General features: G+C 40.2%; 5 protein-coding genes and 1 long non-coding RNA gene across 13 annotated transcripts; 1 reads left to right on the top strand and 5 right to left on the bottom strand.

Moving 5' to 3' along the window:
- Positions 1-5,270: 5,270 nt before the first annotated feature.
- On the bottom strand, positions 5,271-13,281 carry KRT28 (keratin 28). Its single transcript, XM_043904497.1, has 8 exons — positions 12,758-13,281; positions 12,207-12,289; positions 11,225-11,381; positions 9,873-10,034; positions 9,569-9,694; positions 6,583-6,800; positions 5,922-5,977; positions 5,271-5,652 (listed from the first exon to the last, which is right to left on the bottom strand). The coding sequence occupies exons 1-8, from the start codon at positions 13,205-13,207 to the stop codon at positions 5,510-5,512; spliced, it is 1,395 nt and encodes a 464-aa protein (XP_043760432.1). The 5' UTR covers positions 13,208-13,281; the 3' UTR covers positions 5,271-5,509.
- Positions 13,282-23,621: 10,340 nt separating this feature from the next.
- KRT10 (keratin 10) lies at positions 23,622-28,089 on the bottom strand. 2 transcript variants are annotated; one of them, XM_043904496.1, is made up of 8 exons: positions 27,438-28,089; positions 26,558-26,640; positions 26,041-26,197; positions 25,794-25,955; positions 25,578-25,703; positions 25,049-25,266; positions 24,419-24,697; positions 23,622-23,992 (listed from the first exon to the last, which is right to left on the bottom strand). In XM_043904496.1, exons 1-8 carry the CDS (start codon positions 28,026-28,028, stop codon positions 23,986-23,988), a joined length of 1,623 nt encoding a protein of 540 aa, XP_043760431.1. In that variant the 5' UTR covers positions 28,029-28,089; the 3' UTR covers positions 23,622-23,985. The 2 variants fall into 2 exon arrangements, with proteins under 2 accessions (XP_043760431.1, XP_043760430.1); XM_043904495.1 differs by having other exon boundaries at positions 24,399-24,697.
- Positions 24,651-60,310, top strand: LOC122695023. Of its 7 annotated transcripts, none has more exons than XR_006341299.1 (6): positions 24,651-24,743; positions 37,765-37,843; positions 38,515-38,568; positions 44,603-44,686; positions 46,308-46,431; positions 59,236-60,310. It is a non-coding gene; the product is annotated as an uncharacterized LOC122695023 (long non-coding RNA). The 7 variants fall into 7 exon arrangements; XR_006341302.1 differs by having other exon boundaries at positions 24,659-24,705; XR_006341305.1 differs by lacking the exon at positions 44,603-44,686.
- Positions 60,311-67,791: 7,481 nt separating this feature from the next.
- Positions 67,792-73,590, bottom strand: KRT12 (keratin 12). The gene is made up of 8 exons (XM_043904499.1): positions 72,973-73,590; positions 72,167-72,249; positions 71,085-71,241; positions 70,077-70,238; positions 69,859-69,984; positions 69,526-69,746; positions 68,613-68,683; positions 67,792-68,134 (listed from the first exon to the last, which is right to left on the bottom strand). Exons 1-8 carry the CDS (start codon positions 73,573-73,575, stop codon positions 68,037-68,039), a joined length of 1,521 nt encoding a protein of 506 aa, XP_043760434.1. The 5' UTR covers positions 73,576-73,590; the 3' UTR covers positions 67,792-68,036.
- Positions 73,591-79,923: 6,333 nt separating this feature from the next.
- KRT20 (keratin 20) lies at positions 79,924-89,899 on the bottom strand. Its single transcript, XM_043904500.1, has 8 exons — positions 89,439-89,899; positions 87,214-87,296; positions 85,468-85,624; positions 84,969-85,130; positions 84,665-84,790; positions 82,553-82,773; positions 81,597-81,628; positions 79,924-80,692 (listed from the first exon to the last, which is right to left on the bottom strand). Exons 1-8 carry the CDS (start codon positions 89,826-89,828, stop codon positions 80,595-80,597), a joined length of 1,269 nt encoding a protein of 422 aa, XP_043760435.1. The 5' UTR covers positions 89,829-89,899; the 3' UTR covers positions 79,924-80,594.
- A 34,629-nt stretch (positions 89,900-124,528) lies between these two features.
- Positions 124,529-140,926, bottom strand: KRT23 (keratin 23). Its single transcript, XM_043904506.1, has 8 exons — positions 140,396-140,926; positions 132,979-133,061; positions 132,156-132,312; positions 130,711-130,872; positions 130,501-130,623; positions 127,294-127,514; positions 126,449-126,480; positions 124,529-124,884 (listed from the first exon to the last, which is right to left on the bottom strand). The coding sequence occupies exons 1-8, from the start codon at positions 140,789-140,791 to the stop codon at positions 124,811-124,813; spliced, it is 1,248 nt and encodes a 415-aa protein (XP_043760441.1). The 5' UTR covers positions 140,792-140,926; the 3' UTR covers positions 124,529-124,810.
- Positions 140,927-144,179: the final 3,253 nt, after the last annotated feature.

A 144,179-nucleotide genomic window follows, 5' to 3' on the forward strand; every position in this document is an offset into this window, starting at 1 on the left:
GTTTCATATTCTCTAATAATGGCTTCTTCCCCTTTCTGGATACATTCCTTACTATGCCCATCAGACATTCCTACTTGGATGTTCTGTCATGACTTTCAACTCAGTCACCTAGTCATCATACTTTGTTCTTTGGCATCCTTCTCTGTTATTTGTTGGTAGAATTACCCTGAGTCATCTCATGATTATTAAGAAAAATTTTAATTGCTCTCATTTTATACCAGCTGTCTCCAGTAATTCACTAGGTCCTATTGAATCTACTTCTGCAGTTTCTCTTGAAGAATTTTTCTCTTTTCCTTGTCTTTGTCACTATCATTTTCTTTCAGCTCAGTTCTTAGAACCTTAATTGGAATTTTGGTTTTAAGTCTTTCCTTTCCATCATGGTCGGGAGGCCAAGGTACCAGTCCTGAAGTACCACACCATTCATGTAAGTGAAAGAACTTGGGCTGTTAAGTCAGATATATCAGCATTCACATATCAGTTCTGTCATTTTTTCTAACTGTGGTACTAATGCAAAGTTCATTCTTTCTGAGTCTTGGTTTTTCATTACTAAGATGGAGCCCTTACTTGTATTGTTCAGATATTATTGAATGGTAGCTAAATATGTTATGCAATTATGCTTGTCAATGATAGGTAGTCAATGAGTATTTCTTTCCTTCCTCTACTTTTTTTCACTTTAAATCCATCAACCATAGACTAGCTGGAGCTTCTTCTCCTGACATTTCAGACTCTTCTTCTACCTGCCTGACTTGTCCATTCTTTTATTTTACTCCTTCTTTCCCTCTCCTCCATTTTGGTCTTTGCTCCATGCTGTTTTCTTCATTTGAGATTATTTAAGATCTTAAAAGATCTTGCATTTGCCAAGAATTACTGACATCCCTTTCAATTATATAGATTGAAAATGCAGTTGATAAAAATATACATTTTCATAAGCTAATAAGTGAATTTTCAGAAAAGCAAGCCAGAAAAACATGCTGATCAATCAAGAAATCACTTTAATAAAGCATTAATTTATTGTATTACATAAAACCAGGATTTCGAAAATGTTTTTTTGACTTGTAAGTTTCTGTTATTAGATGTGTATCTTTATTATCTCTACTATAGAAGTAATGAAATGTTTTTAAAGAAAAATATTGAGGCTTTAGCACCTCTAGCTGAACTTTTTCCTGAATTTTAGCAAGGAATTCAACATTTTCATTTTGCATTAGGCCCTGCAAATTATGTGGCCAACTCTGGTTATTGGGGCCTTCTCTAGGGAAGCTGAAAAATCCTGGAGAAAAGAACTCAAGATACAGGTATTTGAGTGTTTCCCACAAAAGAAACTCACCTGACAACTGCCCTGGAATGAAATACGCACACATACACACAGAACTTTCAAATACTTAAGGTCTTCCTCTTGAAAATGAACAGAATTTCAAAGATCACCTTACACTGAAAAACACTGCAATGTGAAAGACAAAGATTCAAAGAAAGAAGCAAAAAATAGCACTCTCGGAAACAGATAATCAAAGAAGCTGAAGAAAACTTTAAAAAAGAAAGTAATTATAATTAATATCCTTAGAAGTAACAAAAATACTGCATATTTGAAATACGAATAGAATATCATCAAAGTTGAGCTAGAGAGCAAAAGAAAGATCTTGGGATTATAAGCTAACTTCCACAACCAAATGTCAACAGATTGGTTGGGAAATAAACTTTTAAAAATCTCCCCAACAGTAGAACAAAGGACAAAAAGATAGATCAACGAAAAGATTAGAAAATTAGATGCTTGGCCTAAGAAGAATAGTCTTAAGGAGGGCTTCCTGAAATAGAGAAGGGAAAAAGAATGAAGAAACTATTTTATAAAGAACCAAGTTTCTAAATGGAAAGAGACCATCAAGAACTATGAATAATAAATGAAAAAGAATCACAGCCAGGCACGTGCACAGACTATTTCAGAGAACCATGGAAGAAAAGACAACATGTATCCAAGGACGAGGAAAGCAGAATGGTTCAGGACTTCTAAACAGTCCTGGAAGCCATGATTCCAGTGAAGAAAGCCTTCAAAATTCTAACTGAAAATGATATTCAACCTAAAATTCTCTACTTTGACAATTAATCATGAGTGAGGATGGAATGAATACATTTTCAGACATAAAAAGTCTCAAAAAGTTCACCTCTCTTGAACTTTGTCAGGAAGTCACTAGAGGGAAAAATGAACAAGAAACAGGAAAGCTTAGGATCCAGAGAATGGGGTTCCAATACAAGAATGCATTGAACAAATTTCCCTGATGGTGTGTACAAGGTAAGAATGATATGTCTATAAGCAAGTAAGCAGGGTCTCTAACAACCCCAAGAGGCCAGGCTTCCCACTTAAATGGAACTTGCCTTGAATGTAGACAGAGGCAGTGGTATTCTAAGATACACGAATGATCAAGGAATCCTATCATGTACTTCTATTACATTCCTGTATTAGCCAACTACTTCCTGAAAACAGTGAAATAGAAAGATAAGGTGACCCTGTGTCCTTTTCTGTCTTTTCTTACTTATCAGAAAGCCAGTGGTGAAGAGTGTTGGTAGAATGTGAGTCTGTAAAGTGAAATTTAAAAAATAGTTGAGTTTGTTTGATGCAGTGTTCCCACTGTTTTGGTAAGAATAAAATGCATATGCATGTATGAGCTATATGAGTTGTGGACTTCCCTGGTGGTCTTGAGGTTGAGACTTGTGCTTCCACTGCAGTGGCCATGGGTTCCATCCCTGGTTAGGGAACTGAGATCCCTCATGTCCTGTGAGAGAGATCAGCAAAAAAAAAAAAAAAACAAAACAAAAAACAAAAAAAAGAAAGAATTGTGTAATTTCATTGACTGCATGTTCTTGTATTTGGATTTAAAACTGTCATTGCACAATATGAAACTGTAAAATTCATGCCAATAGCTTAAATTTTTAATTTTTATGTACTTATGATGACATTGCTTCCCAGGTGGCGCTAGTGGTAAAGAACCCGCCTGCTAATGCAGTACACGTAAGAGATGCAGGTTCAATCCCTGTGTTGGGAAGATCCCCTGGAGGAGGGCATGGCAATCCACTCCAGTATTCTTGCCTGGAAAATCCCATGGACAAGGGAGCCTGGCGAGCTACAGTCCATAGGGTCACAAAGAGTTGGACATGACGGAGTGACTTACCACACCTAATGACATTAAATGGCCAAAAAATCCTACTCCAAAACTATGACGTCAAGAGTATGAATGCAGAAGGAAAAAAAAAACCAAAACTTATTTTAGTGCGTTTAGTGACGCTTTTTCTGCTGATTTTTTTAAAAATTTTTTTATTAGTTGGAGGCTAATTACTTCACAACATTGCAGTGGGTTTTGTCATACATTGACATGAATCAGCCATGGAGTTACATGTATTCCCCATCCCGATCCCCCCTCCCACCTCCCTCTCCACCCGATTCCTCTGGGTCTTCCTTTTTTCCGCTGTTTTTTGAACATAGGACTCCACATTTTCATTTTGCACTGAGCCCTGCAAGTTATGCAGCTGGCCCTATACGTTGTGCTTGTGTGTGCTCATTGCTTAGTCATGTCCGACTCTTGGTGACCCCATGAACTGTTGCCTGCCAGTCTCCTTTGTCCATGGAATTTTCCAGACAAGAATACTGGAGAGATTTGCCATTTCCTCCTCCAGAGGAGCTCCCCATCCAGGGATTGAACCTGCGTCTTCTGCATCTCCTGCATTGGCAGGCAGATTCTTTACCCCTGAGCCACCTGGGAAGCCCATACATTGTACCATTGGGAAATTATTTCCCCACCAACTTCTACTATTTGCTTCATTTAGTGACCTTTGGCTCAAGATTTTATAAATATCCTTTTTCCCCTTTCTTTGAACTCCCATATAACTGTTGGGTTGTTTGGTAGAATTCCTGCCCTCATTAAAGCTTCTCATTAGAATCAATCACAAATTTGAGAAATATGAGAGCTGTTCTTCCTTTGCAGAGTTTAAAGTTTTTTGGGAATCCCTATCATACAGTTTGATTGAGAAAGATGGAAAAATGTATTCATCAACCTCATGAAATTTTAAGTTCTAGAAGAGCTGCTCATGGGTTAAATCTTGCCCACCCTATGTTTCTGTACAGTCCATGAGCTAAGAATGGTTTTTTATGTTTAAATGGTTGGAAAAAAATCAAAGAAAGATAAATATTTTTTGTCATGTCAAAATTATTGGCCATTCAAATTTCAGTGTCTATAACTAAAGTTTATTGGCAGGTAGTCATGCTTATTTTCTTATCTATTGTTTATGGCTGCTGTCTACTTCAATGAATGAGTTGAGTAGTCATTGAAATAGAGAACTTATGGCCTGCCAAGCTTAAAATATTTACTGTCTGGGCCAAATATTTTAGAGAAGAAGCTTGCCAACTTCTGCTCTAGAAAAAAGTCAGTGGCATGAGATTCTTTGCTGTAGGTCTGTCGAGATTATCCTGATTATGGGGAATGGTATCCTGGTAAGTATCCAGATCTCTAAATGAGTCCGAGATAGGCTCATAGGTGAAACACCAGGAATGCGCCATCTAGAGGTGGAAGTTTTCAATCGCAGGAAAATTTCTAAAAATTTTCCAGATTGCTTCGGTTCAGTCGCTCGCTCAGTTGTGTCCTCCTCTTTGCAACACCATGGATTGCAGCACACCAGGCCTCCCTGTCCATCACCAACTCCTGGAATTTACTCAAACTCATGTCCATTGAATCGGTGATGCCATCCAACTATCTCATCCTCTGTCCCCTTCTCCTCCTGCGTTCAGTCTTTCCCAGCATCAGGGTCTTTTCCAATGAGTCAGTTTTTCACATCAGGTGGCCAAAGTATTGGAGTTTCAGCTTCAGCATCAGTCCTTCCAATGCATATTCAGGACTCATTTCCTTCCAGATTGCTTGCTCATGTAAAAATGATTTAAAGATTATGCCTGCTTCCCTAGTGGCTCAGCATTAAGAATTGACCTGCAATGCAGGAGACACGAGTTCGATCCCTGGATCAGGAAAATGCCCTGGAGAAGGAAATGGCAACCCACTCTAGTATTCTTGCCTGGAAAATCCCATGGACAGAGGAGCCTGGCAGGTTTTAGTCCAGTTCATGGGGTCACAAGAGTTGGATGTGACTTAGCGACTCAATAACAACAACAAAGATTATGCCTAGTGAATGTTTAATATTTAAATGCCATATGGTATTGACTATTATATAAAGCTAGGGTAAAAGGCAGTTAAAATATATTCCATAAATGTTTCCCTATGAATTAGACATGGAAAAAATAACTCTCAATTATTTATTTGTCATGAGTGAATGAACATAAGTGCACATCAACTTTTTTATTTATTTGAAAACAAACACCCAACTTCCTATAAAAGGTAACTAAGACAACAGGATTTTTTTTTCTTGGTAAGTAACTAATCTTTAAGGGTAGAAAGTGTTTTTATTATCTCCTTGATATTTAGAATAATAAAGTTTTGCAGGATCTTTCCCCAAATGATTCTTTTCTCAAAAGTGACAATTAGAAAGGAACTCTTTGTTCTGTCTTGCCATTGGTCATTTTAGATGTCTTTTCTTCAATGGACTGAACCCTCAATGAAAGAACTTTACCACGTTGATCTATCTCTTCAACCACCGTCTTTACCAGTGTGGTTCTGGATAAATCTAGAAATAAAACATATGTAATACACATATTCAACTGAAAATATTACATGACAAAGAGTTCCACTGTTGTAATATAATTTTTTGTTGAGGGAGTTAAGTATTGTTTTATAATAATTGTTTGGGACAGTTGTATCCGCTCAACAGAATACTTTAAGTTCAGAGCATATTAGTTAAAATTACTTAAATATAGACAGGCTGTTGCCATAGTGTATGATTATCATTAATGTAAAAATATTTGCTGAAATAGAAGGAAAACTAGATTTTATTACCTTTAGATGAATTTCCTGGGCTTCCTGATCCAAAGCCTTTTGATTTAGAGCATGAGCTGTTAAAAGAAATCCAATTTATTCTGTAATATTTGTTCATCACTTCATAAATATTCATTGAGTCAAGGGATGAACATGAATGCAAGCAAACTTTGTAGGCCCAAAACAGATTTTCATTTTCTATAGAGGAAAATATTAAAATTTTAGCTATCTAAATCTAACATTTCGATAACTAAAATTTATCTAAAGAGGATATAAAACCATCTTGTTTACATTTGATTTTTTTTAAACCCAAGAATTTAAAACTTAAGGAAAAAGTATACACTTTACATATAGATCCTGGGGGGTTGTAAAGAGTACATTTATTTCAGGACAGCAGTGATGTTAGGAATGAACTGAAAGGTGGATAAAGCTTCAAATGCACAAGGACTAAAAGGATAACAAATGGAGACTTCTGCAAGAATGACTGGGATCACCCAGGGCAAATGAAGATGTGGCTGTGATGTACAAAGAGTGGAAGAGGGGACAGTTGAGGCAAGAGAATGGCCATGCTTTTCTGCAGTGGGAAGGAAGAGGGGAGGCTTGGAGGCATAAAAGGGGAATGACTGTCTATGGTTGTGGCTTGAAATAGGTAAAAACTGAATTTTCTAATGGCATTACTTACTTTCTGTCTCCATCTATCAGGCGGCAGTAGGTCTCGATTTCTTTTTCCAGGTGGACCTTGATGTCCAGGAGCTGCTCATACTCCAGTTTCTGGCCCTCGGTCTCGGTCCTGACCTGGTGCAGCTGCTCCTCCAGGGCCCCGATCTGAGCCTGGATCTGGGCCAGCTGAGCACAGTAGTTGCCCTCCGTCTCCGTCAAGGAGCACTCCAGGGAGTGTTTCTGAGGACATAAAAGGTGTCACAACAAGGGATGAAGGAGGACCACTTGGAGGACACGTGAACTAGTGTTTCTCAGCAAAGGGCAGTACTGCTCCCTAGGTGAACTTTGGAAATCTGAGGCACTTGTCACAGTTAAACAGGAGGTGGAGAGAAAGGGAAAGTGACTGGCGATTACTTGGGGGTGGGGTGGGGGTGGGCAGGCCTGATGGATGTCCTGGCGTGAGATACCTGACCCACAGATTTCTGATTATTCCAGTAGACATTCACACATTTAGGTATTGTTTCATATAACAACCAATCTTTATATTAAAACACTTTGGGGGGTACCATAATAAGAAATCAATCTTATTTTGAAGTCTATCAATTTTATTTTGAGATCGCATACTTATTTTTGAGTTGCCTGTTGTTTTCAATCTTACTCTACTACTGTCTCCAAAGATCTACCCCACCACTGCTTTTTGTGCTGCTGTTTCTTTTTCTAATTCATCCTTGATTCTCTGTCATCAGTCAAAGGCCTTTTAATAAGCACTTGAGATTGTGTGAATGCCCTCATAAGGGCGGGATTTCAAGACAAGAGATATATTTCATAACCCAGGATAGGTCATTATTTCAACTCTACTCTTGTGAATATTATACCTCCTCATTTCCACTTGCATAGTCTGTAATTTGTCTTGTCATGTGATCTCTACTTTAATTAATATAATTTTCCTCTTTCTATTATCGTATCACATCCGGGTGGTTATTACGTCTCTTGATATTAGTTATTACCTCAGTGTGCACTCCTACTTTCACTTTTTCATTTTCTTTGTATTCTTGTGTGGACCAACTCCCAATCTTATGTTGTTTAAAATGAAACTTATCCATGAAAAGAAGGTGTAAGCCTCAGTCTGTTTCATTACAGGGTAGTTGGGCCCAAGTGTTTACATATTAAATATATATTATTTTAAAACTTCCATTTTTCCTCTTGATTGCTGTTATGGCATTACACTGGTTTTAAAAATCTTGTGTGTATTGCTAAATATATTATCTCTTGACTCCATTTTTAGGATTATAAAGAGGGAGTTATAAGAGATTCATTATTAAACAGGAGTCCCAGGGAGCTAAGAAGCACTGCCTTTGATAAACAGGCTGACCAGTACATCACATGGTTGGGGCTGGGCTCTCCAGGGAAAAGAAGCGGAAGGTGAACCAGATAGTGATAGGATGCTGAGGTGACAAGTGGCAGATATCAGGGAGGTGCATGCTCAGGTGTTCAAAACTTGAATTTCCCTGATAAAGTGTTCTCATATGATACTCCTTTTCAAGATTGTTAACACTGTCCTAAATCAGATCAGACCATAAGCATCTCTATCTCACATCTTCCTACTGTAAAGGTTGGCTTGTAAATGAGGAGACAGGTCAGGATGAACTTAGAAGTTTGTACATTACAGGAAGCATGTGAAGCATTGAGATATTATATTTAGACAACTCAGCATGTTCACAGTTTGTGTTCCAAACTATAGAAGTCATCTGACCACAAAAGAATCTCAGGAATGGAAGATAGGTTCCATGCCACCCTTATTCTATTATTCGGTTATGTTGGAAGTTAAGATGGGCCTTTTTGTGGATTATTTCATGAGCCCAAACTACAGGACTACTTGCTGCACGGAATCTAGCTATTTTCTAATGTCATTGCTTTTCTGTGAAAGTGCTTAAAATTCTGCTCTGGGAGCTCAGGAATTTATTTCCTTCAGCGCAGCTCCAAAATGAGAGGGAGGATTTGTGTTCAGGAGCACAGCAGCAGGAATAGGTCCTCAGGTTCTAGCTGCAGGAAATAAGGGAATGGGGAAGAGAGGAGGGTTCCAGGAGCCCAAAGTGGAAGGGAGGAGGGTCTTGGGTACCAGCCAGCAGTGGGGAGGAAGGTGAAGGAGGGGAGGGGCACAGTTGTTCAGATAGGGTTAGTGAGTGGTAAAATTTCCAATCTAAATAAGATATAGTAAGAAAGCCCTAGCCTTTTTTAGGGTGTCTGCATCAAATCAGTCTTCCTCTTGTTTTGAGTATCTTTTCCTTCTCTGCTTACTGTTCTCATTTGTATAATAGTGACTCTTTGTGTCAACCTGGTGTCCTCAGGGGGCGTGAAACCTCTGATGAGGACAGGGAACCCTTGGACCACCACGTGTGCCATAATTCTCAAAACCAAGGCTTTTGAATGCTGCCAGCAGACACTCCAGAAGAGAAGCCGTTTTCCTCCTGGGCTGTGTCCATGGAAACATTCGAAATAATTGGCAGTAAGTGCCAGAGAAGGCTGAATGCCAAGCCTTTTGGGGTGTGTCGGGTTGGGATGTCTCCCCTGGATGCCCTGAGGCTGAAGAGGCTAACAGTCCTCACATGGAATCACAAAAAATGTCCCCTTCTTTGCCTGGTGGCAAGCACAGTGTGGCCTTTAACAGGACTTCAGCAATATTAGGAGATGCTGGTGATACCAGCTCTGCTTTGCCTGACCGCCTGACATAAGCTTGCCACTTGATTGTCAGGTAGACCAATGCTGCTGCTGTTTGCTTTGCATCCAGCTGAAGAAAGGACCAATTTCGGGAAGTGGGCACTGAGCGTGGGCGGGAAGGAACCTTCAGAGACCTCAGGGAGGAAGAAGTACTGTCTGTCTCTCTGAGCGTCTCGGGGTCTGTCTGTCCTCCTCTCTCCACTAAGTATTTGGAGGTGAAGTTATGACAGGGGGCCTGGGAAGAATTTCAGTTAGACTTTTTGGAGTCGCTGACCTGCGCTCTCACCTACCGTTGCCAGGAGGGACTGCAGCTCTATGTCCAGGGTCTGCACCATGCGCTTCATTTCCGTGAGCTCGCCCCGGGCGGAGGAGGCCGCGCCCGAGTCGTCAGAGATCTGCTGCTGCAGGCTGGCGCTCTGTAAGGCCGGGCGCCCAGGAGTGAGCGTATCTGAGCTTGCCAGGGGGTGGGTGGGTGCATGGCAGGGGTCGGGTGAGGGGGATGAGGGGGTGGGGTGGAGGGATGCAGGGTGAGGGGTGTGGGGGTGGGGGGTGGCGGGGGTGGGTACCGGCCGGGCTGGGCTGGGCATTCCTCACCTTTTCGTTGAACCAGGCCTCGGCGTCTCTGCGGTTCTGCTCGGCCAGGGCTTCGTACTCGGCCCGCATGTTGTTCAGCAGAAGCGTGAGGTCCACGCCCGGCGCCGCGTTCATCTCCACGTTCACGTTGCCTCCCGCGGCGCACTGCAGAGACTTCATCTCCTGCGGGGAGAAGTTAACTGTGACCTGAGGGCGGTTTGGGCTCACCTGCGCTCTTGTTCCTTTTTTAGGTCTCAGTTTGTGACTTAAATTCGAGTTGTCTAAGTTAAGGCACGAATGATTTTTTAAGTTGACTTATTCGATCAGTAGTCATGCCAATCATCTATTTACTTCGTTATTTGTTAAGACAGCCACAACCAACACCACAACATCCAGAGAGGTGTTTTATCCTTTTAAGTGAGAAGTGGGTACAAAGATCAGAGAGTTCTTAAATTCTTTTTTTCCTTTATTTTTTAAAAAATATTTTATTATACTTGATTTACAATGTTATGTTAGTTTCAACTGTACAGAAAAATGATCCATATATATGTATATCTATTCATTTTCAGATTCTTTTCCATTGTAGATAATGTTATTACAAGACATTGAATGTAGGGAATTCCCTGGCGGTCCAGTAGTTAGGACCTGGCTTCCACTGCAGAGGGCATGAGTTGGATCCCCCCTGGTTGGGAAACTAAGAGCCCATCACATACCGTGAGGTGCAGCAAAAAAAAAAAAAAAAAGATATTGAATATAGTTTCCTGTGTGGTACAGTAGGACCTTGTTGTTTATGTTATGTATAGTAGTTTGCATCAAGCATATAATTCTCGATTAAATGTCAGTGAGAGTGCTTGTTGAGGGACTAGAGCAGTGGAAAAACAAATAAAAATCCCTGCCCTCTGGGAACTCTCACCTTAAGGACAATAGCTCTCACTTGAGCACTTGTTATATGCCAGACATTGTTCTAAAGCAGTTTAGGGGTATTAACATCTCTAACTGATAGGTACTATTACCAGACTTAATTTACAGATTGGGAAATGGAGGCACAGAGAGGTTAAACTATTTGCCCAGGATGCTTAGTACCTGAACATCCAGGATTTGAACATTCCTGGATTTGAACATGGTAGAGAAAAGTAATGTACTAATTTCCTAAGGTTAAGCTGTGACAGCCAGAAAATTGAAGGATACAGATCAAAGTGGTAACCATGTATTATCTTGGGGGATGAGATTAGAAGGGCAGAGCGGGAGACATGGAATTCTTTGTTTTATATGCCTTGGCACTATTTGAATTATTATAAGGAGCACGAGTTACTATTGTCATTTAATCTTCACTCCCAAGTATTTAAAATAACTAGAGCTAAATCTTCCCCTACCTCTTCATGGTTCTTCTTGAGATAGGTCATCTCTTCACTCAGGGATTCATACTGCAGTTCCTGGTCAGTCCTGCAGAGAGTCAGTTCATCCAGGACTCGCCGTAACCCGTTGATGTCAGCCTCTGTGTTTTGGTGAAGGGCGAGCTCATTTTCATACCTTGGGAAACATTCGTGAATCTCAGCACCAAGTGGACTAGCTCAAGAGACCAAAAAGTAAAACCTGCTTTCCTCAACTGCTCAACTGCTTTTAAGTGAAAGTTAAATGAAATCAGGTCTCTAAATATTATAAAAGTATACAAAGAAAGTCCTCCTCCACTCCTCTCACACAATTCTGTGCAGAATAATCAGCATGAATATCTGGTCATGCAAATTCCAATAGCATATCCCAATTAAGTAGAAATAGACTGTTTCAGAATTTTATTGAAGTTAAAAGTAAAAATTGTAAATTGGTCCATTAAAACAAATATTTACATTTACTTTGTACTTGGCACTGTTTTAGGCAGGCCTAGAAATACAGTGATATTTTGGCTCAAGAATGTCATAAATATGTAAAAATGTGAGTCTAGCTGATTGTAATCTTAGAACATGCTTTGTATTGCATTTTGTTGTAGCATTGTCACATATGTTACTTCCTTTAATCTCTTAGATTATAGCTTGTCCTATGCGTATGTACTAAGTCACTTCAGTTATGTCCCACTCTATGTGACTCTATGGACTTTAGCCCACCAGGATCCTCTGTCTAATGGGATTCTCCAGGCAAGAATACTGGAATGGGTTGTCATGCCCTTCTCCAGGGGATCTTTCCAACCCAGGGATCAAACCTGTGTCTCTCATGTCTTCTGCACTGGTGGGCGGGTTCTTTACCACCAGCGCCATCTGGGAAGCCCATAGCCTGTTCTAATCAGGGTGAAATTGAAATTTTATATAACACATTAAGTGGACTAGAACCATGTTCTAGGTGTGATTATTTTCTATATCCTACTTTAGCTGGAAATCATCAGCAGCCAGTCTGGCATTATCAATCTGCAGAATGACATTAGCATTTGCCGTAGTGGAAGAGATGATCTAGAAGAAATCAGGAGGGAGAACACAACCAGTAAGTCTGCTCTAACAACCTATTATTTCAGGAAACAAACAAGCACACAAACAAAAAACATTGTACAATCAACCTTGGTATAAAAAAATCTCACTTCCTTATGTAATAACCAAAAAGTTTTAAAATTTTATTTTTAAAAATTACAAATATGGTTTTACTTCTTTCCATATAACTTTTAGACTGTAATACTTCTTTATCAATGAATATATCTCAAAATAAGCAATAATGGAACTAGTAACATTTAAGTTGCATAGACATTCATGAATCAGAATGCCTGTTTTTAGCTAGTAGGAAGAATTACATTTCAAAATAGATAATAAATATGTATAAATGATACATAACAGTTCTGAAGCATTTCCTGTTCTACTTCTCTGTCTTTTGCTAGATCATTTTTAGTTTTAAATACTTTGAGTAGTTCCAAGTTTGTGAATTCTCACCTTATTCTTAAGATCTTCGATTGCTAAGTGATATCTGCTGTAGTCATGATCAAGTCCATGGCAAGATCCAGGACCATGTTTTTCATACCAACTTTTGATTTTTCTCTCTAGTTCAGCATTTGCCTCCTCCAGAGCTCGCACGTTATCCAGGTAGGATGCCAAGCGGTCATTAAGATTCTGCATGGTCACCTTCTCATTCCCAGAGAAGAGTCCCCCTTCACTTCCAGCAAAGCCAGCACAGGTACCACTTCCCAGGATACCACCAGCGTGGTCCCCACCAGGAAGACTGCCCAAGCCACCTCCCAAAGCATAGGAAAATCCACGTCCAGCATCAGAGTTGCCACAAGCATTGCTACCTGCAAAGCCTGTGCCTCCACTGGATGGCCTGACAGATCCAGTTCCAGACCGTAGGCAAATATGCCTGGACCCGCTAGAAAATTGGAGAGACATGGCGGTATGAGAAATGGTCTCCTTGTCTGTGGATAGTTGTAACTTCAGAGGAGAACAGAATATTATGTGCTGATGGCTTCTTTGGGCTTTTATACACATTGGGGGGTGTCTCTATTTGAGTTATACATGCCAAAAGGAAAAAAAGGCTTCATTCAAATTAGCATGAAATTATGTATAATTGGGTGATTTTGGGGGCTAAATTAATGTCTACCATCCTGGGTTGTTGCTTCAGGATATTTGTTATCTTACATATAATAGGGTTCATTCTATATTAAGTTCATTATTTTAACTTATAATTTTGGGTGAGTAATCCTTTACTTTCATCTAGACCCTAAGAATATACCATTATTATTTGATACAAGTTATTATAAAGTTTTAAAAGTTAAGCTTGTAATAGGGTACCATCAGCTACAGTAGGGTCTTAATTACCAGAGAGATATATTGATATAAGGAACCATTAGCTACAGAAACACATATTTTATCCCACCACACCAAGAAGCATTGTGTTGTTTTAAAAAATATATGATCCTACTAACTTCTCTTGTCTTACTGTGATTATTACATCTATTCGTTACCTTGAACAATAACCTAAATATTGACTGATTCCTTTATTTAAAATGTATAGCTACTACATTTGTTAGTCAATACTAAGTGTGAAAATAAAGACATGATGCTAAATAAATGCAGACATGAAAAATGCTTAGTTATAATCTTTGAGAAATGTATGGTCAGGACCAGATAGGGGCTGGATCATGTTTAGCTGTCTGTATTAAAAACTTTGAAATGAATCATAACTAAAAAGCAGGGGACAACATAATCAGGTTGAAATGAAAAATAAGACCAGTTACAAGGCTAGGACAATGGTTCAGGTGGAAAGGATGAGGGTAGTAGGATGGAAAGAAGTTGAAAGGAGATGGTCACTGATTGAATTTGGAGAATAAAGAATAAGAATTGGGGGTGGCTCTTAGGTAATTGCTTTCAGGTGCTGGGAATCCTATAATACTGACTGAGATAGGAAACACAAGAGGAGGAAGATACTGGGGTTAGCTTTGGTCCAGCTGAGTTTTAGGGGTTGGTGGAATGTCTCATATGAAGATAGGAAGTGTGAATGTTTAGAATAAGTACTTGGAATGGGGAAAGATGCCTGACTAGCAATGAGTGAAAGGATTGTTAGGAAGAAATGAAGGACCAGCTCTCATTTCTAATGACGTTTAAATGCATATTTGGAAGTTATCTTTGTGTAGGAGAAGAGAAGATGATCGGCTGATATGCATTTGGGGTCTGAAGATGGGCTCAGAAGAAGGAAAAAATAACGAAGAAGTTTCTGGTGTTCTTGAGAAAACAGTTGAGGTGATTGACCACAGTTTGTGCATGCTCAGTTGTGTCCCAACTCTTTTATGACCCCAGGGACTATAGCCCACCAGGCTCCTCTGTCCTTGGGATTTTCCAGGCAAGAATATTGGAGTGGGTTGCCATTTCTTCCTCCAGGGGAATCTTCCTGACCCAGGGGTCAAACCCACATCTCCTGCATCTCCTGCATTGGCAGGTAGATTCTTTACCACTCAGCCACCTGCGAAGCCCATGATTGACCATATGCTGCTGCTGCTGCTAAATCACTTCAGTTGTGTCCGACTCTGTGCGACCCCATAGATGGCAGCCCACCAGGCTCCCCTGTCCCTGGGATTCTCAAGGCAAGAACACTGGAGTGGGTTGCCATTTTCTTCTCCAGTGCATCAAAGTGAAAAGTGAAAGTGAAGTCGCTCAGTCGTGTCTGACTCTTAGCGACCCCATGGACTGACGCCTACCAGGCTCCTCTGTCCATGGGATTTTCCAGGCAAGAGTACTGGAGTGAGGTGCCATTGCCTTCTCTGGATTGACCATATAGTCATAGGTAAAGAAGGAAGTAAGATTAGAAGAAGAGATACACTGAGCAAAGACAAAGATTGAGTCATTGGGCACTTTTTTGAGGATGTACAGCAGGTGGAGTGGGCGGGAGATTGACAGAGATGAAGGATGGTAGGTTAAAGTTGGATGGTGGAAGCCAGAGTTTAGAATTCTAATTGAGATATAACCCCAGATCTTGATAAAGTTTAGTGAATAGACATGGGGCCTGGACCCAACAATCGCTGGAATAAGAGTTTAGAAATGGGTTGACACTGAAATCTTGGAGTAGGAATGAGACTGGAGTGTTAAATGAGCCATCTATATAGCCAGGAAGTCTCTCATGATGGCAGGAGATGAAGAGAAGTGGACTGCGAACCAGATGCGGAAGTCCTTGGATGGTGGAAGGGTGTGGTGGGGGGTAATTGGATAGCATCAGCCTCAAAAGAAGAATTTTAGCTTAAGAATGAAGTGACAGGAAGCTGGATGTGGCATTGGGGATATAGAGAATACGGATTCGGCCTTGAAGTCCACATGTTAGATACGTGGAAGTGGAGTTGGGAGGGAATGAGGAGAGAGGTGGAAGGGAAATGGAGGAGAGGAGAGAGGGAGGAGAGGGTTGGGAGGTAGAGAGAGGGAATGAATGATCAGTTTCCAACAGAAAAAGTTCCTGGGTGAATTCGGGAGAAAGACACATTAAAGTGTAATATTATAAAAAATCTTTTCAGTTGAACCCTCCTGCAAAGGAACCTGCAGAAAAGGCTTAGGGAGTTGTCAAAATGTGGTTAAAAAGACTTTCCACCTCTTTTTGTCGACACAGTAAAGGAGACTTGGCTTAGCACAATGCCCAGCAAATGAAAAGCTGTCAACGAAGGGCAGCTTTATTGTTGTGGTTGTATTATAAGCTGGTGTGGACAGTCTGGGGAGGTCAAGCTGCGGTGGAAGCAGAGGTGGGCAAGAAATGACCTGAGAAGCCTCCTCTTGAGGCTGTGGTGGGAGATCGGGGTGAAGGAAGAAGAGAGGATGGGAGAAGGAGGAGCAGGAGGGACTTGGTTGGGCTTGACTGGTTCCAGGTCTGTGGCAGAGAGAGGAATGAAGTTGCTTCGCCACCAAGACAGTCAGGGTGTCTCCTGGGACTCTGCTGGCACAAGCAGTCTGAAACCTAGTTAGCTGGTACTGAGGCTGGCATCAACATGGCCTTTAAATGCATTTTCTGGGCAAAGTTGTAGGATCTTTTTAGAGCTGCAGAGGGCCTGAGACATCACCCATTTCAGCCTTTTTATTTGACAGATGAGGCAAGTAAGTCCCAGAAGTGTTAAACAGTTTGCTCAGAGTCACTAGCTACCTGCCAAGTGAAGATGTGGCATATTTTTAGGTGACCTTGAGAGTCTTGTATCGTGAGCACATTTCAGATATAAGTAATAACTCTACTGAATATCTGCTTTATGTGTTGCCATCAATAATCTTAAAATGCTGTATGGTTGTGAAATTATCTTTTAATTAAGTTATTGAATGATTGAAATTGAAATAACAAAGAATTAGGATATTAAAATATATAAAGAATTGTGACTCTCTTCAATGCTTGCGTGATCATTGAATTTGAATTCATGTGTCTCAGTCGTGTCCAACTCTTTGCAACCTCATGAACTGTAGCCTACCAGGCTCCTCTGTCCATGGAATTCTCCAGAGTACTGGAGTGAGTAGCCATTCCCTTCTCCAGGGGATCTTCCTGACCCAGGGATCAAACATGGGTTTCTCACATTGCAGGCAGATTCTTTACCATCTGAGCCACCAGAAAACTGTAAATAATAATAATTAGACAAATAATTGGTGTAATGGGCTTCCCTGATAGCTCCGTTGGTAAAGAATCCGCCTGCAATGCGGGACACCTGGGTTCGATCCCTGGGTGGGGAAGATCCCCTGGAGAAGGGAAAGGCTACCCACGCCATTATTCTGGCCTGGAGAATTCCAAGGACTGTATAGTCCATGGAGTTGCAAAGAATCAGACACGACTGAGCGACTTTCACTTTCACTTTGGCGTAACAGGTTCACATTCTATATATGTAAAGAAAATATTTCCAAAGGAACATGTGTGACAAAAAAGAAGGAAGATTTTGTTGTTGTTAATGCATACATTTAAATAAATAGCTTCTCGGCATCACCTCTGGCGCTCCCACGTCATTAACTGCCCCTGCCCCTACCTTTCTATTTCCACCAGAGGGCAGTGCTCACCTGCAAATGTAAGTTCTTGGGGCTGACTTCAACCTGGATCATACATGCCCTCCGCAGGAAATCATATTAAACCCCTGAATCCGCCTGCTAATGCAGGAGAGACAAGAGATGCAGATTTGATCCCTGGGTTGGGAAGATTCCCCTGGAGGAGGGCATGGCAACCCACTCCAGTATTCTTGCCTGGAAAATTCCATGGCCAGAGGAGCCTGGTGACCTATAGTCCATGGGACCGCAAAGAGTTGGACACGACTGAGCACACACACAGCACAACAGCCAGAACCTACCTCAACATTTATGTTTTCAAAGTCTACAGCGTGATGAATATAAAGACAAAATTCTCTTATGTTTATATCAAGCTTTATAAGTTCTGAAGGAATTTCTTGTAAATTATCTTATTTGAGCTTTACAATGAATTTGGGAATCAGGAAGAGAGGTTTCCTTCGTTTGATTTAAACATGAGGAAACTGAATAAAAGAACTGTTCAAGGATACACAGAATCAAACTGGGTGAATCAAGCCAGAATGAGCCTTGTAATTCAGTGTGATTTCTTTCACTATATATAGTTATCTTAATGTCAGGTAGAAAAGTAAAACTCAAACAATGCAAAAATCCTTCTTTAATGAAAAGCACAAACATATTTCTTAAAAAATTCTTTTCAGAATTTCTAGTAATAGCAAAATGCAGCTGTTGATTGCAGTTATGTGCCTATCAGGAGTCATTTATTCAATTTTTTAATTAAAAACATTCAGTTATCAAATTGAATTAATTTAATTATCAAATTAAATACCAAGACATATTTAATGAGTATCTACAATACACCAGGCATTGTACTCGTAGCAGAGGATATAGTGGAAAGGAAAATATATCCTTTCAAACTCTTATTGTGAATAATGCTGCTTTGAACACGGCATGTACAAATAGCTCTTCAAGACCATGATTTCAGTTCTTTTAGGTACATACCCAGAAGTGGAATTGCTGGTATTTTTAAAAAATATTTTGAGGAACCATCCTACTGGTTTCTGCAGCAGCTAATCTATCTTACATTTCCACCAACAGGGCACAAGTATTCCAATTTCTCCACATTCTTGCCAACACTTGGTATTTTTTTTTTTTTTTGATAGTAGGTATCCTAATGCATGTAAACTGGTGTCTCACTATAGTTTTGGTTTGCGTTTCTCTAAATGATTAGTGATGTCAACATCTTTTCATGTGCGTATTGGCCATATCCCACTTCCTTTTATCTTTACAAGAAGTTATTCAATCTATCAAAATGCATTTTAGTTCCATTCTTCTACTAATCTTTTTTTTTTTTAATTTAAAAAATATTTTTTTTTGGCTGTGCCACACAGCATGTGGGATCTTAGTTTGTGGGATCAAAAACTAGGTTGTGGGATCAAAACCCACAACTCCTGCATTGAAAGCATGGAGTCTTAACCACCAAGGAAGTCCTCTGCTTTTAGTTTTCCCTTCAAATTTCTTACTTCACAAAACCTTACAGAGGCTCTGTAGATCAACACAAATAAATTTATTGAAACATAGCTGGTTTACAGTTCAGTTCAGTCCAGTTGCTCAGTTGTGTTCAACTGTTTGTGATCCCATGGACGCCAGGTTTCTCTGTCCATCACCAACTTCCGGAGCTTACTCAAACTCATGTCCATTGAGTCAGTGATGCCATCCAACCATCTCATCCTCTGTTGTCCCCTTCTCCTCCTGCCTTCAATCATTCCCAGCATCAGGGTCTTTTCAAATGAGTCAGTTCTTCACATCAGGTGGCCAAAGCTGGTTTACAATGTTGTACAATTTCTGCTGTATAGCAAAGTGACTTAGTTATATCTATCTATCTATCTATCTATATATCCTTTTCATATTCTTTCCCATTGTGGTTTATCACAGGATATTGAGTATCCTGTGCTATGTAATATGACCTTGTTGCTTATCCATCCCATGTAAATTAGCTTGTGTCTGCTAATCCCAAACTGCTAGTTCTCCACCCCCACTGCCTCGCCCCCTTGGCAGCCACAAGTCTGCTCTATCTGTAAGTTTGTTTTTGTTTTGTAGGTATGTTCATTTTGTGTCATATTTTAGATTCCACATGTAAGTGATATCATACAGTATTTGTCTTTCTCTTTCTGACTCTACTTAGTTTGATAATCTGTAGGTCCATCTTTGTTGTTGCAAATGGCATTATTTTATTATTTTTAATGATTGAGTATTATTCCATTGTATGGAATAGTGCCATAGTGCCACTGTGATCATAGGAGTGCATGTATCTTTTTGAGTTATAGTTCTGTCTAGGTATATGCCCAGGAGTGGGGTTGCTGGATCATATGGCAACTCTATTTTTAGTTTTTTAAGGAACCTCCATACTGTTCTCCATAGTGGCCACACCAGTTTGCATTCCAACACACAGTAATAGATCAAAACTTTTAATGAGAATTCCTCTTCTAAAGGGGTCATTAGCTTGGTCATGGTTCAACTAACCTTCGAACCCATTTCTTTATACTTTTCTAGCATTTCTTCTTAGATAACTTTTTCTGTGTAGGAAAGATTAATTGAAAGCTTAAATATGTGATTTTTTTTCTTTGCTAAAATCTTGGACAACACTATTTTCAGAACACTACCCAAATTGTTCTCTGAGGTAATATCCAATGTTTGTGCCAATTCACAATTCCTTCTTTTCCAAACTGATGTTAGGCTGGAAAGACCTTTTACTCAATGTTAGCATGTGGATGGTGTTTCTGGGTTAAAAAAAATAATTAATTAGTTTTATTTTTGGCTGCACTGGGTGTTCATTGCTGTGCTCAGGCTTTCTCTAGCTGTGATGATTGGGGGCTACTCTTTGCTGTGGGCAAAGGATTCTTACTGCAGTGTCTTCTCTTGTTTCAGCACATGAACTCTAGGCACGGGGACTTCAGTAGTTGTGGCTCATAGGCTTTGTTGCTCTATGACATAAACAGAACAGGGAATGAACCCAAGTCCTCTTCACTGGCAGGAGGATTCTTAACCACTGGACCACCAGAGAAGTCTCAGTGTTTGTGTTTTTATCTAGAGACTAAGGAGCAAGATGACAACTCAAAGAGTCGTTCGTCTTTGGGCATGTCTTTTTCTGTGGGACAACCTGGTTCAAAAAGTATCCTTCAAAAAAAAAAAAAACTTTCATACCTAGTTTCCAGACAGGTTTTATTTCTGTTGTGATAATTTGTTTCCCTGTGTCATCCAAGGACACAGCCTGTATAGTTTGCATCATGATCAGGCTGACCATAGCTGTAGCTTTCAGGGGTGGTCAACTATCTCAGGTCTTTGGGGTGATCATCTGGTCCTTCCCACTTACTTTCACAAACTTCTTGCTATATTTTATCAGACTTCAGATTCCCAGAACTGGATTAATCATAATAACCCTTTGTGACACTGGAATTTAGTTTTGCAGCCCTAGGACAGCAACCTGACCTGGTTCTCTACCTCTTGGTAGACGATGTTAGTGATCACCTACTCTAACAACTTATTGTGATGCTCTTGTCCATCTTTGGAGAAACTCAGTTGTTTAGCCAACAAGCATATTTCTTTGAAGATGAACATAATACTCTTTCTTCAGTACAGTGGGCATTTTAACTTCCCTGGTGACTCAGATGGTAAAGAATCAGCCTGCAATGCAGGAGACCTAGGTTCAATCCCGAGGTTGGGAAGATCCCCTAGAGGAGGACATGGCAACTCACTCCACTATTCTTGCCTGGAGAATCCCCATAGACAGAGGAGCCTGGTGGGTTACAGTCCATGGTGTCGCAAAGAATCTGACATGACTGAGTGACTAAGCACACATTTTTATTAACTCATATTATCTCCAAATGAGGAAACAATAATCTCATATGAGGTAATTATTATCCCTACTGTATAGATAAGAAAACTGAGACTTAGGATGGTTCAAGTAACTTGTCCAAAATTTACATGACTTGTAAATGCCAGTGCTAGAATATGAAGTCCAGGAGTCACTGACTTTGAAATGCATGCCTATACCTACAAATGAGTTCTTTCCCTAATTGCCACTCTCAAGATGCAATCTAGATGGGAAATACTGGATGAATATTTAATTAAACTAACTCAAGCTGCTTCCCTGTGCTGGCCATAACAAAGTTATTCTCCATGCCCACCCAAAATATCAAGTCATCATGCACATCAGTGTTAGTGTGCAAAGTCCCAAGGCTTTTAGCAGCATAAAGCAGAATCTTCAGAGATAGAAGCTTTTGCTGTTTAGTGTGATTCCACATGAGTCTCAAAATTGGCTCTGATAGTCTCAGTGGACACTTCCCTGCTTAAATAGCAGGACTCTGTAACAACTTTAGAATCTGTAAGAATGTGTATAGGCTTTTCGATTAATAGCTACATGATAAATCTTTTTGGTAAAAATAGAAACCTGCACAGCCAACAATAACTTTTTAACTCTAAAAACGAATGTCCTTGTTAAAATAAAATTATTTGTTAGATACATTGTCTTTATGAAACTATAGTTTCAGAGTCCAGTCAAGAAAGTAGTTTTTTTTTTTTTTAAACTGGGATATCATATACAGTACTGTATAAGTTGAAGATGTCCAGCATAATGACTTGACGTATTAATACATGTGTCGAGAAATAATTACCACAATCAGATTAGTCAACACCCATCAAGAAAGTAGTTTTCCATCAGAGATAAGCTAGTTACCTTATAAAGAAAATTAAATATAAATGCTTTAAAGAGATATAAGAAGATGGAAAACGTAAGAAGACAGGACCACCATGATTCAGACCTTTTAGGAATGAAGGTTTGGGTCACCACCCAGCCAGATAAATAACTGACCAGCTGAGATCCTGGCTTGAAGCACATAACTATTTCATAATAATATATTTGCATTTGTCTCAAATACATGTTATTGAATATGAAAACCCTTATCCAGAATAATGAGAATGGCCAACTCAGATTAAGAACAATAATCTAGGTCCCAGGGAATTGGTTAACTACGCTAGATAATAATCAGAGAGTTTTTTTTGAATAATAGTATATACACAGTTGTTGTTCAGTAGAAAAGTCATGTCCAACTCTTTGCGACCCCATGGACTACAGCACACCAGGCTTCCCTGTCCTTCACTATGTCCTGGAGTTTGCTCAAATTCATGTCCATTGAGTCAGTGATGCCATACAACTGTCTCATCCTCTGTTTCCCCCTTCTCCTCTCTAAGAATCCTTACCCAGCCCTGTTTCAGGGCATTGCAAGGCAGCATCTTGGAACTTCAACAGACTGGCTCCCAAGAAGGGCGGCCAGTACATATAGAAAGTCATGTGCACAAAAACAGTGTCTGGGGTAATGTTTGGTGCCAGGTAGGTCATGGTGTTTTCACTATAACAAAGTCCATTTACAATAAAATACAGCTTCAGTGATCAGTTTGGGATACAGAGTGTGGGGTTTACCCAGCAGAAGTCTCAATCATGGCTGGTTTCAGGTCCTTGGGAGATCTGGAGCTCAAATCAGTAAGGATACTAAGAAAGGCTGTTTGGTGGACAAGGATAACCTAGGAACCCACCAGGGAGCACAAGGTAGTCTTAAGGTCATGGAGTAAATCCAACCCTTACCTACCCCATATACTCACAGAGTAATAATGTCAGTTGGGTTCTTATTGACTGAAGGATGTGATTGGATTGATCTTACAAGAACCAGGTCTTTAGTACTGGTCACTGTACTAATTGGTGAAGGTAGAGACTTACAGGTGTCCTTTTGGTTAAATTGGTATCACCATGTCTTGACAGTGCTTCTCCTGTTTGTCTGATAGACACCAAATAATTTTGTCAGGGTGATATTTCACTGGGCTAGTAAGTGTTGGAAGCTATCTCTTTGGCTGTGTAGCAATTGGGCAGAAGTAATATAGTAATGAGAAGAAAATATTAATAAGAGCTGAATGTGAGGAGGCAAGTGATCAGAAAATTTGAAATTTTGAATTAATTTAATCTTTGGGGTGTTGAGACTTTTCATAGTTTTCAAGACTTAATTCAAAGCCAGAGAACTGGGAGCTGTCAACATACTTTGTATCTTTTTTTTTTTTTTTTTTTTCATACTTTGTATCTTAAAGAAAGAATAACTGGGGACTCATGGACTCTTTCCTGAGATTACTAACATTGGTCCAACATACCCCTAAGTTTAAAAAACGGATTCAGAGAAATCCTCATGATAACCTGTCTTCAGAATTTCTAGATAAATCAATCTTCAAATGATACTTTACTAATCTTTAATGTTAAAAGTTGTCTAACTCAAATAAAGATAATTCTGACCAAATTGGATAGTTTGCATCAGTAAGAAAGTTTATTGAAATTCATTAGTAAATGAGAACAGAAAGTTTTTCTTTTTTTCCATTAAAGAATACTTTCCGGTAAAGTGAAAAGGAGAAATACAGAAACCACAAAACACCGTTTAGACACCTTATGATCAAGGAGTGGACCTATTTCCATAGGCCATTAAGACTGAAGTGTTTTCTTGGAGATTTTTTTCCATGCATCTATGCATAATGGCCTGTGTGAGGGGAGCCTCTTTCCTCTTGATGTGGCTTAATAGTAGTGTTTCTTGGTTTCTGATTCAACCATAGATGAAAGGACGCTACCATCAGGTGCCAACTCCTCAATAATTGTCTTGATCACTCTGGTTTTGTTAGTATCTGTAAGTTAATTACAATAAAAAACAATAGAATTTAGACTACAATTTGTGGGGTCCTTACTAATTAACGGGCAAAATAGCTAAATCAAAGATATTTACTAAAAATACCTACATCAAAATATCTAAATGCAAAGAAAAATACACCAAAGTGAAAAAAAAGAAAACTTCTTTACAGTTACTTTTAAAAACACCAAAGCTGCAGCATTTTAGACAATACCGTTTCCCCTTCAAGACTGGTGTCAACAACTATAGTCGGTTAAAAAAAGCATATAAAGATTTTATAAGATTTTAATTTTTAAAATAGTTCTAAAAATAAAAAAAACCAAAAAAGTTACAGAACTTAAAAAACAAAACCAAAAAACAACAACAAAAAAACCCATCAAAAAGTTAAAACTAATTCTGATTACCCCAGCCAGTTTCTGCTGACCTTGGTCCCTTAGATGAGGACTCTCCAACGGACCCTGAAGAGGTGGACTTGTGGCCTCCGCTGGAGCTTCCGCCGCCGTAGCCGCCGCCGGAACTACCTCCGTGACCACCGCCGCTGGAGCTTCCGCCGCCGTAGCCGCCGCCGGAACTACCTCCGTGGCCGCCGGAACTACCTCCGTGGCCGCCGCCGCTGGAACTTCCGCCATAGCCGCCGGAACTTCCGCCATAGCCGCCGGAACTTCCGCCGCCGCGCCCGCCGCCGTAGGAGCCGCCGCCGGAACTTGGAGGGTAAAAGTTACTTTCCGTTAGCTGTAACGTGGGAAGCTGTGAGTCTGTTTCCACGTTATTGTTACTTTATAACCTAGGCAAAAGGTGTTTTGAGGAAAATCACCCCCGCCGTTATGAACCCGTTCTTTTAAAACAACTATGTATGCACCCAAACCTAAGAATCTTTCTTGTGTCAAATTCGTGGGACATTGAGGCTGGTTGCATACACCTTCTTGTGTACTTTGCCTCCTCTCTTTCCACTTTCTCCCGTGCTCTGACACATCCTTGGGTTGTGGGAAAAGCCTTAAGGCTTGGAACACTGAATAAAAGCAACTGGGATGATTTAAACTTTTCTGTAATTTACCTTCCCTCTCCTTCTAGCAGGCTGCGGTAGGTTTGAATTTCATTCTCCAGTCGGATCTTAATATCCAGGAGTTGTTGGTACTCGGCATTCTGGCACTCGGTCTCAGCTCGAATCTGTTGCAGTTGTTCTTCCAGAGAGGAGATCTGGGACTGAATCTGAGAGAGCTGCACACAATAGCGACCTTCTGTCTCTGCCAAGGAGGCTTCCAGGGATTGTTTCTGAAGAGGAGAGAATATATTGTAACTTAACTACTTCATTGTTCACTTAAGTACAATGAAGCTTGTTTAATAATTTCATTAGAAGAATAAGGAAAGCGAACAGATTTGTGTTTTAGTTTTGATAATATTTCAATTTCAGCATTTTTCGATCAATGCCAATAATACTTTTATCCCATTAGCAAAAAACTTCAATGTTCTTTCTTTTTTTTTTTTTTACCCTCAACTCTGCATTCTTTTATGTTGCCTATTCTCATCTGAGGATGAAACGCATGATAAAGTGATGTTATTTCTCAAGAGAATTATTTACTTACCAGGGCTAGTTGGGACTGTAGCTCAATCTCCAGGCCTTGAATAGTGCGTCTCAACTCAGTAATCTCGGATTTATGGCTCGATACTTGTTCAAGGTTGCTGTTGATTTCCGTAGTAAGTTCCTTGCTCTAGAATATTAAAAACAGGGGACCTGATGAGAAAAATCTGAACGAATAACCAAACCACCATTGACTTTGCTGCAAAGGAAGATAAACTACCTTTTCGTTGAACCAGGCTTCAGCGTCTCTGCGATTTTTCTCGGCAAGTTGTTCATATTGGCTTCTCATGTTATTCAGAAGTTCAGTGAGATCAACACCTGGGGCAGCATTCATTTCCACATTCACATCACCAGTGGATACATTTTGAAGGTCTCTCATTTCCTGTTTGAGGAACAGAAATATTTAATGACTGCTTCATGACCCTGAGTCCCTTTTTGGCTGGGGGAAGTATAACTATTTATGTTACCTCTTCATGGTTCTTCTTCAGGTAGGCCAGCTCCTCGGTCAGGCTCTCGATCTGCATCTCCAGGTCGGTCTTGGTCAAGGTCAGCTCGTCCAGCACCCTGCGCAGGCCGTTGATGTCGGCCTCCACGCTCTGGCGCAGGGTTACCTCATTTTCATACCTGAAACAAGCATGATACAAATACTGGGTATAACTTATATCAGGGAGGAATTCCTGGGTAGGGACTGTTTAGAAACCAAGTAAAGAGTTGACTTCGTATCTTGGCAACATTTATCATATTCTGATTCACATAGGGATATTAGTGGTTTAATGCAAAGAAACTTAGCATGTACCTTAAAGAGCATCTTATTATAATATTGCCTAAAAGGTAATACTGAGGTTGAAAGTTTCTCTTGACAGCTCCAATATAGTTTAAATTTGAATGAATTCAGGAAAATGTAAATGCTCTTGTGGGCATACATTGTTAAAAACATCTCATGTATTTATTGTGACAGTATTGTGCCACATTTGCTTAGCTTACTTCAGCCTGAAGTCGTCAGCTGCCAGCCTGGCATTATCAACCTGAATCAGGATATTGGCATTGTCTGTTGTCAGGGTGAGGATCTGGAAGAAGAGACAAAGAAATCAGATACAGACACAGCTTTTATAGTGGCATAGGTAAACTACATTTCTATGGTGTTCTATTACTAAGTCTTGGGGAATTTTTTATTTTAAATCTGACATTGCAGTCTTACCCATATACTTAAAATTGAATCATTTGTTCTCTTGAAATTTCCATACTTTTCTATTTCTATATCCTCCCTTTCTGAAAACTAACTGGATTATATAGTTGTGTTCCTGCATTCAGGTCCCGCTCTTATACCTGTGTAATTTCCATGTATTTCAGCTAACTTCACTGACTCGTACCTGTATTTGGTTTAACTTGTTTTATATATATATTCTAAATGAATATAAACAGCACACAATGCAATTCAAAAATTCCCTCAAGGCAAGCAATACTCCATTTTCATACTGGAAAATTCATGTTTCTTGCAATGTCAGTAAGGAGTATTTGTTGTTTATCAGTCTGAATAATATTTTCTGATTCATTGAATAATTCTTTCAGTCCCTGTGTTTGTACATTTTCTAATGTATTTTAACTGTGGACTCTTACACTCATTAACACACAAAAAATTCTCAGTAATCCCCCCATCCTACAAGATACACAACACACATGTTGGATGAAGATTGCAATGACTGTACCCTCACAGCTATTTACCTTTGAAGAGACTGGATTGCTCATGGAAGCAAGAAAGTAATGTAGTCTAACACAGTGAACATTGTAGTTGATTTAAAAATTACCTATCAGAATTACTTGCACAAAAAGAGGCTTAAAGTTGCATTTTAAAAATGCCCCTTACCTGATTTTTAAGATCATCGATGATTTGGTAGTATTTGCTGTAATCACGAGGCTCTCGCTGGCTTGAATTGCCATACTTTTCATACCACTCCTTGATTTTGACTTCTAGCTCATAGTTTGATTCTTCCAGAGCCCGAACTTTGTCCAAGTAGGAAGCCAGGCGATCATTCAGATTCTGCATGGTTATTTTTTCATTTCCAGAGATAAGGCCACCATCTCCTCCAAATCCACCACCCAAACCACCTCCGAAGCTGCCCCCTCCGAAACTGCCCCCTCCGAAGCTGCCGCCTCCAAAGCCACCTCCTCCATAGCTCCCTCCAAAGCTGCCTCCTCCATAGCTCCCACCAAAGTTACTTCCATAGCCCCCACCAAAGCCACCTCCTAATCCTCCTCCATAGACACTTGATGAGCCCCCAAAGCAGCCTCCAGCAGAGCTCCCACGGCTAAAAGAGCCACCACTGAACCCCCCTGAGCTGAATCCTCCACCAAGAGAGCCTTTGCTGCTCGAAATTCTGAGGGATGATCCTCCTCCTCCTCCGCATCCACTGCGGGAGGAAGAGTATTGCTTGCTTGAGCTGTATCGAATAGACATGGTGATGCTGTTTAGCTCAGGGAGTGCATGGTACCAAGGACAGTGACAAGCCTTTATATACTGAGAGGGTGTGTCCCACATGTGTTAGAGTTTTGCTTACTTGCTTGGTTTTCTTTTTGCAAAATTTGCATCTTTGGCTTATGATTGCATAAATTATCTTAAGTAATCACCAGCCCCAATATGTTTGGTTTTGAATTAGCCTTAAGAACAAACAGGAGGTTTGCTATGTTGAAATTGAAAATGGGTGTTAGTCATATGAGCATTTGTTTCTTTAAACTTTTTCACCTTTTTAGGAACCTTGAGCAACTTGAAATCTAGTTTTGTTTTTTTTTTCTCAGCACTAATTTAGTTTGTACAGAATGTTTGCGAAGTTTAGAAAAAGAATTTTAAGTCACAAAATCAGTTAATACTTTTCAAATTCATGTTTTAAACAGTTTTAATTAATTATAACAGCATAAATTCAGATAGAATCATGCCATGATAGGGCTGTAGAGTAAGCTGCAAGCAACCAAAATGAAAATAAAAAACATGTTAAACGATTTGTGTTCAAAAGTTACCACATATAAATAAAGACATAAAAACACAACTTAAGAAATGCATGTATGTGTATGTTTATAGAAAATCTTTTATTTGGAGAATGAAAGTACATTGATATTTTGTCTAGGAAATTGGAAGTGTGTAATGATTTGGGAATCTTCTAATTTAATGGTGCTTTCTTTTTAGCATTTAAAGAAATCTAACATCAGGAAGTTATCCTGGATTAAAAAAAATTTTTTTTAATTCATTGTAATGAAGGCTTATATGAAGACCACATTGCAGAAATTCTTAGCACAAGATATGAACTAATCTCCAGTATTTCATGTTTACTCTAAGTTTGACCAATAGAAAAGGAAGTGATTGTGAGTAAAAATTTTCTTACAAGAATAACCAGATTAGAAAATGATACTTGCTTCAAAATTATGAACTGGTCTGTGAACATGTGTTTGAAAGCTAGATTCTGTTTATCAAAAAAATTTTTCCCTTGGATTTACTGTGTGTAGAATTTTATGTAACTGTATTTAATAAAGTATTTAATTGGGACTTTTAAAACATGATAGCTCCTGTGGGCTTCCCTGATAGCTCAGTTGGTAAAGAATCCGCCTGCAATGCAGGAGACCCCAGTTTGATTCCTGGGTCAGGAAGATCCCCTGGAGCAGGGATAGGTTACCCATCCCAGTATTCTTGGGCTTCCCTTGTGGCTCAGCTAGTAAAGAATCCGCCTGCAATGCAGGAGACCTGGGTTTGATCTCTGGGTTGGGAAGATCCCCTGGAGAAGGGAATGGCTACCTACTCCAGTATTCTGGCCTGGAGAATTTCATGGACTGTATAGTCCATGGGGTCACTAAGAGTTGGACATGACTGAGTGACTTGCACTTTCACTTTTCACTTTAACACATGATATAAAATTATTTTTTAATCTGTCTATAGGATATGGCATTGCTATTCAAAAATATATTCACACACATATATTTCTGTATATATTCACACACAGTTTACAGTTATACAGTGCTGTTTGTGATGCTGTCATTTTATAACTCAAACAAGCTGCTGAGATAGGGAGGGTATTGTCTCTATTTTATAGAAGAGGAAGTTGAAGCTGAGAGAAGTTATAATTTTGCCTAAAGAGGTAAAATAGGTGGATAAACGAGGTTAGTAAATTGGTCTGAAACCTGGCTTTTGGCTCTTCCTGCGTTACCAATGTGTGTCTGTATCCTCTGTTCTGGTGGATTTGGTCAGAGAACTGAATGCCTCTTTTTCTTACCATAAACTTCTCCACACGGGAAGCAACAAAACAAAACAAAAAGTACTTGGAAACATGAATATGTTGAAAGGGTAGGATGTTTGGCACACACTTCCATTACTAATTGCTTTCTCAAATTACACTTACAGCTGCACATTCCAGTTTATGAAAACTATAGAATTAGCTTCTGCAGGGAAAGGGAATGTGGCTGGGAGTATGAATGAGGTGTTGACTGTGAGAGTGGAGGTTACTACCCAACAATTGCAGCTTCTCCAACTTGTTATCACATGCAAGTGGGGCAGAGTTAAAAAATGAAACTCAACCGTGGGAATTGATTTTTGCTGAAGATAACATGTAGTAAAGGAAGGTTATGATAAGTCAGACTGGAAAAAAAATTCCAACAAGTTCAGAGAGGATGTTGAAGACCTGATATTAATGAAAGTAATTTAGAAAGAATAGTTAAAGAGATTTTGCTAAATTTTACCTGTAATTATATTTTGGGAGTTGATCTTGCTAGTTTTGCTATAGTATTAGCCTTTTTTTTTTTTAACCCTGGTAGAAAAATATAAGCATCTCAATCTAGTTTCAGTTAACAGGTAGAGCTCTGTTACTATCACATTAAATCACAGAATTTGTAGAAAGCTTCCTAAAAGTATATGGGAAAAAGTACAAATACAGAAACTCTTCTAATACTGACTGTAGCATTTAAGCCAACTGTAATTTATCAGAGACTCCTTATTGACTTGTGCACTCTAGAAATTGGTTTATTGAAACCAGCTTTTGGCATGTGTAAAAATTACAGAGGTGCCATGTGATAATCCTGCAGCTAAATTGGATGGAAAATGTACTATGGTCAGCTCTAGTGTTGGCCCTATTTACACCTGATTGCCATAATCCACCATAATTGTAATTTCATCATTCTCAATTTTTGTTGTATTTCTATGTAAGGCACACTGAGAGGTGTTTAAACTATAGGAACGTAAATGAGATTCATCTCCTACCTTTATAGATCTTACCAATTGTTACAATCTAGTCATGGAGACAAAAATATGCACTGTAAGCCCTATGTAAACGGTAAATGAAGTGGGAGGGAGGAGTTAACATCTCCTGAACATTTACTGTGTTTTAGGTAGCTTACTCTTCTTTAATCCTCCCCCAAATTCTCCAGATGGGTATTATTTATCTCATTTTATAGCTGAAGAAATGAAGCTTTAGAAAGCTTCAGGGATCTGCCAAGAGTAACACAGCTGATTTCTGCTACAACCTAGTTTTGAATCAGGCCTACGTGGCTTCAAAGATGATACTGGGTTCATGACACTGAACTACCTGCCACTTTAAAACTGATGAGCAAGGAGTCTGGTTGAATGGGGTCACCTGACAAAGTAGAATTTAAGCTGAGTCTCCGGAAGGATGGGTGGGAGTTTTCCTTATGTGCAGCAGCAGAGAGGACTGTTCTGGGCTGGAGAGTGGGGACTGTGAAATGCCAAGCAGGTGGAGACCAGTTTGGCTGAAAGATTTGTCCATAGTTATTAATTTCTCTTACAGATTTTATTCAGCTTCTGCAGTATTATTCCTTGGGGATACATAGGTGACTCAGACAGTTCCTGCCCCTCGATGAGTGTACTTGGAGAAGCAAACAAACATACCCATGAATCAGAATTAGGGTAATCTGGGCTACAGTTGAGGCATGGACAGGGTGTTGAGGGAGTTCAGAGAAGGGAGTTTGACGGTTTGGCGTGTGTGTGTGTGTGTGTGTGTGTGTGTTATGTGTGAGGACACAGTGAAAGAATAGTGAGATCAAGTTTTGAGGAGAAGACCAATTTAGATTAAAACTCGTGAATTTGAAATAATACTGTGGAAATGTCTTTCAACACTTAGAGTCATAGGACTACAATTGAGGAGAGAGGTTGGAGGAGCAGATTTCAGGATGGTGAGGACCCCTAAGGGAAGGAATTTAGAGAAATGAACAGAGGGTCCAAGTCTGAACATTTTTGGAGACAACCACTTGAGGGACTGGTGAGAAGCTAGGGAATAGTACTGAGAAGAGTGACGCTTAGGATATGGGAAAGCAGGGAGAAGGATCATGGAAGTCAAGGGGGAAAGAGCCCAGGTAAAGTGGGGCAGTCTCTAAAGGAAGATCAAGGAGAAGGGGGATTGAGGAAAGATCATTGGTCATTTAGAAGCCGTTGGCACCCTTCCAGAGGGCAGATTCAGTAGACTAGTGGTGGGACAGTCCACCGTGTATATTGGAATTGATGGTTTTGCTTTTGGTATTTTATTTATCACTTTCTTCTCAATTGCTTCTGAGTTTTGTGTCATGGTTAGGATGGATATAGCTCTTATTCTCATTGGGTTAATTTATCTGGGGCTCTTGAAATGTGTTGTTGATTTAGCTTTGTTATCAGCTTGACTCATCTCACTGTTGGGGTTTAGATCTCTTTTCTATTTCTTATTTTGCCTCCAGTAAAATTCTCTTTTGAAGAATTTTTCTAACTGAAAATTCTATTTGCACTTTTCTTTCTCTGATTAATTGAGATGTAATAAATCATTTAGTGGCACAAAGACAAAACTGATAATGCAAGTTATGTCTCAAGATGGCAAGGTTGATAAGCAAAATGTTTTAGAATTTTTAATTTATCATGTAAAGTTTGAGAATAAGGCATTCTTTGCTTAAATGTTCTGTGACTGTGCAAACTGCTGAAATGTGCCTTTGTGATTATGACCTATGGAGTCAACACCAAGTGGAAAGCTGTACAAGTGTTTGATGGATTTGGTACCCTCCTCCTGGATAGCTGAATAATTAGGACAATCAAGATATTGGTAAAGCCCATGTCTTCTCATTGGAAAACTAATACTCAAGTCTCTGAAATCTGGAGAGACTCCCATATTACACAGTTTTTCTAAAACTTCCAAGGCTGCACCATGATGGACACTGTCAAAATATGGAAACAGCATGAAGGCTTTTCAGTGTAGCAGAGTGGTTAGATGGGTGGGCTCTGAAATCAGACTGCTTGGGTAACAATCCAGGGCCATCCACTTACTTTGTGACTTTATTTCAGTTTTCTCAGCTCTAATGTGGCATCATAATTTTATCCTATAGAGGTGTAAGTGGGATTTAAATGAATTAATATAAAGCATTTAGAACAGTGCCTGGCATTTCCTTCTGGAGAAGGAAATGGCAACCCACTCCAGTATTCTTGCGTGGAGACTCCCATGGACAATGGGGCCTGGAGGGCTACAGTCCGTAAGATCCCAAACAGTCGGACAAGACTGAAGTGATTTATCATGCATGCATGCTGGCCTTTTTAGAATAAGTGCTTTAAAAAGGTTTTTCTGTTGCTGTTACTACTATTACTGTGATCAGAACCTAACTCACAGTTGGTCAGTAAAATATGAGTGGATGAAAAGCTAGGATTCAAAGTTGAAATGCAGCTAGTGAGGAGGAGAAAATGGCTGGGGTTGGGGGATGGTCCAGCAGGGGAAAGGTGTTCTATTTGTTCTATTTGATAACTTTGTGACAAACCATGCTGTTTTTCCCTGAATGACACATGCTGTCATTAACTTCATTCTTTTCTCTCCAACATCCACCAAGTTACCAATTTTGTCACTTTTTCTTTTGTCCCGTCTGATATATTTGTTTCTTTTTGTCTGGTCCCACCACAGTTGTCCTAATCCAGAATTTCATCACTTCTGTCATCAATTACATCACCAGCTTCTGAAGTGGTTTTCTTGGCTCGGTGCCATGTCACCTAAGATTTGTTCTATTCATGGCTGCAAGACGACTGTTCTTGAAAAACACTGTCATCACTTCATCCACATGCATAAGTACCTGAGGATTTCTCTTATTAGTAGATTATGTCTTTTCTCTTCAGTTCAGTTCCATCGCTCAGCCGTGTCCGACTCTTTGAGACCCCATGAATTGCAGCACGCCAGGCCTCCCTGTCCATCACCAACTCCCGGAGTTTACCCAAACTCATGTCCATCGAGTCAGTGATGCCATCCAGCCATCTCATCCTCTGTCATCCCCTTCTCTTCCTGCCCCCAACCCCTTCCAGCATCAGGGTCTTTTCCAATGAGTCAACTCTTTGCATGAGGTGACCAAAGTATTGGAGTTTCAGCTTCAGCATCAGTCCTTCCAATGAACACCCAGGACTAATCTCCTTTAGGATGGACTGGTTGGATCTCCTTGCAGCCTTGGCCTATTCTGTCTGTCCAACCTCATTCTTCCTGCAGTGAGTGAAGGTGGTAGAGTGGAAAGATTGTTGCATTCTCCTTGTAAAGTAATTAATAAATATGTGGCCTTGGGCAAAACTCTCAGCCTTAAAAAATAAGCCTATGTGTCATTTTACTACCCTATAAGATATGGATAATAATAATAGTAAATACTAAAATATGTATATAGTACTACTACTAACAATAACCCATGATACAGTGGAAGAAGGGTGTTAGCATTCCTTAAAAACATCCTTTAATTATAAGCAATCCTTTCTCTCTTAAATCTTGGCCAAGACACAATGGTTTATCCTATTTTAAGGCCTTTGTTGGCCTTATTCAAATCAAGTCCAAGCTACTCTCCTTCATGAGGCTTCTCACCATTAGTCTAGCCATGGCTGTCCCTTTCTTTTCATTTCCTGTGTGTACAACCTAGTAGTTTATAGTATGATATAATTTTTATTGTTCACAATGAGATAAGACATGAAAGCTCCTTTAGAGAAGGGAGGGTACCTTTTTCTCTTGCTGCACCTAGTAGATACTTAATGTTTTCTGAATGTTTTCCTGTCATCTCAGAGCCTTTTCCCATTTTCTTTTCTTTGCCTTTATTTTGGTCTCAAAACTCTTCTTGCCTATGTTTTGGCAATATACAAGTTTAAAATTTAAATAAAGGCTAGTTGAAGACAACTAATTTGATTTTTCTTTAAAGCTAGTTGTAATAATTTTCAGATATGAGAACATTGTATAAGAACAATAAGAAATCTAAGATTCTGCATAGGAATTTTTAGATATCTTAAAATATATGATGATATATACCTTAGATTATGTATGTGCCATGCTTAGTTGCTCAGTCGTGTCTGACTCTGAGGACTGTGGCCCGCCAGGCTCCTCTGTCCATGGGAACTTTCAGATAAGAATCCTGGAGTGGGTTGCCATTTCCTCCTCCAGGGGTTTGTAGAATAAATTAGTATTATTCATGTTTAAGTGGATACATGTAATGTGCCTAAATTGAAAAAAAATCTTCTGAAGTTAATCTCTTAATTTTATTGTTTAGAGATTTTTATTATTTTTTATTTTTTTCATTTATTTTTATTAGTTGGAGGCTAATTACTTCACAACATTGCAGTGGGTTTTGTCATACATTGACATGAATCAGCCATGGAGTTACATGTATTCCCCATCCCGATCCCCCCTCCCACCTCCCTCTCCACCCGATTAGATTTTTAAAATACTGAACTGAAAAAAAGTCAAGAAACAGCTGAGTAATATTCCATGGTGTATATGTACCACAGCTTCCTTATCCATTCATCTGCTGATGGGCATCTAGGTTGCTTCCATGTCCTGGCTATTATAAACAGTGCTGCGATGAACATTGGGGTGCACGTGTCTCTTTCAGATCTGGTTTCCTAAATGTTGTGAAGTAATTAGCCTCCAACTAATTAAAAAAAAAAAAAAGTCAAGAAACTTGTCAGTTTCATAACAAATTAAGAAAAGCTCTTGTCAGAATCAACTCATTTTTCTGTGTGCGGTGGGAATGGTAAGGAATAGATTTAAATAATTATTTAACTGTAACACAATAGCACTAGAGAAAATTTACCATAACTGTTCAGTGAACTTCCTCCACAAGGCTGAAGATTGAAAACAACTGAAGAGTTAATAATGTCTTGGAGTAAATGCATTAATTAAATATATAGCATTTGGAGTCAATCCTCAGATAGAGCTTATAGAGCTTATTAAAACTTTCCTATGTTCCAAGGGCCTGTGCTAAACACTTGACCTGAATGTTTCTGTCTTTAAATCCTGACAGCAAGTGAAAGGAGTAACTTTTATTTTAACTGAAAAATTAGTAGCTTGTCCAAAATTATTCATTAAAGGAATTTGAACACAGACCTATCTTCAGAGCTTTTGCTTTAATACAATGAGCAATGCCTACAGCTCTCCTCAAGTAATGTGGAATTGCATTTTCTAGTCTTGTAATTTAGAAATTAGCAAGAACATAAGGGATTTTACTTTCTTTCTCAGATTGGACAAGCTCTTCTTTTTTTAAAAAAATAATTTTTAAAATTTATTTATGTATTTTTGGCTGTGCTGGGTCTTCATTGCTGTGCGGACTTTTTTCTAGTTGCAGCAAGCTGGGGGTGCTCTTCCTTGCAGTGTGCTGGCTTCTCATTGTGGTGGCTTCTCTTGTGGGGCAAAGGCTCTAGGGTGCACAGCCTCCAGTAGCTGTGGCACATGGGCTCAATAGTTTTGATTCCTGGGCTCTCGAGCACAGGCTGAGTAGTTGTGGTACATGGGCTTAGTTTCTCTGTGGCATGTAGAATCTTCTCAGGCCAAGGATCAAACCCGAGTCTCCTGCATTGACAGGTAGATTCTTTACCACTGAGCTAGCAGAGAAGCCCAAACAAGCTGTTCTTATCTTTGTTACATTTGTGATGAAAAAATGGACTAATTTGAAAAGAAAGCTTTTGAAAAGAAAGTGATTTAATACAGCAAGAATTCTTGCTTTTGAAGAGGTCAGACTTGTAGGTCTCATCTACTCAGGCTACACCCTTAACTTTTTGAAGTTGCCTCCTACTTGGTTTTCTAGGGGTTCCTAACTCTGTCCGGATTGTCCTAAGATCCAGACCAGTCATTAAAATAACAAACCAGAGCAATTAGCCACCATGATTAATCCCCATGATTAATCACAGTGTTAATCCCTTCTTAAATGCTGGTTTTTCTACTCAGAGCTAACACCCATTACAGAGATTAACTGCATTTTAAAAATCAGGTTTTTACTGTTTACATGTAAACACAAGGTGCATATCTGAACTAATTTTAATAGTTAACTGTGAAAGAAAGGGGTTTTCTTGCTTTGGGACTTTCCAGCTTCAAAAGCTATCAGACTCTTTGATGTCTTTCACAAATATTTTCCATATTGATCATTTTGGTTAAAATGTGGAGTTTCGATTAGAATTTTCTAATTCTAAAACTTGGGGCTTCTCTGGTAGCTCAGCTGGTAAAGAATCTGCCTGCAATGCAGGAGACCCCAGTTTGATTCCTGGGTTGGGAAGATCCCCTGGAGAAGAGAATGGCTACCCACTCCAGTATTCTGGCCTGGAGAATTCCATGGACTGTTTAGTCCGTGGGGTCACAGAGAGTCGGACATGACCGAGTGACTTTCACTTTTCACTTTCAATCCTAAAGCTTAGATAGAAATGATTGGATATTTATTGAACTGTAAGGTGTTATACGTTATTTTTTTTCCCCTTGACATCTTGGATATAATTGCTACCATTTAAATAGGATGTAGTAGGATTACTTTTTTTTTCCCAACTATCCAAGGATGAGGACTCCACAGCCCCTATCAGGATAATTATCATTAGCAATCTGTCACACTAATATCCAATAAGTTGCTCAAAGTGTGAGAATATTAAGAATAACAAGAACTGTCACCACTTTCAACACTAACATTTGTTTAACATTTACTCACTGCTAGGCACTCTATGGTCTTTATGTACGTTTTCTCATCTAGCCCACTTAACAACCCTATGAGGCAAATACTACTTTAGATCTTTTTTTTCCCTCCAGAGGAGGAAACTGAAGGTTTGAGATGGTTATATATTGTACACAGGGGTAATACAGCTAATAAATTCATAGCGGAACCAGAGTTGAAACCGAGTCTGCCTCCTCTAGATCCCATACTCTTAACCATGACCTTTTACTGCCAAATGTCTAATTAAACTTTGCTTTGTGATTTCAAAGACAGCCCCAGACATGTGAATTACAGTGGTAAAAATGGAGCCTGTTCCAGCCTACAAATGAACTAAATGAAATTTTTAAGGTGAGCAGATTTGAAGAATGTTCCTTTTTGTTTAGCTGATTTTAAAATGTTATTTTTAAAGATGTCCTGCCAACACTATGATGTGGATATGTTTTGAGGGTATGGATTTGACTGATTTAGGTGTGGATCAGTCACAATGGTAAATTATTTTATGCCACATGCTATTTAGCCTGATAGTCTAGGTTTGATTAAGTATACCCAATAATTTAAGAACTGAGTATTTCATTAAAGGGCTAGGGTTTTAGTGGATTATTTATTGTATCACTTACCCAGATTTTCCATTCATTAGCTTATGTACTTTTCAATCTCAATTACCAGTCAAGTCTTCACACAGGAGTTGTTCTGTTCAACATTCCAGCTCTCTGCTTGAATACTGATTTGTTGAGCTTGACCCCGTCCCCCCGCCCCCTATTGCTGATTGTTTCTTGAGTTTGTGAATGTCGACAACAGTAGTTATTGATACTTCTTTTGGTTTTTTGGTTTCTGTCAAACTAGAATCCAAGGATTGCTTCTTCTTTTTCTTTTTTTTTTTTTCTTTTATGGTCAAGGATTGCTTCTTAAGGAACGAAGTAAACGTAAAAAGATGATTCATTAAAAATTCCAGAGTAGAAAAACAGAGTGGAACATAATCTAAACTACTACCAGAAAAAACTTATTTTTCTGTATTTCAGAAGTTATAAAAGAAAATACATTTAGCTGAAAAGTTCCATAACAGTCCCAGAAAGGTATGCATTTAAACTACACAGTTTAAATTGTAATTTTAAATCATCTGTTCTAAATTTATTTATTCTTTGAATTGTGTCTTTCTCTCTTCTTCTAATCTCCTGTTCTTCTCTTGTTTAGCCCCTAAACAGAGTTGCATTTAATTTTTATAGTGTAGACATTGTTCTTTTTTTTTTTATCCATTTGTTTTTATTAGTTGGAGGCTAATTACTTTACAACATTGTAGTGGTTTTTGCCATACATTGACATGAATCAGCCATGGATTTACATGTGTTCCCCATCCTGATGCCCCCCCTCCCACCTCCCTCTCCATCCCATCCCTCTGGATCTCCCCAGTGCAGGAGCCCTGAGCACTTGTCTCATGCATCCATCCTGGGCTGGTGATCTGTTTCACCCTTGATAGTATACTTGTTTCAATGCTGTTCTCTCAGAACATCCTACCCTCGCCTTCTCCCACAGAGTCTAAAAGTCTGTTCTGTACATCTGTGTTTCTTTTTCTGTTTTGCATATAGGGTTATTGTTAATCATCATTTTAAATTCCATATATATGCGTTAGTATACTGTATTGGTATTTATCTTTCTCGCTTACTTCACTCTGTATAATGGGCTCCAGTTGCATCCATCTCATTAGAACTGATTCTATGGAGACATGAAATTGTTTGAGAAATCTGTGACGTCTCAGTAACTGTCACATGTGAATAGTGGACTTTGGAAACAACAACCTTCTTACCAGAGATCACTGGACCTGAAGCTCTGATTCCAGTGGCTGCAGGGTTTGCCACAGCTTACCACCTTGCTCCTGTTGGTACTTGTCTTTTTGGCAGAAGTTGGTACTTGCCCATTCAGTTCTTTACCCTAAAATATTAGAGGAGAATAAAAATATAAATGTTGTACCAGCTTTTGTGAGCTCTGTTTAATGTTGGGTCCTTTTTTTGGGTGATGATAGGTTTACTTTTTCATTAAACCAGACATCAGTTTTTTTGTGATTTGTTCTGCTGAGACCTCAGATTGCCCCCTCCTGTGGTTCAGCAGGGCAGTCAGGTCCACTCCTGGGCCATCTTGATTTCAACATTGACTTCAACATGAGGTAACATTGTCAACCCTCATTTCCTGATCCAAAATAAAATAATCAATACACCACAGGTTACTTTTTTTTTTGCATCTGCAATATGGTGATTTAAAAGGATTGAAAAGATGAAAATGGAAATGTAGATTTTAGAAATCATTTTTAAGGTTTTAAAAAATTTCTAGGAGATTATAAAATAGTGTTCCTAGATTTAGCAAATAAAAATACAGGATGCCTGCTCAATTGAATTTGAATTTCAGATAAACAATGAATACTTTTTTTTAGAATGTACCCCATATAGTATTTGGAAATGTTTGTACTAAAACACTTATTCATTGTTTATCTGAAATTCCAATTTAGCTGAGTTCCCTGTATTTTATCTGACAACTCTGTTCCAAAAATATTCAAGGAAATATTCACTGGTAGTTCAGTGGTTCAGACTTGACACTTTCACTGCTGCAGTCCCTTGTCAGGGAACTAAGATTCCCACAAGCCACATGGTGCAGCCAGAAAAAAAAAAAAAAAAAAAAAAAAAAATATATATATATATATATATATATATATATATATATATCAAGAATCAATGTAATAAAAGATAATAATTTTATCTTTTAAAAGGATTTTGGTGTGATTCATTTGATCTTTACTGTCACTGTGAGGGGTAAGTTTTGCTGGGAGGAGTGAGAAGGGGTGTTATTGTTCTTTAATTAGCATACTGTTGAGACTCAGAGAGTAACAGTTTAACAAAGCCATGGATGAACATGCATGAACCTGAATCCAAGTCTTCTGATTCTTAGTCCAGCACTGTTTTTAAAATTTTGAGACTTTTGCAAAATATGAAAAAGCACCAAGGATTAAGATTCAGAAGGACACAGATATTAATAAATAAGAAATCCCACATTCCCACCGCCCATCATTGCTGACCCCGGTTTTTCACATTCACGTCTGACTGAGTGACCTTTCCAGCATGGTGCATTACCACGCTGCTCTGAGAAAGCATCATATTTATCCATACCCTCTCATGACCCAGGCGCCTGTGGGTCAATTACTGAGGTCAGAGGGCTAGGCAGGGGGAGGGAGATGGGAAAAACCTAGTAGACATGTTAACTTTGTAGTCTGTTATATTACCTGTGCTTTATGAAATGAGTGTCTCACAGTGGCACTATCATTGTATCTTCATGTATGCTACTGTACTGAGACTTTTGGTTACATTTCATGTAATTCCTGACTCCAGGAAAGGTGCTAGATTCTCTAATTACCGAGTACAGTCCTGGGGATATTCTGCAACTTTGTAAAAATAAGTCTCTGATCTATGATTTGAGAGTCATATGCCATAGGTTACATTTCAAAGAGCTGGAATTTTTTAGATAGCTACCCTACAGTTGCTATTTATTGTAATTTAAATGTTTTAAAACAGATTGTTATATGTTGGGATGTTTAATAATATGAAAGAATGATATTGTAAATTTGGGAGTAATTGCTTGTTAAGTTAAAGTGAATATGGGGAAAATATTTTCTTGATAATCAATCCTTTACGTTTTCTGACTTAACTTGAGCTGGAAGTCCACAGTGAGCCTGGAACTGTTGATCTGAGGCAGAGTGTTGACGTTTTCCAAAGTCATGTTTGTATTGACTTTGGAGAGGGAAAAAGGAACCATATCATTCAACAGAATTCATTGGGTGCTATTAGGTCCAGATTATATACTTCACTGATTTGAGTTATCATAACTATATGCCAATCATAAGTATATTTGTATAAACTAGATAAACATCTGTGTAGTTTAAATTCATACCTTTCTGGGACTGTTATGGAACTTTTCAGCTAAATGTATTTTCTTTTATAACTTCTGAAATACAGAAAACTAAGGCAAATATTCTTCTTTCAAATGAGTGTCAAGCCATTTCATGTTAATTTTTATGCACATTAGATATTTTTCTGTTTGTATTAAATGCATTAATTTGTTTGGGAAATTAATGGGAAAAAAGTGTTAATGGGAAAAAAGTGTTTTCTAGGTAAGACAACTTTCCTGAGTTTTAAGGTCCTCCATTAGTGATGTAATGTTTGCTGTAGTGTTGAGATTGACCATTCATGCCTCAGTTTCCAAAATTCTCATACCATCTTTTTCTTTTGAATTCAGTGTCAGCACTGGTATTTTCTAGGTGATGCACCTTATCAAAGTAGGAGACTATCAATTTAAATTATGCATATTTTCCCTCTGATTACTTGCAATAAGACACCATCATCATTTCCAATGTTCCCATTCGTTCCAGCACCCATGCTGTTCCACTCTGTGCCAGTGACCAACCCAGTCCCAGAACCATAAACTCCTCCACGTGGTCCCCTACTTCTCCGAGCCCCCTACAATGCCATAGCTTCCTCTGAGGCCTTAATAGACCCATAGCACATCTAACACTTCTCTGCTACCAAAACCCAGAGGAATAAGCCATTGAGTGCAAGAATAGCTCAGGTCAAGGTCAAAGTGTAGCCTCAAAGTCAGTGCTCTATGGAGACTATTGTAGAGCTTTACATGTATGTACCACTGTAACACAACATTTTTAATGAGAAGTTTTTAAGTATAGTGTTTTTTTTGAGTCAACTTAATTTTTCTACCCCTTAGTTTAGCAATTGATGAGCCACATATACTGAAGCAATGCCTCCTCAGGGTGTTGAGTATATGTGACAGAAAACTATGTGTGAGTGGGAAAAACAGAGAAGTTCATTCTCTCATGGTTTTGCCTTTAGACTATGGTGAATGATCATTTTTTTTTTTGAAGCCCTGCCTTGCAGACACTCTTTTAACAGAGAATCTTTGTTTCCTTCTGACCTTATATTCATATCATTCTCATGCTTTTTAGCCTAGCTCAGGTTTCTCTCTCTTCTTCCATGTAGCTTTTCAAGCCAACTACTAGTCCCTTTCCAGGGGGTACATGTGGAGTAGTGCATACACTTTGGAGTTAAACAGAGCAGTGATTGAGTCCTGGCTTACTGTTTTCCTGCTTGGGTAAATGTTAGTTATCTTCTCTGAGTCTCGGTTTTTTTATTTGTGAAACTTCCAAAAGATGTTAGGAAAATGAATGAAAAACAAGTAATAGTGCCTGGCACTTAGTTGGCACTCAGTAAATCCTCATTCTCTCACTTCTCCCTCTTACTTCCCCACTTTAGCTCACAGTGCTCTCTAACACTCACTTTTACCTAATTATACCACATCTTCATTCAAGAAATATTTATTGCATGCTTAGTGTGTGCCAGGGACTCTTTTTAGACAGTTACAGGCCCTTGATTTTTGGCAATTATCACGCATGCTTCTTGATCAAAGTTCCTTATAAGCTCAACATCTGAGCATGCATTGATTCTAGATATTCATGCACATCTTGAACCTGGAGGAGTTGCCTTTAGACAAAATTGTGGAGTTGTTCAAGTTTGTTGTTGGCATTTCTACTCTTTTCTTTCTTTGCTCTGTCTTCTTGAGGTCAGACTCTCTGCCTTTCATCTGAAGCCATGGGCTATCTTGTGTTTCAACTTTTTTTTTTTTTTTCTGTCTAAAGAAAAGATACAATGCTGTTCATTTCAGTTCAGTCACTCAGTCATGTCTGACTCTTTGCAACCCCATGGATTGCAGCATGCCAGGCTTCCCTGTCCATCACCAACTCCCAGAGCTTGCTCAAACTCATGTCCATTGAGTCGGTAATGCCATCTAACCATCTCATCCTCTGTCACTTCCTTCTCCTTTTGCCTTCAGTCTTTCCCAGCATCAGGGTCTTTTTCAGTGAGCCAGTTCTTCACATCAGATGGCCAAAGTATTGAACTTCAGCTTCAGCATCAGTCCTTCCAATGAACATTCAGGACTGATTTCCTTTAGGATTGACTGGTTTGATCTCCTTGCAGTCCAAGGAATTCTCAAAAATCTTCTCCAGCACCACAGTTCAAAAAGCATCAATTCTTCGGCATTCAACTTTCTTTATGGTCCTACTGTGACACCCATACATGACTACTGAAAAAACCATAACTTTGACTAGACGGACCTTTGTTGGCAAAGTAATATCTCTGCTTTTTAATATGCTGTCTAGGTTTGCCAAAGCTGTTCATTTACCATAATAGAAATATAGCTGTATTCACCATGTGTTGTTCCAGGCACTCTTAAGCATTTAGCATTTTGAACTTTTTCTTCAGTTGTAAAATAAGAAATTGCCCCTTGTAATAGGAATTTCAGTTCTTGGTGAGAAGAAGAGAGATTATTTTGGGCAGAAGTCTGTTGAAAAATCACAGTTGACCACTTAAAAGGGCAATTGTTAAGAGTAAGCATTCTTTTAGAATGCATGTAGACCAAAAAGAAGGCACAAAATATTTTATTCCTTATTCTGTGCATAGATCTCTTCTTGCTCTCATGCCCATTTCTCAGACTTCTGTCCCTGGAGCCTGCTCTGAATTTCAGGAAGTTGCCTCTTCTTCAAACTCTCTGTGTCTCTCTCTGACACTTCTTTTTCCTTTCTTATCTCCCAGTCTACCTAAGGTTCCCAGATGCCCATATGTGGAAGCTCAATGCTCTCCTGTTCCCTTGTGCCAGGATCTCCACTTCAGTCCACTGCATCCTATCGCCACAGCATGGGGATTGTTCAGCCTTTTCTATGTCAGCTTCCCATGGCCCTGAGAGCTCATAATTTTGTTACATTTAGGTGTACAGGATGGAGGGGGTGAAAATGCATGGAAAGACAGAAGAGTCTCATCTTTCACCAGGGTTTCAAGAGTAGACACTGATTATTGGGAATTTAGATTATGGACAGTTGTCTTTAAGCATAATATCTATTTCTGTAGCAGAGAGGAGGAACATGTGTTAGAAAACTGTCAATGAAAACACTAATATAGCAGTTTGAGAACCAATAAAATGGGAAAAGAGAAACTAGACATTGTCTGGAGACAAGTAGTAATAGTAATCTATTGCCTTCTATATCCACTTTCCTCCTTTCTCCAGCCTGCTCTCTCCTCTAGGAGATCAGCTGCCCTCTGGCCTTCGTTAGGTTTTCCCAGTGGGGACAAATCAGGAAATTGCAGGAAGGTAAGAGAATGAATTTAGGGTGTTTATTCCCCTGGCATCTCCTCCATGTTGACTGTGACTGTCCATGAAATGCACAGCTCCTCTCCAGGTGGCCCTCTTTATGACTTTCACTTTCTGACTCACTTGCCTTCATCCTTTGGACGTGGGGGTCATAAGCCACACTTTGGCAGATGGTCCTTTTACTAAATTCTTCTAGATTTCCCCTAATTCTACTGCCTAAGTTGTTTCTGCTCAGACTCTGCTGTATAGTAGGACTTGTATAAAGTTTTTGTCCTATAGGAGGTTAATAGGAAAATGAACAATTACAATGCCATGGTTAATAAATACTTATCAAAGTGTACACTCTTTGAGGTAGAAACCAATATTATGCCTGTTTCTCTCTTGACACTTGGCATCGTGCTGGGTGTAAGCAGGCGCTTGCCAGTGTGGAGGTGGAGGCAGGTGTAATGGGTGGGAGAGTGGGGATGGGGTTGAGCAACTGTCCTAGGAGGCTCCAGGTAGGTGTCCCAGTGTAGCTACTCATCACAGTCAGAAACAGACTGGTTGCATTAAACAAAGGAATTTACTAGAAGAATATCAATGGCTTCTAGAGTCAAAGGAAGGCAGGAAAACAGGTTTGGAAGAACTGGGTGCTCTGTAGGGCTAATTTGCTGAAACCGCAACAAAAGTCACACATTAAATACAGGTGGGGCATCCTCATGGACAGCCCTTGGCTTTGGTTTCTTTCTTTTTTTTTTTCAATATAAAATAACTTTTATTTACATAATTTACATCTACAGAATATAACTGCTTTCTTTAGAACAAGAAAATTTACAATGACAGATATTGCTTTTTGTCAAAGACTTCGTTAAGCAAGATAGTATACATGGTGACCTATATTTCAAAAAACATGGTGGTAAGCAGTGGATATTCATATTTTTATCTGTGCCTCAATCATTTACCAACAATTAGGCTTTTAAGTCATCATGTTGATCACTTGCTAAGATATAAGTGATCAGGAGGAAAAGTCAAGAAAAAAATAAAGACCTTTAATCATATCTCTTTGAAAATTTATAAAATACAAATTCTTCACATGATCTTTATATGAGTCAGATTAAACACAGGAGTGAACAAGTCTTTCCCCTTTACAAGGTAAAGACACTGATTTTCTTTCTCTAAGAGTAGTTTTAAGGATATAACTGTAGGAGAATTTAGCTGACTTGATTCTCTAATGCAATGAATGCCCAAAGATAAAATTATCCTTTATACAGTAAGAAGTTACATCTTCCACAAAATTAACTCATTGTAGATGAACAAGAGACAGATGTTAACAAATTTAAAGTGATAGTAAACAAGGGATAAAATCATAGTTTAGCTATGACAACCTAACACCTAAACTAACATGAACTGAAAAAACCTCTTCAGAATATGAAACTTTTAAAATTTATAAAAATGGCATTTAAAATAGCAATGTGATTACAACCATGATTTTTGTAACATATTAATCACATGAAATAAATAAATGCATATCTGTAGAGAATTTCCTTGTAAATCCTCCTTTATGACAAAAAAGTTTAAACTGTAAATTTCACTATAAGGCAATGAATAAGAAATGTTCTAATATGGCTTTGGTTTCTTTAAGGTGGATTGACACAGGTCTCAGAGGAAAGAAAGCATTTTTGGATACATGTTATATTCACTCTGTGGAAACTTTCTGGGCTTCTTCCTTCCAAGCTTCCTTATAGAAGGCCTGCTCACTGCTGCAGGTAAGGTAGGAAGAAAGAAATAGGTTGAGATCTAATCCTCTGTGGCAACCTGTGTCTTAGAACTAGAGAAAACAGCTCACTTCTCTCTCCCTGGCCTCCTCACTACCCAAAAGGCAGGGTGATGGGGGCAATAGGTGGGAACAATAGTTATGTTACGACAGTCAGCAAGAATTAAGTAACAGTGGAAGATGAGTTCTTCCCCTGAAGAGCTAAGTGTATGTGCAGAGGTGGGGCCAGTTTTGCTGAGTGTGAGAGAGGGTGTGTCCCCACCTTTAGGGAGGAGTAGAAGCAGCAGAACCTACCCAAGTTTCCATCATTGAATGTGGACCTTTGTTTTGCTGCTTTCTTCCTCTCCCACGTCCTCCAGTAACCCTCTGCTGTGCAGTTGCTCCCCAGTACCCTAGAGCCGCAGCCCAGTTGAATTTGTCCTCCTCAGATGGGATCCATTTCCCTTACTTTTCCTTCTTCCTGAAGCTTTTCAGCCTGTGTGGGAACAGGTGTTAAGAGGATAACCATCTGGTTAGTTTAATTCAGTCTAAGGTGTTACTTACCAACAAAGGTGGGTATGGTTGGAGAGACAGTCACCAAAACAACAGTCATAAAAAAATGTATCCTGGTGGCTCAGCCATAAAGAATCTGTCTGCAATGCAGGAGATGCAGGAAATGCAGGTTTGATCCCTGGGTAGGGATGATCCACTGGAGGAGGAAATGGCAACCCACTCCGGTATTCTTGCCTGGAGAGCCCCATGGACAGAGTGGACTGGTGGGCTATGGTTCATGGGGTTGCAAAGAGTCAGACTAGAGAGAAGCAACTAGAGAGAAACCTGGGTGCCGCAACTAAGACCCAGCGCAGCCAAACAAATTAAAAAAATAAATATTAAAAAAGTAAGTGGGGAGACTTCCCTGGTGGTCCAGTGGTTAAGAATCCACCAGCCAGTGCAGAGGACACAAGTGTGATCCCTGATCCAGGAAGATCCCACATGCCACAGGGCAACTAAGCACATGAGCCACAGCTACTGAAACTTGCATGCCTAGAGTCCATGCTCCACAAGAGAAGCCACTGCAGTGAGAAGCCCACAGACCACAACTAGAGAAAAGCTCATGTGCAGCAATGAAGATCCAGTGGAGCCAAAAATAAGTAAATGTTAAAAAAATGAGTGGGGAAATTTTTTTCTAGGTAGAGACCAGCATACATAAAGAAGGTGTAAACCTACACGACATATTTGAAGAACTGAAAAGTTTGATTTGGCTGGGGCATGAAGTTTGTGTGAATGAGTGCCAAGATATAAGACTGGAAAAATAGATCGGGGCCAGGTGGGGAAGGACTTTTTTTGGGCAAAGAGAGGGACCTTTAATATCATACTAAGGAAATTGGACTTGGTCCCATAGTCAAGGGGTGGATCACTGAAGGTTGCTAAGCAGGGGATGAGCATAATCTTAAGTTTTAGAAAGATAACATTGTTGGCAGTGTACTATATGAACTGGAGTTGAAGCTGGAGGCAAGGAGATGAGAAAGGAGAATTTGCAGGGGTCTGTGGAAGAGGGTGACAGACAACGACAACTTCCAAGAAAGTTGCAGTGGGTTGGTAGGAAGGGGAAGGTAGAAGATAGAAATGGTGACATTTGACTATTGACTAGTTTCAGGTTGATGAAAGAGAGGGAGGGAGCCTTAAATGACAAGCGGTCTCCAGTTTTGGACTTTGGTGGTGGTTTAGTCACTAAGTCGCGTCTGGCTCTTGCGACCCTGTGGACTGTAACCCACCAGGCTCCTCTGTCCATGGGATTTTCCAGGCAAGGATACTGGAGTGGATTGCCATTTACTTCTCCAGGGGATATTCCCAACCCAGGAATCAATCCCAGGTCTCCTGCATTGCAGGCAGATTTTTTTCTGACTGAGCTACGAGGGAAGCTCTGGGGAGTGCTATTAACTAATATGGAAATGTGAAGGAGAAGCAGATTTTGTAGGAAAGATAATGAATCCAGGATAACAAAGATTAGGGATGGAGCTTTGACCAAGAAATTTGATGGAGGACCCAGAATAAAAGGAACCTCAAGGAACTAATATTTAAGGAAAAACAAGAGAGGTTGAAAGATAAAGTGAAAAAGAGAAAACCAAGAAACAGAAGTTTCAAGAGGGAAGGAGAATTTCAAGGAAGAGCGGTGGTCAACAAAGTCAAAGAATTTGACAGTTCAGAGCTTCCAAGTAGGACAAGGACTTTCAATATGGCTGCTTTGGGTTCTGGAAAGACCATATAAATACTGGGGAGTGAGTTCTCATAAGGCTGCTAACTAAAATACATATAGATGCTCATTCTTTATAGTTTGTGAATTATATGACCATTTGCTCAGACTAAAGGAAATCTTTAATTTCCTTTAAAAGCAAATTGATAGAAAAATTTAGGTGAGAGTTTAAGGGATCATCCATACTGAGGTGATAGTCAAAGCCTTGAGAACAACTGCATTTTTAAGGTAGAGAAGAGCAGAAGGTTAAGACTGGAAGTTGAGGAAATCCTCAAAATTAGGCTTAGCACAGAGGAAAAGTGAGTACCTGTTAAAGGGAGTGAATAAGAGCGATCTGAAAGGTTGGAAAAGCCTTAGGGAATCACAGCATGGACTGAAGCTTGGGTGATTCACCTGGTGGAGTTTATAGAGCCTCCTGGAAGTTCTGCAGAGAGATCAAGGGGAATGAGGTCTAGAAAAATGTCCGTTATATTGGCCACAAGATCCTTGAAGATCTGAAAGCAAGAATTTTCGGGACAGTTCAGGCCCAGAAGCCAAAGTTCTTGTCACTAGGCAAGGGAAGGATGGTGATGGAATGAAGCCACCTGTGTCTTGTGTTGCTATAGCATGAAGAGTGGGCATAAAAGACCAAAGGATGGTGAGGAGGGGACCAGAGGTGGAGTGAAGACAAGACTGTTGGGTGTAGAATGCACTTGAAAACAGAAGCAAGTAGAATTTTGGAGCTACTTGAGCTTCTGGGAAACAAAACAAGCAAAAAACAAAACAAAACAAAACAAAACAGAAAAGCAGAACACTGAGGGAGCCGAGAAGTAAGATAACTCTTAAGATACCTGGAAAAAAAGAGTAATCAAATAATAGTGATCCAAGAGCTAGTGAAGCCTCAGTGATGTAGGAAACCACCTTTTGGATGGTTAATTTAAACTTCATCACAGGAAACTTTTCATAAAGAGATGTGTGGTACCATTAAAAGAATGACTGAAAAAATTCTGTATTTTAGAAGAGTCATTGTGATGAATAGGCATTGAACCTGGAAGATGCGTAGTATTCTCCTTTGTATTTGTAAAATAACAGACTTTATTTTTATATGCCATGAACCTAGAGGCTGCCCTCTGATACTTGAAAGAGGTGGCTACAGCTATAAATATGGATGTGACAGTGAAGTATGCCCATGAACTTGGGAGTAAAGGGAAATATATTTGCCTTCGTAACTGAACTATTAAAACCAAAATATAATCTATCTCTGAGAGTCAACACCTGGGTAAGGAGTGTGGTCGTTAGGGAATATCAAAAGGAGAATTCAGATAAAGTGCCTTTGGCTTCATCTTGGGCAGAGAGATGCTGAATTTGGGCACATGGACAATCCAGTCGCTAGAGAGGAATGGCTGAGTGTGGGGCAAAAATGTTTCACCTGGACTGAGTAGGAGCTGAAGGAAGTGGTCCTCAAACCTCTCTTTGAATCTGTGCTTGTGCAGAAACTTTTTGATTCCTGATTTATTCTACAAAGTATGCCATGGACATCTGAAAGAAATGTCCCTTATTGTTAAAATAAACTAGATTTCTAATCTGTACATTAGTGTTGTATAAATGTAGTCATTGTCAATCTGTCTTCAAGTGCCAGGTCACCTTGGGTATGCTAGTAAAGTCAAGTTTCTGGACATGAAAGACTGAGAAGAACAGATTCTAGGCTGTAGAAAGTTTTTCAAAGTCATTCTTATTTATATCATTTAAAAACCTTCTTGATAATTAGTCTCATGGACAGCCTTCTGTCTCCCTTGTGTATTTCCATATCCTCCGCCACTAGTTTTAGGAATGCTGTCAGTAGTCATCACTTTCAACAGTTGGTTGGTAAAGAACATGGAACTTGTATTCACTCAAGAAATGAATGAAAACATGTAGACTAGAGATGAGAAATACAAAGCATTCTTGTTACCACTCTTCTGTCCTGTATTTGTGCAAACATACTAGTTGATAATGACATTCTTTCCTCATGAACCTAGACTGACCATAGAACTCTTCATAATGACATTAATCCAGAAAATCACAACCAGCAGCCTGGATTAGATCCATGTGAGGTAAAACTCTGCTCTTTCTAGGTTAGATGGCATGTCAGGGATTCTGGCCATCAGAAGTACAGAATTCATCAGGAAAGGATGGAAAGGATGGTTAATCCTTTGAATTTGATGTCATGGAGAAAGCAGATATGCTCTTTGATCAAAAGTCCCTGAATATTTTGACAGAATAGATAAATCGACAGAAATTATCAGAATGAAATTATTTAGACAGTGAATGCATTCACTGCCATGGGGGTGTCAACCAGAAAAGAATTTGCAAGAGACCTTACAGGTGCATCAGTTGTTGTTCAGTTGCTCAGGTGTGTCCCAGTCTTTGTAGCTCCATGGACTGTAGCATGCCAGACTCCTCTGTCCTTCACTAATGCCCAAAGTTTGCTCAAACTCATCCATTGAGTCAGCGATACTATCTAACCATCTCATCCTCTGCTGCCCCCTTCTCCTTTTGCCTTCATTCTTTCCCAGTTTTAGGGTCTTTTCCAGTGAGGTGGCTCTTTGAATCAAGTGGCCAAAGTATTAGAGTTTCAGCTTCAGCATCAGTCCTTCCAATGAATATTCAGGACTGATTTCCTTTAGGACTGACTGATTCGATCTCCTTGCAGTCCAAGGGACTCTACAGAGTCTTTACCAACACCACAGTTCAAAAGCATCAATTCTTCAGGGCTCAGCCTTCTTTATGGTCCAGCTCTCACATCCATACATGACTACTGGAAAAGCCATAGCTTTGACTATACAGGTGGACCTTTGTTGACAAAGTGATGTCTCTGCTTTTCAATATGCTGTCTAGGTTTGTCATCGCTTTCCTTCCAAGGAGCAAGTGTCTTTTCATTTTGTGGCTGCAGTCACCATCCGTAGTGATTTTGGAATCCAAGAAAATGAAATCTGTCACTGCTTCCACTTTTCCACCTTCTATTTGCCATGAAGTGATGGGACCAGATGCCATGATTTTAAGTTTGTTTAATGTTGAGTTTCAAGTCTGCTTTTTCAGTCTCTTCTTTCACCCTCATCAAGAGGCTGCTTAGTTCCTCTTCACTTTCTGCCTTTAGAGTGGTATTATCTGCATATCTGAGGTTGTTGATATCTCTCCTCGCAGTCTTGATTTCAGCTTGTGATCATCCAGCCTGGCATTTTGCATGATGTACTCTGCATATAGTGTTTCCCACTTAGTGTTGGTGGTAAAGAACCCTCCTACCAATGCAGAAGACTTAAGAGACACTGGTTCGATCCTTGGGTCAGAAAGATCCCCTCGAGGAGGGCATGGCAACCCACTCCAGTATTCTTGCCTGGAGTATCCCTTGGACAGAGAAGCATGACGGGCTGTAATCCATAAGGTTGCAAAGAGTCAGACATGATTGAAATGACTTGGCATGCATGTACTTTGCATATAAGTTAAATAAACAGGGTGACAATATACAGCCTTGTACTCCTTTCCCAGTTTGAATCAGTCAGATGTTCTGTGTCGTGTTCTAACTGTTGCTTCTTGACCTGAACACAGGTTTCTCAGGAAACAGATAAGGTGGTCTGGTACTCCCATCTTTTTAAGAGTTTTTCAGTTTGTTGTGATCCACACAGTCAAAGGCTTTAACATAGTCAATTAAGCAGAAGTAGATTTTTTTCTGGAACTCCCTTGCTTTCTCCAGGATCCAACTAATGTTGGCAATTTGACCTCTGGTTCCTCTGCCTCTTTGAAGTCATCCCCAGGTTTTAAATCCTAGCTCTTCCTCTTACTGGGAATGTAGCAAGTTAAGCCTTAGTATCTTCATATGAGAAGTCATTTCCATTTCCTAAGTTTGAGACTACCAATTCAGATAGCACATAAAAAGCGTTTGCGAATGAGATCCTCACAAATGTTAGCTCCCTTCTTGCTTCTCTTGTTTGAAATATTCAACAATGAGCTACCTCATCAGAACTACCTTATCAGATCTCTCCAGTCTCTACTTGAATATTTCTAGTGAAGTGAAGCTCATCGTTTCACAAGATATTCAATTTTGATCTGCTCTAATTACTTATGGCTCAGAGGTTAAAGCGTCTGCCTGCAATGCAGGAGACCCGGATTAGATCCCTGAGTCGGGAAGATCCCCTGGAGAAGGAAATGGCAATCCACTCCAGTATTCTTGCCTGGAGAATCCCATGGAGGGAGGAGCCTGGTAGGCTACAGTCCATGGGGTCGCAGAGTCGGACACGACTGAGCGACTTGGGCTTCCCTGGTGGCTCAGAGGTTAAAGCATCTGCCCGCAATGCGAGAGACCTGGGTTTGATCCCTGGGTCGGGAAGATCCCCTGGAGAAGGAAATGGCAATCCACTCCAGTATTCTTGCCTGGAGAATCCCATGGACGGAGGAGCCTGGTGGGCTACAGTCCACGGGGTCGAGAAGAGTAGGACACGACTAAGCCACTTCACTTCACTTCACTTCACTTCAATTACTTAAAAGTCTGTCTTTATATTGAATGGAAATCTGCCACACAATATAACTTGCTTTGCCACATAGAACTTAGCTTTGGAGTCTTTTTGATATTTGAAGAGGAATACTCAACTCTTTTAAAATATTTTCCTTTCTAAGCTATAGGGTCACCAGTCCATTCAGTTCTTCCTAAATGGCACTTTCATTATCTCTAGGTTGCCATAACTTGGATCACTTCCAAATTTGCAGGATTTATCTGGCCTTTTTGTTTTTTTCTATCTCTAGCATTAGTTCTAGGAATATATATATATATATATAAATACAGTGCAGAATTTCTTATTTTAAATCTATAAATTTAGATTTCTATTAAATCTATAGAAATTATTTAAACTTAATAACTAATAACTAATCAGTAGTAACAAAATTCTCCTCCTCGTGGTTTCAGGGCTTTCAGAATGGCTCAAGTGCCTTGAACACATTTTAATGGAAGCTCGTTTAACTCACTTTTTGGGTTCACCCCCTTTTCTTGGGTGTGGGACCAAGGCTTGTCCCTTAGATATTTCTGATTGTGGTGTTGACTAACTAGTTGGTTCCTAAACTGTAATTATCTTCCTCCTTCAATTAAAATTGCATTTCTATATTACAAAATGGGCTATTGCAAAATCTAACAATGCACATTGGATTTTTATTTCCCTCTAAGCAACTTTTCCTGACAATACGTATTTTTTCTCTGGATTGTTCAACTGTTAAGTGCTGAGGAGGACATTCTTCCTAACAAAGATCAATCAGTGGGCACTTTGCAGTATTGTTTTTTTTGGTTTTCCTGTGTCCTCACTTGCTGTTGTGTAGTAATTCAAATACACGATTATTTCCAGCTTAGAGAATTTTGAGAGACTCATGAACTAGAGCCATACTGATGTGACAGCATAGTTGGTGCCAATGAAACATTCAGTCATCATATGCTTTTATTTTAAAATGTGCCAAATGATGGACTTGATTAATAGTTTATGCAAGATATTAATTCCCCAACCAGGGATCAAACCCTGTGTCCTCTGCAGTAGAAGCACAGAGTCCTAACCACTGGACCACCAGGGAATTCTCCCTTGATGAATAGTTTTAGTTGAAATTTATCCAATACTTTCCCCCAGATTTTTAAATTATTTTGACATTGTGTAAACTGAGTATGATGTTTCTAAGCATCACTTCAACCAACATGTATTTGGCATACCTACATTCTGCCAGACCCTGCCTCAGTGCTGGGTATTTATTTCTAGATTACCAACAATACATGGTCCTGCCTTTGAAGAGGAATCAGACACACACAGTCAGTCAGTCAGTTCAGTTGCTCAGTCTTGTCTGACTCTTTGTGACCCCGTGAACTGCAGCACGCCAGGCCTCCCTGTCCATCACCAACTCCCAGAGTTTACTCAAACTAATGTCCACTGAGTCAGTGATACCATCCAACCATCTCATCCTCTGTCATCCCCTTCTCCTCCTGCCTTCAATCTTTCCCAGCATCAGGGTCTTTTCAAATGAGTCAGTTCTTTGCATCAGGTGGCCAAAGTATTGGAGTTTCAGCTTCAACATCAGTCCTTCCAATGAATATTCAGGACTGATTTCCTTTAGGATGGACTGGTTGGATCTCCTTGCAGTCCAAGGGACTCTCAACAGTCTTTCCCATCAGGAAGCTTCTGTAAGCCTCTTATCCTTCTCCATCAGAGGGCAGACAGACTGAAAACCACAATATGAAAATTGGTTAGAAAACTAACCAATCTGATCAGATGGACCACAGCCTTGTCTAACTCAATGAAACTATGAGCCATGCCGTGTAGGGCCACCCAAGACGAAGAACCGGTCATGGTGGAGAGTTATGAAAAAATGTGGTCCACTGGAGAAGGGAATGGCAAACCACTTCAGTATTATTGTCTTGAGACACACACAACTCTTAAAAATAAAGTTCAGATCACCATGGTCAAAGAACATGGGTTCTCAGAAGATCACTTAGTCTTGTGAGAAAGCATAGCAACCTGTTCCTGCCAACCCACTTCCAGTTAACACCACACACTGAGATTTTATATACTCATCTAGGCTCTGCTCAAATGCTTCTTTCACCAAAAGAGTGGCCCTAGTCCTCGTGCCCCAGCCCTGTGTATTCTCTCCCTCTTCCAAACTTCTCTGGTCCCTCGTCTGCACTTTCTCTCATAACCAAGTCTCTTTATACCTCAAGGTAAGGTTATTTGCATGTATGTCTGTGTTTGCTCACAAGACTGGGAGCTGACTGTGGATCAGATCACGAACTCCTTATTGCCAAATTCAGACTGAAATTGAAGAAAGTGGGGAAAACCACTAGACCATTCAGGTATGACCTAAATCAAATCCCTTATGACTATACAGTGGAAGTGAGAAATAGATTTAAGGGACTAGACTTGATAAACAGAGTGCCTGATGAACTATGGATGGAGGTTCGTGACATTGTACAGAAGACAGGGATCAAGACCATCCCCATGGAAAAGAAATGCAAAAAGGCAAAATGGTTGTCTGAGGAGGCCTTACAAATAGCTGTGAAAAGAAGAGAAGCGAAAAGCAAAGGAGAAAAGGAAAGATATTCCCATTTGAATGCAGAGTTCTAAAGAATAGCAAAGAGAGATAAGAAAGCCTTCCTCAGCGATCAATGCAAAGAAATAGAGGAAAATAACAGAATGGGAAAGACTAGAAATCTCTTCAAGATAATTAGAGATACCAAGGGAACATTTCATGCAAAGATGGGTTCGATAAACGACAGAAATGGTATGGACCTAACAGAAGCAGAAGATATTAAGAAGAGGTGGCAAGAATACACAGAAGAACTGTACAAAAAAGATCTTCACGACCCAGATAATCATGATGGTGTGATCAGTCACCTAGAGCCAGACATCCTGGAATGTGAAGTCAGGTAGGCCTTAGAAAGCATCACTATGAACAAAGCTAGTGGAGGTGATGGAATTCCAGTTGAGCTATTTCAAATCCTGAAAGATGATGCTGTGAAAGTGCTGCACTCAATATGCCAGCAAATTTGGAAAACTCAGCAGTGGCCAGAGGACTAGAAAAGGTCAGTTTTCATTCCAATCCCAAAGAAAGGCAATGCCAAAAGATGCTCAAACTACCACACAATTGTACTCATCTCACACGCTAGTAAAGTAATGCTCAAAATTCTCCAAGCCAGGCTTCAGCAATATGTGAACCATCCAGATGTTCAAGCTGGTTTTAGAAAAGGCAGAGGAACCAGAGATCATATTGCCAACATCCACTGGATCATGGAAAAAGCAAGAGAGTTCCAGAAAAACATCTATTTCTGCTTTATTGACTATGCCAAAGCCGTTGACTGTGTGGATCACAATAAACTGGAAAATTCTGAAAGAGATGGGAATACGAGACCACCTGACCTGCCTCTTGAGAAACCTATATGCAGGTCAGGAAGCAACAGTTAGAACTGGACATGGACCAACAGACTGGTTCCAAATAGGAAAAGGAGTACGTCAAGGCTGTATATTGTCACCCTGCTTATTTAACTTATATGCAGAGTACATCATGAGAAATGCTGGGCTGGAAGAAGCACAAATTGGAATCAAGATTGCCAGGAGAAATAGTAATAACCTCAGATATGCAGATGACGCCACCCTTATGGCAGAAAGTGAAGAGAAACTAAAAAGCCTCTTGATGAAAGTGAAGGAGGAGAGTGAAAAAGTTTGCTTAAAGCTCAACATTCAGAAAACTAAGATCATGGCATCTGGTCCCATCACTTCAGGGAAATAGATGGGGAAACAGTGGAAGCAGTGGCTGACTTTATTTTTTTGGGCTCCAAAATCACTGCAGATGGTGATTGCAGCCATGAAATTAAAAGATGCTTACTCCTTGGAAGGAAAGTTATGACCAACCTAGACAGCATGTTAAAAAGCAGAGACATTACTTTGCCAACAAAGGTCCGTCTAGTCAAGGCTATGCTTTTTCCAGTAGTCATGTATGGATGTGAGAGTTGGACTGTGAAGAAAGCTGAGCACCGAAAAATTGATGCTTTTGAACTATGGTGTTGGAGAAGACTCTTGAGAGTCGCTTGGACTGCAAGGAGAGCCAACCAGTCCATCCCAAAGGAGATTAGTCCTGGGTGTTCACTGGAAGGACTGATGCTGAAGCTAAAACTCCAGTACTTTGGCCACCTCATGCAGAGTTGACTCATTGGAAAAGACCCTGATGCTGGGAGGAGTTGGGGGCAGGAGGAGAAGGGGATGACAGAGGATGAGATGGCTGGATGGCATCACCGACCTGATAGACATGAGTTTGAGTAAACTCGGGAGTTGGTGACGGACAGGGAGGCCTGGTGTGCTGCGATTCATGGGGTCGCAAAGAGTCGGACACGACTGAGCGACTGAACTGACTGACTGACTTCCATAATGTCCAATAAATGTTAGTTTGATTGAGAGAAAAGTCTATTTTAGGTAGAACACCTTGATTAACTAAGGGAGAACAAGTTCTATTTTGGTTTTGATTGCTAGGAGTTTTAAAATTTTAGACTCAATATTTTTTTCATGGAAAACTAGTCTTCTGTAAGTTTCTTCAAGAAAATTCAGTTCTAGTTTGTATCCATAGTTTGTGGATTTCCTATGTACAGATCACAGTCTCATGATTACTAAGGGGTTTCTGAGGTTGCTTCTACATATGAATGTTAATGGATACATATTTTTTTTTCTTATAAAGACTTCATAGAAATCAAGTAACTCTATTTTGTGAAAACAACTCCTAGTGCTCTTTAGACAGATGGGAAAAAGTCCTCAGATTAGTTTGCTTAAAAAGTCATGAATTAAAAGACTGCTCATTGAAACTGAAGGCAACTTTCTACTGAGTCATCAGAAGCAATGTATTGAGCAATATGATCTGTATCAATATGTCTTATGAAATTGCCAAGTTAGGAGTTGTATATTTTAGATAAAAAATTTATGTCTCCACTGAGTGTCAAGTATCTTTAAAGTTTTCTGAAAATATTAATAGAATCCAATCAATTTCTCAGTAAAAGGCAAACAACATTAAAAAAATTTTTTAATGTGACTTTTTATTCTGAGACTTTACTTGGGTTCCCAGAGACTATGCGAAGAGCTTTCCTCGTTCTGATAATTATCACTTTAGCTCTGGAGTTTATGGTGGCTGGATTATGATTCCCTTTAGGGGACTGATGCAAGCAGTTTCTTAATGGTGTTTCGGCCCCTGACAACATGATTCCTTTAAGGAGAGTGCAATAAGTGGGATTTGTATCCATGTGACTCATGCATTTAAAAAAATAAAGGAACCAGAATCGATAGATTCAAATTAAATATATTCAGAGCATCCTCTTAATGCCACCTATGTAATGGCAACAACTTATTCTCTGTGCATTGATGATCCTTTGTTTGCATTTTGTAAGTGTTGTATATTTATTCTGTATTTTGCAATCTGTTGTATGTGTGCAAAGCATTGCATTTACACAGGATTTTTCTAAAAGTTATTCTATGCTTGTCAGAAAAACAACAACAACAACAACAAAACAAACAGACACCTAAGATTTTGAATGATAATCCCCAGGAGCCCTGAAGTTTTCCTCAGCCTGTTTTCTATGCTCTGTATTTACTTGTTGAATGAATGAATAAATAAAGTGTTGGATTCAGGAGACATGGAACTTGACCCAGTGGAAAAGCTGCAGTTGAAGGATTTTTAGACCAATGTTGATGGTGGGATAACTTTACTTGAATTATTTAGCTAAAGTTCCATTTGAGATGCAAAAGTTTGTTGAAATAGTGCTTTCCTATTTGGTGATTTTTCTTACCAAAACAAACATAAATTAAGTGACCCCAAACACCCTAAATGGAGATAAATTATAATGATGCTATAAGATGTCAGGATATATGTGTATCTAGCAAGTGTCTTGTGATGCATATTACCCATTTTGGGGATGGAATTTTGTAGGATTTAACTTTTCAGGGTCCCATTGGTTGGAAAGTGCAGCTAATCAAGAAATCATTGTGGAACCTGTTGCTCGAGCTTTGTATCATGGGAGTTACAATATTGTATTTTCCTTTAACTCCTCAGATCATCTTCTATTTGCTGTGTATCCTGGAGGTGACAGATAATGCCGATAATGATGACTAAAATGTTCACTGGCTTCTCCCTACTGAGACCTGCCTTCCCCTAGAGCTGTTCTCACCTTCCCACTGGTTAACATTCAGGTATCCTTGCTCATTTCAACTCTACAAGCTGTAAAAACACCTGACAGAGTCACGTAGGAGAGGGAGAGATTCCACTGCAGGCTTCAGTGGGGAACTGAGTCAAATTCTCCCACCTTCATGTCACCCCTTGGAGGACTTTTCCTTCCCTTCAGCCTCTGACTCATAAAACAGGAAAACCAAACTTTATTGTTCTGCTTTATCTCTAACACCATTGTCCAATGAACTCTGTATTAGTATGGATCTAAATCTAATCTGTGCTTTTTGTTTCAGGATTATCTCTTGATTAGATGCTGATTGTATATGTTTGTTTTTTAAATAATGATGAAAATTTATCTTAAGCCTACTCAGTCATTTATTAGGTAAGATAGAGAAGTTAGACATCAAAATTGCTCTATTCAGAACCAGCACATAAGACTGTTTAAAATGAGTGTTGGATAAAAATAACTTAAAGTACCTTGGAGTTACTTTTACATAATGAAACATGTAATATAAAATGTAATTAAATATTTAAGAGTATCATAGTTTTAAAATATGCCCTCAAAATATCTGTTTAACTTATCAAACCCATAAAATGAATGAGGAGGTGTCATATCTTCTGGGAAGAGTTAACTAAGTCTCTCACACTTTAAAAAAATAATCAGCTTGTACCAACAGTGGAGCAATGTCGCTTCTGCCAATTAAAAATGGTGATGACTCTCTTTATTCCATTTATGCCTATGCAGCAAAGAAAAACAATGTGTGAAACCTTATCGTGCATTTACCTTTAGTTCATAAAAACCGAGATTATTGTCACTAGATTATGTAAAGACTTACCTATAATTGGTGCTAAATAAATATTTATTGAATGAATACACAAATGAATACAGGATGCCTCATTTAAACATTTAGTTTAAATGTTTTTAAACTGAACATTTAAAAAAATAAATATTATACTTCAACTGGTTGTGTGTGTGTGTGTGTGTTCAGTCGCTCAGTCGTGTCTGACCCTTTGCAGCCTCATGGCCTGTAGTCAGGCTCTTCCATCCCTGGAATTTTCCAGCCAAGAATACTGGAGCGGGTTGCCTTTCCCTACTGCAAGAGATCTTCCTGACCCAGGGATCCAACCCGCGTCTCTTGTGTCTCCTGCGTTAGCAGGCAGGTTCTTTACAACCTTAAGCAATTTTTAAAAATCGCATGATATTTTCAAGTAAATGAAATATTTCAAAATGGATATACTTTCCTCAGCAGAAACTTCATGTATATGTAATTTTAGGAAGTGGTTTACAAGAGGATAACTAAAATAAATATATTCTGACCAGTCAAGTTCATAATACCCTGTGCTTACAGTGTTTTTCCTGAGAATTCCAAATGCTAGGCTAATGTGATTATATGTGCTATTCTTTTTGTCTTTTCTAGAAGGTGAATCATCTCAAGTTGAGTAACTTGTTTTGAGTAAAATAATGACTCACTGAATGAAGCCTGAAATACCATCCAGCTTCTGGTAGATCCCCCTACCTCTGTGTGGACTATTTTATTTACAAGTCTCCTTCTAAAGTCTATTTCCATGATTCTGAAAAAATTGCATTTCTTTAAGAATATATGCATTGTGAAACATAAGCAATAGCATCTTTCAGCAACTGAAAATTCACAGGTAATTGAATTTGAAGGAAGATCAGAGTGTAAAAAGGCTGGTGGCCCTATGTTTGCATTCTATAGAGTTTACATATTTACTCTGAAATTTGCATTCTATGGTATATGTGTAAAGCATTGCATTTACTCAGGATTTTCTAAAAGTTATACCATGCATGTTAAAGGAAAAAAAAAAAAAAAAAAAACCACCCTGAAAATTGTGACAATCCCCTGGAGTCCTAAGGTTTTCCTCAGCGTCTTTTCTGTGTCCTCTACTTGTAGAACCCTTCCGTTCAATCTGAGCAGCGGTGTTAAAATTAGTGTCTTATAATTCTGACATGATTTGTAGCTTACAATGCTCTTTCACAGAAATTGGTCTTTTTGATGCTCACAACAGCTTGTGATGTAGGGAGGATAAATATTATTATACCAATATGTCCTGTTAGAAAATTTGACCTTTTAGCAATCAGCTAAGGAGAAATACTTCAGGTGAAAAAGAAAATTGCACATTTCTTTTTTGAGATTGAAATTGTTTGGGAGTTAGCATGAAGAGAAGGAAAAGAATGAATAAGTCTCGTGGTCTGAAAGAAAATCTGTAAATTAATTTCTTTAGTTACAGAGTGACTTTGTTTCTTCTTTCTATGATAACAACAATTATCATTTAGTCAATGCTTATTCTGTGGAATGAGAATTAACTCACTGAATCCTCATAACCATCATGGTACTATTGTTGCCTTGATTTTTACAGACCAAAGAACTGAAGACCAGAAGGGTAAATAAGACCACTGAAAAGTAGCAGAGCTGGAGCACAAACCCAGGCGTCAGCTTCTGCATCTGTGTTCTTAATGACTGTACTCAGTGGTGAGCAGGTTTAAGCCAGCTCTCCAGCAGAATACATAAGTAGAGCCCAAGGCCCATAGTGTAGATATTCCCATTATGACCAGTTTCAGGTTGTTGCTGTTTAGCCGCTAAGTCGTGTCTGACTCTTTTTCAAACCCATGGACTCTAGCCTGCCAGGCTCCTCTGTTCATGGGATTTCCCAGGCAAGAATACTGGAATGGGTTGCCATTTCCTTCTGAGGGGCATCTTCCTGACCCAGGAATTGGATCCAATGGTTTAATAACCAGCTTGTGAAATTGCTGAATATTTATTGATCAGCACTTAAGAGCAGGTACAAGCCTGCCCTAGTACATCATCGATTATCCTACATGGTGCTTTCAACACAGACTAATTACTACTGTTGTTTAAACATCAGCTTTGAAATATGATTTACATACAATAAAATGTACCCATTTTATGTGTACTATTTGAAGATTTTTGACAGATATACCATCTTCATAATCAAGATACAGAACATTTCCATTAGTCTTAAATGTTCTCTTGTGACCCTTCCTAGTTAACCAGTTAATCTTCACTCCACCACCCATTTCAGCTCTGGCAACAACTGATCTGTTTTTTTTCCTTTTTGCCACACAATATGAAGGATCTTACTTCCCTGACTGACCAGGGATTGAAACTGTGCCCCCTGCAGTGGAAACGTGGAGACTTAACCAGTAAACCACCACTGTGGATCCGTTCTATGTCATTGTAGATTAGTTATTTTTCCCCCTAGAATTTCATATAAATGGAATCATATGGTATGTATTGTGTCTAGCTTCTTTTGTTCAGTATGACAGTCTTAAAATTCAGCTATGGTGTTTTTGTGTCCGTTCGTATCTATGGGTAAGTTGTATCCTATTGTATGTATGTACCGTAATTTATGCATTCACCAGGTGATTATTTTTCAACTGTGAATTCTGATCATAAAAAGTCCTTTTATAAGTATGTTGCTGAATGTTGCAGCCATAGCTTTTATTAAAAATAGTGATGGAGAGAATATATTTAATAATGGTTTTTAGCTTGATGTTGAATTTATGATACTAATATTAAGCAATGGTATTTTAATCTTAGATCCAGTACCAAGATTTAAGAAACACTTACTACCTCATTAAAAAGTCTTTTACTTAAGTGTATGAATATAGGTTTTAATTTGATGTTTGGATATATTTTTAAAAGACTGAGTAGTTCAGACTGGCTGTTTGGTTCTCTACCCTGTAAATAATGACTAGCTTTCCTTTTTTACTTTATGCCTTATAGAATTTGCCTCCTTACCGGTAGACTTTTTGAAAACTAATACCACTTATTTAAATAAGAAAGCTTTAATTTATTAAGTTGATAATTTTAAACAGACTTACTTTTTTCCTTCTCTTCTCTCTCTTTCTTAAGCAAACAAATTCCAAACCCGTTTTGTAGTATTCAACATATCTCAGTCAGTCAGTTCAGTCACTTAGTCATGTCCGACTCTTTGAGACCTCATGGACTGCAGCACAACAGGCTTCCCCGTCCATCACCAACTCCTGGAGCTTGCTCAAATTCATGTTTATTGAGTCAGTGGTGCCATCCAACCATCTCATTCTCTGTCCCCTTTTCCTCCTGCCTTCAGTCTTTCCCAGCATCAGGGTCGTTTCCAGTGAGTCAGTTTTTCGCATCAGGTGGCCGAAGTATTTGAGTTTCAGCTTCAGCATCAGTCCCTCCAATGAATATTCAGGACTGATTTCCTTTAGGATTGACTGATTTGATCTCCTTGCAGTCCAAGGGACTCTCAAGAGTCTTCTCCAACACCACAGTTCAAAAGCATCAATTCTTCAGCACTCAGGTTTCTTTATGGTCCAACTCTCACATCCATACGTGACTACTGGAAAAACCATAGCTTTGACTAGATGGACCTTTGTCAGCAAAGTAATGTCTCTACTTTTTAATATGATGTCTAGGTTGGTAATAGCTTTTCTTCCAAGGAGTGAATGTCTTTTAATTTCAAGACTGCAGTCACCATCAGCAGTGATTTTGGAGCCCAAAAAAATAAAGTCTGTCACTGTTTCCCCATCTATTTGCCATGAAGTGATGGGACTGGATGCCATGATCTTAGCTTTTTGAATGTTGAGTTTTAAGCTAACTTTTCCACTCTCTTCTTTCATCCTCATCAGGAGGTTCTTCAGTTCCTCTTGCTTTCTGCTGCAAGGGTGATGTCGTCTGCATATCTGAGGTTATTGATATTTCTCCCGGAAATCTTGATTCCAGCTTGTGCTTCACCCAGCCTGGCATTTCTCATGGTGTACTCTGCATATAAGTTAAATAAGCAGGGTGACAATATACAGCCTTGATGTATTTCTTTCCCAATTTGGAACTGGTCCATTGTTCCATGTCTGGTTCTAACTGTTGCTTCTTGACCTGCATACAGATTTCTCAGGAGGCGAGTAAGGTGGTCTGGTATTTCCATCTCTTTAAGAATTTTCCCCAGTTTGTTGTGATCCACACAGTCAAAGGCTTTGGTGTAGTCAATAAAGTAGAAGTAGATGTTTTTCTGGAACTCTCTTGCTTTTTCAATGATCCAACGGATGTTGGCAATTTGATCTCTGGTTCCTCTGTCTTTTCTAAATCCAGATTGAACATCTGGAAGTTCTCGGTTCACATACTGTTGAAAGCTTGCTTGGAGAATTTTGAGCATTACTTTGCTAGCGTGTGACATATCACATATCTCAAGTGGCTTAAAAAGCAAGATTAATTTTTTAAAATCTCATATCCTGAGATTCCAGTAGGTGGCACTCTTACAAAGCCTAAAGACTTCTGTTTTGGCAATCCATGGTTGTTTTCTAGATGATTCTCTTTCTACTTTCACCTACTTGCAAACCCATTTGTTCTGGATAACTTAAATTCATTTCCCTCTAATTATCAGGGTTATGCATACTGTTTGTTAAGCATTTAAAAATGTTCAAAAGAAGAAATATTCTTCAAACCCCTTGATTAATTTCCAAGAGATAACCACTCCAACAATTTAGTATGTACAATATTTTTTTTCCAGACTTTTCTCTAGCCCCCACACACAATAAGCGTATATAAAAGTTAAAATTTGTATTAGTAAAAGTTTAGATTTTAAAATAATCATAATGATATGCTTGCCTTTGTTTTCTGATCCTATACCTGGGGTTTTTTCTTATGAGTAGTTTCCCTTTAAGAAAGACCTCTCATTTCTGCAATTCATTAATTGCTGAGTCCAAAAGGACCTTTCCTGTTGGTGTTGAACTAGGGCATGTGGTGCAGTGAATGATGCCTGGACTTTCATGATAAGGATTCTGTGCTAATTGCATTTCTTGGCAGTGAGAGTGGAGTAAGGAGAATTTAAATAATAAGAAACCTAAAGCTTCCTTTGCCAACTGAAGACTATAGAATATTCTAAGATTTTATCTGAATAGGATCGTGATTTTTGAACTTGCTGGCTGTTCCAGGAGATGTTCACTGTTGGTGTGTTAGTGGGAAACTTTGTGAAATCACTGATTTTTTTTTTAAAGGTAGATTCCGTGCCCCCCCCCCCCTCCCCATAGTATTACCTTAAGGGCAGCTAATTTCCCCCAGAATGAGCAATCCAAGAGACCAAGTCAGACAAAGTGCTTTTGTGACCTAACCTTAAAAGTTATACACTGTCACTTCTTCAGTAGGTCTGCTGTATTCATTGTGGGAGGGGACAGTGCTCAGGGGCCTGTGTACTAGAAGGTGAGGCTCCCTGGGGCCATCTTGGAGGAACCACAAGGAACAACATAGGTGGTTACCTTATCTATTTACTTCACTGAGGTATAATTGATATCTAACATTATATTAACAGTTTTAGGTATACAGTGTAATGATTTAATATTTGTATGTATATTGGGAAATAGCGACTGTGATGAGTCTAGTTAACATCCATCCACAGATGGTTACTTTAAAGCCATGAGATTAGATGAGATCACCTAGGGATTAAGAGTAGAGAGAGAAGATAGCAGGATTAAGTCAACATTCAGAGGTCACAAAGAAGAGTCAGAGAAAAAGCCTCCAGGGAGTTGATGCCTTTGGGAGCCCAGTGGAGAAAGTATTTCCAAAAGAAGAGAAGGCTGAGAAACTAAGATAATAGCTAAGAAATGATCACCAGATTTATACCTGTGCAAAACCCGTTTCTCCTTGGAGTCTCACACAATTCAGATGTAGTTGTAAGGAAAACAGGTGTTGTTTAAAACAGTAACTACTTGCAGCCACTTTTGAGTACCAGAAAGTAGCCTCATGTATTACTTGTGGGTGATAGAGCTTGTGCAGGAAAGACCTTGATAATCTCTTTGGGTCTGAATAGTAAAGTTCTCCTAGAGTTAGTTCTGGAAGGTGAGGGCTGGAGAGTTGAGTTGCCATCCATAATAAAGGAAGAAGAATGGAGTATCCAAGACCACTAGTGAATTTGAAAGAAAGTGTGACTCCAGAAAGCTCCATACGAAGCGTGTCAGCTGAGAATAACAAAGTAACTCACCCTCCGTGGGCTTTTGCACCCGCATTGGAATTCCTTCAGGCCCGTATGACCCTCTTCTCTCCATTCTGCTCCTCTGACACTCCTTGCTCATCAGTTCCCCTGATTTCTTCACAGGATTTTGGTTACACACAAAAAGCAATCATAGGACAAAAATACCGAGTACTTGCTAGGTTCCAGGGACTGTTCCTACTGTTTTATGTACTCTACCTGATTTAATTTTCACAAAGCCACTCCACTATAGGAATAGGAAACTGAGGCATACAAGAGGTTAAATTACTTGCTATTAAGTATTAAGGTCAGAATTTGAACTCAGTCTGGCTTCAGAGATTTGGCTCTTAATCAGTAAATCTTGCTCGTGTTTTCCTTTTAGGGTTTTGAATTTGGCAACTCAGACTGAACCAGTCTGAATCACCATCTACTCAGGCTTAGACTTTGGCCACCTTCTGCCCTAGCCAAGAACATGACATCTGTTATTGACTCGTGGGTCTGACCCACCCCAGTAGAAACCCCACCCTGGGCCTTGCTGGTGCCAGATAGGAGAAAGGCCATCAAACCAATGTGTGTTCATGTCCCTGTGTCCTTTCATACATGCTTCCCCTGTTCCCGTTCTCCCTTCTCTGCCTGGTTGGTTTCTGTATGAAGTATTTGGTTGAGTTGTCACAAATTTTTCTTTTTCCTTCAAGCTGTCCTTTGATCTTCTATCCACCCTGTCTTAGCATATCACCATTCCTGGTAGATGTCTATCTCTGCCCTCAATCTCAATTGTGAGCTTCTCCAGGCAAGGACTATACCTCTGAGTCTCCAGTCTGGCACACTATGAGGGTTCAATAAGAGTTTCTTGACTGAATGAAAGAAGGTGCTAGAAAATGAACAGGACAAATGTTATACCCTGCAGTGAAGAATACATTTTTTTTTTTTTTTTGTAACCTTGATGGGCTAATGTAAAAAGGAACTATAAGAATCTTTTTTGTTGTTGTTAATTATTCTAATTAAGTGCTCCTTTTATTCTTTTGATGTGGACCATTTTTAAAGTCTTGAATTTGTTACATTATTGCTTTTGTTGTTTATGTTCTGGATTTTTGGCCATAAGACATGAGGGATCTTAGCTCCTGACCGGGGATCAAACCTGCACCCCCTGTCTTGGAAGGTAAAGTCCCAACCACTGGACTGCCAGGGAAGTCCCAAGAATCTTCTTAACTTAATCTCCAGCCTCAACATCTTTATCTCAGTGTTTATCAACTTCAGTAGTATTTCACAAACCTCTCTCTACACCCTTGACTCTATTGTTGGCGTCAAGAAGGTACACATTTCACATCATTACCATTCACCTTTTATTAAAATTAACTTTATTAAAACAATACTACTTGATTAAGGTCCTGTGATTAAACATATGTTCTAGGTCACTAGAAGAAAGTTTATTAAAGGCTTACCTCAGGGCCACAAAGATGTAAGGCAATTTTGATTTGTTATCAAGACCCACATTTCCACAATGATTTGTAATTAAATTTTGTTTTGAAGGCCAGAAAAAAAAAACAACAAAACAGACTCAAAGTGAATAGGGAATCCAAAGAAAATGAAACAAACAGGAGCAGAGATTGAACTAATATATCATCTTACTCTAAAAGGAATAATTTCTACTTATAAATTTCTTGGTCCTAAGGAACTAATCATGGGGCAGATCTTGTGAAATTTTACATCAGTTCTTCAATTTCCTGAACTTGGGATGAGACCACCTCACCATTCACCACTTCCTGCACAATTGTCTTGATTTTCCGGGCTTTGTTAGGGTCTAAAGATAAAAATGGAACAAAGGGAGCAAAAGTTAGTGCTTCAAATATTCATCTAACATTTGCTGTTTAACTTAGGCTTCTAAATTAGGTATTGACTGATACAGTCCATGAAATTTAAACTTTCAGGTGTGACCTTTGCATTTCTAAACAAAATGCATTTTATTTAATAAAATGTATTCAGTGTTGTCTTGTGCACAAATGAAAATGGTTTTCTTTTTAAACACTTAAAAAGTGTCTATGATTCTCATAATACCCCTTTGTAAAGTAGATTTTCTCTTCCTTCCTGAACTTGCTAAAAGTTTTAACCCTGTGCAGACTACTCAATTTATCTGCAGGAATGCATAAATATTTTTTCTTGGCTCCAAATACAAATATACTTTAAATATACACTGCTATATTTAATGAGATCTTACAGTTTTGGTCATTAATAGATGTGATTCTGACTTGTTCTACATGATTCCTAGGGAATCTGCATACCTTTAGAGGAATCAGTTGATGGTGCTTGAGATGTGGAGGCTGTCACGTATGAACTTTCCACCAAACAGTCACTGTAAAGAAAACAAGGGAGTTGATATCACATGATGCTTTCTGGAATGAGAAGGAAGGAGTTTGCTGTTTGAGCTTTTAAAATGGCCAATGAGAGAAGGTATTCTAAATTTCTTGATTAAGAATGATGGAGTGATGCATCCTGAGAGTAATCAGTTGTGCAGCTACATTTGTTTTCAAACCCTGCCTAAAAAGGGCTCTTGAAGTGAAGCCAACTGACAATTAGTGGAAGATGTGGTTTCCCAATTTACGATCCTGAATTCTTCCCACCAGTTCAGGCTGCTGTTACTTTTGGAAAGTTCCCTAGGGTAGTTTGAAGGTGGTTGCATGGCTGATATTTGATGTGTCATTCTTAGTATTAAAATCAGAACTCTACTGGCTGATTGTTCTAATACACGTCTGCAGTATGCCTCTGTCTGTGGTGCCATTTTTCATCCCAGCATTTTATGAACTTTTATCCAGGAAGATAATGGTGACAACACTTTGCAAAGTGTAGAGCATTTAATAAAGCTAAGGCATAATAGACATGTCCGACTCTTTCGTGCCAGATTCTTTGCGACCCCATGTAGCACACCAGGCTCCTCTGTCCATGGGATTTCCCAAGCAAGAATACTGGAGTAGATTGCCATTTCCTCCTCCAGGGGATCTTCCCCACTCAGGAATAGAACCTGCATTGAAGGAGATTCTTTACCGCGGAGCCACCTAGGAACTCCTATGTCTTTACCAGATGTGTTCTTTTCTGTCAACTAAAGAACCCTTCCCGATTCTGTTGCCCTTAAACTGCATCTGGTGTCCACTGTCGGTCAGCCATTGAGGTTATTTTCAGTCCCAGTTATCTATTTACCCTTGGGCCTCGCCGTCCAGCAGGCGGCGGTAGGTCTCGATTTCCAGCTCCAGGCGGGCCTTGACGTTCAGCAGCCGCTGGTAGTCTGCGCTCTGGCGCTCGGCGTCGGCGCGCACCTGCAGCAGCTGCTCCTCCAGGCTGCCGATGAGCTGCTGCACCTGGGACAGCTGGCCGCAGTAGTCGCCCTCGGTTTCAGCCAGCGAGTCCTCCAGGGATTTTTTCTGCACGTGGGAGAGAAACAGCACAGACGTAACAATGGAGGGGGCCGAAATGCGGAAGGCTGCCAATGGTCCGTCTTGCTCATTTGGATGCCTCTCTTGGCATGCGCCCTACCATGGCGAGCTGGGACTGGAGCTCGATTTCCAGGTTTTGAAGCGCGCGCCGCAGGTCGGTGACCTCGCTCTTGCTGGACTGAAGCTGTTCCGTGTTGCTGCTGATCTCCTTCCTGAGCTCCCCGCTCTGCCGCAACAAAGAGGGGTGAGGGGACGTGAGTCAGCCCTGCTCCCCTTTAATACAAGCGTATCCACGCCTTTTGTTTTTGTTAGCAGTACCTTTTCAATGAACCAGGCCTCGGCATCCTTCCGGTTCTGCTCAGCGATGGTTTCATACTGCGCCCGCATGTCGTTGAGGAGCCTGGTGAGGTCCACTCCGGGGGCAGCGTCCATTTCTACGCTGACCTGGCCTGGGCCACCGGCCCGGCAGCTTTGGAGCTCCTGGGGACAGCGGGTGAGAGGGGCGAAGGGGCCCATTGTGACTTTCGTGGGCCTCTTCATCCACAAAAAATAGGAAACATTACCTTTTACGACTGCGTTGGTTTAAACACAAACCAGTTAATACAAACTATTCAAACATCTTTTATCTAAACATTAGTAGTTCTCTTCTGATTTTTGAAAGAGCTTGAGATGGGTTCCTAAACTCACTGTGGGTCCTTGGCCCTGTGCCTGCCATGCCTGATGGATGAGCTGGCCCTGCTTCTTGGGGCTGCATGGCCTTCACAAGATGGGAAGGCCTGGTGGAGTTGGTGCCCCAGGGGCTTTCAACCGCAGCTGCCAAACCGAGGGCTGCAGACAGTCCCTGGGTTTGCTCACCGGTTGTACCATAGTCATTGGTTTCCAGTAGAAAGCTCTTTAGGAGTCTTGTGCCAGGGTTATGCTTAATTACTGATATACATTGTGGTATACCAGAGTTCCGTGTGTGTACTACACTGGGTATAACCAGTTTCTCTAGCATATTTAACAGTATGTATTATTGGCAGACTTTTTTTTTTTTGAACTTTAAAAATACTGTATTTTTGGAACTTCCTGGGTGGTCCTGGGCTGCCAGGGGCACAGGTTTGATCAAGGAACCGAAATCCCACATGCCCATGTGACCAAAAACCAACCAGCCAAACAAAAACACCCAAACTGTATTTTTAAAATCATGAAATCAGGACAATTAAAATTCTGATTGTCCAATGTATCATGCATACCTCTTCTAACTCCATATTTATACATCTGAAGTGATAATTTTGAACCTGGGAGAAAAAAGCTGCTTCGAGAGCTGTCCTTTCTGGCTCTCACCTCCTCGTGGTTCTTCTTCAGGTAGGCCAGCTCCTCATTCAGGGTCTCAATCTGTGTCTCCAGGTCAGCTCTGGCCAGGGTCAGCTCATCCAGCACCCTGCGCAGGCCGTTGATGTCGGCCTCCACATTCTGACACAGGGCCAGCTCGTTTTCATATCTGAAAATCAAGTGCAAAACAGTCTAGGGAATCCACACACCCATTTGAATAGGGCCCCTGCCATCTTCAGGGCTACTTTGCAAATAAATCTGGCAGCAGTGTAATGAATGATGTGGTTTTTGCTTTTCTAACTTTTTATTTTCCTTTTTTAAAAAAATGGTAATTTACTGCTTAGTTGGAGAGAAGTGAAAAAACTATACTTTTCTATCAACAGTGAACCCCAGCAGCACTGCATCCCAGGCTTACAGCTTCCCTTCTGGCTGGCTGGCCTGGCTATGAACAGTAGCAACCCCTCTCTAGGTGGAGTTTCTGATGGAAGCCTAGAAGTGGTTGAAAATAAAATAATCATTTAGTCATCTTGCTTAACTTTTACTCAAGATTTAATTTAAAACATCGATATTCCTTTAGTAACTTGTACTAGGTTTCAGGCAACATCTTGTGTGGAAATTCTGTGGAGCAAACAGGACCTTAGGATTTTCCTCCTTATATCTGAGGGGAGGGGGTGGTGTAGAAAGGAGGAAGGGATATAAAAATAAGTTCATGGTTAATATTTTAGTTGTATGTGTCATCAGGAAAAAGATCATTTTATTTAACTCTCAGGCACAAACATTATTAATTCATTTTGATGCATGGAAGACTGAGGTTTAGGATGCTGGTGGAATTATCTTGGCACATCATGAGTCAATAGCAAATGTCAGATATGGTAATCCACAGCCCTGGGTTTAAGCAACTTATAATTAAGGATGTGTAATGTGAACCTCTTGAATCTAGATACTTTCTAGAATGCCCAGTGTAAATTTACTAAAACGTGTGTGGAACCTGTGAACTGAAGAAGGTTGAAATATTTGCCATCAACGAAGGAAAATAGAAAGTAAGAAGAAATGCTGGGACATGTCAGGTATCATTAGTCGTTTATCCTACTCACTTCATTCTGAAGTCATCGGCAGCCAGTCTTGCATTGTCGATCTGCAAGATGAGCTGGGCATTTGCGATGTTGGCAGAAATGATCTGGCAAAACAGGGGAAGACACACAAAGTGAGGTCATCAAATACTAGTGTTTTGCAAGTATATCTTTGGTAGGAAAATTTTAGGTGATGTTAAAGTGCTATTTTATGACGAGTATAAAGCAGCTTTTTGAAAGAGAATATTATGTGGAGAATCTTACTTAAAAATTAAGAAACAAACATACCTATCCCACAGAAAAAGTAGTGGGAATACAGTCATCTTATGGTGAATGATAAAATGAAACTATGGGCTTCCCTGAAAGTTCAGCTAATAAAGAATCCACGTGCAATGCTGAAGACCCCAGTTCGATTCCTGGATTGGGAAGATCCCCTGGAGAAGGGATAGACTACCCACTCCAGTATTCGTGAGCTTCCCTGGTGGCTCAGATGGTAAAGAATCACCTGCAGTGCAGGAGACCGGGGTTCGATCCCTGGGTTTGGAAGATCCCCTGGAGGAGGGCATGGCAACCCACTCCAGTATTCTGGCCTGGAGAATGCCCATAGACAGAGGAGCCTGGAGGGCTACAGTCCAGGGGGTTGCAAAGAGCTGGACACGACTGAGTGACTAAGCACAGCCCAAATATCTTGAGATGAGAATTTACTCCAAATACAGTTGAATGGAAACATATCTAAGTTTTGGGTGATTTGTCACTATAAAATCTTGAAATAGAAAAAAGGAAAGTAAAAAATAATCCCCAGAGCCCCTCGAAAGAAACCATTTTGTTACCTTATTCCTGAGGTCTTCAATCAATGGATAATATTTACTGTAGTCATTCTGTGACCCGGGATCTCCAGTCCCAGAGCCTCGCGTTTCATACCATTCTCGAATTTTGGTTTCTAGATCAGTGTTGGCCTCCTCTAGAGCCCGAACCTTATCCAGATAGGAAGCCAATCTGTCGTTAAGATTTTTCATGGTTTCCTTTTCTGATCCAGAAATAAGACCTCCATCGATGCCAGAGAGAATCCCTAGAGAGCCCCCTCCCGAGCCTCCTCCGAATCCAATCCCCAGGCCTCCAAAGCCCCCTCCGCCAGCTCCTCCATAACCAGCGCCCAGTCCTCCTGCAAAGGAGCTCCCGCAGACGCCCCCAACGCCAGCACTGGAACCAAAGCCAGAACTGGAACCAAAGCCAGAGCTAGAACCAAAGCCAGCACTGGAACCGAACATGGACGTGGCAGAGAGGCCTCCCCCAGAGTTGCCTCCGAAGCCAAAGGCACTGCCCCCGTAGCTGCTGCCGATGCTCGAGGCAGACATGCCCCTGGCTCTGCCCGGGGCCCCACTCTGGGAGGACAGCCACTGAGGCAGCCCAGAGGTTCGCACAGAGAGGGCCATGGCGCTGCTGGAGGGACCTACAGCTCAGGAGGGCGCGGTGTCAGCGAGGCAGGAAGGCCAACCTTTTATACGTCTCAGAATGGGTGTTGCCTTGGAAAGTTCACTCTCTCCATCCAAAATATAGTGGCCTCCCCTTTTTTGGCCAGCTTAGCAAGAAAATGATTTATGCATATTGACAATTCACTGGTATAGAAATAATTGAATAGTTTTCCCCATTACATATTTGTGATAGAAGAAGAAATCTGGGTGGAGTGCAGATAGGTTGTCATAAAGAATTTTTCTTCTCCAAATTATTCTGTTGCTCACATTCTCTGCACTGTGCAGTTTCTTATGCGTGGGGTAAAGCAGTGAGTGATTGCTGAGTGGGTAAATTAATGAATACTTCTTCCTAAACCTTAAGCTTCTTAAAGTTCTTCCCTCATATCTCCTTTTTGTTTCCTTTTGAAAACTCAGTATGAACCATCTGATCATGATCTAGTCTATCTTCTAATAGAATATAGTTTCATAAACAGTTGTAAAAATTCACTGGGAGAAATGGGGAACAAATGCATTTTCCAGATTGATACTGGAATTTGAGTTTCCAAAGATTTAAAAATCTTGTCATTAGGTTGTTGCATTTTTTTATTCTGATTCAATAAGAAGACCTCTTAAACACTGAAAATACTCTTCTTAAAAAAAAAAATCCTTTTACTGTACACCATTGGATCTTAGTTCCTCTTAGTTCCTTGACACTGGAAGCATGAAGTCTTAACCACTGGACCACTAGGGAATTCCCTGAAAAGTGCTATTTTTGAGTAGAATATGATGCTAGTAATATTTCCAGCAGATCTTCCTTTACATAAAATTTGACCTTAGCAAACTCTGTGAAATCAGGAGCCTTGTCTGACAGTTCACTACTGCCAACTTTGTTAGCATATATATATAAAAAACTCAGTTGCTCTTTTTGTTATTGAAATCGTATCAATGTTCATACATTCAACCCCTGGACCCCCAAATATCCAGATATTGTCTGAATATTATCTGGCTCTGACTCCAACCTCTCTGAAGCTAAGGTTCTTCAATTCTGTGAACACTCCTGTGAACAGCTGGATCTACCTGTGCACACTAGTTGATTTGGGGGCAAATCAGAGGGGTTCCACTTGAAGTCCATGTCAGACCTCTAGAGGGAGCACCCAATGTCAATTCTCACAAATGGAAGGATCTTGTGACCCTCTTTATACTTTCCTAGGGACAGGGATTGATGAACTCCTACTGTATTGTAGTGAAATCCTACTACAACTTACTTTTACCTTTTTATAGGAGAGACATATGCCAAAGGACATATTTTCTCCCAATCTAGACACATCACAAAGAGCAAGCTAGTGGGATGCCTAAATAAAGGATTTTTTAAGCAAGAAATTTGCAGAAATTGCATGTTCTCCTTCATAATAGATATAGAAAGGATACAGCAATCCAAAGAAGACTCAGCTTGAAGAGAGGGGCCATCATCCAGCCATTTGTTTCATTTCTTGACAGAATGGAAACTTGTTAAGTTGAAATGTCAGGGGTCCCAGTTTCATATGGAGATTTTTACCAAGAATTCCATTCATCTGTTACCAGCACTTTGTCCGAGCTTGTCTTTTTTGAATCGTTAGTAGTTATTGTATACTTATGATGTTCTAGACAGTGGGCAGGTGAACTACAGACATTATTTTTAACCTTCGTGGCAACCTCTAAGATGGTAAATTTTACCCCATTTTATAGATGAGCAGTCTGAGGGTGAGGAAGTTAAGTGGCTTATTTAAGGCCACACAGCCAGGAGATGACCAAGACAGGATCTGGGGCTGCAGATAGACAGACAACACAACCTTGCCTCTAACAGTGGAAATAAAAAGGACAGAGGGTCACTCTGACCCCCAAATTGTGAAACTAGGTTTCTGCCCTGCCCACCAACCAGGAGTTTTAGTTCTTTTCCTTTTCAAAATTGAACTTCATTTCTCAGTGTTTAGCATGAGACCCAGTGATTTACTCTTTAAGGTTTGCAAGAAATGGCATCACACATGAAATCCTACAAACCTATAGGCAAATGTGTTTTTACTTACACTTTTTGAAATGTAACCACATCTCCAGAGATCTTATGAAGTACTAGTTAAGTGACAGCCCCCCAAGACAAAGTGATTCCATTTTTTGGCCCTGGAAATGAAAGCAAATATTACTTGCTTACAGAGTCAGAAGGAATGTGCCAAATTCTGAGCTATAACTTAGTGATATCACATAAAATGGAAATATGATTTACTTGAATTTTTGAACTTGGAAACCATTTTGTGCTTAAATGTATACTTTCTAAATCTCGTGCCTATATGTAAAATGTAAAGAATTTGGTTCAATGTATAACATTTTTTGCACATATACCTTTGTGTTTTTATACATATTATATATTATCCTAGACTGAAAGCTTCTCAGGTGAGTTTTATATCTAATTCATTTTTTATCCTGAATCTTAGCCTACTGTTTGCTAAACTTCATTCTTGCATACTTGGAGTTATTGCACTTGAAAGAACTTAATCCTTAATATATTTGAATCTGTCATTTAAAATTTATTTCACTTGTAAAAGACTTTGCTCTAATTTACTGGTATGCTTTGACCAAGATTTATTCTGAATCCAATTGTGAATGGGGAGCAACTTCAGAAGTGGAAAAGAGAAATATTTCTTCTTCAGTGGATTTTTTTTTTTGTAGGGGGAGGGAGGGATAAGTTAAATAATTAGGCCTCTATTTTAGAGAATTTTTTTTCTTGGCTACACAACATAGCATGTGGGATCAGGGTTTCCTGACCAGGGATCAAACCCACACCCCCTCCATTGGCAATGCAGAGTCTCAACCACTCCCTCAATTCCCATCAGGGAATTTCATATTTTAGAGTTTTTAGAAGTGCAAGTAACTTTTCTGACAGCTGTAAAAATATAGGAAGGTGGAAATGTATAAAATGGGGTTGTTGGCAAAAATGAGGCATGGGGGAAAATGACTACAACCAAGGTGAACTGTTTAAAAGAATTATGTCTCCATTTTTTGGTAGAGTTTAGGGAATATTAAAAATAAGAACTATTATTGACATGGCATTTGTAAATCTTTAGATTTTATTCAGTAGAATGTGTGCTCATCTTATGTCAGATTGGTTAGTTTCCTAGTCTTTGACTGCAGAATTTCGTCCTGAGTTCTTTCTCTTAAAGACAGACCTTTCACTTTGTGCAATTCACTGATCACTTGGTCTGTAACAGCTTTTCTTTTTTGGTCCATAACACCTTTTCTTTTTGCTTTGAATAACATTTTATCCTATCAGTGAGTGAAAGAATATTGAATTACTGATATAGAATGCTGTGCTTTTGAGATGAGGATGAACAAGAATCCTAGTGGTCACGATTGAGGTTGATTTCTGGATTTTAGAGCTCAGTGGTTCTCACAAGCAGGGGAGGATTATAACATGGTAAAAAAGAGAAGTAGGAAGATAAAATAATACCCTGATAAGGTGAATTTTGGAAGTGAGTCTAGGAGAGAAAAGGGAAATTAAAAAATAAAGATCACTGAAAGTGAAAATTGCTCAGTCATGTCCAACTCTTTGTAACCCCATGGACTATACTGTCCATGGAATTCTCTTGGCCAGAATACTGGAGTGGGCAGCAGTTCCCTTCTCCAGGGGATCTTCCCAACCCAGGGATCGAACCCAGGCCTCCCATGTTGCAGGCGGATTCTTTACCGTCTGAGCCATGAGGGAAGCCCGTCCCTTCTCCAGGGGATCCTCCCCATCCAGGAATCAATCCGGGGTCTCCTACATTGCAGGCAGATTCTTTACCAGCTGAGCTACCAGGGAACCCAGTGCCTTGAATTGGAATTGTTATTTGAGGGTGTAATCAGGTACCTGAGACCACTCCCAAGTGAGTGAGAGTGAGAGCAGAGGGTATCCTCAGGTAAAGTTTTGATTTTATATCATTTCATTTTTTTCTTCTTCTTATATGTTGTAAAGACTCTGTGTGGAAATAATTCCGAAAGCCCAGGGAAAAAAACGTTCTCTCCACCCTAACTTCACCTCTAGGGATTCTCTCTGTGTTGGATAGCTTCATGTCTGCACTGACGATTTCATATAAAGTCACAAAACACATTGATGATAATTCTAATGTGTGATAAAGAGGCCTGTATTTACCGACTACGAACCTGCTCTGGATCTGTATACCTGTCAGAAATAGGATTGTCCTATTCTGGTTCTTAGCTCCTGTAAGAAGTATATAGGTAGATACAGAGATTAGTGCTTAGCTTTCGCACAGTTGCTACTGGTAGAACTGGAGGTAGAACCATCTGGTTCCACAAGTATGTATGGTCTCATCTACTTTCTTTGAAAGATTACTTGGAAGAAACTAGAATTAGACCAAAAGGCAAGGATTGATCTTCATTTTTTATGATACGAAATTGAGTCAAAAATAATAGTCCCCCCCCCCAAAAAAAATAATAGTCCCACCTCTTTTTAAACAAAGCATCATTATTGTTATATGACAATGTCCGTGCCTAGTGAATTTCAAAAGCATGTCCTGTAAGTTTTTTATTAATTAGACTCACAATGTCAGATATTTGTATGTTAGAGCTTCAGACTCTTCTGGAATGTGTCTCAGGACGTGAAAAAGAATTCACTTCTAAATATTCTTAACGTCTTTAAAAGTAATTTACTAACTAAAGTGACTTGGAAGGAAATTAAGAAATGAGAAAGAAATGTCTTTACTACTTTGAAAAGTAATAGATTGAGAAGAGATGAGAATAATATCTTTTCTGACAATGGGTGTGCTGAATCAAATCTTGTGTGTGATGTAAGCTGGACATTTGTGATAACTGGATGTTCTAAGTGTCTGGCTAGTGAAAAATGACAATTAGTAAATGACAAAACAACTAAGGATAGGCATTCATTTCAAGTGTGACTCAGTAAGTGTTTGTCAACGTAATTAGTTGCTGAAAAAGATATGATGACTTTAGACAAACAGCTCTGAGTTCAATCTTGCCCTGTTACTTGGTAACTGTGACTTTGGGAAAGTACTTATTTTGTGTCTTCATATATAATTCTCATTTGTCCTTATGTGTAAACTGGGAATAATATGGTAGGTCAAACCAGGTAAAATTGCTATTTCTGAAGGTCAGAGATGGTCATATATTGGCGAGTTCATATGATTCAATCCAATCCCCTCTACCTCACAGGTAGAAGATTTTAATTGTAAAGATTAAATGGGAAAAAAAAAAGATTAAATGGGAAAGGCGTATAGAATGCTGGCACACAGCTTAGCTCATTGTAAGTGCTCAGTAAATGGTAGATATTACTGTTCTAAGTAAATCACATTATTATTTTCAATATAATAATCACTCAAAATCCTATTTATTTATAAACATGAATATTAAAATTTAAATTTGAGCTATCCATTTATTAGAATACAATGATAGAGGGCAAATTAATTTTTTCCTGGAAACATTTGCAAGGCAGTTATTACTCACAAAAATGCAAATTTAGTGAAATTTAGAATTTAGAAGTCTCACTAGAATACAATATGTGAACTTTCGTATCTGGTTTCTTTCACTTAGCATCATGTTTTTAAGGTTCATCCATGTTGTAGCATGTGTCAGTACTTCATTCCTTTTTATTGCAGAATACTGTTCTATTGTGTGGCTTCCTCAGAGGCTCAGTGGTCAAGTACCCTCCTGCCAATGCAGGAGACACAGGAGTCAGAGGATTTGATCCCTGGGTCGGGAAGATCCCCTGAAGGAAGGCATGGCAACCCACTTCAGTATTTTTGCCTGGAGAATCCCATAAACAGAGGAGCCTGGCGGGCTACAATCCATAGGGTCACAAAGAGTCAGACATGACTGCAGGGACTGAGCTCGCAAGCACTATTCTATTGCTGAGATAGACCACATTTTGTGTATCTGTTCATCAGTTGATGGGCAGCATTTGAGTTGTTTCCATTTTGGAGCTGTTATAAATAATGCTGCTATGAACATTTGTATACAAAAGAACACATTGTATGCTTCCATTTATATGGAATGTCCAGATTAGGCAAATACGTAGAGGGAGGAAGTGGATTAGTGGTTTTCAGAGGTTGAGGGGAAGAGGATTGGAGTGACTGCCGAAGGAGCTTCTTTTTGGAGTGATGAAAATGCTCTAAGATTAGATAGTGGTGATGGCTGCACGACTCTGTGACCATACTAGAGACAGCTGAGTCGCATACTTTAAAAGAAGTAATTTTATGGTGTGAATTATACTTCATTAAAACTATTATTAAAAATAGTGAGAAACATTTCATAACATACAATGACCACATAAAGAAAGAGAGCACCCGATGATGATTTACGCAGTTTATTATCAGAAGGAGAAGCATTCTGCCTTGAGAAAGGTTTTGCTAATTTTGCTTTTAATCTACTTCCATTTCAAGCATAATGTGATTCATTTTTACTCTGCTCAGCGTTTATGATTGGAATTTGACTCTCAAATTATTCAGAGCCGAGTTGAGTTTTAAAGACAGCCAAGACTATGAGAGGAGAAGCAAATATAATTTAAAGCTAGCAGAATTATACTGATATTAAAAATTCAGTGAAATTAATCAAAAAATTGACTCAAGAATCCAGGAAACCCTGAAAGGAGATTTTTGCAGTTCAGAAATGGGAGGTGTTAGAGAGGTTCATTTGTAGTTTGCATAGCCTCCTCTGCTTTGTAAGCTTTAGTAATGAGATTAGGTGGTCTATAGCTTGTGATTAATGCATTTTGTGTTAAAGGTGGCAGTAATATTTTAAATATCCCAGTGATCACTGGATTTCATTTTTGCAGGCAATTTGCAGCTTCTCTGAGTAAAACATTTATATTCAATTACAGAGACTGGTAAATGGACTCCCCTCTCCCCCCTCTAATCACCAAGAAGCATTAATAGTGGTTTCTGATGCCACTTTCTTGAAGGGAGCAAAAGTTATAGCTACATTTCTTTCAAAACCTCAGCAGCATCACCTTCTGCAGCCCTTCATATACTTTCTTCCACTTCTTTGACTTCAGATGACACAACCTTGCCATCCACTACTTCTTGCACGACTGTCTTAATCTTCCTGGTTTTCTTTATCTCTGAATTGAGATTTAAACATAAAATGTTAATTCAGACCCGAGACTCTGCTATTTTAGAATACTCAGCTTTAAATTATTATTTTATATCTATTTCCTTCTTTTAGAAAGGAGTTGAACCCATTCTCTTTCTTTTTTTTTTTATTTTTTTTAATTTTTTTATTAGTTGGAGGCTAATTACTTCACAGCATTTCAGTGGGTTTTGTCATACATTGATATGAATCAGCCATAGATTTACACTTATTCCCCATCCCGATCCCCCCTCCCACCTCCCTCTTCACCCGACTCCTCTGGGTCTTCCCAGTGCACCAGGCCCGAGCACTTGTCTCATGCATCCCACCTGGGCTGGTGATCTGTTTCACCATAGATAGTATACATGCTGTTCTTTTGAAACATCCCACCCTCACATTCTCCCACAGAGTTCAAAAGTCTGTTCTGTATTTCTGTGTCTCTTTTTCTGTTTTGCATATAGGGTTATCATTACCATCTTTCTAAATTCCATATATATGTGTTAGTATGCTGTAATATTCTGAAATGATCTTAAGTCCATTTTCTAGATAAATGTGAAAAATTTACTACTCTCCCCACTCCCCACAAAAGAAATATGTCATATTGAATTAAGTAAAATGCACATTTTCATCCTGTTTTTCTCTTTTAGGATCTTAGGATGTCTCAGGACAGTAATAATAGCCTGGGCCAAGAAAATCACCCCATCAAGGGGAATGTGAGAAATTTCCCATATGGAGGGTTTCTTTATATGATGTGCCCTGTTTTCAGAATCCCTAAGGTGATATCTGTTTACTTAAGAGCTGACTTTCCTTTACTTTTCACCAGTGGCAGGAAAGTGGTAAACTACTGAGTGAGAATTCAGTCTTATAGGAAGTGTGTAAGAATTTAGAATACTTACCTGCCTCATCCAGAGCGCTTAACTGATATTCTCTAGTTTTAAGAAAAGGAAAAAAAAAAAAGAAAAACAGAAAAATGTATTATTGCCATTTTGCAAATGAAATGCTCTCCTGCCTGTTCTGCTTTAAAATAAAATCTGAGTGATGTGTGTTTTACTACTGTTTCTATTTTCCCCCGCTTTGCAATGCTTGCTCCTTGAAACTGGAGTGTCTTACTTTTTAACTTGAAAAATCCATAGCTTCAGAAATGACTGGTTTAACATACACTAGGGGTCTTTAATTACTAGAGGTTTCTGTAATTAAAATAACAAAATTGCGAAGGCAGTTTACATCTTGTTGCCTTTCGTGGGGGTGGTATTTGAAGACGGTTGCTGCTACCGCACTGATGATTCCTCAGACTGGCTCCCACAGACCTCTGTGGCCTGTTTTTCAATTCATGATCTTGCAATGAGAACTCTGAAAAGTTATAGTGCTTTCACATGGAACTCTGCTCAATGTTATGTGGCAGCCTGGATGGGAGGGCAGTTTGGGGGAGAATGGATACATGTATACATATGGCTGAGTCCCTTCCTTGTTCACCTGAAACTATGACAACATTGTTAATCGGCTATACTCCAATAAAAAATAAAAAGTTTTAAAAAAAAAGTTATAGTGCTTTCAATTATGTATTAATCATAAAAATTAACACAAGCATATCTGTATCAGATATGCTTAACCATCTTCTATCTCAGTCCTACAACATGACCTTAAGTACAGAGGATCAGTATTTTTTTAGGGGGTGTGCATACTGGTGGGTAAATTTTTGTTTTGTTGGTGGTGTTGGTGGGGGTGTGTGTAGTTATTTTTCTGCTAGGGATTACATTGGTGCTGGGGAAGAGTGACAGAGTTTAAGGTATGGACATTAAAGTAGAATAGCAGATAGACATCGGCGCATATCCTCTGATTCTAAGAGCCTTACTTGACATCTTCTCCTTCCAGAAGACGGCGGTAGGTAGCAATTTCCTGCTCAAGCTGGATCTTTATGTCAAGGAGGATATTATATTCATGGATCTGGCGTTCTGTGTCGGTCCGAACCTGCACCAGTTGGCCCTCGAGGGAGTTTAGCTGTGCCTGGATTACGGCCAAGTGGCTGCTATAACGAGCATTGGTCTCCTCTAGTGTACGCTCCAAAGCTTCTTTCTATGAGCACAAGAAAAAGTGGATGTTTCTTATCTGAGGACCTGATTTAAGAGGTATCTCAATGTTAATTTCTCTTGAGAAGAATTCTTTTATCTCGTCATTGTGGGAATCATGCATATTTCTAGCTTTATCTCTCACTTTTTCCAACTAGGCAGTCTCAGCCAGTCATCAGGGATCACTGGCTCTTCAGGTTTTTGTTTGTTTATTTGAGTTTGCACTCACTGTTCTCTTACTATGGTATATGTATTTTTGTTCTCTGTATTTGCTTCTTCTCACTGTGATTTGTAGTGCCTTTCCATTAGGAGGATTGGACTTGCTAAACCTGTTGATGGTAGGCTTGGTTATGTGAGTTTCTTTGGTTAATGAAATGCAAGTGAAGCTGACCAATGCATTTTATGAGGAGACAGCTTTAAGAGCTATCACATGGCCTAGCTATTGCCCCTTTCCTTCTGGCACAACACTGGCATGTCCACTTACCCTGGAGTGGAAATGTCATGGAGCAGAGCTGAAGCCAGCCCATGATGGATGTAGTGTTGTTACAGGGAAGAACAAAATCTGACCACATGTTGGATCTGTTTCTTTTACTTTAACGTTTGCTTCCTGTTGTTTTTGTTCACTGTCTTATACATAATGGCCTGCCTCTGGGAACTATGCCTCTCTGCCTGAATGTTAAATCAAAGTACCTTTGCTTAAGGAAACATCCTTATCCTGTCCACCTGTGGTGTTTTAGACACTAAGTAGTGTCTGACTCTTGCAACCCCATGGACTCTAGCCTGCCAGGCTCCTCTGTCCATGGGATTCTCCAGGCAAGGATACTAGAGTGGGTTGCCATTTCTCTCCCCAGAGGATCTTCCTGACCCAGGGATCAAACCCAGGTCTCCTGCATTGCAGGAAGATTCTTTACTGACTTCCCTGGTGGGTCAGATGGTAAAGAGTCTGCCTGCAATGTGGGCAAGACTACAAGACTACTTAGCTACAAGGGAAGCCCTGTCCACCTGTAAATGACTACAAGAAAGAAGAAATTAACAGCCTTCCTCAGGCTAAACATTCCAGGAGATATTTGTAAGACTTATGGCCCTTTTTATTTTGTTTCCTCACCTCCTCCCCATCTCTGTTCTATGAAAGAAACTGGCATCCAGACCCCAGATGAGATGGTTATTTTGAGACATTAGTCTGCCATCTTCTCAGTCTGCCAGCTTTCCAAATAAAGTCTTTATTCCTTGTCTCAACACCTGGACTCTGATTTATTGACTTGTTGTGTGGTGAGTAGGGTGAGCTTGGACTGAGTAACACCATCATTGTAAGCCACTGTGATTTGAAGGTTGTTACCACAACATAGGACTTTCCCCATGGCTCAGACGGTAGAGTGTCTGCCTACAATGTGGGAGACCTGGGTTCAACCCCTGGGTTAGGAAGATCTCCTGTAGAAGGAAATGGCAACCCACTCCAGTATTCTCACCTGGAAAATCCCTTGGATGGAGGAGCCTGGTAGGCTATAGTCGATGGGGTCGCAAAGACTTGGACACTACTGAGCAACTTCACTTTCACCACAACATAATTCATCATGAGCTGACTGATATGCTTAGTGTGGAATGTCTTGACCCCTCTTCTCCAATTAAAAATTGCACCTTACTCTTTCCAGTCTACTTTAAGTGCCACTTTCCCTGTGACATCCTCCAACTCTACTTTGGCCTCTGTATTCTTGCAGTGTCTTGTCCTTTACTTTGACTTCTTTCTGTCTTTTCATTATCATCAGTTGTTTGATGTGTTTCCCTTACTGCTCTGCAAAGGGAGGGATTATTTCTTATAGGTATTTGCATTTCCAGAGTTCCTGATACAGGTGCTTAGTAAACACACGCCCCATGAGAGTTGACAGTTAGATGTGCTTTACCATGCTGAGCAGGGACTGGAGCTCTATTTCCAGGACCTGGTGGGTGTGTCTCTGCTCTTTTATTTGATCCTTGGTTCCTTTTAACTCTTCAGTGCTCACTGTGACTTGCTTTTGCAGATCATTAATCTAAAGTTCCAAAATGAAAAAAAAAAAAAAAGGAATGAAAGAAAGAAAATAAGGAATAAAAGGAGGAAAGAATGGAGGGAGGGGTGGAGGGAGAGAGGAAGGAAGGAAGGAAATGAGTTATCTGTTTTTGGAAGACAGCTTCCTCACGTTTGCTTATCCATTAGAATTATGCTATTACCTGTATGTCAAACTGTTCTTTGGCTTTCTGAAGGTTCTCCTGGGCCATGGCATCATATTTCTGCCTCATTTCATTCATGATGGCACTGAGGTTCAGGCTTGGAGCAGCATCCACCTCTACATTTACATTATTGCCCAGATGAGCACGTAGACCCCTCACTTCCTATGGGAGTGAAAATTCCAATTGATTATAGTCTGAAGTACATTCCCAGATGAGGCTATGCAGAAAACACATAGTAAGTCTTAAGGCTTCTTTCCTTGGGGATGAGTAATAGAGAAAGAAAACAACTTAGTTAAGGCTTATTATGGTCCAGTGACTGCTCCAAGTCATTTAAACCTGGCAGCAGCCTCACTGAAAAGATGTTAAGGCTCATATCTATCTCGTTGTCATCTTTTTCACCACCACCACAATCACCACATCTTCCTCTTTTTCCTCCTCCTCCTCATTATTATTAGAGCCATTCTATCATTTCCAACACTGCTTCTGAATATTTTCTCACCTCCTCATGTTCTTTTTGGAGAACATACAGGTCTTTAGTCAGCTCTTCAATTTGAATCTCCAAGTCTGCCTTTGTTAGAATTAAGTCATCAAAGACCCTTTTCAGGCCATTAAGATCAGCCACCACTGTTTGGCAAATCCCCTGCTCAGCTTCATACCTGTGAATTAAGTAGTAAGGAGAGATAATTGAGTTCTTCTTAAGCCATTATAGAAGAGATGATCTTAAAATGATAATAAGATCAATCTTTATGTGGTATAAGAGATCAGTTTCAATACATCATTGTGTCTCTATACATTTGAAAATGTTCTGGAGAACTTTGAACTCAGATCGTTTGCTTCATAAGTGTAGTCTCTGTGATTTGGAGTGATTGGTAAAATAACCACTCTGAAATTAGTTTTAAAATTTCCTAAATTCTGGAATATATTGTTTTAAAAGTTAAAAAATTGCTCTAATTACTGTGTTAGCAAAGGATTCACATTATCGATATTAAATAATGGTTAGTAGAAACAGACTCACAGACTTAGAGAATGAATTTATGGTTGCCAGGGGTGAAGATAGGGGGAAGGAATAGTTAGGGAGTTTGGAATCGACATGTACCTTGCCATATTTAAAATGGATAACCAACAAGTTCCTACTTGGTTAGCACAGAGAACTCTGCTGAATGTTATGCCTGGATGGGAGGGGAGTTTGGGGGGAGAATGGATATATGTATATGTATGGCTGAATCCCTTTCCTGTCCACCTGAAACCATCATAACATTGTTAATTGGCTACACTCTAATATAAAATAAAAAGTTAAAAAAAGTTAACTAAAAAGTGGTTAGTTAGATTTACTTAATGAATGCACATGTCTGGTTTATTTTTATTATTTTGTAAAAAGATGCATCCAAAATGAATTATCTTCTATGATCTTATATATTCCCAATTTTATTAAAATAGTAAACTTTAAGAAATGATAATGCAATGAGACTCCCAGATGCTGACTGGAATTAATGAACTTTTACTGCTTTAATTTCCAGATCTGCTTTCTAATTTCTTTCTTTTTGATCCCTTATTGCATTATAATGCTGCACTTTTAAAACCACAAAAGGCTCTTCAGTGCCAATGTGTTGTACAAATTCAGGACGAGGAAGCCCTAGTGTGGAAGCAGTTATGAGGAACAGCTCTGATCGCATGTAATGTGATGTGTCTACAAGAAAGTGAACACAACTTGAACTGCTTTAATCAACCTGGTTCTTTGGCTGGTCAGACCTTACTGTAAAACACTATCAAACTGGAAGGATTAAGAGTCACCCCTGGAACTTTGGTCATTTACTTGAAGGAACGTGGATGACTCAGAGAATCACTAAGGGTAGATAAATGACCCTCTTTAGATAACAGAAGGGTACAGGCAGAAGGGAAGTTGTAAACTGCCTTCCTATTACTCCAAAGGGCAGAATTAGTTTCAGTAGGTGAAAAGGTAGAACTAAAAAGAACGTTCTAGCAATCAGAGCTGACCGAGAAGAACAGTAGTAATTACTGGAGGTGTTCATTTACACTCTGGGTGACCGTATCTTAGGACTATGGGAGGAGAAGTCCAGTCCTGATGATAGATCAGAAAGCTTCTAACACTCTTTTAACTCCAAGGCTCTGGTACTATTCAGTGGGAGCTCCTTTGCCAATAGTGCTGTGGGGAGTCAAGTGTCATGAAGGACCACTGAAAGGCCCTCCTTTTCAGGAAGTGTCAGCATGGTATCAGAGAACCTACTTCAGCCTGAAGTCCTCGATAGCCAGTTTAGCATTATCAATTTGCAGGACACATCGAGCATTCTGCAGTTGAGCATCTTTAATCTGGAAAATACACCAGAAAGAGTGACATTTTCAACTGGACAGAAGTCTAAAATGATTGAGTTGATCCTCAGATACAGCCTTTCTTGTACTGAAGACGATGTTCATCTCAAGGATTGCTACATGAAAATAGAAAGGAGAGATATTGGGTTGGAGCTTTAACACAATAGATTCATAAAATGCAGCTTGAGTCCTGAGGGTTTGGTCAGTTTCCTTATGACTCTACAAATGAAGAGCTTAATTCAACTTGAGCCATCAGACCTTACTGAGAGCCTTGTCTTTGATGTTCCTGCTTAGAACCTTCCTCTTAGCCCCTTTCTCTTGGTGAATTCTTCCCTCCTCTCAGCCTCGACATCATTGCTTCAAGGAAGACTTCACTGGTTTCCTCACAACAGAGCTGGATGAAGTGCCTGTGCTTTCACAGCCCCACATAGCCCTCCCTTTATCCTTCCACACGGGACAATGTTGCCTTTGTCCAGATTTGTTTCCCCCTAAAGCACATTAGGGCTTCCCTGGTGGCTCAGATGGTAAAGAATCTGCCTGCAACGTGAGAGACCTGGGTTTGATCCCTGGGTTGGGAAGATCTGCTGGAGGAGGGCATGGCAACCGACTTCAGTGTTCTTGGCTGGAGAATTACCATGGACAGAGGAGCCTGAAGGGCTACAGTCCATGGGGTATCAAAGAGTTGGACATGATTGAGCGACTAAGCACAGCACACAAGTCACATTATGTTCACCATCATATCCCCCAGGGCCAGCACTTAGTGTCTGCTAAATACTGGCTGAATGAATGCACACTTGCTATGTGGTGTTAACTTGTGTAGGCGCTGGGGCTATTGTGATGGCAAAGTCCCTGATCTTAAGAAGTGGTTACCTAGTCGGTGAATCCTCTAAGATGCATATAGATCAGAAGTCTGCTTGTTAAAGATGCTACAAAGGCATGTCTCTTTCAATAGATCTAGTCCTGGAGAGAGCGGTCTTCTTTCGTATACTGGGCCTGCTCAGGTAAACGGAACATTTGGCTGTGCCTATGTGTTTAGGATGGCCTGAAATAGCTTCACAAACATGAATCATGCAATGGCTGGGGGAGAATGGTTGGCTGATTTTGAATATTTTAGTGGGAGCCTGAGAAAAATGAGCTGTTGGCAGAGGGACAATTTATACACCTTTGCCTTCACATCCCCACAGTTCCAGATCCCAAAATAACTTCCTGTAGAATCAGAATCAAATTGCACTGATGTTTAATATAATGCAAGAAAAGAGAGACTTGCTGGCAAGTAAGTGGCCTTTGCTGTAAAGAAAGAGGAATGTTAAAATAGAAATGAAAATGAAAGGAACAATTTTCTTGATTAGATATGGAGTAAGTATTCTGTGTCACATTTAACATCTTCAGTTAGGAGCAAAGTCTTCTTTTATTCACATTATTGATAAAACGGAGCGCTCCACCTTTCTGGTATGACATGGGAGCAGGTATGATTGCAATAAATTTGAATTGGGGCAATAAAACATTTTATGACTGTTGAAGTGGTTTCTGAACTGCTTGGTGATGATGATCAGATTATTAAATGTTTTAAAAGCATTTTAAAACCCAGATATCATTTAGACCTATGCCCCATCCCCATTACCACCTTGAATCATTTCATCATTGAAATTTATGATCCAGTATTCTGACACTTGTGGAGCTTCCCTGGTGGCTTAGATGGTAAAGATTCTGCCTGTAATGAAGGATACTCAGGTTCAATCCCTGGGTTGGGAAGATCCCCTGGAGGAGGGCATATTCATTTGGAGGGCAACCTGCTCCAGTATTCTTGCCTTGAAAATTCTATGGACAGAGGAGCCTTGCAGGCTACAGTTTATAGGGTCGCAAAGACTGGGACACAACTGAGCAACTAAACACACACACACACACACACACACACACACACACATACACACACAAAGTCATCCTATTATGTAGTCAAGTTCTCCAGCAATAAGGGTAGATGGCATATAAAATATTGCGTGTAAAAATATGCCACTTTTATAGATCTGGCATTTAAGCCTAATTTGCTTTACAGTGCCCATTTGGACCACCCAGCAAATGTGCCCTTCTTGACGTATGATACACCTGGACAGTGGAGAAGAAAGCAGAGGTATCATGCCTCACCTGATCCCGCAGCTCTTTGATTTGTTCCAGATAGGCACTGTGGTCCCGACTGGTGCTAGGCGTGTTGGTTTCATACCAGTGCTTGATCTGCAGTTCAAGGTGGGAGTTGGACTGCTCCAGTGACCGCACTCTTTCTAGGTAGCTTGCTAGGCGGTCATTTAGGTTCTGCATGGTCATCTTCTCATTGCCAGCAAACAGGTTTCCTCCAGCAGGGTCGCTCCCATAGTTTACCATGTGTCTAGACGTTGAGATGCGGGTGCCGTGGCCTCCAGCACCCCCATACACGCTGGGTGTGACCCCCCTCCTATATATGGAGCTGCTCATGCTGAGCGCAGGGCCCTGGGAGGAGGAACTCAGGCTTCGGTGGGAGCTTCTCTGATTGAAATCCATTGGCGGTTCTAGGAGGAAGCAGCTGTTGTAGCTTCAGGATGGATGGAGCAGAGTCTGTCTCTTGGTCGTGGATAAGCTGACCTTTTATAGAACTCACAGGAGAAACGCCTCCTCCGCTGACATGTCACTTTACGATTGACACCATGATCCACCTTGCCTTGCCTCTTTTTTCCCCTTTGTACAGCAATCTGTTTAATGCCATTCCAGAAATTGCCACTAGAGGCTTTTCTCAGAGGCTTTTTTCAGGAGTGATTTCTTTTTTCAACAGAGGAAACAAAGGGAAACTGGGAAGTATTGTTTTAGCCCTTGCACCTGCCTTGGCACATTTTCTTTCATCCTAACGTACACATAAAGCATATTTGCAATCTCCATGAATAATTTATCTGAAAAGAAAAATGTATGTACATAATAGTAAGTCATACTAGTGATAAAAAACAATGTTTAAAAATGAAAAAAATAATCTTTTCTTCTTTTTGGTGAGAACATTTAAGTTCTACTTTTAAAAAATAAATGTCAATTATACAGTATAGCATTATCAACTACAGTCACCATGTTTTAAATTAGGTCTTCAGAACTTACTCATCTTACAACTGAAAGTTTGCATCCATTTACCAACCTCTTCTATTTACCTCATCCTTCTACCCTCCAGCCCCTGGTAACTACTTTTCCACTCTCTTTTCTATGAGTTTGACTTTTTTTTCTTTAAGGTTCCACATGTAAGTGATACCATGCAGCATTTGTCTTTTTTGGCTATTTCACTTAGCACATTGCCCTCAAGGTCTATCCATGATGTTATGTGTTCTTATATTCTTCATTATCCATTCATCCATTGATGGACACTTAGGTTTTTCCACATCTTGGCTGTTGTGAATAATGCTTCAATGAACATGAGAGGGCAGATATCCCTGAGACAGTGATTTCATTTCTTTTGATTATATACCCAGAAGTGAAATTGCTGGATCAGAGAGTAGTTTTATTTTTAATTTTTTTGAGGAACCTCCATATTGTTTTACACAGATGCTGTACCAACTTACATTCCCATCAATACAGCACCAGTGTTCTCTTTTCTCCACATCCTCACCAGCACTTGTCATCCTGTCTTTTTGATGATAACTATTCTAATAAGTATGAGATGATATCTCATTGTGGTTTTGATTTGCATGAGAACAATGGTATGGATAAGTCACTCTTCAGAATCTCTGTTCTATGCTTTTTGGGGGACTAAGTTTATCCTGTTAAAGGGTCATATTTTATAAGACAATTAAAATACTTCATACAACCACAAAATCTCAAATATTTAAAGCAGGAATAAGACACATACTTTTGGAGATATAATTTAGGGAAATGAATTAAATGAATGTAGGTGGACAGATGATTTTGAAGTCCCCCCCCCCCACCAATTGTAATGTCCTAAGACTAAACAAAGAGTTTAACTTTCTCTGTCATTGCCTGGGTTTAGGTCTTCTTCTCTAGAATAGAATAGATACTATAGAGTTTGCACCTGACCTGGTGAATGGGGACGTCTCTCTCCCTGGGTAAGGTCAGTGTGACACAGTGTGACAGACTCTGCTCCAGCCTTCCTAAAGCTACAGCTGCTCCCTCCTAAAATCCTCAGTGGATTTCACCTGCAGAAGCTTCCACAGAAGCCAGATCTTTCCCACATGTCTCCACACTGACAGCATGAGCAGAACAGTTCCAGGTGCAGGAAGGAGTATGTGCAATGCCTTGTGGCTGCACGCTGCCTCCACCGTTGGACTGGAAGCCACTGCAGGTGTGTTGACCTCCATACTCACTTGAGCTGGGGGTGTGGTCTCACCAGTGGGGATCTGAGGAACGGAATTTGTTTGCTCCACCTCATTCAAATTCCCTGACCAAAAAAAATTCATACCTCCCCTGAAGCATTTAGATTATTTCCTTCATCATGTTAAATCGAAGGGATTGGAAAAATCACGGAAAAATCTTCATTGATTCAATCTGGATCCTTGAATTGAACTGAGATTTGCATATGATTAAAGCAAGCAAACAAACAAAAAAATAAAAACCTAAGAACAGGCACATGCAAAGTCCCTGCACATTCTTTCTGAAGATTTTGGAATTTACTTGTATTAGTGGCTTGTTTTTGTTGTTGTTTTTTTTCTCTCTGAAACCAATAGATTTTTTACCTTTGAAGTTGAATTTTTTTTTTTGCAAATATCTAAAATAAGATGATACAATATTATTTCTCTCTTATAAACGGTAAACTGCGTTTGTTTTCATTGAAGTATAATGGCTTTACCATGCTGTGTTAGCTTCTGCTGTGCAGTGAAGTGCGTCGGCCGTATGTGTGTATATATAAATATGTATATATATACCCTCCCTCTTGGATCTTCCTCCCACCTCCACCCCCACCCCCACCCCACCCGTTTAGGTTATCACGGAGCACCAAGCTGAGCTTCCTGTGGTTTATAGCAAGTCCCCACTTTACACATGGTAGTGTTCATGCATCAAACATGATCTCTCAGTTTGCCCTGCCCTGCCCCCACCCATGTCCACATCATGTCATTTTCACTGCATCTCTATTCCTGCCCTAGAAACAGGTTTATCTGTACCATTTTTCTAGATTCCACAAATATGTGTTAATATATATTTGTTTGTCTCTGACTTACTTAACTCTGTTATGACAGACTCTAGGTCCATCCACATCTCTACAAATAACCCAATTCCATTCCCTTTTCATGACTGAGTAATACTCCATTGTATATATATATATATATATATATATATATATACACACACATATATATATATACACACACACACATACATATATACATATAATTAATATATATTACATTATATATTATATAACATATTATATATTAATGTTATATAATATATATTATTATAATTAATAATATAATACATACATACATACATACATATATATACATATATATACCACATTTTAATCCATTCATCTGTCACTAGACATTTAGGTTCTTCCTGGCAATGATAAATAGCGCTGCAGTGAACACTGGGGTACATGTGTCAGTTTGAATTATGGTTTTCTCAGGGGATATGCCTAGTAGTGGGATTGCTGGGTCATATATTTTTAAATAATACTATGTATTAGACTTCAGTTATGAAAGTAAACATTACAAGACCAAGTTAAACCTAGTTCATGCACTTTATGGCATATGTATGGACAGTTCTTACTGATATTTTTATCCATTCAAATATGCATCAGTCAACACTCACTGAGAGTTCACCAAAAATGACTGCATACCCTGCTATTTATTATAGAGCTGAAAATGACCCTGTACACAGATGTCCCAGCTAAAATCTGCAGTGAGGAGCTTTCTATAAACTCATGAACTGGGTTCTTTTTATATATGTGTATTCACAAAAATAATGTGGTTTTTTGTTGTTGTTTCATGAGGGAAAGGGTTGTTTGACTGCAGTCATTGGGATAGCATACTGTTTAAATTGTGCAAGTTTTGCCCTGAGTTAGTTTCAGCTAAGAGTTTCATATACTAACATATGTGATAAAGGCAGACAGACACATTATTTAAATCGAGTTTTATAATTAGAAAGGAATACAAAGTACAGTTGTTAAACATGAAAATTTTGTTCTCTTCTTTAACACAATTCTTCCTTATGACTGGAACCAACTTAGTTTAAGTGAAAGAATTAAAATCTCATGAAAATTATTAAAATAATTTTTAATTTTTTGGAGAAATAGCTTTGTTTATGTGTTATTCCACAGATTTTTGGCTAGTATTTATAAGTTTTTGAGATTTTACATTTAAATTAAAATATGATACAGTAAGGTTATTAATATGGGTTCAGTTACCCAATCTACTTGTTTGTTGCAGTAGAAAAATTCATATTTAGAAGATTTCCACATGTTTGTGTAAGAACAGGAGCATTTGCTGTCTCTATTATACCAAGTTTTATGCTTTATATTGGCAGATTATTATATCTTATAATGCGACCATAGGAAATCTGGCTAGTATTTCACAACAATTAATTTTTCTGAATTATACTAAGGACTAGATACAGATCCTATTAACTCTTCTCAATATACAAATCATGAGTTTAGAGCCCTTGATATTCCAGTCTGTTGCATGACTGTATCTGTAAATAAATATTTTTAATATCCCAACTTTCTTGTAACTATTAGGAAGTAAAGTGCATTTTGCCCTCTGAGACAGACTTTGCTAAGGGCGTTAATGATTAATATTTAATTATGGCTGGTAATTTGGCAAGCTGTCATAAGTACGATAGTTTCCAGAGGACTTTTAATTTTTTTCCCATCATGGAGAAGCTATTGCAACCCTGATGTGGTAGGTATAGAGTCTGCAATCTTGGGGAGGTGTGTTGGTGGAGGGGGGAAGATGGAGACGTTCCCAGACCTCAGTTAGGATACATGCTCTCGCTGGTTGAGAAGGATGACGTATAGGAACTGTGGGTGTTTGTAGACACTGTGGTTCTAGACGCCACACGGAGTTAAGTCAGAAAAAAACTTGACCTTCGTGCTCGATGTACTTACAGAATTAAATACAAGTCAAATGATATGATGTCTTCAATAGAAAGGTTGGGAGTATAGATGAAGGAAGTTTGGGTATGACTTATTTGTTGAAGCTAGGAAATGGATATATGGGGATTTATTACGCTGTTCTAACTACTCTGGTATTTGTTTGAAAATTTCTCTAGGGAAACATTTTGAGATACTGAGGTAATAAACTTACATTATTGTATTTTACACAGTTAATCACTCATATTCAAGTTTTTTTTTTTTAACAAGCCACAAACAGGCTTTTTGGTTTTGTTTTTTAAAAATCTTTTTATTTTATATTGGAGTATAGCTGGTTAAAATGTTGTGATAGTTTCAGGTGGACAACAAAGGGACTGAGCCATACGTATACATGGATCCGTTCTCCCCCAAAGTGCTCTCCCATCCCGACTGCCACATAACACTGCACAGAGTTCCCTGTGCTAGACAGTAGGACCTGGCTGATTATCTATTTTAAATATAGCAGTGTGTGCATGTCGATCCCAAACTCCCTAACTATCCTTCCCTCTCCCATCCTCCCCATCCTGGAAACCATAAGTTCATTCTCTAAGCCTATGAGTCTCTAAGTCTATTTGTTGGAAGGACTGATGCTGAAGCTGAAACTCCAGTACTTTGGCCACCTCATGCGAAGAGTTGACTCATTGGAAAAGACCCTGATGCTTGGACGGATTGGGGGCAGGAGGAGAAGGGGACAACAGAGGATGAGATGGCTGGATGGCATCACCGACTCGATGGGCATGAGTTTGAGTAAACTCCAGGAGTTTGTGATGGACAGGGAGGCCTGACATGCTGCGATTCATGGGGTCGCAAAGAGTCGGACATGACTGAGCGACTGAACTGAACTGAACTGAACTGAAGTCTATTTGTATCATTTCTTTTTCGATTCCGCACATAAGATGTGTCATATGATAGTTTTTCTTCTCTGTATGACTTGCTTCACTCAGTATGACAGTCTCTAAGTCCATCCATGTTGCTAAAAAATGGCATTATTTCATTCTTTTTAATGGCTGAGTAATATTCCATTGTATATATGTACCATATCTTCTTTATCCATTCCTCTGTCTATGGACATTTAGGTTGCTTTCATGTCTTGGCTATTGTAAACGGTGCTGCAATGAACTTCGGGGTGCATGTATACTTTCGGATCATATTTTTCTCTAGATATATGCCCAGGAGTGGGATTGCTAGATCATGTGGTAGCTCTATTTTCAGTTTTTTAAGGAGCCTCCATACTGTTTTCCATAGTGGCTGTGTCAATTTACATTTCCACCAACAATGTAGGAGGGGTCCCTCCCCATATTCGGGTTTTTTAAAATTTTTACTTATTTGGTGATCTTGCCCTGCTGCGCTTCGATGAGTTATTGTCTCACAGTGGGTCAAACCTCGTAGGCACTCGATATAACTTGCCATGTAAATGGTGAACGAGTGAATGAATAAAAGTGCTGATGCCCACCTTGGAGGAGAGGAGAAGCATTTGCCAATATGGAGAGGTTCTTCTTGCTCATTGACTGCTGTTGCTGCTAGTCATGTTAAGAAAGTAAAAGAGTTGCTATCCAGGATGCATGTCACGGAGTATGGCAGACTGGATACATCTAATGCTCCTCTCCCAAGTGTTTTAATGAAATACCAAAGTGCATTACCCTGCTTCCTCCCTACCTTCATCCCTTCCCTCTCTCCTCTCTCTCCTCCTTCCCTCCCCTTTCCTTCTCTCCTCTCTACCTCCCTTCCCCCTCATTCCCTCCTTTCCTTTATCTATTTATTTTTCCAAGCCTATTAAAGACATATTATGAAAGGAAAGATTTTTCAGAGATCAAACAGAAAATGAAAACAGGAATCTTAGGGGAGATGTGAGTGAGAAAGTTGGCTTGCACACTGTGGGTTTCTGCTCAGTCAGAGAGAGATTCTTTTCTTGATGATGTCTATAAGAGCACAGCAGAGATAGAGTCCGACGCCTGCCCAAAGTGGGAATGCTAACAGGGAACATCCATGTAAACCCAGGATCCTGAAGTGGGTACTTGTTTTGTATTGGCCCAAGAGAAATCCCAACAAAATTCCTCCCCAAACGGAGGAATAATTTGTCCCCAGGACAAATTCCAGCTTCTGTCCTTAGACTCACAGTTAAGAAATTATTGACAGTTTAAAAATAGCAGCTTAGAACTTCCCTGGTGGCATGGTGGATAGGAAGCCACCTGCCAATGCAGGGACACGGATTCGATCCCTGGTCTGGGAAGATTCTGCATTCCTCGGAGCAACCAAGTCCTCAAGCTGCAACCACTGAGCCTGTGTGCCACAGCTTCCGAAACCTGCGCGCCTAGAGCCTGTGCTCCACAACAAGAGAAGCCGCTGCCATGAGAAGCCTGTCCGCTGCAATGAAGAGTAGCCTCTGCTCCCTGTGACTAGAGAAAGCCCGTGCACAGCAAGAAGACCCAGTGCAACCAAATATAAATAAATAAATAAAAACATAAAAGCTTCTCTGTTTACATCAGTGGTTCATCATTGTTGAGGTCCGCTCTCAAAACACCTATCCACAAATGCACATCTGATTATTTCACTTCCCCAAACAACACTTGGCACTTATGTGGTCAAGTCCAATACGCAACTCTCCAAGACCTAGCCCTTTGCCTACCTGTCTAGAGTCCCCTTCTCACCCCTCAATGCCTCAAACTCTACTCTTCAGTAACACACGCCCCGATACTCCTGTATTCGGTCGTTTTGCACACACTGTTCCCTTCCCTTTTTCTGGGTGTCCTTTCTCCCGGGTTTCTTTCTTCATCCCTGCACTCCCCAATTCCTTTCTTTCCAGGACTGCTTAGGACTCCCCTGGTTTTAACCCTGGCAGTCTCACATCCCAGAAAACCTCTCACACTTAGGCAAACAAAGACAGCTGGTCACCCTATTCATCTCTCCTGTGTCCTTGTCTCGAGGACAGCCTGTGTACTCTCCCTGTTGAATGAATGGGTGTGTGGCATGGGCAAAAGGGTAAGAATGATTCCCAGGATTCTGACCTGGTGACTGGGTAGTGATGGTGTTAACGAGTCCAAGCTCAGTCTGGTTTCCTGCACGACGGGCCAATGAATCTGAGATGAGGTGTTGAGGCAAGGAACATGACTTTATTCAGAGAGCTGGCAGACCAAGAAGATCACAGACTAACATCTCAAAATAACCATCTTATCTGGGTCTGGATGCCAGGTCCTTTTATAGATCAGAAATGGTGCGGGCGGGGGGGGGGGGGGGGTAGTGAGAAAACAAAGTAAAAAAGGCCGTTAATCTCACAAATATCTTCTAGAATGGCAAGCCTCAGGGAGGGGGATGTGTTAATTTCTTCCTTCCTGCCATCTACAGGTGGACAGGGTTCTGAACAAAGGCACCTTAGTTAAATAGTTAGAAAGTGAAAGTGTTAATTGCTCAGTCTTGTCACACTCTTTGAGACCTCATGGACTGTAAACCTTCAGGCTCCTTTGTCCATGGAATTCTCCAGGCAAGAATACTGGAGTGGGTTGCCATTCCCTTCTCCAGGGAATCTTCCCAACCCAGGGGTTGAACCTGGGTCTCCTGCGCTGCACACAGATTCTTTACCATCTAAGTCACTATGGAACTTGAGCCAAGCCTCTGCGTTAACAAACCACAAGTGACTGGGAGAAGCTGCCTTGCGGAGACCTCATTGCTACCTCGAAGTTTTCTCTTTCTCTTGACTATTCTGCTGCATTACCACTTTAGTGAGCATTTCATTCATTGCAATAATGGAAAAAAATGTAGTATTTATGGTGCTTGGGTGTAATTTGTGACGGATCTAGATTTAGCTAGATTGCTGTGCCTAGATTTAGCTGAATGAATGGTAAGGACCAATAAACGTTGAACTTTTGGGACTATATTTTAAGGGAAAAAGTGATCAGTAATTCAGTTTTATGGATGTTGTTTGAACAACCCAAACTTAGTATATTTAGAAGACAAATAAGCACCATGTATTTTTACTATTCCTTGTGTTTATTTTTAAATACAAAGAACTATAAACTCTCACATCTTGAAGGGATCTTAACTGGAATGTCAGGCATCCTCCTCATTTTACAAACAAGGAAGGTGAGGTGTCCATAGATTAAATGATTTGCCTATAGCAACAGTACAAATATACAAAGTTAAGATTAATCAATATAATGTTGTCTCTCTAAATTGATTTTCAATAAGTTTGCCTGACCCAGGAAAGCTGTCTTGTAAACACCATGCTGATAAGCAAAACTGTCACCAATTAAACTACTGATTAAAAAGCTAACATAAGGTATATGCCCCACACATTCTAGTTTTCATCCGTGATCTAAAGATCTAATCTTTCACTGTCTTCCTTCATTTGTTCCTAATAGCACAAAATTGAAACAAGTACTTTAAAATATGCCTATGATCACTGGCTCCAGAATACTAGAGCAAGGCACAGTATACACAGATACATCAAACTAGATGAAGAGATATATTATTAATTAGTCTTTCAGAACATGAACAGTAGATGTATTCTCATTTGGGTGTTATGTCATTAGCTTTTAAAGTGCACACGGGGGAAAAAAGTGTACAAAGCCGGATATTGATTGAAAGAGAAGCTCTAGATGCTTGTATTGAAAATTTGTTGAGGATTCAGAATAGAACTTGAAATTGACACCGAGCAGGACCCTGTGGGGCTCCTGGGCACAAAAGTCTTTCTGGGTCTTCCACTTTTTCATTACAAGAAATGGGCTTCATTCAGCTTCCAAGGAGCAGGTTCAAACAATTGCTAATTAGGGAAGGGAGAGGATACCAGACACGAGAAACAGAAAATTAAGAGAAATAGCAGTGCAGCCCTGGGGCAAGGTCCTGGTTCCCCATCAAGGGATACACACAACAGTACCTTTGAGCTGTTTGCAGATACTGAACCCCCACCAGGTGGGAGAAGTATGCTGCTCATAAGCAGATCGACCCCAGACCAGTTGGAACCAGGAAGTTGATGATGCTAAGTCCCACTTACCTTACCACTATCCCATCAGAAGAATGTCCACAAGCTGATCATGCCCTCTTTGAACTATGAATGGAAAACATCTCACGACCTCCTTCAGGTTGGGACACACAGTTTTAAGGGCATTTGCCCACTGTGACCCCCTTTGTCTGGCAAAGTGATAAAGTTGTTCTTGTCTATTTCACCCCAGACTGTGTCTCTGAGATTTAATTTGGTGTCAGAGTACAGAGGCCAGGTTCAGCTTGAAAATGAGGGGTGTGGAAGGGAGACAGAAAGGGGAGGGGGATAGAGAGAGAGAGAGAGAAATGTTGAGAGAGAATAATCTTTTCCTCATGTCTAATTTTGGAAGAAGCGGTTATAAATAAGTTTGAGGGAAACTTGCCTATAAACATCAACATGCTCTGAACCAAGTAGTTGGAAAAGCATGAAATGACATTTTGAGAACTAGTTTTTGAAAGTAGAAAAATTAGTGTGTAAACGAGTCAGATCATTTATTTTTCAACAAGTATTTGTTGAATGCTTACTTGGTGATCAGACTCTGCTCTCAAGGAGCTTATGGTCTAGCAGAGGAAATACTTGGATTTTAATATTAATGTCAGTGGATAAGAAAGATGAGGAAATGTGGAATGTGACAGCAGAACACTGAGACCCAAGAGATTTTAAAGGTAAAGAATCGGATGAGTTTGGACAGTCTGCAGGCTCCAAAGTCCAGGTTTCAGATTAATTATAGACTTGGGTTGTCAGCATGGAATAAGGTAATAAATCCTCAGATAATCCTACTTGGTTGTCAGTGAGTCAGGAGGAAGCAGTCTCATTGTGAGGAACCCTGTTTAAGTTGATATAGAGAAATAAAGGTAGCAAACCACCATTATCACAACAAGATTCAGCAGTGACAATAACCATTGCAGATAGCATAGCTTTTTGCAGTTTTGCATATTGTTCCTGTGATATGTTTCCTACTCTTCTAACCTGGGGCTTTACACCTTTCTGGGGACCTACTAGGTGTCAGTGGAGACTTGTTTCATCAATATTTTTTTTTCTAAGAATGATATGCTACTACTCAACTCTCCTGATGCAAGTAATATTTTTGACACCTTGTGTTCCACAATAGCCTCTTTGTTTGGTGTTTTCTACCTTTTAAAGCAATGAACAGGTAGAAAAAACCTGGAGCAATTTCTTATGTGTTTGACACATATGTTGAGCGATACTTAATAATTGCTACCCAGGGCAAAATATAACCGAATTTTATGACCTAGTCTTCTGCTGATAGAGTGGACTGACTGGTAGCTACACACAGTTTTTCAAAATAAATGCATCTCTGTAAAATGAGCTGTCAAGAGGACTACAGGTTTTGAAAGTCTAGAGTAATTAAGGGGCAATGCATTGCTTCTGAGGAACTGACATTAAGGTTGACACATGATATTTCTGGGCAATTTGATCTGTACCAATAATTCACTTTGTTTCCTACTGCAGAAGTCATTCTGTTCCTAAGTCATTTGAGGATTTATTAAAAATTTACCCAGTAGCTTTTTAAAAGCACAGTATTTACTGTGGTATGTGTTCAGTTATCATTTATGTTTGTTGAACATTATAAGTATGACATTTGACTAGAGTTCAGGTTTTTAATCTCTAACTCAGATCTTTTCCCACTCCTAGATTACACTGACCTACAGCCTTAACATTGTCAAAATGGAAAACCGATATAGCAAAATTGATCCTAGAAGCAATGATCAACTAGTTGAAGAGTAAACACGAGAATTGATTATTCTGGCCTGCCACACATGTTAAAACTATGATGCTTAATCTGTTTTGTCACAATGATCATCATCACTTTGTCTTCATCATTTTGCATCTTAGTATTCCAGGAGTTTTATCCAAAAATTTTATGTGGAAACTTGAATGAAATATTATTTTGGTTTTAATTAATATTAAAACCAAATTAAATAAATTAAGATTATTTTGGTTTTAAAATTAAGATTTTAAAAGATTTTGTCCTTTTTATAGTTCTGTCAAAGTGGATTTAACAAGTAGTTCGTATATTATTTCAAAGCTTTGATGTTTGAAAATTGTACTGCAATATTTATAAACATAGGCCATAATCCTCAAAGAAAAAGCTGTCATCACTGAAATCTTCCTTTCTGGATAAACCAGCTTTTTTGATGAGGAAGGAATAAAGTCGCTAGAAAAAAATGGCTTCAAAACGGAAACTGACTCAAAAATATAAAGTCTGTTTTTCAAAGACCATTCCAGTACAAGTGACTTTGCTGTAAAACAATTGAATGGTGTTTGATTTTGAATTATTCTTCCATTTTTTCCGTATAAGCCTATTTGTCCAACACACCACTCTGATATGATTCATATTAATAACTGAAATGCAGCATATGTACATACACACATATTTGTATCAATCCATATATATACATACATGTATGCATACACATGTTCACAACATTCTGGTGTAAAGGAAAAGTCAGATTCACATGCTTCTTGGAGAAAAAAAGATTGATGGCATTTCTCTATTTTCTTATTTACTGAGAAACATGTACATTAAAAAAATAGACTCAGAAAAAGAATTAAAGTATCTTTGCCTTGGTATGGACATGAAAAAGCACTATTCAAAACCATCCAACATCACTTTTGCTTCTTTGCTGCACAGACCATCCTGAACATGCAGCCAGTATTATAGATACCAAGAGTTGAAAGTACAGACTTTGGAGGTCTGGATTTGAATCCTGTCTCTGCTACTTGTTTGCCATGTGAGGTGAGCAAGGTTCTTAACCTCTCTGAGCCTCACTTTCTTCAAAGGAAGGTAGAGGGTGGGGATGTCAAGCAGCACAGTATTGTCATGAGGCTTAAACGAAATGACCTTTTCCAAGTGCTCAGTCCAACCCCTGACATGTGGGAGGCACCCAGTGAATGTAGTGATCAGAGTAGAAGTGCAATAATTATACAGTTGGTGATGGTGACATGGGAAGAGCCGTTAAGGCTTACCATTCAATAAATACTAGACTAATAGCATTGTGAAATCAATGTTGATTGATGTAGCTAATACTAGATAAGCTGAAGGACAGATTTCTGGATTAAAATGTAATTGAGGAAGCATGTGCTATCTTTGAAATCTACACAGTGACCCAGAAGTACAATGTCATAAGCAGGGAGAGCTGTGAATGATTTACTAATACATGGAGCATCAATACATCAGACATCCACAGGTTACTTAGATAATAGGCCCTGTGCTGTGCTCTCAGTATAGATAAGGTCCTGTCCTTATGTATTCTCCACTCCCGTGTGTGTGTGTGTGTGTGTGTGTGTGTGTGTGTGTGTTGGTGTGCAGGGAACCAGGGAAGCAAGCTTGGTGTGGTGAGACCTTGAGAGATGAACTCAGCTATCAAGTTATTCCCTCCCTGTGGTTTCCAGGGCTGGTCTCATGTTCTCATCCCAAGTACAGTTTATAACCAAATGCAGAGGATGGATAAGTGAAGTTCCAACTAAGCTCCCAGAATTATGCTGTCCAATAGTGAGCCACGTAAGTCATTTAAAATTTTCTAGAAGTCACATTTAAAAATGTGAAAAAAGGTGACTTCCCTGGCGGTCTAGTGGCTGAGACTCCGTGCTCCTAATACGGGGCACCTGAGTTTGATTCCTGGTAACATGCTGCATGCAGCAACCAAAAAAAAAAAAAAAAAAAGAGTTTAGAAAAAAACCCAGGTGAAAGTCTTTTTATTATATACTATACTTAAGCCAATATATCTAAAACAGACAATATAACTCTTCATGAGATATTTTATCTTTTTTATTTTGTGGGGGCTGTCTTTAAAATGTGGTGCTGTGAGGCGAGCAGAAGTAACGCAGCTTAGATTAGGAGTAGACCTTCCTACTTGGTACCACTGTTTGCCAATTAGGACCAATTAGCTTTCACTTAATACTGACCGCTGTTTGCCAATTAGGAAATTAGGAAAGGGGCGGAAACCCCCAGGAAAGCCCTGCGCTGGGAAAGTATTGACCAATGAAATTGCTTTGCAAATGTGTAACCAATCCGCTTCTCACCCTATAAATTTGTGTAACAGCTTGGGCTCGGGGCTCTCTGACTCGCACCACTGCGTTGGTTGCGGGTGGAGAGTCCTGGCTCGAGTCAGTAATAAACTTCCTTTCCTGCGAGTTGCATTGTCTTGGAGGCCTTCTCTCTTCCCGCTCGGGGATTCGGACATCGGGCATAACAGTGCATACTTCACACAGCACGTCTCTGTTTAGACGAGTCACAGGCCTGTGAGGTTAGTGGCTACCTTAGCGGATGGGACGATTCCAGAGCTCCCCTATTCAGAGTGTGGTCCTCAGTCACATGCCATGGTGCCCCCTGGCCCCTTGAAGAAAAGTGAACGTGTTACTTGCTCAGTCATGCCCGACTCTGTGACCCCATGGAAGCTGACAGGCTCCTCTGGCCATGGGATTCTCCAGGCAAGAAAACTGGAGTGGGTTGCCATTCCCTTCTCCAGGAGATCTTCCCAACCCAGGGACTGAACCTGAGTCTCTCACACTGCAGGCAGATTCTTTACCGTCTGAGCCACCAGGGAAACCTCTGGGTCCCCTAACCACCCCCTTAATTCAGGATCTGCATTTTAACAAGGTCTTTGTGAACCAATGAAGTTTGAGATGTGCTGCTTGATGACATTAAAAGTTTGTTACTGGAGATTACACATCTCCTCCTCTAATTATATTTGTGCTGTGTGTTTCCCTATCATAGATTAGGTAAATTAGCTTATCATAATCAACCAAAGGTAGGGTTCAGTGTAGCTCTTGTTGGAATCAGTAGCATCCAGTTAGGGCTTTCCTGGTGGCTCAGATGGTAAAGGATTTGCCTGCAATGCAAGAGGCCCAGGTTCAATCCCTGGGTTGGGACAGTCCTCTGGAGAATGGAATAGCAACCCACTCTGGTATTCTTGCCTGGACAGAGGAGCCTGGCAGGTTCCATGGGGTCGCAAAGAGTCAGACACGACTGAGCAACTAACTTTCACTTTGTTATATTTCAGCAAAAATGGAAGAAAAGGGAGGCCAAAGATGAGACAGGAATAATTTTTTATTCAATGACACAATGAATGACAACACTGTTCTCAGCAAACCTCTTCTTTTCTGGTACTTTTTAAGAGGGGGAAAGAAGGGAGGAGAGTGAGGGAGTCTGATTAGTTTCTCAGTTCAAGAGTTTTTCATTATGTCAGAGTCTCTTCATTCAGATAGCCTTAGAAGGGCCTGGTGCTTGTTTTAACGCTCAGCTGTTCCAATGTTGAAATTCTTAATAATTTTGAACAACTGCCCCACGTTTTCATTTTGCACTGGGCCCTGAAAATTATGTAGCATGCAATACCTGCAGCAGTAAAAAGGGCAAGTGGATGAGGTAGGTTTTGGGAGGAGCTATTGTTCTCTTTCACTTCCCCATCACCTCAGTCTCTTTATAACCTGAGAAATAAAAAAGCGATATCCCAGGACTTAGGGGGATTTGGATTCAATAGAGCATTAGATAATGGTGTTCTAAAGTTGGAAGCTGTAAACATGTAACAAGACACCATTCACCATGGAACCAAGAGTAAATTTCTCAACCAACATGTATAAGCAGCCCCACCCTCCCAGCCACCCCACCAGGGTTACTATCATCTACACTGTTTGCACAGAGCTTGGGTACATCTGGGAAGCGCCAGTGAGTCAGCTGGGCCTATTTATGTGGGAAGTTTTATATGGATGAGGGTTAAATGTTAACTTGCTTCGGTTTTGTCAAAAATCTTAACAAAAGGCAAAAGTGTACTGGTAACTCTAGTGCTCAGACCCGAAACCAAATGCTTTGAACCAACTCAAAATTTTGGGATCTACATTATTTAGTTTTATACTGTTCTACTTGGTAGAGTTTGTGATGCCTTAACCTCAGTTTGCTTCCTGCTCTAACACATTGGTTTTTTCCTGGGCACTGGCTAGAAATGCAGATTTGGGGCCGTACCTCAGACCTATTGAATAATAACCTGCCTTTTCAAAAGATGCTCGGGTAATTTGTGTGCATATAAAAGTTTGAGAGGGGCTGTAGTCATGGACTCAAAGCTGGCTAGCTTGGTTGGGATCGGGGGCAGGATATCTAACCTTTCACAGGTATGTGAACTCAGTGCCTGAGTCCTCTTGGAGGGTAATGGGGAAGCAGTGTTCTCAAAGTGTGGTCCCCAGATGGGCAGCATCAGCATCACCTGGGAACTTGTTACAAACAGAGATTCTCAGACCCTACCTGGTCCTCTGAGTTAGAGACCCTGGGGCCGGGGCCTTAATCCTCTTGGTGAGGATTAGAAAAGTCATCCTTTTAGGATGACTGCTAGAAAGTTATGGTAGTAGTGACATAGCAAGATGTTTCAGTTGGTTGTACGTTTCAATTTCAAATGCTTTTATTTTGTTAAGCAGAGCCTAACGTTAAATCAGGCATTTCATAAAAGCCTGTTCTCTCCTCGAGGATTCACAGTCCAGGCAGAGAGGCTGGCTTAGGGCTTGCAGGTGGATGTGCGTGGAAGCACCTGGCGAAAGTGGAAAATAGGTGGGGACTGGAACAGACAACAGAATATTGCCCAACAGATGCCATCTGGCAGACATGGTATTCTCATCACAGCTGAGTGTTACTTAGTAGTGAAGCAGCTTTCATGTTGCTTAAAAAAATGCTTTTCAAGCCTATTCATAGCCTTTGCTTTTATTCCATGATCACTAAACAGTTTTCTGATATCTAATTTAGTTAGCACATTCATCATGAGACAAAGCTGCAATGGATAATGGAAAAGCACCAATACCAATTCCATTGTAAGTGAATAGGAAACAGTACTGAACCAAACTTGGATCTGTTTGCCCATAGGCAGTAAAGCCAATCTATGGACAGTGGGTTGTAGTGAAGGAAAGTGACCCTAATTCCCTGATGGCTTTCAGGAAAAAGTTTTTTAAAGACAGGGTGAAGGAGAGGGTTGTGGGGTACATGATCAACTTGTCATTTTGCTGACTGGTTGGTGGTGGTTTCTGACCGGGAATCAAAATCAACCTTCTGGTTCCAACCTGTCTGGGGTCTATTGTTTGTGGTCAATATGCTGTTAATTACTTCCACTCAGTGGGGGTTTCATATCCACACAATAGCTTAAGTATATGGCTTGGAATATTATCTATAGCTCTTAAGGAGGAACTAAAAGTCCTTGACTTTAGTGGTTAAAGTATTGTTTTGTCTTGCTTGATTGTTTTCCTTTGTTTCTGTGTTTTTTTCACTCTCTGTAACTCAGGAAAGGCTGAGGAGGCTAAAGTTTTCCTACAAACAAGAAATAGACAGACATAGGGGAGTCTGTCCCAGGTAGGCCCCATAGGGTCCTGTTGGGTTACGGGATCTCTTGGTAATGGGATTTCTATGATTTCATCCCCTTAGCACCTATCAACCTTGAGCAAACTGATAAAGTCAAATATCTGAACCTTGACGTTTGAGGACTGGACCTTTGCCTACAAATGTGTGTTGAATGAGTAAGTCTATAAAGTGCAGTGCCTTTGGAAAGCTCGTTCAGAAATATTCTGTTCTTATCTGCTGTAAATAATATCCTACAGCCACAGGTGTGTAAGACTGACAGCCACATAAGGAACTACAGCACAGTAATAGCCCGTATTGTGTCCCACGAAATATGCTATCTTAAGAAGGGGTTCAAACATCCCAAACTTCAATATAGGGCTATGAACTGTTTAAGGCTTAGGTGGTCTGGATACATTACTAACACAGTAAGTATATGATTGATGGTTAATAAAGGAATGAATGATTGAATGAGTGTGAGGGAATCTAATTTATCTGTTTTAAAGAGGAAGAAGTTTCTTGGCATTTTTCTTTTTTTAAATCTTGGTGCACTGGGCCTTCCTTGAAGCGCTTGGGCTTCCCTTGTTGTGGTGCAAGGGCTTCCTGCACAGGAAATGAGTTCCCTGATCACTGTTTGAACCTGCGTCCCCTGCACTGGCAGGCGGGTTTTTAACCGCTGGACTACCAGGGAAGTCCCTCTTTGTATTTTTCTTAGAAATCCTTCCTGTTTTTATGGTGTCTCTGTATGTGTGTTAGTTGTGTCCGACTCTTTGTGACCCCATGGACTGTAGCCCACCAGGCTTCTCTGTCCACGGGATTCTCCAGGCAAGAATACTGGAGTGGGTTGCTATTTCCTTCTCCAGGGGGTCTTCCCAACCCAGGGATTGAACCAGCATCTCATGTCTCCTGCATTAGCAGTTCTTTAGTGCTAGCGCCACCTGGGAAGCTTGCTGTTGCTGCTAAGTCGCTTCAGTCGTGTCCGACTCTGTGCGACCCCATAGACGGCAGCCCACCAGGCTCCCCTGTCCCTGGGATTCTCCAGGCAAGAACACTGGAGTGCGTTGCCATTTCCTTCTCCAATGCGTGAAAGTGAAAAGTGAAAGTGAAGTCGCTCAGTCGTGTCCGACTCTTCGCGACCCCATGGACTGCAGCCCACCAGGCTCCTCCGTCCATGGGATTTTCCAGGCAAGAGTACTGGAGTGGGGTGCCATTGCCTTCTCCGACATGGGAAGCCTACTATCAATTAAAATGTGTTTTGCTATGTTCTCTCTTCTACATAAGGAATTTGATTGCATGTTTCTGTAGGTAAATGAACATAGAAGAAATCATTTCATGTCAACTTTGTCCTGGGAGAGAATACAAGACCTGGAGTCAAGAGATGGAAGGTCTTATTCTCTGTGTTACTGTGGCCAAGTTTCTTTACCTTTCAGGAAATAATATCACTGAAGAGAATATGAATCATCTGGACTCTAAAGTCGTAAGATTCCATTTTATGACTTTGAAAGAAGCACTGTGTTTATTTGTCTCTTGCTCCCTCTGCTGGATAATTGGCTTTCTACTGTGCTCTTATAACGAACATTCAATGTTAACCGTAAGATTTTCTTTTCTCTTTTTGTACTTGGAAATTTCCAAGCTTATACTGAATTATACCTAGACTCAAGAGAAACCCTTCGAGCCAGTGGTCCCCATCCTTAAGATGGACCTTGGAATCCCCTATTGACTTGATGCTATAGGCCAAGGATATCTTCAGGCTTTTACTGTATTCAGAGTTCCTGTCCTGGAGGCTGGCATTAGTTCCTTCAAATCTAACAACTCTGGGGACTTCCCTGGGGGTCCAGTGGTTAGGGGAACTTCCCTGGTGGCTCAGTGGTAAAGAATCCGCCTGCAATGCAGGGGACACGGGTCTAGTTCCTGGGTTGGTAGGATCCCCTGGAGAAGAAAATGACAACCCACTCCAATACTCTTGCCTCAGGAATCCTATGGACAGAAGAGCAGTCCATGGAATCACAGAGTCAGACACGACTTAGCGACTAAACAACCAGTGATTAGGACTCCAAACTTCCACTTCAGGGGCCTAGGAATCCAGTCCTTGGCTGGGGAACTAAGATCCTGCAAACTGTGCAGTGAGGCCAACAAAACAAAGCAAAACAAATCCAACAACTCAGAGACCATGACTCTGTGTGTGTGTGTGTGTGTGTGTGTGTGTGTGTTTAACCTGGGGACCACCGCCCAATGGACACTAAAGAAAGTATTGGATCAGCTCAGGATATGGGCACTCTACTTTCTCCAACTTGGTCCTTCAAATAAGTCTACTTGTGTAACAGGGAAGGGTTAATTTTAAATTTAAACTGGATCTGCTCCCACGACTTTAACCCTATTTTGTTATTATAAACATACATAACAGCCTGCCTCAGGGAGATAACCTGAGCCTCCCACCTGTGGGGGACTGTTAAGCAAATAAAACTAACGGTATTCCCTTGCCTGAGGCTTGCCATTCTAGGGGTTATTTGTAAAGACTGAACAGTCTTTTTACTTTGTTTGCTCACCTCCCCCCAATCCCTGATCCATAAAAGAACCTGGCAACCAGGCCCTGACAAGATGGTTATTTTGAGGCACTAGCCTGCCATCTTCTGGGGTCACCTGGCTCCTGAATAAAGTCTCTTCCTTGCCTCAACCCCTCACCTCTCAGATTTACTGGCCTGTCTTGCGGCAAGTAGAGTGAGCTTGGATTCTGTAACACTTGGAATTTGCTTTCTAAGGCCCTGCAGAGTTGTAAGACTGCTGTGTGACAGAGAATCAGGCAATGTGAGAACATGATGTTAAAAATCTCCTTTTTTCTGAAACTCCTTTATTAAGATGCTTGTGTTAAAAGGGGGAAAAAAAAAACTAACTAAAAAATGTTTTGTGGAGCAGAGTTTTCTAAATTACCCAAAATACTTAAAAAATTTAGCCTCTACTTTTCATTGGTCAGAGGAATTCAGAGGCTGCCCTGGGGAAAATTGTGAGGCCGGAGGGTTTACGTCCTGCACCCCCAGTCCCGTCCAGAAGGGAAGCCTGCCCCCAGCTCCACACCTTCAGGCTTTCCTGTGTATCTTTGTCAATGGTTGATGAGCTAATTGTATTCAGGCTGTTTGTGCACAAAAGAGTGGAATACCTGCAATTTTATAGGGTTTGACCCACTTTAAACAAAACCGTTCATTAGTCAATATTTTATTTCAAATGAGGAAATAAGTTATTTTGCTCATTGTTAATGGAATTGCTGTTCAATGAGCTGTTGAAGAAGGCCGCAGTTTAGTTTTTATTTTTAGTGAGGAGACAGGCTTACAGGAATGGTAATTACATTTTGGTAGTCGTCCTTTGATACTGTACCTGTCATACAAATTACTGAGATTTGAAGTTGCTATCGTGCCTTGGGCATGAATTGTGAAGAAATTCATTTACTTCCTCAAGAGGCTGTATGGATACCGAATTCGCCTCAACCTGAGAGCCCTGATCACGTAGAATACTGAGTTCAGGCCTAAATTGCCTCTGTGGTCAGCAGGGGGCGCTCTTGCCCTTCATATCGCATCACGGCTAAAGCAACTCTTTCCAGCCCATCTAGGGAAACCTGTTTGTGAATCACCATTACTGCTCTTATTATTCGGTTCAAATTGGCATTTTGCAAAGAGCAGCATTACTTCTCGGTGAGCAACAGTTGGTCAGTCATCTCGAAAAGCATTTGGCAAACGTGACAATTTTAAAAGCAAAAAGCAAACTATGTCCTTTATCTTGTTTTTAATTTTTTTTCCCCACAAGCATGAAAGAACTACACGAAAAAAGCAAATCCGTTTCCATCTTTTATTTTTAAATTATTTATTATTTTTGGTTTTGATGAGTCTTCGTTGCTGCGTGTGGGCTTTCTCTAGTTGCGGTGAGCGGGGCCTATTTTTTTGTTGTGATGTGTGGGCTTCTCATTGGGGTGGCTTCTCTTGTTTCTGGCCACAGGCTCCAGGTGCATGGGCTTCAGTAGTCGCAGCATGTAGGTTCAGTAGTTGTGACTCATGGACCCTAGAAAGTGGGCTCAGTAGTTGTGGCCTGTGGGCTTTGCTGCTCTGCCACAAGTGGAATCTTCCCAGACTAAGGATCTTGTCTCCTGCATTGGCAGGCGGGTTCTCATTCACTGTACCACCAGGGAAGTCCCTGTTTCCATCTTTTAAATTATTACACTACACCAACTATCCGGGTGTTCTTTGAATTGGCCGTGCTTGTGTGCAAAAGAGTCAAAGCCCCTCTCAATTGTTTAGCTGCTAAGTCGTGTCCAACTCTTTGCCACCCCATGGACTGTATAGCCTGACAGGCTCTTCTTTCCATGGGATTTCCCAGGCAAGAATACTGGAGTGGATTGCTATTTCCTTTTCCAGGGGATCTTCCCAACCCAGGGATTGAACCTGGGTCTCCTGCATTGCAGGCAGATTCTTTACCACTGAGTCACCGGAGAAGACCCATGGTTAACAAGAAAATAGTCAGATCAGACTATCTATCTGGTTCAAGTCCTACTTGGAATTGAAATCTGGTTCCCCTTACAACATTCCTGCCAAACATAATTGCTCTCTGCTTTGTTTTCCCCATCTCAAAGCAGTGACCCTGAAGAGCAGAGAGGATGGTAAAAGTCCGTGGAACTTTTAAAGTAGATAGCACAGCAATTTAGAAACCAGTGCTGCTGGAATTGTGAACTTTTAATCTTTTCATTCATCACATCATTTAATCCATATTTTAAAAGAAAGAAGCCACAGAATAAAATAACAGGCACTGACTGGCCTGAAATATCCCAGGAAAATCTGGTTTGAGATTTTTCTGGGAGTTGATCCAAGAACATTTTTCTTTCTGCCTTTTGATCTGTCAAAAGATACACAAGATACTTGGATGCCTTGAAGACATAGATGCCAGTATGGAAATAATCCCTGACAAGTTCTCTTGCAAAGGGAGCCAGCACTTACAACAGGGGATAATTGTAAAGGCAGGAACTGGAAAAAATTTTTTTTCTGCTGCTTAACTTCAAACCCATTTTTGTACTTGTTTTGTAAATGGATTTTGTCTCCTACAAAATCCATTTTGTAGGTAGGTTTGAGGTGAAGAGAGGTAAAATGATTGCTGCCTGCAGGTCTAATTCCTCTTCCCCTCCTCCTAACTCCCCACCCCCCTAACTGCACTTCTGCTAGCCGAAGGTTACTTGCCCTGTCTGTGCCCTCAAAGAAACATTTAGCTGATCATGGGCGTGCGTGCTAAGCTGCTTTTATGACCCTATGGACTGTAGCCCGCCAGGCTCCGCTGTCCATGGGATTCTCCAGGCAAGGATACTGGAGTGGGTTGCCATGCCCTCCTCCAGGGGATCTCCCTGACCCAGAGACCAAACTTGCATCTCTTGTGGCTCCTGCATTGTAGGCAAATTCTTTGCCACTGAGCTGACTGCAGAGGAGTGGAAATGAGAAGAGACCAAGAGAGGGAGAACCTCTGGAGGTGCTTTTTATATTGAGATAATTTTGTATAAGTATATAAATGTCAGAAGTTACTTGCAGGTGCTGAAACAAAGCTTGGGTGGGGGCAGGCAGGATGTAGATATCTTCGGGCCTCAAGTCTCCCCTGCTCTGGGACCCAGACAAGCACAGCGGTGCCTTCCAGACATCATTTGGATCCTTTAAGTGTAGCAGAGACCACCTAGAAGGGGTATTTCTAAAGGGGTATGGAAATAGGCCCTGAATTCTCCCCCTTACATGTTCCTGGTGGGGGAGGTGAGGCAGACCCGATTCCAAGCACTACCAGGAAGATCCTGGAAGAGCACGTTTGTGCATCAAAGCCTTGCACTTCCGGCCCTGGCCGCCACTGTTCCCCCACTTCACATGTTTGTGTTTCCCTCTCTCCCAGCCTTTGCGTGTCTCGACACCCAAAGTGTCTCAGGCTGTGGTTTTAACCCTATTCCTGCTGTAGAAAGACCCCGATGCTGGGGAAGATTGAAGGCAAAAGGAGAAGAGGGCGGCAGAGGATGAGTTGGTTGGGTAGCATCTCTGATTCAATGGACATGAATGCGGGCAAACTCCAGGAGATGGTGAGGGACAGGGAGACATGGCGTGCAGCAGTCCATGGGGTCGCAAAGAGTGAGACACGACTTAGCAACTGAATAGCAGCAACAAATGCTGTAAAAGTGGTTTGCGGGCCTGTGCTTGTCCCGGGGTCTTATTTCTTCCTTCTGGTTCCTGTGATTGGGGGAGGGACGTCTGCTCTTAGAAGGTAGCCCCACTGTGGCCTCACTCAGAACCTGATCCTGGTGCCTCTACCCTCTGGTTGGCCCAGGGACAGTGTGGCTGGGGTGGAAGACAGCAGACTCGAGTGCTGTCACCTCCTGCCTGGGGTCATATCGGCTCAGGTGCATCTACATGAGAGGTGGGGGCAGAGGAGGAAGATAGATGATACCTTGTTTCCTGTAGAGAGGTCTCTTCTAGAACCTTCTACCACACCCTTCTAATGTGGTAGAGGGAAGGAGAAAGGACAGAGTGAGAAATGGAATCACCCACATACCCACAATCAGGTCTCTTACCAGCGTTCCTGCCCCTTGTACATGCGGGAATGATTAAAGATGCTACCTCCTTCCCCGGAGCTGCTCATCCAACCCTTAGCACTGTAGCAAATGAAGTTCATAAACTTTTAGCTGACTATTGTCTTTGTGTGTATGTTAGATCTTTCCTTGGAGAACAAAAAGGTCAATAAATTTAGATTTTCCATGGCTTCCCCGAATGCTTGGATTAATGTTTTCTTGGAATGCCCTTATTTGGTCTGTCAGTTGATTATTATTTTTGGAGGACATTAATGACAACTCAGGCGTGATGTCTACAAAGCCCCACATTAAGGCAGCTTGCATGGCAAACCTGCCATTCAGGTAATGACGGCTGCCCTCTGGAAAAACAGGCTGGGGCCTGGTGGGGGAAGGTCGCGTGGTAATGCCTGGATGCTTGGGAAGGGTGTGAGGCCAGTTGTAGGACTTGACTTGGTGAAACTGGGCAGAAGGGTCAGGGATGGCTTTATGAAGTTTTTGTTGAGTGTGGGAGAAAATGCCAAGAGGGTGGAAAGAGATTTACTGAAGAGACTTGCTTTCTTTTTGTCTCTTAGCTCAAATCAATTTCCTTATCATAAAACCAGCAAAGGTAGTAATTATAATGACTACCTACCATGATTATGGGTGCCAGGAATGGCAGTTGGGCAAAAGGACTGTTTTGTATATCTTAATTTTCTTCTCTGAAGTTCTGACTTTACTAACTTCCTTGTTTTGTCTTCCTAATAGTGACTGGCTCCATAGTAGTCACATGTTAGGAATGTCATAAATATTTCTTGATTGGTTCTTATTCCAATTCCTGTGTGAGTTCTTGAAAACAGAGACAATCACATCAATAACAATGAAAGCAACCAGTCCAGGCTGGGTTAGTTTAGTGTGGAACAGGACATCATTTCACAGAGTTGTTGGTTTCCTTGAAACTTCAGACATCATTTAGTTCTCTGAATCAAAAAATGGTCCTTGAAGATTATTTAGGAAGAATTTTGTAAGTGGATATTCATATGTAAATAGTGGCGTACTTGTTATTGCCATGTTCGCTAAAGCAATAGACAATGTTGACAAGGCATTTTGCATCCTCACCAATGATTCTGGATAGTGGTGAACCTTTCAGGTCCTGTGCTAATACATTGACACCAGAAATAATTTGGGACAAGGTGATGGATCTCCTTAAGTTTCCAGACTATTCTGTTTTCTACGCTTGACTAGAACCAAGAAACACCTTCTTTCAAGGCCTCACTTAGTGCTCCTGTAAGCTTCACTCACTTTGAGAAAGACAGTGCTAATGGGATTCTAATGGTGCCACCTTTCCTGCATGAACTCTGTTGAGACAGCTTAAAGATAAGACATCCAGTTTAGGGGATAGACTGACATGGATTGAATGCATATATGATCTTATGCCTCCAGGTGTGGTTGATAAGTCAGCAGCCTCAGCATCATCTGGGAGCTTGTGAAAATGCAGAATCTTAGGCCCCTAACCCAGACCTGCTAGAAACCCAGATCTGCATCTGTAATGAGTCCCATGTTATAGGTATGAACATTAAGATTTAAGAGGCACTGATATATATATATATATATACACAAAATACATATTATACATATATATTGTATATACATATATATGCATATGTATAATACATATACATGCATATATAATACAATATATGTATATAATACATCATTGTTATATATGTTATATATATATGTGTAAAACTTGGGATTAGATATTGACTCCCAAACTACTACTTCCTAGAGTGTTGAAAATCCTTACAGCATATTTTTGTGATGGGTCTGTGGATAAAATATTTCCAACAGATGACTCTTGAACATATTCTGACTATGGCCCAGCCATCATGACCATCTTCTCTTTATCCTTCTCTTTTTTTCTCATTCTCTGAAAATATGGAGAGAGATATTTTTGGTAGAAAGTAAGAGTGAGTATAAGGTCAGACTAGGGGGTGAGGTTCTCTGCTTTTGGAACTTGCTAAGCTTCTCTCTGGTGTTGACTAGTAGGGTTTTAGGCAAGTTAAGAGAATACCTCTAGTGCACAGAGGAGTGAATGCTTCAAGATTTGGGTAATAGGAAGGGAGTTCTCAGGTCAAAAACTGTTCCTGCCTAGTCCTGAGTATTTCTAACTCCTGTGTATTATTTTAGTACCATGCCCATTCAGATTTCTTATCCCTGGACCCTCACCTTAGATAAAAACCATCAGCAAGAGTTCATCAAAGCATGTTGCCTCTGTCTAGATTTTACATAGCTCTTTAGCAATAATTTTTGACTTTGTGCAACATGGTAGAAAGAATCCTGGGTACCAATGATGGTGTCATCATTTTTAGCTATGTGATCACAGGTCAACAAGTTCACTCCATTTGAGTCCCAGTTTCCTCAACTCTAAAATGAGGATAATAATACCTTACAGGGTTGTGATAAGAGTTAAATGAGGCTATGGGTGCAAAACTCAGTCAAGAAGAGTTGTTACTGTTAAAATTTTTAAAAATATATGTTTGTATGTATATCACATATATGAGTGTTGGGCATGCATACTTTAAAAATTAGCATAAAGCGACTTGTAGTTTTTAATCTTGGTGGCTCAGTGGTAAAGAATTTGCCTGCCAGTTCAATCCTTGGATCAGGAAGATTCCCCTGGAGGAGGAAATGGCAATCCATTCCTGTATTTTTGCCTGGAAAGTCCCATGGAGAGAGGAAGCTGGCAGGTACAGTCTATGGGGTCACAAAAGAGTTGGATATAACTTAGTGACTAAGTTTTTTAAATGGCTCGTAATTTAAATTTCAAAGAGAACTTATGGTGAGTAGGATAGCCCATGTACTGGTATGACTAACACAAACACACATATAAACTTCTTTCGTAAAAATTGTAAGTATGGTTAGGTCATCAGATTGTGAAGTATGTCAGAGACTGTCTTCTTTTCCTTTTTTGCATGACCTCACTGCAAATATATTTTAGAAACCCTCTAATCCTCTTCAGGAAGATGGTGACAAGTAGATGCTGTAATAGAGTAAGTGAGATGCAGAGTGAGTCACACACAGGAATGATCCCAGGCATCTAGGAAGTTGGAGAACCAATGTTGCTATGATACACAACCAACAAAACACTTCAGGGTATCTATCTATCTATCCACCAAAAATCTTAAAAGTATTTAGTGATTAAAGGCCATGTATGAGTATAATATTTAATGTTCAGCATTGTGAAAAAAACATGCCTAGAATGAATGGACAATATTCTAGGGTCTTAATGATTTAAAAACTTAAACATTATAACAACTTGATGATCGTGATCATCTTATTCTGTGCAGGCCTTAATAGTTGTCGGTGAAGCAGGACTTTGCTTACCTACACTGAAAACAGGTCACCTTTCAGTGAAACTCTTGATCTGTGTCATACTTATTGTAATCATAAGTATTTAGAGAGACGTTGTTAATGTCTCTGGAATGAGGAACATAAACACAGAGTTAAAGGAACTGAAACTCAAAGATATGATGGAAAAGAATTTACTTGGGCATCCTGACATGCTCCTTTTTGGGTTGGACTTACACTGCTTGGTCCCCCATTTGTGAAGAGACGCAGAGGGAAGCTGTGAAGATACTTGAGCGTTAGCTTTACTCTGTCCCATCTTTGCAGAGTGAAGACTTTGGCTTTTTTTTGAAAGCTCTGGTGCTTCACCTATGGTTATTGGACCAGGACTTCTGTAGAGATCCATTTCAATGTTAAACTGATTAAAAAGCTTTGTAGAAAGTTGGATGGGATGCTAATAGACCAGTTTCATTTATTTATTTGTATTAAACTTTTTGTTGTGTATTGGAGGATAGCTGATTAACGGTGCTATGATAGTTTCAGGTAGATAGAACACGGATTCAGCCATTCATATACGTGTATCCATTTTTCCCCAAACTCCCCTTCCATCCAGGCTGCCACATAACATTGTTAATGGACTAGCTTTAAGTCAGCTATGTTACTGAGAAAATAATAGACTCTTCTATTTTAAATACTCTGTTTTGTTTGTCCACTGCTGCATGAAAAACTACCCCAACATATACTGGCTTTAAACAACAGCTGTTCTATCTTTTCATAATTCTATGGGTCACAGTTTCAGATTTAGCATACTAAAATGACTTATCTTTGCTCTATGGTATCTGGGCCCTCAGCTGGGTTGGCTTGAATGGCTGAGAACTAGCTGGAATGGCTTGATCTGAGTTATAGGTCTGGGGCTTCAGTTATGGCTTTTGATTTGTTTCTTCAGTTTTCCTTCATGTGGCCTCTCCAGGAGGCTGCTGCGGCTGCTGCTGCTAAGTCGCTTCAGTCGTGTCCGACTCTGTGCAACCCCATAGATGGCAGCCCATTAGGGTCCCTGGGATTCTCCAGGCAAGAACACTGGAGTGGGTTGCCATTTCCTTCTCCAATGCATGAAAATGAAAAGTGAAAGTGAAGTCGCTCAGTTGTTTCTGACTCTTCGCGACCCCATGGACTGCAGCCTCCCAGGCTCCTCTGTCCATGGGATTTTCCAGGCAAGAGTACTGGAGTGGGGTGCCATTGCCTTCTCCGCTCCAGGAGGCTAGCTTAGACTTATTCAGTGTGATAGTTTCAGGGTAAATGAACTTCTTACATGGTAGCTGGCTTTCTCGAAAGAGCAGTCCAAGGGGTAAGGCTAATGTGTAAGCATTTATCAAACCTCTGCTTCGTCATGCTTGCTGATGTTCTGTTGGTCAAATCAAGTCATGGCCCAGGACAAAGTAAATATGGGAGAAATTACAGAAAGGCATGAATCCCGGGGCAGGGCCTGTGTGGGGTAGGGTGTTGATGGTGGTGGCATGGATTCATTGGGGCCACCAGTATCTACTGCATAATCAGAAAAAACTACCATTATTTAGTATCCAGTTTCTAAAGTGAAAGGCTAGATAGGTGTATATGTAACCATAATACGATATTACTTGATGTCCATAAAATGTAATTTTGGAATTACATTACTTTTTTCCCTGGAGAAATGGCATGCTATATCATCTGGCACAATATAAGCTTTAAAAAATGTCCATGCTACATATAGTCTATGTAAAAGAATTTATTTAAGACCATATATAGAGAAAATAAAAATATTCAATCTCTAGTACCTATCTTAGGCTTACTTTTTTCTTGCAGTTACTGGCATTTTTACAAATTGTTTCAGCTTAAGAGTTAATACCTTAATTATCTTGACTTTTCAATAGTTCATGTTTAGAATTGTTATTTTTAATTTGCTATGAGTTTGTGGTCACAAAGAGTCAGACACGACTTAGTGACTGAACAACAACGAGTGTTAAAAATTATGTGATGCTTTCTTCAGTTCTGATATTTCCATATGTCAGAGGTGCTATATGTAGGTAGGAATGAGATTTGAATCCCAGGAGGGCTTGTCTAACCTTTCTAGACTTTACCTTCCTCATCTCTTAAACAAGTGGATTCAAAATTGCTATGTTTTCTTCTAAAACTACTATTTTTTTATTTGAACTTATGCATGATGTCTAAGTAAGTGTTAGAGAAATAAAAAAATGTACATGTGGGAAATACTAAAACAATCTGATATTTCTTTAAGGAAAAATTGACTTAGGTGTTCCCAATACTAAACCTTTTCGTTGCTTGGCTTAGAGATGTTTTGCCTAAGGAGCCTCTTATCTGCATATGTTAATATTTTACTTTGCTCTGACAAAAATCTAAGAGGTAAAAGAAATGAAGAGGCTAAAATAACATGGCAAATTTTCATCATAGAATTCATTATAGGAGATTTGGGAAAATATTTGATTAGGCACCTGAAAAGGAAAGATATATCCATCTGAATGCAGATTTCCAAAAAATAGCAAGAAGAGATAAGAAAGCCTTCCTAAGTGATCAGTGCAAAGAAATAGAGGAAAACAATAGAATGGGAGAGACTAGAGATCTCTTCAAGAAAATTAGAGATACCAAGGGAACATTTCATGCAAAGATGGGCACAATAAAGGACAGAAATGGTATGGACCTAACAGAAGCAAAAGATATTAAGAAGAGGTGGCAGGAATACACAGAAGAACTATACAAAAGAGATCTTAATGACCCAGATAACCATGATGGTGTGATCACTCACCTAGAACCAGACATCCTGGAGTGTGAAGTCAAGTGGGCCTTAGGAAGCATCATTACAACAAAGCTAGTGGAGGTGATAGAATTCCAGCTGAGCTATTTCAAATCCTAAAAGATGATGCTGTGAAAGTGCTGCACTCTATATGCCAGCAAATTTGGAAAACTCAGCAGAGGCCACAGGACTGGAAAAGGTCAGTTTTCATTCTAATCCCAAAGAAAGGGCAATACCAAAGAATGTTCAAACTACCACACAATTGCACTCATCTCACATGCTAGCAAAGTAATGCTCAAAATTCTCCAAGCTAGGCTTCAACAGTAGGTGATCTGAGAACTTCCAGATGTTCAAGCTGCATTTGGAAAAGGCAGAGAAATCAGAGATCAAATTGTCAACATCCACTGGATCATAGAAATAGCAAGAGAATTCCATAAAAACGTCTACTTCTGTTTCATTGACTATGCTAAAGCCTTTGACTGTGTAGATCACAACAAACTGTGGAAAATTCTGAAAAAGATGGGAATACCAGACCACCTTACCCACCTCCTGAGAAATCTGTATGCAGGTCCAGAAACAACAGTCAGAATCAGACATGGAACAACAGACTGGTTCCAAATTGGGAAAGGAGTATATCAAGGATGTATATTGTCACCCTACTTATTTAACTTATATGCAGAGTACATCATGAGAAATCCCAGGCTGATTGAAGCACAAGTTGGAATCAAGATTGCTGGGAGAAATATCAACCTCAGATATGCAGATCATACCATCCTATGGCAGAAAGCAAAGAGGAACTAAAGAGCCTCTTGATGAAAGTGGAGGAGGAGGTTGAAAAAGCTGGCTTAAAACTCAACATTCAAAAAATGTAGATTGTGGCATCCGGTCCCATCACTTCATGGCAAATAGATGAGGAAACAATGGAAACACTGAGAGACTTTATTTTCTTGGGCTCCAAAATCACTTCAGATGGTGACTGCAGTGATTAATGAAATTAAAAGATGCTTGCTTCTTAGAAGAAAAGCTATGACCAACCTAGACAGCATATTAACAAGCAGAGATATTACTTTGCCAACAAAGGTCTGTCTAGTCAAAGCTATGGTTTTTCCAGTAGTCACGTATGGATGTGAGAGTTGGACTATAAAGAAAGCTGAGCGCCGAAGAATTGATGCTTTTGAACTGTGGTATTGCAGAAGACTCTTGAGAGTCCCTTGGACTGCAAGGAGATTCAACAAGTCCTTCCTAAAGGAAATCAGTTCTGAATATTCATTGGAAGGACTGATGCTGAAGTTGAAGCTCCAATACTTTGGCTACCTGATGTGAAGAACTGACTCATTGGAAAAAACCCTGATGCTGGGAAAGATTGAAGGCAGAAGTGGATGATGGAGGATGAGATGGTTGGATGGCATCACCGACTCGATGGACATGAATTTGAGCAAGCTCTGGGAGTGGGTGATGGCCAGGGAAGCCTTGCGTGCTGCAGTCCATGTGGTTGACTGAGCGACTGAACTGAACTGAACAAGTAATTAATTCACATGAGAGTATTAAAAAATTAGAAATATGGGAAACAGACAAACAAATACAAAAGCACTTGAAGCTACTAAAGCCACAAGTTCTCAAACTTGATTGTACATTGTAATTACCTGGGAATCTTTAAAATATATGGATGCCTGTATTCTAACCTCCAAAAAACTTGATTTAACTGATCTATAAGTTGTCTGGGCATTAGAATTTTTTAATCTCCACAGTTTATCCTAAGGTGCAGCCAAGTTTGAGAACCTCTGTGCTAAAGTAACTTTCTCAGGTCCCTTTCTCTTACCTAGCTTTTCCCACCATAATTTGTGATTCATCTTCTTGTTTTTCTCTCAGCTTTATGACCTTTCTACCGACATAAAATTGCTACATTCCTTAATGATGAATTTTTATGAAGTTTAGTTTCCAATTTCACACATCATTAACAGGGTAGGTATATAAAAAGCATCAATGGGAAAATGAGCTTTTAGTCAAGGCATGCATTTGACTGGACTGAAAAATATTAATGGATCTATCCACTCAACCATGTTATTATGGTACGATTGGAAAATATGTTGACATAAATAGTCCAAAATAATACTTGATACATGATACATCTCTGGATTAGCCAAGTATTTCTTTAATTACATTTTGGGTAATGGAATAGCTGTTATTTACTTGAAGTGTTCCTGTAATGGAAACAATAGAATTTGTTACCAACTCCTTTATGTGGATTGGGTGTGTGTGGGTCAAAACCAAATACAAATGAAAACTTCTCAGTCGGCAACTTGCCTGAACCTACAGGCACTAATCAGTTTGTATTTTGGAATACAATAATCATGGGTATTTTGAAATATTTTTGGACTTACTCAGATGTGTGAGAGAGGTTATTCGATGTTGCCTAGAGTCTGAACTTGTGCAATTGTCTCTTTACTCAGGAAAATGGTTTAATTCCTCTCCACTTGTCTGAAAATTTATATGTTGAAATCTTACCTCCCAAAGGTGATGGTTTTAGAAGGTGAGGTCTTTGGGAGGCATTTAGTTCATGAGGGTGGAGGCTCTGTGAATGGGATTAACACTCTTAGAAAAGACACTCCACAGAGCTCCCAAGTCCCTTCCATCATGGGAGGGTACAGGCTACGAACCAGGGAGTGAACCCCCCCCAGAATGCAACCCTGCTGGTGCCTTGGCCTTGGCCATCCCAGTGTCCAGAGCTGTGAGGAGTAAATTTCTGTTGTTTTTGCAAGCCACTCAATCTGTGGTATTCTGTTACAGCAGCCTGAATAGAGTAAGGTAAGAGCAATTCTTTATCAATAGGCTGGCCAAGCACTCCAGTTTGCCTGGGACTAAGGGCTTTCCTGAGCAAACCAGGATGAGTTGGTTCACCTTAACTGGTACAGAGAAAATGAATACTTTGGGAGTATTTTAGCTGCTTGACTGAAAATTATCCTTTTTTTTTTTTTTTTTAATTAGAAAATATTTATTTGTTTGGCTGTGTTGGATCTTAGTTGCAGCAGGTGGAATTTTTTTTGCATCATGTGCAATCTTTCATTGGGGTGTGTGGACTTTAGTGGTGGCTTGCAGGGTCAGCAGTTGCAGAGCACGCGGGCTTTAGTAGTTGTGCCGTAAGGGCTTAGTTGCTCAGCAGCACATGGGATCTTAGTTCTCTGACAGGGATCGAACCTGTGTCTCCTGCCTTGCAAGGAGGATTCTTAACCACTGGACCACCAGGGAAGTCCTGAAAAATTATTCTTATGTTTTGATTTATGACTGCCAAGTCTTATGTAAATGATAACAGTAAATGCAAGGTTAGTGGATTATTTTCTGGGGCTAGTATTAAAACTTTACCTTCAGCTTGTCATGTTGCTTTTTAAATATTTCTTCAAAAGATTTTGCTAGCACTGCTAAATTTCACCTTGAGAAGATAAGTATATTTTATGTCTAATATCTAGATTTAAAAAAAGAGATAATGTCTAAAATAGCAGAGTGAATTGCTAAAGTAGAGAAAAAATTAATTTTAAGATATTCCTTGAGACTATAGTACACTGTTAACATGAAGAACTTCTCCTAGTAAAATGAAATAGAAAAAGAGGGCTAATACAGTCTAATATGGATCTTTTCTTGCACCCCCCCAAATCATCAAAATTTACACAGAGAAGTATTACACAAAAATTCATTGATGATTTTATAAATTGGTTATTTTTGAAATTCTTGGAAGTAATCACACAGTAAAGATAAATTTATAGTTTTACCCCAGGGAATTAACATATTTCATTTAAACCAATGATACATTTTTGCAATCATGTGAGTATCCTGGATTCCTTTTGCCTAATTTCAAATTGTTAAGGGTTGATTTTCTATTCTTTGGGTATTGAGAATCAGAAAATACCAATTATTGCCTTAAAGGGAAGACTAATCCAGTTTTAACACATGCCCAGGTCAGAAAAATATCAAAAGCACTCCTTTCCAAGGGAGTATTCAAACATAGAGACAAAAAGTATTCAGGGCATTGCCAATGTGTTAGACGAACATGGAACTAAATGTACTTTTAGGTTAACAACTGGACATGGAGTCTAGAGGCTCAGATCTAGATCCAACTGCAATAATCCAGTGAGTGTTTGGGTCCATGCCTTTATTGTCTGGGTCTCAGTTTATTTGCCTGTAAAGTGGGAGAGTTTGACTAGCCCATGCCTGTATAGTGCTGTGCTTAGTCACTCAGTCATGTCTGACTCTCTGTGACCACATGAACTGTACCCACCAGGCTCTTCTGTCCATGGGGAGTCTCTAGGCAAGAATACTGGAGTAGGTTGCCATGCCCCCCTCCAGGGGATCTTCCCAAGCCAGGGATCGAACCCAGGTCTCCTCCATTGCAGGCTGATTCTTTACCAGCTGAGTTTCCAGGGAAGGCTTCCCGGGTAGCTCAGATGGTAAAGCCCATGCCCATGGTCCATTGAATTGTTAATATCCTATTGTTTCATGTATGGCCTTCTGATGATGTCTTAGTGAATATGTGAGTTTCTGTCTTCCTTTTCTCCAGTGTTGCTCCTCTGTACCAGCCTTGGAGTAGCAGCTCACACAGCTAAAATCTGAGAAAAAGACATCTTCTTCAGGGGTAGAGGTGCCTAGTCTGTCTTCTTTAGTCTTTACGACACCTCAACATAATATTCTGGATCCTAATGTTTGCAACTCAGATTTTGGATGAGTTGTTTCCCCTTTTAGGGTCTCAGTATCTATCTGTAATGAGGATTTTCCCCCCTGAATTTCCTTTTCTAGTTTTAACTCTCTTTTAGGCACTGAAGTTGTTCATTTATTCATCTGTGAGATAGAATAGTTTTTGGTCATCTCAGTGAGGCCTTCCTGCGCATTCCTTTCTCTATCCCTGCCCCACCCCAACTTTCCTGCTGGAAGAAGTCTAGAGATCTTGGAGAGCCTTGTGAACCACATCTTGTCCCTAGTTGCATGGCTGCAGGTAACAATTCTGCCCAGTGTTTGCTGCAAACACCTTCAGAGCATTAAGGTCCCTGTCGCTCTTTCATGGACAATGCCCTGAGGATCCATTTTTAGGATAAAGAGGTCTTGTCAAGACAAGACTGACCTTATCTTGAAGTCTTGTCTTGCCTTATGATATTTTTTAAAAAAAGGACATGATGCAGCTGGTGTGGAGTTTTATTGGCTATAAAACATGTACAATGATGGGAATCTGACAACTGTAGTAGTAAAATAGAGCTTTAAGCTCATGAACTCATACTTTGATTGAAAAAGTGCAGCAATATATGAAGATTGTTATGGTGAGATTGTTACAGAGAAAAAAAGTTTCTGAGTTTGTTAACTCCAAGGAAACCTCTTAGAATTCACCTGGGCAAGGACTTTCCATTGAGGGGAAATAGTTTTTACAACAGGCAGAAATTTTTATTGGCCTCACTTGTACTTTCAGATCTCATTCACTTGAGAAAGAATTATTCTTCCATTGACGCTCTCCTGTGTGATGGCCTTGATCTTTGGAGCTGCAGATTTAAAAAAAAGCAACAAAGAGGTCACTGCCATGCTCTCCCCACCATCTGAACTACGCTCCTTTCCAGGTCCCTATTCTCAGCACCCAAAGGCTCTCTGTGCTTTCCAAAATGATCACTAAGCAATATGGTGGGCTCTAATCGAGTGAAAAGAGATCTTACCAAGGAAGATTTTCCTCCCACCTTCTAGGAAATGAGGGTATCTGAACAGTGTCACTTTCTAGAGGTCAAAACCTTCACCTCAAGTGTTCCTGATACAGAATCTAGTATTTGACCACAAGTGCTGGAGGGGTCCTTTCTGCTTATATGGGCTTTGAGCACTTGCATCATAGACTCTATGAACTTACAGAGCCTTAAATGCCATTCTAGGGACCTCATTTTAAGATCTAGAGAGTATGCCATATGAAAGATTGTGAGAAGCCAGGAATGTTTATCATGGTCACTGTTTTCAAAGATAAGATTTATTTGAATAAGTGCTTTGTTGATGCATCAATACACCGATTCTAGACCAGAGGGAAGAATTGAAGCCAGTAATAGAGATCCAGGGAGAACTTTGTTAAAGTCAAGACTCTCCAATAGTAGATTGTCCACCCGCTCCAGTAATGGGTTCCCTGTCCCTGGACATGACCAAAGAGAGGCTGAAGGACCATGTGTTGGGATCTTGCAGAGGGATGGCAACGAGGCCAGCTGTTCTCTGATGGTTACTTGGACTCTCAGTCCCTGAACCTTTAATGCCTTAGAACATTTTATCATAAACTAATCAGAAAGTACCACCTGTCCCAGACTGTGACTTCTTAAACTTTTCTGTGAGATGTTAAATGTAATCTGAGAAAACAGGGTCCCCCGGTCAAAGGTGTTTGAGAACACTCTGCTAAACAAAATAAATTTTGTTGTGGTTTCTTTCTTTTTCTTCCCTGCAGCAGTATTTGTTCCACCTTCAATACTGAAACATAGCCTGATTCTTCACCAAGAGGATAGTGGTACATAGTATTCCCAGCCATACTGGGCCACAGAACACATCTTTTCATAATACACAGTTAAAATCTCATGGGATGCTAGTGTTCAACAGAATGTAGTTTGGGAAATAATGTGACATCATGTTTTTCTTAATTTCCTAGGATTTTGGCCAGCAGACTCCATAACTTAATTGTTGTTCAGTCACTAAGTTGTGTCTGACTCTTTGCAACCCCATGGACTGCAATGCGCCAGGCTCCCCTGTCCTTCATTACCTCCTAAAGTTTTTTCAGGTTTATGTCCATTGAGTCCATAATTTAATAGAGATATAATAATATCACTGATTATTTTTATCTACTGCTGGCAAAGAGCTCATATATATATGTATATATATATATAGTTTAGGACAATATTGAGAGCTCACTTGGTTCTGCCGTATCTAATTTAAGTTGATTCAATATTCCTGGCCATTTGGCAGTAAAGTAAAAACTGAGCAAAGAACATTCAGTAGTACACTAGAGGGTATGATTACTGAAGGATGGATAAATGTGTTGATTCATTAAAAAAAAAAAGGAGATTCAAACAATGAAACAGTAGTTTTTACCTTTGACGTTTGACTTAGATTCTTCCTTTGTCCTATAAAAGTGATAAAGGCTCATTTTAGTATTAGCAACGATCATAAAAACTTCTCAAGATGAACTAACTTCCTTTGCCTGCTGGTACATTCATAGCTCTTTAATGAGGATAATTGAGTTCTGTAGTTTCAAGGTCAGGAGTTCATGGGAGAACCCTCCTGGACCCAAGAGGCAATGAGTACTGCCTCCCACTATCCCTGGGGGGAGAAATCTGCTGAGTCACCTCCATCCTTTCAGCCAGCTGCAGGCTTTGCCTCCACTGGGATCCTTTCCAGGGTCTGCATCTGAAGTGTGAAACCCCTGGGCTTTTCAGACTTGAGTTTTGTCCAATAACATTTTATTTATGTACTAAAAAAATTCTAACTCTTTCCCTTGGGTCATAGAACATATGTGCCCTTTTGTGAACAGCTATACCAAAAATAGTCAGAGATTCCAGATAAAAAATCTGGACATCTCAATCTCTTATGAGTCTTTTCCTGCTGTTAGATTCCTCAATCATTTTTTCTTTTTTGAGCCAAAATTGGGTGCATTCTTATTGGGAAACACTGTAGCCAAACTTTCTTCATTGTTTCTAAAGATATAAAATATTAAGTGAAACTGTTGACTTCAAATCTTAGTGTCCTGGGACTAACAGTTGATGAATTCACACTTCCTTCTTAACAGAATACAGCCTGATCTAAGTAGCTACAGAAGAAATTCACCATAAACCTTTCTTTCTCTACACGGATGACGGCTAACAGGACCATAAGGTACATAAATGCACACAAGGGTGGATACACTTTTCATTGTCCTCCCCTGCCAATCTTTGCCTTACCCTCCATTCTCTCCCTCCAAGAGCTGGCGGTAGGTGGCGATTTCCTTCTCTAGGTGGGTTTTGATGCCCAGGAGGACCTTATATTCGTTGTTCTGACGCTCCAGGTCATGGCGTAGCTGTGTCAGTTCCTCCTCATAGTGGGAGATGATCCGTTGCATGTCCTGGAGCTGGTAGGTGTACCGAGACTGGGTCTCTGATAACATGTTTTCTAAAGCAGATTTCTGAAAGAGGAATGAGATTTCTTTCATCTACTGATTGATGGCTTGATTTAATAACCTGCTGAGTTGGGCTTCTCTGGTGGCACAATGGTAAAGAATCCACCTGCCAATGCAGGAGACTCAAAAGATGTGGGTTTGGTCTCTGGGTGGAGAAGATCTCCTGGAAGAGGAAATGGCAACCCACTCCAGTATTCTTGCCTGAAAAATTCCATGGACAGAGGAGCCTGGCAGGCTACAATCCATGGGCTCACAAAGAGCTGGACACAGCAGAGCATGCATGCTTGCTGAGTAGTGAGAATATACCAACTACTCTGCTGGGTATCTTGGTGGAGTTGGGGATGAGTAAGGAGGAGCAGGCTGACTTTTAGGTTTGGAGCCAGGCAATGAGGAGTCAGGGCTTTCTGAATCTCATATTTCTGGGCATAAAGGCTTTGTGTCAGGGAGTTCTATGCAACTTAGCTGCACTCCTGTAGTATTTATTCTTGATGTAGCTTGTTTGGGAGTGAGCATACCCCACCTTGCCCTGATCTGTTCCTTACCTACTTCTGCTTACATTTTGTCTCTGGCCAGACTGAAAGCTCCTAGAAGGAAATAGCAGCCAAGACTGCTATCTTTTTGTATCTTCAGAGAAGGATCTCAAGTAAGGGTGCCAGATAAAATAGAGGGCACCTGATTAAGTATGAATTTCAGATGAGCAGTCAGTAATTTTTTTTTTTTAGTATAAATGTGTTCCAAATATTCCCTCAATATTGCACAAGGACTTACTTATACTGAAAAAAAAAAAGCACTTGTTCATCTGAAATTCAAATCTCACTGCGTGTCTTCCATTTCAATTTGGTGAATCTGGTAACACATTGTCAGTTTTGAGGAAATTCTGAAAGCTGCAAAATGAAGGAAGCAGAGAACTGAGTTCAAGTCCCTGTTCTGTTTGGATTTACCACCTACTTTTCTAGCACACATAACTTTAACCTTAAAGAGACATTCATAGCTAATAAAGCACCCTGCACTTCATCAGGGCTGCTAACATCCAGGGGGTCCTTTATGCTGCCTGGCTATTACCCTACATGTCCCTGGTCTCGTCACTTTCTTGTTCTCCCAAAGAGATATTTTGTTCCTTCTCCTCTGTCTGCAAACTGCCCTTCTCCCTGTCCTTTCTCTTAGCCCATGATCTTGCTTCCTTTGTCGCTGAGGATATGAAAGCCCTCAGGGGAGGGCTCCCACCAGCTCTGCCAGCTTCCACCCACAGACATGAGTCTGTGTCGACACTCATTCCCCTCCTGTTATGAGGGGAATAACCGTCCCTGTCTGTGCCACGGTTATTTCAGCAATTACCCACCGTCTTGCAACATGAATGTTTTCCTCCCTCCTAGATTATTCCCACCAGCTTTCACACAGAATTTCTTCCACCTTAAAATTTGTTCTCTTGAGACCGTAACTACCTTCAGTGATCAGCCAATTCCTCTGCTCGCCTTTGCTTACTGCAGAGCTCCTCAAAGAGTTGTCTCTACCCTCTGTTTCAAACTCCCCTTGACCAAGGGGAATCTGGTGCCACTGTTAACCCTAGGGTCGCCTCTTCTCCCCTTTCTTCTTCCTTCTGTTGACTCACTGCATCCATGTTGGCTTCCCGGCTGTTCCTCCAACCTGTCCGACACACCCACGCCTCAGAGCTTGTGCATTTGCTATTCCCTCCACCTGGAGCTCCCTCCCCATAACCATGTAATGTATCTTCGTATCACTTTGAGGGTTTTGCTCAACTCTTACCTTAACAGTAAAGCCTCTCCCTACCACCTGGTTTTAAAATGACAGCTCTTCTCCTGGCAAACCTAACTTCTCCCTCATGTTTCATTTCTTTGCAGCATTTTCCTCCATCTGGCATATTATTAATTTTGGTGATTTGTGCCTTTATTGTCTATCATCTACAGTTGTATACAAACTCCTTTGTTATCAAATCCTGTTACTTAGAATAGTGTCAGGTAGTAGAAAGCTTGAAACTGGATATAAATGTCAAGCTGACCTTGCAGGGTTGTCGTGAAATTTCTAATGCTAAAATGTTCTGAAAGCTACAAAACTATTTAGATAAGTTTTAAATATGTTAATTTATTTGTATTTAAATAATATAAAATACTGTAATTATTTCTGTGTTCATTATCATCACCTTAACTGTGTACATTTTAAATGTCTGTCCATCGTCACTGATTCCTAAAATGTAACAGTAATTTACCAGGTGCACCTGCAACAAAATGAACTAATTATTTCTCCTCAAGACTGAGAGCAGAGTAGCACTGGGGAATGGTATTGATGCATGATTAGAATATTCAGATAGGCTAAGAAGGAAATTTAATGATGGATTTTATTTAATGAATTTTAAGTGCCTATAACACTCCTAAAAGCATTTTTACTGAAAACCATGATGATCAAAGGAATGACTTAGACACAAGAACTTACTGCTCACTGGGTATAAGGCTGTTCACTGTATAAGACACCTAACAGTAATAGAGCCGTACTTTGGAGTCAGCCAAGCTTGGATTTGCCACTTGCTCATGTTGGCACCAGAATTTCTCTTTCTTGGAACTGGAAGGGGGCGGCATGGTTGTAAGGGGGAGAGCACCGATAGAGGTTTTGAGAGTGTAGAACCGCCCCCCGCCCCAAACCACCATGTGGCTTCACCACTGGCCACTTATTAACTGTGTGACCCTGGTCAATTCACTAAACTGTTTGGGGCTTTGGTTTCCTTATCTCCAAAATGGGGACACCAGCCTTATCTGGAAAGGTTAATATGAGGATTGATGACATTGAATATGATGAATGTGGCACAGCATGGACTCCTCAATAAATGATAACTCTTATCATCCTCATTGCGGACAATTTGGATGGAAAGTGGGAGTTTGGATGGAGAAGTGCCCCAAGGGAGTTGGAGAGACGGGCCTCGGAGAGAAGGTTTTGTGGAGGATGTGGTACCTGACCTGAGATTTTTCCAGCTCAAACTCACCTTGTTGCACTGTGCCTGCAGATCAATCTCCAGGGCCTGGAAAGTGCGCTTCAGTTCATGAAGGTCACTTTGGCTGCTCTGCACACCTTTTGGACTGGCTGCCTCCTGGGCCACGGCTGCTGACTGTGAGACCAAGCCGAGAAGAGAGGCGTTGGCATTGGGACCACTTGTAAGTGGAAACTTTGGCAAGTTTGGGCATCTTTCTTTTACCTGCTCTTTGTACCAAGTGTCCAAGTCTTGATGCTTCTTTTTAATTATAAACTCATATTCCTGCCTCATATCCTCCAGGACCTTAATCAGGTCTTCTCCTGGGGTTGTATCCACCTTCACGTTGACCTTGAAGTCATTTGGCACACGGTTTTCCTCTATTTCCTGTTTAACCACAGAGAGAGAAAAGGAATCAGTTTGACAATCAGAAGGCCAGAAGTGTGTTGATGGGCAGCAGCACACAGATCTCTTAAAAATTCAGCTTTGTGTTTGCTACTTCTTCATTGGCTTGGTTTGGTTTCTCAGTTTTTATTTGTTGTTGACAAAACATATGTTTTTTTCCCCCTTACTTATGTGTGTGTATACATATATATGTATATATATATATATTTTTGGCCACACCACACTGCATGTGGGATCTTAATTCCTTGAACAGGGATTGGACCCAGGGCCCCTGCAGTGGAAAAAATGAGGAGTCTTAGTCAATGGACTTGCAGGGAAGTCCCTCTTTTATAATTTTATGAAGTAAAGAATAGCACCAGACAGGTAATCAAATGGCCCCTGTGATTACTGACTTAAGCCCTGGTTGAAAACATTTTACAAGGAATTTTGCTTACATACAGTATAAAGTACTCTTCAACAAATGTTCATGAGTGAAATGCTGACACAGTGAAACACTTGAACATTTCAGGTTATAGGCCAAAGCTTTGGGGAAGCAGTTCAGTAACCCAAAGCTAAATGGTGTAGAGACTTTCAAAATCTTGTCAATGTATTATGACTCTGTAGGCAAGAGACCCATGAGGTATCATGAAACCAAGAAACCACAGGATAGATTTTATTAACCATCACGTCTCACCAGCTGTGCAGAAGGCGAGTTTCCTTGATAAGCAGTTTTGTTTGCCTAAAATGGGGATTGTTTTTTATCTTTTCATCAGAGTCTCAGGGATTTTAAATGGATGCTTACTTTTAAAGTCAGTTAAATGATTTTGGCAATTGAGCTGCAATTTTGGCCAATAGTTATATCAAATATAACTAGTGACTGTAACTATGTAGTTACTATAGAATATAACTGTATTGAATATAATCTGGACCAGTGGCAGAGTCTATTCTGTCGTTCTCCAACTTGCTGCACATTGGGTTAATGAAAGAAGTTCGATCCTAAACATTTATTTTTCTCACATCATATTAATAATCAGGTCTAGATAAACATTGTGTATTAACAAAATTGTTGACTGATGTCATAGTTAATTGGAATTGTGTTTTGGCTGTTGTATTTGGCATAGCTGTGAATGTGGAAAAATTAGATATGTATATGGTTCCTTATGATTATTTAGGTTGAAGACAATAGAGCTGGCATTCAGGTGGTGGTTTCTTTTGGAGCGACTGAGTCACCTGAAATGTGCAGACTAAGAGCTGTGCTGGTTGCCTGGGGATCCTGGGAGTCCTACCTGCTCATGACGCTTCTTCATGAGGATGAGCTCTTTCCTCATCCCCTCAACCTCCTGTTCTAGGTCTGTGGTGACAATGGTCAGATCATCCAAGGTCTTTCGGAGACCTTCAACTTCAATTTCCAAGTCTTTCTTGAAGGAGTGTTCATTTTCATACCTTTGGTTAGAAGGAAGAGAACAGAACACTTGTTATTGGAAGGATTCATCTTAGCTTTAGGCTGAATTTCTTACTTTTCACATTTCATGCAGGTTTTTCTATGATGGTGATCCAATTTTATTTTTTTCATTAGAGAGAATGGCATAATAAACAGCCATATGTCCATCACTTAGATTTAGCAGCTATTAACATTTTGCCATGTTTGTTTCATCTATAGTCTATCTTGTCTTTTAAAGTAAATTATAGACATTATGTCCTCTCAAACCCTAAATACTTCAGAATGTATCTTTTAAGAAAAGAGAGTTTTCTAAATAAGCATAGTAACATTATCACACCTAAAAATCAATAATAAGTTTTTAATATCATCTAAGGATTTGTATTCAAATTTCCCCATACCAAAAAGTGTATTTTATATCTGATTTTTTAACAAATCTTGTTATGACAAGAACAAATATCTGTCTGGACCCTAGTGACTGAAGTGACTTAGCAGCAGCAGCAGCAGCAGCATGCCTTTACATTATAACTTAGTAAGATTTTACATGTGGGTAATGGTGAGATACATTTTCTTTCTGCAAAACAGAAACAGAAACAAGAACAATTCCAAAAACCAAACCAACCCCCGTCCCCTCCCCTCCCCAAACACAACACTGTGAAGAAGGAACTTACTTAAGGCTGAAGTCATCCACTGCCATCCTGGCGTTGTCAATGAGAAGGATGATCTGAGCGTTGTTCACCTTGCCATCTGCTATCTGTAAAGCACACACCAAGAGTCACTTCAGTCGCATGCAAATCCACAGGACAACTGCATTTCTGCCCAGTTTCTGAGAATCTGACTTATCAGCAGATAAGGCTTTATTTTCTAGCAGTGGAATAATGAGCAGTCAAGTCAATTAATATTTATTGAGAACTTACTAAGCTCAAAGCACAAGAGTGGTTTTGTAGTAAGGGTATGGTCTGCAGTCACTTTCACTGTCTTTTTTATATTGACTTTTGATAGGATTGATGCAATTGCTCAAAGAATGATATAGACGGGGGAAGGAGAGTAATTGTGGAAAATACCTTTTAACTATCTAGTAAGATTCACACAAAGTGAAAGTGAAAGTCACTCAGTCGTGTCTGACTCGGTTTTTTCGACTTGTTTTTGTTTTGTCCTTTCAAACCCTAAATACTTCAGAATGTATCTTTTAAGAAAAGAGAGTTTTCTTGTTTTTCGACAAGGCTATGGTTTTTCCAGAGTTTTTCCAGAGTTTTCTTGTTTTTTGATAAGGCTATGGTTTTTCCAGTAGTCATGTATGGATGTGAGAGTTGGACTATAAAGAAAGCTGAGCGCCAAAGAATTGATGCTTTTGAACTGTGGTGTTGGAGAAGACTCTTGAGAGTCCCTTGGACTGCAAGGAGATCCAACCAGTCAATCCTAAAGGAAATCAGTCCTGGGTGTTCATTGGAAGGACTGATGTTGAAGCTGAAACTCCAATACTTTGGCCACCTGATGCGAAGAGCTGACTCATTTGAAAAGACCCTGATGCTGGGAAAGATTGAGGGCAGGAAGAGAAGGGGACAACAGAGGATGAGATGGTTGGATGGAATCACTGACTCAATGGACATGAGTTTGAGCAAGCTCTGGGAGTTGGTGATGGACAGGGAGGCCTGGCGTGCTACAGTCCATGGGGTTGCAAAGAGTCAGACACAACTGAGTGACTGAACTGAACTAACCATAATTATTTTTTGCCCTAAATGACCATAGCCATATGCATAACTTACAGTTATGTATATGTGTTTGTAAAGTATTCAATGATGAGAATGCCCCAGTTGTAGCTATTAAAATATTAACTGAAAGGGGAGAAGGATGAGCTGGGAATTTGGGATTAACAGATACACACTACTATATATTAAATAAATAACAAAGAGCTACTGTATAGCATGGGCTTCCCTGGTGGATCAGATGGTAAAGAATCTGCCTGCAATGCAGGAGACACAGGTTTGATTCCTGGGCCAGGAAGATCCTGTGGAGATAGGAGTGGCAACCCACTCCAGCATTCTTGTCTAGAGAATTCTATGGACAGAGGAGTCTGGTGGGCTACAATCCATGGATCACAAAGGTCAGACATGATTAAGCAACTATGTCACACACACACATACTGTATAGCATAGGGAACTATATTCAATTTCTTGTAATAACTTATAATGGAAAAGAATCTGAAAAAGGATATATATATATATATATATACACACACATATATATATATATAATTGAATCATCGTGCTGTACACTTGAAACATTGTATATCAGCTATACTTAATTAGAAAACAAAAATTAAATATATTAACTGTAACAATTCTTTATCATAAATTAAGTAGATTAATAAACTTCATGTTCAAACTTTAATTTTGTAACTGCCTCTAGTAAAAGACTTTCACTAGATGTGTATATATTTTTTATTTAAAAAGAGAGGGGACTTCCCTGGTGGTTCAGTGGCTAGGACTCTGTGCTTCCAATGCAGGGGGCCCGGGTTCATACCCTGGTCAGGGAACAAGATCCCATGTGCTGTAACTAAGACCTCATGCAGTCAAATAAATAAATATATATTTTAAAAAGAGAATGATTTTTTGAGAATCCACCTGAGAAATTGGGTATATAAATGTTTGATTTGTAAATACTTCTAGGTAGTTGTAATCATAGAAATACACATATCAGAGAAATAATATATGACACGCAATTTTAATGTATGTCATTGTCTTGGGGAAAATTGGATGGAAGATATCTCAGTGTCAAAAGTACCAAGCATTGCGCTGAACTGGGAACCAGCAGATTTTCCTTTTATTTCCTGTTACTGACTGTTGGTGTGAACTTGGGTCAGTTATCCAACTCCGTGGACTTCAGTTCCAACAACACTCTTTACAAATAAGGAGCTTTTCCTGAAAACATGTGACCTTAGGGGTCCTAGCTCCAAATTTCTGTAACTTACTTGGAGCCAAAGAATCTGTGACATTCCCATTGTATTTATACAGATAATTGCTTTAATTAGAGAGGATTTTCTTAGGACAAACTTATACTTCGACACAAAGACATCTTTCAAAAATCTGGCCCTGTTCTAAGCTCCACTGATTACTTGGAATTTTGTGTCATGAATACACAATAGCAGGATTCAGAGGTGTCCAGGGCACTGGGTCTGGAACTCCCAGAGCAGGCGGGCCTGGGGTCCTGCTCCCGCACCCACCTGCTGAGTGAGCTCTGCCAAGTCTTGGCTTCTTCATCCATAAAATGGCAATAATAACAACCATAGAGTTAGGAGAATTAGATTAGAAGAGATTAAATAAAATAATGCAAAATAGCATTTCTGGGCACAGTGTAGACACTCTGAAAACAATCGGTTGAAGCTAAATTAGTTCAGAAAAATGTAAAGTGTTTAATTTTCTTTTAAAAAAGCTAGCACTTTTGTAACTAGAGCCAGTGTCTGCACTGGATAAATCCAAGGGTTTCAATGTTGAGATGCATTGTCTGCTTTGCTGTTCATGATGGGAGATAACCAGACTGGCTGCCCATGCCCAACTTCTTAATTCCCTTAGTGGATTCCAAATGGCATCATGATGCCTTTCATGATTCTGAAAAGGGATTCTGTAGACATTTCCTTGTCTTTCCTCTACAGTGCTGCTTAGGGACTTCATACCAATGTTTTCCCCTCCAGGCTGTTTAGTCTTTGCATGATCTAAGCTCATGGGAGATGAAAAGTAACTCCATCCAAAATGGCCTGGGGATCCCTGCAGTTAGCCTCAGCTGTTCCCTGAGGTTTTGCTTGACATTCAGAGAAACCATGCCCTGAACTCTCCATGAAATCAGAAAGTAAAACATACCACCTGTGTTGGAAACACCACAGTTTTCCAATGAAGTACCTTATGTATAATATACTTCTAATTGGAAGACCATGGAGTAATCATTAAGAGCATCACTTCCATATAGAATGGATAAACAATATTCTGTGCTATACAGAATGTATAGTGGATGGAACTATATCCAATATTCTGTGATTAAACCGTAATGGAAAAGAATATAAAAAAAAGAAGTTGCCTCAGTCGTGTCCGACTCTTTGTGACCCCATGGACTGTAGCCCACCGGGCTCCTCTGTCCATGGGATTCTCCAAGCAAGAACACTGGAGTGGGTTGCCATGCCCTCCTCCAGAGTATCTTCCCAACCCAGGGATCAAACCCACGTCTCTTATGTCTCCTGCATTGGCAGGCGGGTTCTTTACCACTAGCAACACCTGGGATATCTATACATCTACATGTAGATATATATAAAACTGATCTATTTTGCTGCACAGCTGAAATGAACACAAAGTTGTAAATCAACTCTATTTCAATTAAAAAATAATGTCACTTTCTCTATTCTGATACAGATATTAAATTTGAGACAAAGGTGAATTTATTTCACAGAAGTGTACTGATGTTGCTTTGTTAGTTGTGACAAATGCCATGGTGATGGAAGATTTTAATGATGAGGGGAGCTGGGTGAGAGATTTATGGAAAGTTTCTGTACCATGTAAATCTAAAAATACTCCACATGAAAAGTTTATTTAAAATAATAAGAAGGATGCAAAGCAGTGTGTATAGTTAAAAAATCATCTGTGAATTTATTTGGTTTTTCTGAATTAAATTGATAATTTATCCATGGCAAAACCCACATCAAAAGTCTGATTTCCGCATTTGGCATTCTCAGAGTACATGAGTTGATAAAGAAGAAATTTAAAAACCGAAACTATTTCTTCCTCGTTGGGTTACCTGATACAGTATTATGATACAACCACTATTTCTGAGCCATCCTTCACGGTAATGAATGAATAAGAATGGGTTGAGAAATAATATATGAGGCATAGGTATTGCATTGTGTTGTAACTAATCACCTGGATTCTCCCCAAGGACCTGAGTTCATTCTTTTAAAATAATCTAGTTTGTGTATTAGTGTAGTATCACTGCTTCAGGGTATGTAATCTACCAGGGAGAGGAGAACAGAACTAGTGACTATAAACCAACGAGCCAAATATAGTACTATTGAGAGCCATTCTGCACCCTAATATTTGCATGACGATGTCCAACTCTGTGTTTCAAAGGAATGGATTAATTTTTGAAATCATTTTCTTTTCTTTCTTTCTCTTTTTGGTCATGAGGTTTGTGGGGTCTTAGTTTCCTGACCTGAGATTGAACCCAGGCCCACAGCAGCGAAAGCTTCAAGTCCTAACCACTCGTACCAGGGAGTTCCTGAAATATTTTCTCACAGACTTTTGGAGTAACATTTAACATCCCTAAAGTGGGGGTGTTGTTCAATCACTAAGTCATGTCCGACTCTTTGTGACCCCATGGATTGCAGCACGCCAGGTTCTCCTGTCCTTCACTGTCTCCTGGAGTTTGCTCAGATTCATGTCCATTGAGTTGGTGATACTAAGTGGGGGTGGGAGAGTGCTATATCTACTCAGAACATTTCATGAGTCTTGAAAGGCCCAGGAAGGGGTAAGTCCTGGGCATGGTGGGACTTCTTTGGGCCTCTGTTTGTCACCTACAAACAGGGAAGGTCTGATAGACCATCTGAACTTCAAAGAGCTGTTTTCTTTCAAACACAGAGAAAAACAACTGAAGTAAGAAATCCAGAAGTGAATGTAATTTGAAGCTGAAGGAGCTTCCTATTTAGTGTCAGAACTGAGAACCTGGGGTTTCCTGGAGAGTGGGCCAGCCACCTGCTCCTTGTAATTGTCCCCACTTGCTTTTCTCAATTCCGTTCCAAAGAATTTTGGCTTCAGTCTCCTCAACCATAAATTGGGGAAAAAAAACACCTGCTTCACAGAACAAGATAATCGGTATGAAATATGTGTTGCATGATTAATAGTGCAAATGGAATGCATTATCTTTATTAACAAATAGCATCATTTTTGATGAGGCAGACTGGCCAGCACCATGCTGTGTGGAAATTACAAGGCCATTAGAAAGAGACCTGGGTTAGAATCCCAGCTCTGGCTCTTCCTGGTGGCTTTGGATGGCTGCTTCACTTCTCTGAGCTTCAATTTCTTTCCAGGGTTGTGATGAGAAATAAATCAGTTGATATAGAATGTTTCCATCATTGCAGAAAGCTCTTGGATCATGCTGATGAGTGTATTCAGTACCCGACATGATGCCTGGCATATAATAATCACTCGATAAATTTTTCTGTCCCCTTTCCTCCATCTTTCTGCTGTCAGTTGATACATTATTTGACAAGGTCTAACCTCACATTTCTTTAGGGAGTTATGTTCTTAGCTTCCCATTTGCAAAAAACCTCCTGTCCTCTCCATTCTAAAACCAGAGCAACTTTACTAATAAAAACAGTATGGTAAGGTTTGTTGAGTCACCTTGTTTTTTTGGTAAAGACAACCATGTCCTATATAGTTAAGACAATTACACAGTCAGCTATTAGGTTGATTATTCAATAATTAGGGTTCATTATGAGGACAGATTTCTATTATCTTGATTCAAGCAGGGACAACTGAGTGTTGAGAAATAGTATCTTAGAAATATTGGAAACCCGTGATGCTCTTTCTAGGATAGGTTCAATCATGATCTTACAGGAAATTTTCTGGGACTACTTTACTTAAGAGAATTTACATAGCTTTAAAATATAACCTAGATGACTGGATTCCCTGTACTTCTAGTCAATGTTGTGAGACATCTCAGAAGGTATAATGGTGTAGGAAATGGCAACCCACTCCTGTATTCTTGCCTGGAAAATCCCATGGGCAGAGGAGCCTGGTGGACTATAGTCCACAGGGTCAAAAAGAGTTGGACACTACTGAGTGACTGAGCAGAAAGCATAAGGTTAGGTTTTAAAATGTTTGGTTGAAAAGCTATTCATATTTTGAAGAAGTCTCCATAAGCTATCCTAACTCTAAGATTCTAAAAATCAGACCCATTTTTATTATTTTTTTCCCTAGCAATATGCCATTTTCAGAACTGTGAGTGGCTAGAATTCGGAACTTCTGGCAGTCCCCAAAAGGAAGCACCCAGGGAAATCATAAAAATGTATCTGCTGGTGGAGTGACAGCTTTTACGTGTGATCTCCAGAACAGTACAGCTCAGCCTTTTTTGATGGGTAAGCACACTGCCCTCAGGACCTCATGGTGGAGAGGAGCTGATGTAATGAGACGTCAATGCTTTCTTGTGCCTTGTGCACTGAGCATGAGGAATGAAGACCAGCCCTGATCATTATGATTATGTTGTCGGATCACAAGTGGTACCAGACAGCACCTGCTTTCCTTCCATTTTTTCTATATAATTCATGTGCAGAAGATTAAATACACAAAACAGACTTTCCTGACTCCATGTTTAAGGTATGATAAGAAAATGTCCCTGGGCTTCCCAGGTGGCACTGGTGCTAAAGAACCCGCCTGCCCACGCAAGAGACATAAGAGATGAGGGTTTGATCCCTGGTTGGGAAGATGCCCTGGAGAAGGAAATGGCAAACCATTCCAGTCCTTTTGCCTAGAGAATCTCATGGACAGAGGAGTCCAGTGGGCTACAGTCCACAGGGTTGCAAAGAGTTGGACGTGACTGAAGAGACTTCACATGCACAAGAAAATATCCTTGGGTTTCCCTGGTGGCTTAGTGGTAAAGAATCTGCCTGCTGATGCAGGAGACATGGGTTCGACCCCTGTTCCAGGAAGATTAAACATGCTATCTAAGCCTGTCACAACTGTTGAGCCTGTGTTCTGAAGCCTGGGAGCTGCAACTACTGAAGCCTGCATGCCCTAGAGCTCATGCTCCCCAACAAGAGAAGCCCACATTCCGCAACTAGAGAGAAGCCCCCGCTCTACACAATTAGAGAAAAGCTCAGAACTTCAGCAACAAAGGCCTAGGCCAGCAATAAATAAATAAATGAAAAAACTCTTTACCATCTGAGCCACTGGGGAAAAGAAAGAAAATATCCTTGAATACTTTTTTCATGATTATTTGAAGCTCCTTTTGTCATTTTCCTGGAAATTATCTTTTCTACTGATTTCTCCTCTCATGGGTCTCCTGGAAATGCAGTCCCCTCTCAAGTTCCAGGGTTACCCAGGATCTTACCTGCTCCTGCAGGTGGCTGATGCTTTCCTCATATTGGGAGTAGTCTTGCTTATTGCCTGAATCTCTTTGCTGATGCCACTTCAGAATGCAGCTTTCTAGTTTCACGTTGGCCTCCTCCAGGGCACGCACCTTTTCCAGGTAGGTGGCCAGGCGGTCATTGAGGTTCTGCATCATCTCCTTCCCATTTCCGCCTAGGAGGGAACTGCCTCTTCCAGACCTCCAAGACCCTTCAGGGAGTGGACAGCTCGGTGAGGAGAAGGAAAGTGAGATGCGGACACCCCCGGCACCACCATGGACACTGGGAGCCCGGGGGAAGCTCCCTGGCCGGCCCCAGCCGCCTCCTGTGGCATAGAGGGAAACTGAGGGGTTCTGGCTGAAGCTCTGGTTGGAATTCATGATCCCATCTGTGTCTGGGGCAGGACTGGGCTCTGGTCCACTCCCTGGCACCACAAAACTGAGCCGCCCCAGACTGCCCCAGATGGCTTTATGCCCTTTGCTGTGGGAGTTCCCTCTTCTGACAGCTGTACCGACAAGATCCTATCATTGTGCAACACGTGTTTCCTCTTGGTCAATCCCAAAGCGCCCCCGGGCCTTCACACACGGGGCTGTTGTTTTGAGTCGCATCGATATACCAGGTTGTTTCTCCCTTCCAGTGGTAACCTGGAGGTGTGGCCCACGACCTTAGGTGGGTATTAGTCTCAGGTGTCTTTCTAGTCTGTCTGTGGGTTTTTTCCATTGTCCATTTATCTGGAAAAGGTCTGATTGAAGTTCACAGAAAGGTGATTTGGGGTGGCATAGATTTCCTTTGAAAAAGTAGACATTAAACACACAGACACACACCTGCCCCTACCCAATCCCCAAATAAACACACCCCAGCTCTAAAGCAAGGATGGGAGGGACTCACAATGCAAGAGCCAGATCAGGGCAGAATCTCAGGTCCCGGAATGAAAATACTTGTGCAGAGGAAATGGAGACAGTTCTGAATATCTGATCCTCTGTCGCAGCCGCTGTTGGATGGAAAGTAATTTCAAAGGAATCATTCTTAAGAACAAACCCACAATTATAATTAATTAATGAATGACCGAATCTTCCACTTCCAGGCTGCCTTTCATCCCAGCACACCTCAAAACCAAACAACCCCAGCCTGTGCCCAGGACTTTCCTCAGCCCCTGGGAGGCAGGGAGCCTTTGTTAAATGGCCAGCAGCCCTGATCTCGCTGAGCCCTGGAAAGGCTCAGTGCTGTGCGTCTATGACCTGCGGAGCGAACAGAGGGAAACAGGAAGTGTGCCATGGGTTGTCGAACACGCTTGATGAATCTTATGCTTTGGCTGCCAAGGTAAATGTTAGGAATGAATAAAGAAATAGTCTGGGGGCGGAGAGCCACGTGCTGCTTACTGGCAACTAGATTTAAAGGAGAATTAAGAATAAAATGGCAGCATCTTGAAGGGACAGAAGTGTTCCTTAGTCCAAGCCACTGATTTTACAGATGAGGAAAACTGAGGCCCGTTGGGTGGGGTGGGCAGGATGGCAGAGGACAGATTGTGGGTTAGTGGCAAAGCCAGGGCGCGGCTCCTTCTGCCACATAGCGTGGTTATCATTGAGTTGAATCTTGACGGAGCCCTGGATCACACTTCTCTTTCATAATGGTGATAATGGGACTTCCAAGTTTACATAGCCCTTTGATATTCTGTATTTAATCCACATAGCAACTCTTGATGTAGCCAGGCAGGAGTTATTGTTCCCGTTTTCCTCCTAGAGGTGAAAGATGGGAAGCTGATTTGCATGTAATGTAAATCAACACAGGAATTTGCAATTGTTTTGGCCTTGGTCTGTGCTGTTTCCTCTGCTTGGAAAATCATTGCTTGTGCTGCCTAGGCCTGCTCTCCTGCCTTCCAGATGTAGTTTGAGGGTTAACTGCTTTCATCGCAATCGTTATCTGAATCTTCTTGCATGAGTTGGGTGCTCCTTCTTTGAGGAAAATGCCTTTTCTAGATCCCAAGATCTTCCAGAGGAGCAGACAGCTTGGTATCCCTACCCCAGAGCAGAAGGGTGGGAACTGGGAACCGCCTGCCCTGAGCTGGGTCCAGCCACCACCCGGGCCTGAGTTCACCCCTATTCCTTCACTCACCACATTGCATTGCATTTGTTATACTCCTTGGGGACTACAGGCTTCTTGAAAACAAGGATTATGTCTTTCATCTTTAAAGCATCAAAGTCTGGCTTCTTATAGGCGTTTCATAAACAGTGCATGTTAACTCAATAGTTAGCCAGGATTTTAACTCAGGACCTCTGACGCTGTCACCTCCTGCCTCTTTTAGGAGTGTGAGTTGTAAAATCAGAGAGTAAGAAAAAGCCTCTGCCAGCGGTCAACCAGCTAGCTACAAAAGCAAAATCATTCCTAATTAAAATAAAATCAACTAAAGCACACAGCTCAGCTAGTCTGCCCTGGCAACAAGACCTTGCAAAAAGTCCTCTGGACTTTCCCCATCTCACTGTGTGCAGGATGGAAAAACTTTGCTAAGACTTACAGGGAGTGCCCTTCGCAAGTGTTCTACAGTCACTTACATCTCTAAACATGAGAGAAAGACGAAGGGAGAAATGATGAACATAGAGCGAATAAGGGAAACATAGAGACTTGTTCAGACATGTGGTGGCAAGCTGTGTTCTGATGGATGTGAATGGTTCTGGATCATTTGTTTGGCTCAGGTTTGTATTCTCATGGACCGAGCTTCACATCTGGGTGTAGGATGTGCTAGGGCCAGGCTGCGCTCCGTTTCCCTAACGTCTGTCACAATCATCTACAATGGAATTGACCGTTACCTACTCATTTCAGGTGTGTATAACTGGCAATGACTTCTTAGCCCCATGAATCTGGCACATTTTACATTAGTATGTGGGGTTTGGATTTATAAGAGTTAACCTCGAGCAAAGTATTTCTGGCATTGGAGCAGGACCCAGAGGAGGGAAATTTGATGGTGAGACTTGAGAGGACTTGGTAGAAGTCACTTCTTCTAGGAGCATCATATGATGACTTTCCTTGTAACCCCCGATGTGTGGAGTTCCACTGGATTTTAGAAACACTTCAGATCCTATCCATCTGTGTACGTTGCTAGACATATGGACGGCTAGAATAATTTTAGAAAAATGACTTCATATGGTTTATTTTAATTTAGAAGAATTAGGTTAATTAAAAAATTAGCTGACAAGAAACTAAAGTGAATTCACTTTAGTTACAAATTTTCTATAGGGTTTTAAAAATAGTCATACTATTTTTTTAATTGACAACTTTTAAGGAGAGTGAAATGGCCTGTAAGTGCCAATATATGAGAATCACAGAACTAAAAAAGGGCCAGCAAGTAGTCATTTGGTGCAGATTTTTGCTTTTAGTAGGTCGACCTCAAATTTCTGAGCTTATTTTTAAACTATTTTTTAAAGAACTCAAGAGATAAAAGGCTCAGTTGCGCTCTCAATACATGTCCTACATTTATTCATCCTTTTGGTCACTAAGAACTTCCCTTGTGGCTCAGACAGTAAAGCATCTGCCTACAATGCGGGAGACCCAGGTTCGATCCCTAGGGATCCTCTGGAGAAGGAAATGGCAACTCACTCCAGTACTCTTGTCTGGAAAATCCCATGGATGGAGGAACGTGGTAGGCTACAGTTCATGGGGTCGCAAAGAGTCGGACATGACTGAGTGACTTCACTTGGTCACTAAGCCTTTCACCTGTAAAAGGGTTTCATGAATTTTGGGGGGAAGGGGTATTTCTATGGAGTTCAAATTGTT

Source organism: Cervus elaphus, chromosome 5 (genome assembly GCF_910594005.1).
Source record: "Cervus elaphus chromosome 5, mCerEla1.1, whole genome shotgun sequence".
In the NCBI taxonomy this organism is placed as follows: domain Eukaryota; kingdom Metazoa; phylum Chordata; class Mammalia; order Artiodactyla; family Cervidae; genus Cervus; species Cervus elaphus.

Coding starts and splice junctions, on each gene's coding strand:
- KRT12 (XM_043904499.1), bottom strand. CDS start 73,575: ATGGCCCTCTCTGTGCGAACCTCTGGGCTGCCTCAGTGGCTGTCCTCC. Junction 72,250..72,972: donor TTGAAGACCTCAGGAATAAG/GTAACAAAATGG, acceptor CTGTTTTGCCAG/ATCATTTCTGCCAACATCGC. Junction 68,684..69,525: donor CTGGACGGCGAGGCCCAAGG/GTAAATAGATAA, acceptor TTTTCTTTACAG/TGACTGTTTGGTGGAAAGTT.
- KRT28 (XM_043904497.1), bottom strand. CDS start 13,207: ATGTCTCTCCAATTTTCTAGCGGGTCCAGGCATATTTGCCTACGGTCT. Junction 12,290..12,757: donor TCGAAGATCTTAAGAATAAG/GTGAGAATTCAC, acceptor GATTTCTTCTAG/ATCATCTCTTCCACTACGGC. Junction 9,695..9,872: donor AGGCCTGGTTCAACGAAAAG/GTGAGGAATGCC, acceptor CCGGCCTTACAG/AGCGCCAGCCTGCAGCAGCA.
- KRT20 (XM_043904500.1), bottom strand. CDS start 89,828: ATGGATTTCAATCAGAGAAGCTCCCACCGAAGCCTGAGTTCCTCCTCC. Junction 85,625..87,213: donor ATCGAGGACTTCAGGCTGAA/GTAGGTTCTCTG, acceptor CTTAATTCACAG/GTATGAAGCTGAGCAGGGGA. Junction 82,774..84,664: donor TCCAGTCCCTGCTCAGCATG/GTAAAGCACATC, acceptor TTGTGCTCATAG/AAAGAAGCTTTGGAGCGTAC.
- KRT23 (XM_043904506.1), bottom strand. CDS start 140,791: ATGAATTCCAACCAGAGCTTCAGCCAGAACCCCTCAGTTTCCCTCTAT. Junction 132,313..132,978: donor GTGGATGACTTCAGCCTTAA/GTAAGTTCCTTC, acceptor TTCTAACCAAAG/GTATGAAAATGAACACTCCT. Junction 126,481..127,293: donor TTGGAGGGAGAGAATGGAGG/GTAAGGCAAAGA, acceptor TCACTTTTATAG/GACAAAGGAAGAATCTAAGT.
- KRT10 (XM_043904495.1), bottom strand. CDS start 28,028: ATGTCTATTCGATACAGCTCAAGCAAGCAATACTCTTCCTCCCGCAGT. Junction 25,704..25,793: donor AAGCCTGGTTCAACGAAAAG/GTAGTTTATCTT, acceptor TTAATATTCTAG/AGCAAGGAACTTACTACGGA. Junction 25,267..25,577: donor TACAGTCCCAACTAGCCCTG/GTAAGTAAATAA, acceptor TCTCCTCTTCAG/AAACAATCCCTGGAAGCCTC.